The sequence below is a fragment of the Mixophyes fleayi genome, chromosome 7 (genome assembly GCF_038048845.1).
Source record: "Mixophyes fleayi isolate aMixFle1 chromosome 7, aMixFle1.hap1, whole genome shotgun sequence".
NCBI lineage: Eukaryota > Metazoa > Chordata > Amphibia > Anura > Limnodynastidae > Mixophyes > Mixophyes fleayi.
The window spans coordinates 75,551,966-75,673,861 of NC_134408.1; the positions used below are offsets into that span (position 1 = coordinate 75,551,966).

Consider the following 121,896-nt stretch of genomic DNA (forward strand, 5'->3'; position numbering starts at 1 on the left):
GAAATTTTAGGAGCCAGTAAATTTGGGGAAATGCAAACTTCTTGTTATGAAAGTTTAAGTAAAAAATGTAAAGGTCTTCACGTCACTATTTTTATATAGTAAGCTATTAACAGTGCATATATTATACTCTCAGTCTTATTATAATAAATCCACAATCTCACTTATATTTTTTTCTTTAAATAGCAAGTTAAGTACCTTTTAATCATGCATTTTTCTTAGCAATCTTCCTGCAAATCATCATCTTTCCAAAAACTCTTTAGCTGGCAATGAAAAATGGCTGCTAGACGTAGTGTCACACTTCTGGTATTACAAACGGAACCCAATAGCCAGGTAGTACTGTAGTAAACAGGATTTATTTTGATACAGAAATAAATCTTAAATGTCCAACAAGCAAGTCCAAAGTATCAACAGGATAACTATCCTGTAGAGGTACCAAGTCATTGTATTCCAAATCACAAGGGAGCAAGGTTCTGTGGAGCATCTGGTTCAGACACAAACACAATACTCGTGCAAAGGCTGCATAACAGGAAGTGCCTTTTCTAGGCCCAAACAGGAAATGAGATCCAAGATGGAATCTTCCTGAGACAGTTCTGTCCATCTTGGATAAGGGCTATTGTAAGGGCAAGTTCATATCAGAGATCCAAGATGGAAACTCCATGAGGCAATCATGGCCATCTTGAATGAGGGCAAATCTAAGGGCAAGAACATAACAGGATGCCCCCTTCTCAACGACGTCCTCCGGACGACTTAGGACCAGGCTTCCCAGGATGCTGTTGATGAAATGCTTTTACCAAAAGTGGGGCATGAACATCCTTTGCAGATTGCCAAGAGTCATCTTCTGGCCCATATCCCTGCCAACGTAGCAGATACTGTAATTGATTTCGGAACCTACGAGAGTCCAGGATCTTTTCGACTATAAATTCCTCATGCTCATCAACTTGAATTGGCTCAGGAGGAGGCAAAGAGCGACCAGGAAATGGATTCTTAACTGAAGGTTTTAGTAATGATACATGAAAAACAGGATGTACCTTCATGGAATCAGGAAGATCCAATTGAAAAGCCACTCAACTAATCTGTGCAATGATCTTATATGGACCAATAAACTTACTTCCCAACTTAGCAGATGGTACCTTCATTCTTAAATGTCTAGTTGACAACCATACTTCATCACCAATACCAAAAGTTGAAGCAGCCCTTCGTGATCTGTCAGCATCACGTTTATATCTTTCTTGAGCAGTTTTCAATGTCTCTTTTAATAATTCAAGATTACTTTGCATAATAATCAGTCTATCTTCCACAGCAGGAATTGAAGAGTCACAAGGTAGATTGGGACAAATATTTGGATGATATCCTAGATTACCATAGAAAGGGCTAAATCTTGTAGATGAATGTTGAGAATTATTGTATGCAAACTCAGCCATGGGGAGGATATCAGCCCAATCATCCTGTAGGTGACAAATATAACATCTGAGGTATTGCTCAAGTGTTTGGTTTGTTTGCTCCGTTTGTCCATTTGACTGTGGATGAAATGCAGTGGACAAGTTCACCACAATGCCAAGGGATTTGCAAAACTGTTTCCAAAATCGTGATGTGAATTGAACGCCTCGGTCTGACACCACATCATTAGGAACGCCATGCAAACGAAAAACTTCTTTTATAAGTCGGTTGTTTCTTTTGCTGTAGGAGTACCCTGGCAGGGTATAAAGTGAGCCATCTTTGTCAGTCTGTCAATTACCACAAAGATAGTGGTCATATTCTTAGATCTCGGATGTTCTACAATAAAGTCCATGGAAATGGAATCCCATGGACGTGTAGGTATTGGCAAAGGTTGTAGTAGTCCAAAAGGAGAAGCACGAGGAGTCTTAAATCTGGCACATGTTGTACAAGAGGATACATATTTTGCTACATATTCCTTATAGTTGGGCCACCAGAATGAACGGCTTAACAGTTCTTGAGTTTTCTGAAGTCCTTTATGGCCTGCTAATTTAGAGTCATGGAATAGTTGCATGACCTTTAACCGTGCTTTTTCTGGAACGTATAGTTGATGTGCCATATGCCAGACTCTGTTGTCAAAAGATAATTTAAATTTTTTTGGAGGATTCATGAGGGTAGAATCCATATCATATCCATTCTTGATCTCTGTTAATAACTCAGTTGTACAAATAACCCCCAAAAAATTTGAATCAGGAATTATTGTTTGAACAGGCTTTACCTGTTGAGGATTCTCCGCATAGGCTCTTGAGAGGGCATCAGCTTTTCCATTCTTCGATCCAGGTCTATAGGAAATTAGGTAATCAAAACGGCTTAAAAAGAGAGCCCATCGAGCTTGTCGGGGAGATAATCTTTTTACTGATTTAAGGAATTCCAAATTACAGTGATCGGTGAGGACTATCACTTGATGCTTTGCACCTTCTAAAAGATGTCCCCATTCTGAAAAAGCAGCTATAATGGCAAGAAGTTCTTTATTTCCCACATCATAGTTTCTTTCAGGAGCAGTCATTTGCCTTGAATAAAAAGCACAGGGGTGAAGTAACATTTTTTCTCCTACTCTTTGTGAAATTACTGCTCCTATAGCTGAATCCAATGCATCAGTTTCCAAAACAAATGGGAGTGTAGGATCAGGATGAATTAATATAGGAGCTGACGTGAACTTTGTTTTCAAAATGGAAAAAGCTTTATCAGCTGCTGGTGACCACTGAAAGGAGGAAACCTTTTTTGTGAGCTGAGTAATGGGAGCAGCAATTCCAGAAAAGTCCTTTATAAAACGTCGATAGAAATTAGCAAAGCCCATAAATCGTTGCACATCTTTGACATTTTTAGGTATGGGCCAATCTACCACAGCATGCACTTTACAGGGATCCATACACAGTCCTTGAGGGGATATAATGTAACCCAAAAATTTCATTTGAGTACGATGGAATTCGCATTTCTCCAACTTGATGTATAATTGGTTTATCCGTAGCCGTTGTAAAATAATTCGAACATGTTCTTGATGTTCTGGTAAAGAATTAGAAAAGATAAGGATATCATCAAGATATACAACAATGAACAGATGAAGCAAATCTCGAAAGACATCATTTATAAAATGTTGGAAAGTAGCAGGGGCATTACATAACCCGAACGGCATCACGAGGTACTCATAATGTCCATATTTTGTTCGAAAAGCCGTTTTCCATTCATCACCTGGTCGAATGCGTATTAGGTTGTACGCTCCTCTTAAATCGAGCTTTGTGAAAATACTTGCTGTCTGCAGTCTTTCCAATAATTCTGTTCTTTATAGTAACTTTATTTAATTCTCTATAATCAATGCATGGCCGCAAAGATCCATCTTTATTTTTTACAAAAAAATAGGAGCCCCTGCTGGAGATTTTGAAGGACGTATAAAACCTTTAGTTTAATTTTCTTCCAGGTAAGTCTTTAGCATCTTTAACTCAGGATCAGCTAATGAATAAATCCGACCAAAAGGAATAGCAGCCCCAGGTAATAGATCAATGGGACAATCATATGGTCGATGGGGTGGTAATTTGTCAGCATTTTGTTTGTTACAGATATCTGCAAAATCCTGATATTGAACAGGCAATTGTTCCACCCCAGAAGAGGGGGACACTGAGATCTGATTCTCTTCTTGTGCAAGCGGGACCACACTGATAGGATCTTGAAACGTTAGGGTTTGAGACTCCCAGTTAATGGCTGAGTTATTGTTAGTGAACCAAGGGAGACCCAAAATTATGGGAAAATTTGGAGAAGAGATGAGAAAAAAAGTGAGCTCCTCCTTATGATTGGGTTCTATCATCAGGGACATAAGTTCTGTCTCATGTGTGATGGGACCAGAATTCAGAGGGGACCCATCAACTGTCTCCATCAATACAGGAGTCTTTCTTTCTTGAAATACTATATGGTTTTGTTTAGCAAAATCTATATCCATGAAATTACCATTGGCTCCTGAATCCAGCATTGCCATGGTTGAAATAAGTTGAGAGTTTATCTCAAGTTGTATTGGTATTGAAAAATGATTCTTTATTCTTCTGTTCTCTCTCTCAAATGTAGACAGTGAAGAGATTTGAGGAATAATAGCATTGTTGATGTGAGCAGCATGAAATAATAGATTCCTGGTCATAGTCTTTAGGTTCCATCAATGTAGCAACTGTCTTGCGAGGTCGTTGAGAACAATTAGATACATAATGTCCAGATTTACCACAATACAAACAGAGATTTTCTTGTCGTCGTTGATCTCTTCTTTCAATAGAAATCTGTTTGCGAATGGTATCTATTTGCATTGGCTTAGACTCCTCAATTTGTTGTGTTGCACGAGTTCCAGAGTAATTTGATATTGCTGGTTCTGGATAATTAGGACGAGTCCACATGGAACCCCATCTATCTTGTTTCCTCTCCATTTGACGAGCATCAATACGAATACAATGTTTAATAAAGGCTTCAAATTCAGTGGGTGCATCAGCTCTAGATAATTCATCTTTAATAAACTCAGATAACCCTTTTCGATAAACAGACAGCTTAGCTGCCGAATTCCAATCTGTGTCCAAGATCCATCTTCGGAAATCAGAGGTGTATTCAGCCACTGAACGTCTTCCCTGACACATCTTTAATAAAACTGACTCAGCAGTAGCACTTCGATTTGGATCATCAAATATCTGGTTCATTGCATCCATAAAATTAGAAAGATATTCTAATATGAGACTTTTTGCTTCTATCAAAGGAGAAGCCCATGCCAAGGCATCATCTTTCAACAATAAAAGAATACAACGTACTTTCTGTACATCAGTCAAAAAATAAGTAGGATGTAAATCAAAATGCATATTACATTGATTAATAAAACCTCTGTATTTTTTACGATCACCTGAGAATCGAGCCGGAGGTAGTGGGAGTGTGGGCTGATACACTGCAGCTGAAGGTGCTACAGCATTAACTTCTTGAAGCCGCACCTGTAGTTCTGTAATAACTCCCTTTTGTAGCGCTATTTGATCTTTGAGTTCATGAACATTTATTTGCAACTCAGTTACGTGTTGATTTTGCAGTTGAAAATTATTTGTACACTGGGTCTCCAGTTCTTGAAATTTTGCATGAAATTCCTGTAGTTGTCTTGAAGCAGAATGCATGTGGAAACTCAGATCTGAAAGTCGCTGTAAAGCAGATGGTTCTGACCCGGCGGGCTCCGTCATTTTGGCTCGAATATCCTGTCACACTTCTGGTATTACAAACAGAACCCAATAGCCAGGTAGTACTGTAGTAAACAGGATTTATTTTGATACAGAAATAAATCTTAAATGTCCTGCAAGCAAGTCCAAAGTATCAACAGGATAACTATCCTGTAGAGGTACCAAGTAATTGTATTCCAAATCACAAGGGAGCAAGGTTCTGTGGAGCATCTGGTTCAGACACAAACACAATACTCGAGCAAAGGCTGCATAACAGGAAGTGCCTTTTCTAGGCCCAAACAGGAAATGAGATCCAAGATGGAATCTTCCTGAGACAGTTCTGGCCATCTTGGATAAGGGCTATTGTAAGGGCAAGTTCATATCAGAGATCCAAGATGGAAACTTCATGAGGCAATCACGGCCATCTTGAATGAGGGCAAATCTAAGGGCAAGAACATAACACGTAGACACAGTCAGTCTGTGACGCAAAAGATTCAAGATTTGTGGAGACTTTTCAGGAGATCAGGAGCATGGAGATCTCAAACCGGGACCCAGGAGCGTTCTTTAGGGCCGTAGCCCTTCCAATCAACTAAGAATTGAAGGGTTCCTCTGGAGATATGAGAATTGATAATCTCATTAACCTCAAATTCCTTCAAATTTTGCACAGGAACAGCAGGGGAATCTCTGGTGCAGAGAGAAAATGTATTAATGACCACCGGTTTGAGCAGGGAAACATGGAAGACGGTAGGATTCTTCAAAGTGGGAGTCTGAAGGCTATAGGATTTATGATTTCCAAGATTATGAATGGACCAGTAAACCAGGGTGAAAACTTTCTGGAAGAAACCTGGAGCCGGAGATTCTGTGTAGACAGCCAAACCTTATCTCCAGGACTGAGTAAAGCTGGGTACACACTACAGGTTTTTCGTCAAATAATTGGACAAATCAGCCGACATCCGACTGTTTGGTCAGATATTGTGTAGTGTGTATACTTACACAATGATCTAAAGTCACCCCAAAGTGCCGATCATCGTGTTGTTTGGTTGGTCGTGCTGTTTAATATTTTCCGACCAATCACCTTCTAATCCTGCAGTGTGTATGAATTCACCCGACTGTCGGCCAATAATTGATCTCAGAGTGACAGGTCTCATTCACCTTATCTACCTGCTGCTGATCTTGTCATGATCCACGGTTTCTGTCAACTGTCTGCGGCTATCAGCGGAGGCCCCCAGTAGCTGTCAGAGATGGAGAGCAGGTAGGAAAAGGGGCATGCAGCATTGCAGAATATCCTTAAAGGTTTTGCTTTAGAGAAGAGACTGATATCAATGGTACGGGCTGCTCTCCCCTCTCTCCCCCTCCACATGTAGTCTTAACCCTCTGTGTGCTGGCTGGAACAGATAAGATTAGTGCAGCATTGTTCCTGGGTTTAAGCTTCACACCGGAGCTAAAGCTGTCACACTGTATTTACAGCCAGCGACGTCCCACACAATATTGGAGTATCATGACCAGAGTGCATGGGAATCGCAGTATGAGGAGATTAGAGCAGCGTCCTTTCCTGGGGTTATGCTTCAGACGCCGGAGATAAAGCTGTCACACAGAATTTACGGCCATTTTACAGTTCTGCACAGTGCTGTGTCAAGACAGGCTGCCCAATACAATTGCCAGGCTGAATGTCTCTCAATGAATTAAGACCTGAGCTGTCACTTTTGCCTTTTATGGACTACCTTGCAGCCGATAATTTTGACAGATGAAGAGCAGAGATCTGATGATAATCGTGTCTAGTGTGTACACATCAATTGTATGCTGATCTGGATTTTTTAAATTTATTCTGTCGTTGGTATATCGTTAATTGTTTACTTTTTCTGTAGTGTGTACCTAGCGTAGGACGTCTTCTCTTATCAAAGAATCTTTTACTGGAGAGAGAGGCTTGAGTTAATTTTTGTTTGGCGAGAGACCAACAGGAGGAGAAATCTTGAAATAGAGAATCAACTGTTGGGACTCCAGAGGGAGAAAGATCTGTAAACGGAGGAAGTTTCAGGTGAAATCCTTGAAGAGTATAGAAGGGAGAAACAGAAGTGAACTCATGAGATAAATTATTATGAGCGGATTCGGCCCAGGGTAATAAGTCTACCCAGTTGTCATGAGAAAGTGAAACTACTCCAGTTCCTGATTTGTCTGTTCGGTGATGCCGTTGGTCTGAGGATGATAGGCGGAGGAGAATTTTAACTTGATTCCACAAAGATGACAAAAGGCCCTGAACTGGGTACCGCGATCAGAAACAATTTCATCCGGGCATCCATGTAGACAGAAGATCTCTTTTATGAAGAGTTGAGCCAAGAAAGAAGCAGAGGGTAAGCCTTTCAAACGTATAAAGTGGGCTGCTCGAGTGAGGCGGTCAGTAACTACCCAGACCACAGAGTACCCTTTGGATAACGGAAAATCTGTGATAAAATCCATTGATAGATGACTCCAGGGATGATTCGAAACAGGTAAAAGGTGTAGATATCCATATGGGTGCTGTCTAGGAATTTTACTTTGCGCACAGGTAGTGCAGGAGGAGACATACTGTTGAACATCAGAGGATAAGGATGGCTACCTGTGACAGGATGACGCGCTTAAGTCACCCTGTCTTTTGTTGCTGGGAACCAGCTGGGCTTACTTTGCCATTGTTCCCTTTAGTTATCTCAAATGCGCCCTCTCATCGCAGTAGAGGAGAAATCTGTGACAGGATGGACCGCATATGCCACCCTGTCAGTTGTTGTTGGGAACAGGCTGGGCTTACTTTGCCACCGTTCCCTTTCGTTATCCTAAATGCGAACTCTCACCGCAGTAGGAGGGGCTTACAAATGCTGGCATCCGGAACCGGTTTCTTCTGGATCACTGACGCTGCGAGTGTACCCCGTTACTGGTGTACCCGGGTTGGTACTCATGACCTCTTCCTATGGATCAGGGTTGCTGTGTATGGATCTCCCCCTTGCCTATCACACAGGCCAGAGCTGCTGGGTAGCGGGCAGAGCGGTGGTACTGGATTCTGGGTCGACACCTCAGAAACAGCCGGGAATGGATTAGATTTTGGGTCTAATCTGTAGGTCACAGGAATAGATGATTATTTGCAGTCACACTGGTTGAAGGTACCAGTGATCAGGTCAGATGGAACCAGAAGAACAATTTTCAATACAAGTCAGTGCTTTTTATACAGATTTGGACACAGCCTCAAAGGGAAAGCCAGCCCCCTTGAGGTCAGAGCTATTTTTAGAATCAGGATGCAATTTGTTTACCCAAACATGGATTTACATGCAATGCAAAGCTAACAATATTTACACTTACCTGTGATCTCCTAAACTTGCTGTGATTTCCTGCATCTTGAGCTGTGTACAATGTTCAGACAGGTTCTAACACTCTGGACAAAAGGCAACACAGTAACAACCCCCTGCTGGACCTTCGGCCAGAGCAGGCATTTGACACTTCATCTCAAAAGACTTAGGGCCCGATTCATCAAGGTACGCAAAACTCAACCGTAAATGCTGTGTGCACTTTGAGTGACGCAGACACTTACGCTAGTGAAATAAGTACCTTAAACTGCAAAAACACATCCTCCTGTGGTCCTCTAGATTTAAGGGACGGAAATAAGCAGTGCAAACGCTATAAAACACACCCACCTGCGGATCTTTAAACATAGTACAAGCACAAGTGACGGAACTCAAGCGATTGACGGGAAGCTAAGCAATGTATACATTACGCCCAATGTGGGAGGGCCGAATAGTTTGTTTACACACTTCACAAAACATAATGCCTGTGGTTTATTTTCATGGGATAGCTCTGTATTGATTAATCAGTGGCAAATAATGATGTGGTACACTCTGAACGATGTTTCTCGTTTTCTATTAATTAGTGTAATACACACTTTTATCTAAAACACACATGGCCTTTCTGTGTTTTGGATTTTAAATTGCCGTATAGTACGCAAAATGCATGGACATGGCTACATTAAAAACACATACATAATAATGAGTCCATAAAAATGTATGTTTACATCTGGGTTTTCAGGAAAATGCATAGCATACTCTTCCAGAAAGGATACACACACACACACACAAGTGTATTCAACCTCCACACAGATAAAGGGTTTCTGCCTGGATTAGAACTCATGAATGACCTTATGGAAAGTGGGACTGCTACCCACTAGCCCAACCTGAGACTTGAAAAACCACAAAGAACACCAACAACACAGCATGCATGCTACACAGACAACTGACACTTAATAGTACTCTTCATTATTCACAGAAAATAGCAATCTCACAGGTAGCTCACTGGTTAGCACTTTGGACTCACAACACAGCAGCCATGAGTTCAAATACAAAGCATACCCACAACTATTGTGTGGACTAGACTAATTATGCTAACAAGAAACAAAGGACCTTCACACAATGGTTTCAGTTTTTTATTTTGATTTGTTCTACACGCTCAACCACATTGTAAAATATGCCCTCATATTTATCCTGTATTGTAAGGAAATCAATTTTGGGGGGAAACTTTAGAAAAGTCTCAGGGCCCACAGTTCACATGCACATTATTATGTACTTGCTGACATTTATTACTACGAATGGACTAAGAGGGGGGGGGACAGCTTTCTTGGAGTTAAATGCAACATTGCCTGCAAACCGAATTTCATCTGGATCCACGGCGTACAGGTTATGTGATGTACTCAGCTTTATCCAAACACAACGCTCACCACACTCCAGTACCATGGAGCTTTGCAACGCTTGCACTTCTGCCTTACACCACTGACGCCACTTCTGGGTACAGTTTCCATGTTCTCTTCAATGTGTGACTGGCTTAGCTCTGATACTTGAACGTAACCTTGGACTATCCCTACAATGACACATGATTTGGGAAAATTGTGAACTAGCTAGGGCATTTGACCTTTGCAAATTTATCTTGCACACAGGGCCTACAGATGCCATACCTCTTACAGGGGTGGCTTGTTGCTGGAGGGCACATGTTCCTTTTGGATGACATGCAAACAGCAAATCAAAACCTTTTCTGCTAGAGAAATGATGTTAGAAACAAACCATATTACTTAAATGTTACTCTTTTCGGATTATTATATATATTCTTTTTTCCTTACACCCACATGTTGTGTAATGAGATGAATAAAGACACAGACACCAAGGTTTTTTTTTTAACCAACTTATCCAATGTTTCTTCAGGCTTCAAATTTGCAAAAAAATATAAAAGAACTTATTTACAATAAAGCAACAAACCCCAAAAATAATTATTGAAATTAGGAGCACCAGTAGGCCAATGAGGCGTTCCAATTGGCAAGCAATTGTGCTTGCTATTGGTGTAGGGCCTCAAAATGACCGATCATTTGGGCCATTTGGCTCAACAATTGGGCAGCAGTGGGTGGTGGGGGTCTCAAATCACAAGCTTCCTCCTCGGGTGCTAAAAGAAACAAAAACAATACAATAAATATACATCCCAACCTAATTTGGCAAACAGACTGGACTTACTAGAGATGTGTACTGTTACATTACTTTTAAATGTAAGGCCTCTAGCTACAAAACCATTTGGACGCACATTACACGTTCATAAGGCTTTGGAGTAGCATGTACTACATTCTGGTGTGCCCCGGGGAGAGGGGCGTGTAACGGGGTTGTCTTACCAGCATTATAGTCCCCAGGCCAAAGCACTACACTGAAGCCCTACCTACACAATCATTCTCAGGAAATCATTGACAATTGTCATGAAAATTAAGCTCATATATTATTGCTTCATCCCACTAAATCAGTGTTTGCACATTAAAAAGGCTGCTGAAGAGCAGACATTGATCTATTAACGTTTGGCAAATCTAACATGGCTCTTGATGTTGCAAAGCAAAGATGTTCAAATTCAAATGCAAAATCATTTGTTTAATCATACAGACAGAGGTGGTACAGTACTAAAATACTGTGAAAAAATTAGGAATAATCAGGTGTTCAAACCAAACGTTAACTCGCTTTATTGGAAGAGATGTGTCTGATAATTTCATGGTAAATCTATACCACTATATACTGACAAGTCAATTGGGACCGTCTGTACGTGTTGCCCCTGCCCTGCGTAGCCATGTGTTAAGATGGCTCTGCATGTTCTTTTTTTGTTTACACAAACACACATTTGGATGTCCATTATTATTGCAAACTGTGTCATAAATGTCACCTTTTAAACAACATGTGTTCCAGCAGGGATTAGTCACTAATCTTAGGCATTTTAGGCAGTGGTATCAATTTCAAAAATCCCTTTCTTGTAAAGACTTACTATATCCTAATGCCTCACCATCTTGAGCCACCACTAGCTGGCTCTCGGCCTCCTGGTCCTGCTGGACCTCTGCCTCTTCCTCCCACTCAGGCTCGTCCAAAGAGCACGCACCCTCCCCAGAGGCGGAGAGGGAGGATTGGGCCGCAGGCTGGGACTCCTCTGCCTCGGCCTGGCCCTCGCCCTGCTCTTCCGCCTCTGGGGAGGCTTCCGTCTCCGACTCGGCCTGGGCAGCCACCTGCTGAGCAGGACTCTCAGGCTCCTCGTCCTCCACCACCAGTCGGCGGCGTTGCTGCCGTTCCCAACATGCTGGAAAGAAGAAAAAACAAAAAAAAGGTATTGTTAACACAATCGACAGCTTAATAAACCGATAGTATTACGAAAATCAGCTGATCATACATGTAGAATAAACTTTGCATTGCCAGCAGACACAAATATTAGCTAGTACAAAAGCAAGGAGCTAAACATGATAAACACAAAGCATTTCACATGACCTGTCACTAATGTTTGGGTTTGGTATAGGGATGTGGAATATCTCAGTGGCCTAGTGGTTAGCACTTTGCTCTCACAGCACTGGGGTCAGGAGTTTGAGTCCTGATTATAGCTTCTTCTGTGTGGAGTTTGCAGGTTTGCTCCATACTTGCATGTGTTGACTACCACACCCCCCAAACATACTACTGGGCAGGTAATTTGGTTTTTGGACAAATTGCCAGTTGTCTGTTTTGAAATGTTAGGGAATTTAAGTCTACAAACTCCCATGGGGCTGGTAATGATGTGAATTAGTTCTCTCTGTAGAGGGCCACTGAATTACTGGAGGGATATCAAATACTTTGGATGATGAGTATACTTTGGAAATCTGCCTTTGTTTGGACTACCTCACATTATAAATAGCCAGTTATTTAATGATTGATTAGCTATATATAGTACAGTAGGTAATCTGTTTGCACCTTATGGGACCTTCAAATAATTTTTAAATACGCTAAGGTATTTGGGTTTTAAATCCTGCCTTTTAAATGTTTGGCTAATAATAACAACACATCTGCCACTCCAATCTGTTTTTAAGGTTAGGTCAGCAAGTTACAGCACTCGGGTTAAGAGTTGGAAAGCCTGATTCCAAAAACCACCCTTAATGTTCAGAAGTTTCTCACAAAAACATTTAGGACAGTAAATTGTCAGCAGACAAATGTAGGAGACAGGAGCCAAAGCATTTTGGGTGCACTGGAAGGGGAATGACCTTTATAGTGTGCTTGCACATTGTTATGTAGGCCATGTCAGGTGATTAGGGTGAACATATTTTCAAACATATAGCAAATAAATATGTGTACATGTTTTTTTGGCGATTAATAGAGAACTCACTTCTTCTAATCTCATGGCGGAGTTCCTCGAGGAGCTGGGGCTGACGGCGCTGGAGATCGCTCCAGCGCCGCTGGAGCTGGACAATGGTCCTTCTTTTTTTTTTTTTATATTTCTTTATTGAAGAATGTCAAACATGTACACATCAGTAAATAAATTAGAACAAAGATATGTTTATACTTAATAATCTTGAACCATGACACATAGTATGAGGAAAGTCGTCATCTGTGAGTTACTGAAGTGAACTATAAATATGATATCACACATAAGATACAAAAGCCTGGAGAGACCGGGGCAACACAAGCACTCCCCTAGTCCAGAAAGATAGGTGGGTCTTGCATGAATATTCTAGTTTCGTACCAAAGGGTGTGTTGAAAACATTTTTGTATTTGTTCTCTCAGCGGGACTGACAAAGTGCCAACAAAGTTCTCCCAAGTGTCAAAAAATCTCCCTGTGTATTTTGTTTTTTGGAGGGAGGCTTCCAACCAGTCCATTTTCATGGCAAAGAACATTTTTTCTTTAAAGAGGTCCAGTGTGGGGGATGTGCTCTGGATCCACATGTGGAGGATGCATTTTCTTGCCACTGCCGAAATAATCAGCAGCAGACGTCTGCCACCTCTGGATGTGCGGGCATTTGGTGGGAGAATGCCCAATATAGCCCAGTCTGGTGTGAAAGGGAGATTATTTACCAGATCAGCAGTAGCAAACCTCCACACGCGTATCCAGAACCCTCTAATAACCGGACATCCCCAGAAACAATGAAACAAGTCTGCCCCTTCCATCCCACATTTAGGACACCTATCATTATCTGACAGACCCATAGCCAATCTGCGATGTGGAGATATATATCCCCTGTGAAATATGTTGAGGAACATTTCTACATATGTAGAGGCTGGGAGTAGTCTGATCGAGATGTTTAAGTTTTTAAGCAAAATTTCATTAGTTAAGTGCGGGAATGTCAATAACCATTGAGCAAGGCCCGAGCGTATGGTAGAATAGTCTATGTTGTTTCTCAGGAGTCTATAATGAATTGAAATAGCTTTTTGTTTGGGGGATTTAGAGAGTAGTATATTGTCTAATGGGTAATCCCAATCTATGTCTGAGAAAAAAACAATTAGGCTCTTGACATAATGTTGGGCTTGGAGAAATGTCATCCCGCAAGGGCCTAGAAATGGAAATTTTTCACTAGCTTGGGCATAACGCAATGGTTTCTTGGTTGATTTATCCATCAATTGACCCACAGAGTATAGACCCTGTTGTTCCCATGTCTTAAAGGGACGAGCCGCCATGCCATCCTGAAAATCAGGATTACCAACAAAAGGAAGGTGTACAGATTTGTAAGGATTTAAATGAAATTTATGTCGAAGAATGTGCCAAATCTTTCTCACAGACATCACCAGTGGGATAACTAATAATTCTATCGATATTTCCTGGTCATGAATGTGAAGAAAGGACTTTATATGCATAGAAGGTATAAATTGTTTTTCCAATGCCAAATTGGTATATATACTAGTTTGTGATATCCAATCTCTCAAGTACCGTAAATGTGCAGCGTAACTATACAGAACTATATTGGGAAAGTTGATGCCTCCATTGGAAGATGACTGTTGTAGTTTGATAAACAGGATACGGGGACGTTTTTTCCTCCAAATGAACGTGCGGAATAGGCAATTCAAAAAATGTTCATCTGATTTTGTGAGAAATAAGGGTAATGTTTGTAGAGGATATAGCAATTTGGGGAAGGACACCATCTTCAAGAGATTCGCTCTACCCAGATATAATACATTGAGATTCTAACACCCTTTTATCTCTATCTTTATAGATTCGATTATACGTCTTATGTTGAGTGTATAAAGAGTGGCTAGATTACGAGGAAGGAAGACCCCCAAGTAGGATATATAATTCATCTCCCACTTCAAGGGAGTGTTAGATGCCCAATTGGGTTTATGTCTATCCATGCCCAGGGAGAAAACAGTTGATTTATTGAAATTGACCCTGAATCCAGAGACAGATCCAGAGACAGATCCAAACTCCTCAATCTTCGACATCAGGGGAATCAGAGCGGCCTCAGGGTTGGACACGTATAATAAAAGATCAAATGCCGTAATACGGATACTCTCATCACCAATTTGGATCCCTTGCATGACTGACCAATTTTGAAGAACCCTTAACATTGGATCTAATGATAAATTAAACAATAATGGGGATAAAGGGCAACCCTGTCTGGTCCCTCTGTGCATTTCTATGGGAGCCCCTTGAAGTGTGTTAATTAGAAGGGAAGTTATTGGTTTATTATAGAAGTATTTGATCAAATCAATAAAGTCCCTTCCAAACCCACGCCTCTGCAAAATTGTGTACATAAAGGGCCAAGATACAATGTCGAAGGCTTTATGGGCGTCTAGGCTGACCAGCACATTATTGGTAGTACTCATACCTTTGGAACCCGCTATGGCAGCAATAGCTGAGCGAATTCCCTTAAACGAGTGCCTGCCATGAACAAAGCCTAATTGATGTTCCGTCAGTAGCGAGGGTATAATGCTTTGAAGTCTGTTTGCCATGATTTTTGACAAAATTTTGAAATCTAAATTCAACAATGTGATGGGATGATATGAGGCTAATAGTTTGGGGTCAGTGTCCGGCTTAGGAATGAGGGATGTAAATGCCCTATTAAATGTAGAATAGGTGGGATGTGAACGATGAATCGTTTTGTATAAATCAAGGAGGATGGGCGTGATTTCAATTTTTAATAATTTGTAATATTCTCCTGTAAATCCATCTGGCCCAGGAGCCTTGTGAAGTTTAAGCTTTGATGTTACCTCAAACACTTCTTGAGGGCTTATATCCGCATCCAAGAGTTCCCTCTGAAAGTCAGATAGAACAGGTAAGTCTGCCTCATCTAGTAGTCTCTCTATCAGGTTGTTATCTGGTGGAATGTCAGAGTAAAGATCTCTGTAGTAATCAACGAACGCTTCTGCAATTTCAGCAGATGTTTGTAGTAAGGGGGTATTAGTAGATGTTTGTATAGCTACTATATGGTTTCTACGTTTAGTCATTTTAGACATATTAGCTAAAAGTTTTCCAGTTTTATTACCCCAACGGTAGTACTTATTTTTAGTGTAGTCGAGCTTTGATTGAGCTTGAACCGAGAGGAAACCATCCAAGGCTTGCTTTGCTAATTTGTAATTGGCCTGAGAAACTTCTTGAGGGTTAGATGTTAATGCGTCAAAGCATAATCTCACCTGTTTGGCTAGAGAGTGGTAACGAGTAGCGGCCTCTTTTCTTTTATTTGCTGTATAAGACATAATAATGCCTCTTAAAACTACCTTAGACGTCTCCCAGAATAGGACAGGATTATCTAAGTGTTCAATATTGTTGTCAACATATTCCAACCACTGGCTGCAAAGATACTGACTGAAATGTTCAGAAGTATATAAATATGAGGGGAATTTCCACGAGGCAGTTCCAGGGCCCACCACCGGGAGACGCAAAGACAAGTGTACTGGTGCATGATCAGAGACTACAATATTGCCTAAGTCTGTCTTCATGACCTCAGATACAAGATGGTCCGCTATCAGGACATAGTCTAATCGAGAAAAAGAGTTATGAACCCCAGAGTGAAAGGTAAATGATCTATCTGTAGGATTTAAAAGTCACCAGGGGTCTGTTAGGCTATGTGTGATCTTAAACCTAGGTAAGACATGTAGATTCACTCAATTAGTGTCGGAGAGGGACGGTTGTCTATCTAAGGAAGGATCATCAATGACATTAAAATCCCCTCCAACTATCAAGCTATGTGTTTCACGTGAGGCTAATATTTGTGATATATTTTGGAAGAATTCTCTCTGGTGATCATTTGGAGCGTATATATTAAGGAGTGTATATTTATAGTCACAAATTTGGATGTCCAATAGAATGTAACGACCGTCAGGGTCAATAACTGTGTCCAAGATACTATATGGCAACTTCCTTCCCAACAAAACAGCCACCCCTCTAGATTTGTTTTTGTAGGGTGCAGAGATACAATCATGCAACCATGAATCCCGTAGGGTCGAATCATCCCCCATCCTCCAATGAGTCTCTTGTAAGAAGATGATGTCTGGTCTAAAGCGCTTTATATGTAAGAGAACTTTCTTCCTCTTAACAGGAGTATTTAAACCATCAACATTCCAAGAGAGGATTTTAAGGGACGGTGGTGTAGATGGAGCGGGTGTGTTAATATGTTGTGGGTGTGACATGGCTAGCTCGTCCCCCCAACCAGGGGCAGGGTACTCACAATTGGCCGCGGTCTAGTTGAATGGAGTTTCCACATCCAGATTAAGAGTGAGCGCAAAGTAGAAAGTTGACCCCGGCCTCTCCGGTGTCGGTTCGGATTCATTCTTGAGTTTGACCTCGGATGAAACAATAATAAAATAACCAAACATGTCCAAACATTCCTCAAACCACATTTTCTTTTTTCCTTTTCCAACCATAAACAAAGGTAGATCCCAGACCAAGAGTCGGGATGTACCAAGAAAACAATTAACAAGTAAATTTTGAACTTATTGAATGTCGGGAAGACATAATAAACTGTGGATATATATTATAACATGAAATAACTGAGCAAATCAGGAATATATCCTGAACATAGTTAAATAAAATATCAAAATCTCATAGAGCGATAGTGTCAACGAGTTGGTGACCGTCTTTCCCTACCTGGTGAGTTATGCGAAGACGGGGCTGGGAGAAAGTAGCGTGTTGCTTCAACCGGGTCATCAAAAAACATAGTTTGGCCGTTCTCGGTCACCTTAAGTTTGTCCAGGTATAAAAGGGCAAAACGTTTGTTGTTATCAATCAAGTGTTTACATACTGATGCAAATTCTTTGCGCTTTTGGGAAACAAGTACTGAAAAATCTTGAAAGATAAGTATCTTATGGCCATCTACTACCAACCCCCGGCTCTTTTTGTATGCTCCCAAGATGGTGTCTTTGGCACGGTAGTCCAAAAACCGAGCAATAACTGGCCTAGGCCTAGATCGTTCCCCTTCACGTTCTTGCCCTATCCTGTGAGCCCTCTCAATCTGAGGTTTATCCATGGATTGCTCCAGTGCTAGAGCCAGTGGAAAGGCAACACTAAGGAATTGGACCAGGTGTGGTCCTTTGACAAATTCCGGTATGCCTATGAAGCGAAGATTATTACGCCGGTTTCTGTTCTCCAAATCATCTACTTTATCAGTTAAAATTTGTAGGGATTTGGCCTGCTTCTCTATTGTGCTTTGAACAGTAATCATATTATCCTCCACACCACCAACTCTCTGTTCAACCTCAGCAATACGATTAGTATTTGCAGCAATCGCAGTCATAGTATTGTCAATCAAATTATGCAGGTCCTCAAACCTTTTCTCTAATTGAGGCATAAACATAGCAGAGAATTTGACTGCAGAGATAGAGGGTGAGGTGTGAATAGAATCTGCCATTGGCGTGTCAATAGGTGGATCGCTAGATTTTTTAGGTGGAGATAAGGGGGGGGGGGGCAGTGCGAGTAATCTGTACTTTAGGTTTACCCATGTTTGATTGAGAATTGGAGACCACCAGCTTTTGCTTATGTAAAAATCTGTCCATCAGGCATACAAACTGCCAGTGCAAGGGTAAAACGGAAAGGGGAGAGGAGCCTAGTAGATTTTGAATATCAGGCTATCATATTGAAAAGGTACAATATCTTCCCAAAGGAGAAAAATAAGTACAGCAACTACATTCTATTTAGCATAAGACTGAGCATCCACTAGGCACAAGAGTGTATACTACCACAAGGTTAGTTAGTATGAGTGAGCAATAGTGAGTGACGGATACGTGAGCAGGCTCAAGTAATACAAAACACGTGTCTATTAGGGTGAATTAAGGTAAGAGTCTAAGGCGACAATTCCTATAAGGGATATGAAATATTGAATACAAAAACAATGTGTTATAGAGATCAGTTATTAGGTAATAATATAATCAGGCTACTAGATGGCGGCATTACGACAACACACCAAGTGAAATGTGAAATAGTTGCAATCTAGTGAGTAATACTGATCTATTCAGAGAAGGGTGTACAATTTTTTTTTTTGTTTGTTTTTGTTTTTCAATGTGAGTGCTGAGGTTATGTAATAGCCGCTAATACAATCAAATAAATGAAATAATGGGTTCTCAGTCACGACGTGTTATCCCAGTATGACTTGCAAAATATGTTGTCAGGCTGATCAGCAAGACAGGGTATCAAATGTAAATGGTCTGACAACCAGTGTTCAATGGTAGATCTTTCACTTTGGGTTATTTATCTGTATTTAAGTCCATCCAGGTATACAGTTGTCTGTAGAAATGTAAAGGTTCCTCCAAATGGCTGTGTTGCACAGACAACTTTTCCAAAGATATTAAGTTGTTCAGTATATGTCTCCCAAAGTTATACTATCAGGTGTGGACACTGCAGGACTGCAATGAATACAATCAATTCCAGTAGTGCCAGATAGCTGTCAAAAGAGAAAAAACTGATCCTTGTAGGTGTTTTAAGTGTCTTGTATAAATGGTGATCTAGAATGCACTTGAGATTGGTCAGTCAGTGATGCAGTGCAAATAGCAGAGATATTCCTTTGGAGTATGCCTCTTACAGTCTCGCAAGTGGGATCAAAGGTGACATTCCTAAAGATAGGATTAGAAACCCAGCATGCCCTGTAACAGGGCTCTCAGCACAGCAACTATACGAGAGGATCTTTTATTATAGAAAGCTGTCAACACTCTGAAGATAGCAAGACAGTTCACATCTCAAATTCCCTCTGCAGCGTGTCCCTGGGTCATCAATTAGACAAGAGAGATAACACAAAGTAAATACTTGCTAGGCTGCTGTTAGACAGAGACTCCTTTACAGGATCAGTAATAAATTAAGAGGTGACAGGCTGCTGTTGCTCGTGTCTCCTCAGTTCTATCCTAGCTGCCCGCTTGAGAAGCAGTACCTGGAAAGTGTGCACAGTAAAGACTCCACACGAGGGTTTGCTGTCCTACAAGTGTGCTCCCACACACAGGCTCCCGGGCGTATAGATCAATCAGCAGCACCCCTGGCTCCCGCACAGAAACTCCACTGTTGCCAAACCAAAGTTTGCAGAGAGAGAAGCAATTTCAGCTGCAAGAGTGACCGCAGAGACAGCCAGTTAAGTGTAGGCTTCCACGCCAGGTGCAGTATATCTGCAATTTCGGCTGATTGCTTTCAAGTATTGTGGCGGGAAAACCCACTTAGCTCACAGATGGAGCTGTAATCCGGGGAAAATAAGGGTGTCTGTGTAGGATATTAATCCTATAGTTGATCCTCACGTTTTCTAGCCCCAGCAGGTCCAGGGGATAATAATTTTATGCTGTGAAACACCACAGATGGTCGTGGATAAAAAATCATCACACAGAGCAGGGTTAAGATGCGGCCATGCTAGATGCCCCGCCCACCAGAAGTCTCAATGGTCCTTCTTTTATTGTACTGCAGGCGGAGGTGTCTGCGGACCCTTTGATAGGCCCGCTGCTTGACCTCATTAGATATATAACGGCCCAAGGGCATGTTATCCATGCACTCAGTTATAGCCCTCAATTCTCTGCGGCTAAATATTGCGGCCCTCATTTTGCAGCTCTACTCTCTCACAAAATTAAGGACTCTGCGCTCTGATTGGTTCTCTCAGCACGTATGGGCGCGCTCACGTCTCACTCGGATCTTTATGACACTTGTGTGTGTAATGGTTGCCTCTCCCACCAAAAACATGGCGCCCGTCGCGGATGAGACGAGTACTCTGTGCTCTGCAATTACTAAGAGAGTGTACACCTGCTTTATGAATCAACTCATGCTTTAAAACCCACCTGGACTTTGCTTTCATTCCTGTTCATGTGCTTTGCAAGAGCAGGCCAAACAGAACTTTCCAAATCATTTTTTTGGTGGTGCATTTTCCAATTGCAACAACCAGTAAGTATCAAATGTTGGGATATATTCATTTATATATATATATATATATATATATATATATATACATACACCAAATGTGAGGATCACACAATGGAGGCAGCTTGTAACAATAAAATATGTGTGCCTTTGCTACAAATAAAAAGTATAAACCAAAAGCCCTTTACCTCCAAATTTACATGGAAAGTATACAATTTCATGCTACACTCTGCTAATTACCTTCTCCCTAACAAACACACTAATAAGTTCATTATAGCATTGATGGACACATGACTCCAAATGTATCTAGTCACTTATTTTGAATGTTCCAACAAATTGTACATTTGTAGTATGCACTATTAATCGTGGTGGTGGCTGAATTTGACAATAACCTTAAATTTCTAATCACAATCTTGGGTTGCCGCTCTGAAAATTTGAATGTGATATAAGTGACTTTACTGTGCTGATAACGTGATAAACAATGTTATGAATTTGAAAGTGGAGAGTGGTAGTATTAGCAGAATGTTGAAGTAGTTATTGTAGGCCAATGAGGTAAAAAGACAGTGGCCTAAGTAACTGATCGTGATATATTGAACCAACAATGATTATTAGATTAAGGGGCATGTGCTTGATACATAGGTAGAAGTTTGCTAAATGCTACCTTTAAGGGGGTGGATGGGCTTACAATCTTTAATTGCACCTGACTGTTTGCATTGCCAATAAATACACTCCTTTTCTTTTCAATAGCAATATGTCTGATGAAGGCCCCAGTGGCGAACAGGCCCCAGGCCTGCCACTTAGAAGAAAGCAGAATTTAACACCCCAGGAGCTGGAAGTACTAGTGGATCAAGTTATACTGAAATTTCATTCAGAAGATCAGCAGCTAACTGGTCATGAGCGCCAACGCAACTGGCACGAAATAACTGCCTCTATAAATGAGATATCGCCCTACGTGCGTCGAATGCGGGAAGTCCAGAAACGGTACTAAGCAAATGTTTGTCCTAAAGCCCTATTTAAGTTGTATAACTGTGTATAGTAGTTTTTCATTAGATATATATATGTATATATATATGTAGACTGTGACATAGTAGTAGTTAGTCAACTGTGAGCTTCAACCACCTTGTGTCTATAAAGCATTTATCTATCAGGCCCTTAGTTGTTTTAAAATTTCATCATGCCACTTGTTCACATTAACATGTACAGTTTTCAACATTATCCAAACTGGAAACGGACCACACATTTTACAGTGTATTTGTTTTTAAATTTGGTGTGAATAGCAAAAGTACACAGTGAAATTTTTTGGGGGGTTATTAAGCAGCTATTTGAGGTCATAACCTTTGTCTTTTACACAGATGGGCAGACTATAAAGGTCAGCTGAAAGGCAAGCTTGTGCGGGCGCACAAGCATGCCCAAGGGACTGGTGGGGGTCCTCCAATGGATATTGTCTTAACATCCCTTGAGGAGCGTACAAGGGCAGCAATTGCTCTGGTGGAGATCGTTGGGGTGGGCGACATAGACACTGGCTATAGCCCATCCCGAACAGGAAAGGACGCTCCACTAGGTACATGATGAGTTCCCTTATTTAATGTTTGTTAATGTTTGTGTCTGTACGTGCAAATGTGTCAACTCTCTGGATGTGTCTGATGTCAAACTTTAATTGCACAATGACTTTGCCTATCACATTGTAGGAAATGAAATGTACACACTGAAGACAAAATGTCTCTATATGTTGTTCGTTTAGAAAAAAGGTTGCACCATAAGTGCCAATGTCTGCTTTTGTGGACTGTCAAGTATTGGCACAACCTGCAAGTATTGGCACAACTACATAAGGAGGCGCGGAGTCTAACACGCCGCCGGTATTCACCAGGGACCCCCGCAAGGAGGTTTGGACTTCGCGGCGAACGACGTGCAGGTCGCGGCCCTCCAAGGTAGCTACTTTCGAGATGACGGAGATATTCGTGGTCGTACAGGCAGGGTCTGGAACCATTCAGGAGACGAAGAGGAGTCAGCAGGCCGAGGTCAGAACCGGAGAATACAAGGCAGGACAACAGGGAGATCCAAGAGCGAGGTCAGCGAGAGAGCTGGGTCGGTAACAGGAATCAATCAGGTAATGAAGGTATATATGTATATATCACAGGAACGCTGGAGGCTAGATAACTAGTTGCTCTGGCACCCTAATGGTGTCAGAGCCAGGTATTTATAGGAAGTGTCTGCTCCTCATTGGTGTGCAGTGATTCAGCGGTCAGTCGCGCTGACCGCCGACAGGAAGTCCAAGAGCGCGTCCCATTGCTACGGCGACGGACGCGCATGCGCACCACGCCGCCAGAAGAAGCGTCCCCGTTGCTTAGCAACGGGGCACACGGCCAGAAGCAGGCGCTCGTCCCTGCATAATGAGGAGGCGCAGGGACGGCATCTGATAGTACCCCCCTCCTCACAATTGGGGAAAACATCGGGTCCAGGGCGTCGCTTAAGGAAGGCGGATAACAGTTTTGGGGCATGCAGATCTTCCTTAAAAACCCAAGATCTCTCCTCCGGTCCTCAGCCCTTCCAGTGTACCAGGTACTGATAACGTCCTCGGATTTTACGTTCAGCAAGGACTTGACTAACCTCATATTCATCGCCCATAGCAGTTGGAATGACTTGAGGAACAGAAGTGGTATGATGAAATTTGTTGAGTACCAAAGGTTTAAGGAGGGAGATATGGAAGGTGTTGTGAATCTTCAGCGCAGGAGGGAGTTGGAGTCTGACAGTAACTGGATAAATTACTTGAGTCACTGAAAAAGGTCCAATAAAGTGAGGTGCAAGTTTCATGGAGTGAACCCGTAGTTTCAGATTCCGAGTGGACAACCACACTTTGTCCCCAACCTGGAGAACCGGCACCAGTCTTCTATGGTGGTCAGCGGAGGACTTATACTGACGTCCGGATCTTAGAAGATTCTGCTTCGTGGAAATCCATAGTTTAGCCATATCTTGAGTCATGGCATGGGCGGCAGGAACCGTGGAAGGTGGGGAGGAAAACGTGGGAAGAATAGGATGGGTCCCATACACAGTGAAGAAGGGAGAATATCCAGAAGAAGAATGACTAGGTTGTTGTGTGCAAATTCGGCCCAAGGCAGCAGAAGACTCCAATTAAACTGGTTGTGTGAGGAAAAGCAACGTAGAAATAATTCTAAGTCTTGATTTACTCGCTCCATCTGGCCGTTGGTCTGTGGGTGATACCCAGAGGAGAATTTAAGACCAATACCTAGATCCTTGCAGAAGGCTCTCCAGAAGCGAGAAATAAACTGGACGCCACGGTCAGAGATTATTTCCTGAGGACAACCGTGGAGGCGAAAGATCTCTTTAATAAAGATTTGTGCTAGTTTAGATGCAGTTGGAAGACCATTTAGTGGAACGAAATGGGCCATCTTGGAAAATCTGTCTACAGCGACCCAAATAGTGTTGCAGCCATTGCTGGGTGGCAAATCAGTGATGAAGTCCATTGAGATGCTAGACCATGGATGATCAGGAATTAGGAGAGGTTGTAACAGTCCTGCGAGAAGTTGCCTAGGTACTTTATTCTGAGCACAAGTAGTGCATGAGGCTACGAACTCCCGAACATCTGTACAGACAGTGGGCCACCAGTAATGTCGAGAAAGCAGCGAGAGGGTCTTCTCTGTACCGGCATGACCAGCGAATTTTGAGGCATGTGCCCAACGGAGCACCTTCAAGCGTAGGTGTGGCTCCAGGAAGTAACAACCGACAGGAGGTGTACGAGTGATAGCCACAATACATGAAGGTTCTAAGACTGGTGGAGGTTCTACTGAGGGTGGAGTGTCAGAGATGTCAAAGGAACGAGAAAGAGCATCGGCCTTGGAATTCAGAGAACCAGCACGGTAGGTGAGTTTTAGATTAAACCGGGCAAAAAATGAGGACCATCTGGCTTGACGGGGATTTAGACACCGGGCATCCCGAAGGTAGATGAGGTTCTTGTGGTCGGTAAGAACAGTAACCGGGTAGAAAGCACCCTCTAGAAGATGACGCCATTCCTCAAGTGCAGACTTTACTGCAAGTAACTCTTTATCTCCAATGCCGTAGTTAGACTCAGAGGGAGAGAACCTCCTAGAGAAGAACCCACAGGGTAATAGTTTCCCAGAAATAGCCTCTTGCGACAGAACTGCCCCGACACCAACAGAAGAAGCATCAACTTCAACTAGGAATGGTCTGTCTTGATCAGGTTGAGCAAGCACAGAAGCAGAAGAGAAGGCTTTCTTAAGGACTTCAAAGGCGGTGACAGCCTCCGGAGACCAAACCTGGGGGTTAGCTGATTTTCTGGTCAGAGCGGTAATAGGCGCGATGACGGAGGAAAATTGCGGTATGAACTGCCGGTAATAGTTGGCGAAGCCAATAAATCTCTGAATAGCTTTCAGTCCCATAGGTCTAGGCCACTTGAGAATTGCGGATAACTTCACAGGATCCATCTACAGACCAGCCCCCGACACTATGTAGCCCAGGAAGGGAATCTGTGGCATCTCAAAAACACATTGCTCTAGTTTGCAAAAGAGCTTATTTGCTCGTAAACGAGAGAGGACATCCCTTACATGACCACGATGACTGGCCAAGTCTGAGGAGAAGATTAAGATATCGTCTAGGTAAGCTACTACAGAAACAGAGGAGGTCTTGGAAACATTGTGGGCCCCAAGAGGTGACCATCGCACGATTCCAATCAAATTGGGGTGAGTGAAGCTTGAGCCAAGGTAATCCTAGAATGACTGTATTAACAGAGCGAGGGAGAACCAGGAACTCGATGACTTCAGAATGTAGTACCCCTACCATCAACCGGATAGGAGAGCAGATATGGGAAACTGACCCGTTGGAGATCCGATTCCCATCCACCGCGGTGAGAAATAACGACTGAGGCAATTCTTGTGTAGTTAATTGGAGTTGCGATGCCAGAGTGGCAGAGATGAAATTCCCGGCAGAGCCGGAGTCCACAAAGACTAAGGTCTCGAAGGGGCTGACAGGTGTTTCTAAGGAGATGGGCATGAGGCAATCAGTGCCAGAAACGGTGTAGGGAGTAGTAACCCCAACTCCTAAGTCGGCCTCCCTGCCACCGACTAGGAGGAGGCGTTTCCCAGTCTTTTGATGCAAGAAGATAAGGTATGACCAGGATCCCCGCAATATAAGCAAAGGTTTTGCTTGAAGCGTCGCTGACGTTCCTCAGGGGTAAGCCGGGACTGGCCAATTTGCATTGGGTCCTCCTGAGGTACCGGGTTCTGGAACAGGGGAGCAAGGCGAGTGGAGGTCCGTCTGGTGGCTGAACGTTCCTGGGTACGCTCTCGGAAACGTAGATCTATGCGATTGCATAGGGAGATCAGAGAATCCAGATCTGTAGGAAGCTCCCGTGAGGTTAACTCGTCTTTGACTCGGTCTGTCAACCCTTGCCAAAATGTCGCTACCAAAGCTTCATTGTTCCAAGCGAGCTCAGAGGACAAGGTGCGGAACTGAATAGCATACTGACCGACTGTCAGAGATCCCTGGCGAAGGGCTAAGAGACTGGAGGCAGCAGAAGATATACGACCGGGCTCATCAAAGACCTTCCGAAAGGCCTCAATAAAGGTAAAGGCGTTAGATAGCATTGGGTCATTCCGTTCCCACAGGGGAGAGGCCCAGGCTAGAGCTTGTCCGGACAATAAGGATATAATGAAGGCCACATTTATGCGTTCCGAGGGAAAGGATGCTGGATTACACTCAAAGTGGATAAGACACTGATTTAGAAATCCTCTACATCTTTTGGGCTCTCCGTCAAACTTATCCGGCGGGGAAAGTTTCAATGCAGCGGTGGACGCCACAGCAGGAGTGGATGAGGTTGCTGCAGCAGCCGAGGTCGCCACGGGAATGATTTGAGCAGATGTCACAGAGGCCTGAAGGGACTCAAAGCGTGCAGCGACTCCTTGAATACATTGAAGCAACTGCGCCTGCTCAGACTCCTGTTTTTCAACTCTGTGAGCCAAGTGAAGTAGGAGGTCCCGAGCAGAAGGTTCGTTAGATGTCTCGGTTGACATGCCAGAGCAAGCTCTCATGAATGAGGTATTTACACCTGCAAGTATTGGCACAACTACACAAGGAGGCGCGGAGTCTAACACGCCACCGGTATTCACCAGGGACCCCCGCAAGGAGGTTTGGACTTCGCGGCGAACGACGTGCAGGTCGCGGCCCTCCCAGGTAGCTACTTGCAAGATGATGGAGATATTCGTGGTCGTACAGGCAGGGTCTGGAACCAAGCGGGCAATTAAGGTACAGATTCAGGAGAGGAAGAGGAGTCAGCAGGCCGAGGTCAGAACCGGAGAATACAAGGCAGGAAAACAGGGAGATCCAAGAGCGAGGTCAGAGAGAGAGCTGGGTCGGTAACAGGAATCAATCAGGTAATGAAGGTATATATGTATATATCACAGGAATGCTGGAGGCTAGATAACTAGTTGCTCTGGCACCCTAATGGTGTCAGAGCCAGGTATTTATAGGAAGTGTCTGCTCCTCATTGGTGGGCAGTGATTCGGCGGTCAGTCGCGCTGACCGCCGACAGGAAGTCCAAGAGCGCGTCCCATTGCTACGGTGATGGGCGCGCATGCGCACCACGCCGCCAGAAGAAGCGTCCCCGTTGCTTGGCAACGGGGCGCACGGCCGGAAGCAGGCGCTCGTCCCTGCATAATGAGGAGACGCAGGGACGGCGTCTGATAGCCTGTTAGCAAATTCCATGTAAGCTTACACTTTACCAATGCTACATCACACGTTGCTAAATATTAGTACAAATAAAATCTTTAGCGTTACTGCTTGGATATAATATCTTATTGTTTCTTTTTCTCTGTCTACAGATTGTGATCAGCAGGCTGCTCCAGAGGTGCAGGAGCAAGTTGCCCGTGATGTGCAGGAGCCTCAGGTGGACATGGCAGAACATTTAAGGGTGCAGACACTCTCACCCGCATCCCAAAGATTTGAAGATGCCACTGTATTACAGAACACTCACCTTACACAAATAGCGATCACTCTACCCCACATGGAGCACCAACTCACCACTTTCATGAGCACACACACCACTTTCATGAGCACACACTCCACTTTCATGAGCGCACACACCACCCAAATGGATACACTAAATACCACTTTGTCAACTATAGCAACACTCCTGGGTGATCTCTTGCATGCCCACTCCACACGCACCTCCGGTACATTTCCTTCACTCAGTTCAGATTATTCATTCACCAACCCCCAAACCGAGTTGTTTCTTTCTTCCTCCATCCCTGGTGTGTCAGTTAACTCCTCCCTCCCTGTTGTCTGTTCCTTCCTCCCTCCCTGGTCCATCTGTTGTCTCCTCCCTCCCTGTTGTGTCTGTTCCTTCCTCCCTCCCTGGTCCATCTGTTGAATCCTTCCTCCCTGTTGTGTCTGTTCCTTCCTCCCTGGTCCATCTGTTGTCTCCTCCCTCCCTGTTGTGTCTGTTCCTTCCTCCCTCACTGGTCCATCTGTTGAATTCTCCCTCCTTGATCCGAACCTAGCCCATCTTTATTGTGTTTCGTTTGCCCGTGCCTTTGGCACCCCCCTTGCCCTACCCCTTGCCATCCCCTTGGCTTGCCCCCTGCCACCCCCCTTGGCCTGTCCCCTGCCACCGCCCCTGTCCATGACCCTGCACCTTCACAGCCTCGGACACAATCTGATCCCCTTGCAAGTTTGCCTGGTTGCTCTGACTCCTCTACATCACTGGTAACCAGAAGTCGGAGCCGGGGACCAAACAAACTCCTCCCAAAAAGAAGCGCACAAAATTATTTTTTTGGCTTTAATATTTTGTTTAAAGTTTAAGTGGTGAGAAACAACCAAAATTTTTACTTTAATAATAAAATTTAAAATCATACCAAAACTCTTTTTCGGTAATTTTGTGAAGGCATATTTTAGCATGGTTTTTTGCTTTCCATACTTTAAAATAAGTCTAATGACATTGTTAACTCAGAACACTGAGTCTACATTCCTTTATTTTCTTTGGTAAACGTGTCTGACAAGACATTTATGTGTCAAATGGTAAGTTTATATCTAGACTAAGGCCCTGATTCATTCAGGATCTTAACTTGAGAAACTTCTTCTTTAACTCTCCTGTCCGAAACCATGTTACAATGCAAGTGCTGCAAAATAGTGTTTGGTTAGGCACACATTTTAAAATCTGACTGTTTTAGCATGTAGATCACAAATATTACCTTTACATTTCAGTGTACAAAACACTATCAAGTATTTGTGTGTTACATTAAAAAACAGACATTATTTAACTGTTGTGCAAAACCAAACACTATTTTGTAGCACTTGCATTGTAACATGGTTTCGGACAGGAGAGTTAAAGAAGAAGTTTCTCAAGTTAAGATCCTGAATGAATCAGGGCCCTTATGTCTATCTCTAAGTTTCAGTCTTTGACCACTAACTATTGAGTGGTGTTAAAGCAATCATGCATGTATTAAAGTAATTCTATCGTTTTCAAATAAGCATTGCATAGGCGATTGTATTGTGTTTCTAACACACAAAGTGATTTATTTTAGCAGATGTAAATAGTCAACAATTTAATACATTATTATATTATAAAGAACAGTACAGTACAGCCAATACCAAAAGTTACATACATACCGCGCTCTTATCGCATGCGCTCGCTGCGCTAACCACGAGACCCAGTGGACAGTATATCTGTTAGAATACTGTGATCAGTGAAGACTGAGGGCCAGGGGTTGCAGCAATGATTATATACAGTACAGTGTTACACAGTGAACAATAGAGATGGCGTAGCTTGCTTCTATAGGTCCAGACAAGTGTGGTTCCAGGGTAAACAGGTCATAGGCTGATTCAATCTAAGGAATCCAAAGGTGGGGGTCGTCTCCCAGGGGATGAGCTCCTTTCTTCCCGCCAATGCTCCAGTTACAATTAGCATTTCATGGCCAGTATCATACAAAGGTTTATTCCCTAACATCAATAACTAGAGTATGCAATATGCGATCTCTTCGGCGATGGAACCGGACAGCTGCTGATGAATAGGGCTTTAATATGACACTAGGCATGATAGCTTTCCTATAACCTGAACCTTGAATATCACTGAAGTGTACGTATAATCATTATATATATATATATATATATATAGACTACTAATAAACCAAATACTATCTGCTCATAAATTACAGTGTAACGGAACCAATATGAATATGAATTATATAAATAACAAAATATTGTAATGCGAGTGTGTGCGTGCATATTTTACCGTGCGATCGCACCACACCACGTGTCACGTGGCGTATGGATCGCAATCGCACGGCAAAACAATATTAAACCAATATACTTTAGTTCATCCAATTATACGACTTCGACAGTCCACCCTTTGATAGTATAATAAACTATCACCTTAAAGATGTTATATGCAGGATCTCAGTACCACGTTTCATTGTTATGTAATACAAGTCCCCCTTGGTGTATGACCACGCTGTTTGTAGATCTAAACAAGTTATCATAAGAGAGAGTCTTAATCCTCTAAATGACTTCTTCTTTTACTATAAACCGTACACTTCTGGAGCTTGGAGAAAACCTTTTGTATGCCCTTCAAGGGTGCAATAAAACACGTAATACATTATTTGGAAAGGTACAAGGTACAATAGAACATGTATCAGCTATACAGAATACTCTACTACAGTTCTTCAAGTTTAACAGGTTCTTCTGTCCAACGCATGTCTTTAAGCTCAGAATACAGTTAAACACTTCATGTTCATCAATAGGATCATCCTATGTCTATCAATAATGTCATATACAATCTCCTTCAGCTTGCGTTAATATAGACACTTCTAATAATGTAATCAGTTCTTTTTATCAACACTTGTGGTGTTGAGATTTAACAGTGATCGGCTTGTAAACTATTGGGAGACTCCAGACTGAGGGACCTAGGTGTTGTACTTTTTCCCCTAGTGACCTCCCACCCATAGTTCGGGTGCCTCAAGAAAATTTAGTGGGAAGAGAACTAGTCCTACTTGATATAATCATTGAGGTATGTGAGAGCACGCCCAGCACTTTGTTTGGTCTAAAACCTTACCCTCCCAAGAATGATAATCATTCTCAAGGATGCCTGCTCAAGTCCGGATATTACTGGACTGGCATCGCTGGGTGTACCTCTTTTTAAATATGGGGTCACCGTACTTACGGACGTGATGCTACTCAGACAATAGCCCCTTGCACTTTCTCCAAGCTCCAAGGTTTCCCAATTTTTCTTTACCTCTGAATTGAATAGAGTAATTGGCTGGACCGATTATGCTACTAACTTCTCCTTCATCCCCAATACCTCCTTATCATTACCTGAACCAGCCTCTGTCACCTGCTAATAATCAAAAGAATTAACCGTCCTGAGAAGAGAATAAAATGAGAGAACACAAAACAGGAAAAACTACAACTTCATGCTGGACAACAGTCTTAGCCTTTGGCTCAGGTGCTACTAACTGCATTCGAGGCCTTCCAGAACAGACTCATGAGTGCCCTTGGACCCTTCTCTGAGTGTTGGCTTCTCTGCAGTGGGTGGAATGGGCACCAGTGTGTCTCTGCTACCCTTGAAGCCGTGATGCTGGTAGCCTACACCTGGTACCTGTCTGTCAAATAACCTGAGCCTAAGAAATTTCTGTTCCACAACTTACTCTCCCGATCCAACATCCTGACAGTTAGTGTGACTTTTCAGGAAAGTGTTTTGGACGTTCTTGGTTACTGTCTCACTATTTACCTTCTCTCAAGGTCTAACCTAGCCTCCCAGTTACAATCTCACCTCACGAGGGGTCAAGAACATTTCAAAAACTGACAGGTTAAGAGTCTGCCCAGGAGTGATCTTTTGGTAGCGGGGAAGGACTCGTGGCCGAAGCTATCAGTCACTTCAATCAAGTTCCAACTCTTATTCTATTCAATTCGTTCTACCTAGTACCGTTACTTTATGTTCAGACTGGTTTATGGATAATTGAAAGTATGTGATTTGTTACCACTACTCATACATTATACCTCTATTATCAATAACATGAAAACCCCTATCATCTATTATAACTCTAGGACCGTCACATTGAATAACAAAAGCTTTGAGTATGACACAGTAATACATTAGACACATTTCAATACACCTTTTACCCAGACATATTTCATTGGTACACCAGTGTATACTTTAGGATCCTGCATGGTGGTAATTGGATGATGTGGATTTGTTTTACCTGGAGAAAACCCCATCTGCAGGAGGGATATGGGATGGCACTATTGGTATCGTTTTCCTGACATTCTCATAATCAAGATAGGACGTTGTCGTCCTACTAGCTTGAGACAAAATGTCTGGTGCACCCCAATATACTCTTACCAGCTTGCACATACCTTCTGTACCCAGCTGAGCCAGACCATTTGCTGCCTCCTCTGGGTCTGGGAGATACACTCTGGGAGCTACTGGTCTACCTTGTCCATCTCTCCAGGGTCCGCCAGACTCCTCACCACATCTCTTCACCTTCCAGACAGTTTATTCCTCAGGTAACACAAATCTTCAAATATTAACCAATATGTGTATGTGTGCATGTTTGTGTGTGTGTGTTCACATTTTAAAACTAAAACAATACAACGAAAAACAAAACAAAACATAGATTTGTTAGCTGTCACATAAAACCCTGCTGTCTATTTGACAGCTATGTTCGCCCTGGTGTGACAGCCATGTATGGTCGTGTGTGTAAATGTGGACTTTACTAGCAGCTATTTCAGTTGGTAACTGTGTCACTGTATAAAGTCCTCTATGTAGTGTCCTAATCATGTGCTGGTATTGCTATAAAAGATTTCTCAGTCACCTCAACATCGCCTCCTAGACTAGAAAAATGCTGAAGACCACTGTATATCAATCGATTTTCCCTCTACCAACTCACATGCCATTCTTAGTACCTCACACTCAGCTACTTGACTATGTGAGAAAGACAAAGGGGTCTATTTCTATAACACTTTCTTCAAATATAACAGTATCCAGTACATGTCTGTCTAACAGTGAAATAAAGTATAAAACACGAAAATTCTACATTTTCTAGGGTTTCACATTATGTCACATCTTGTGGTAAAAATCCTACTCCAATGTTCTATACAGAGATGCATATCTGTATGCCTAACCTCCAGTAATCTCCTATCCACCCTTTGTGCATCCATATAAAGGCACATTTTTGTACAGGAGGCAGGAACCAAAAAAACAAAAAAATCTGAAAAACAAAACAGATATGCAATCTATAAAACATGAATCGTATTTCCACAACAGAACCTTTCTGCTTAAAATCAGCAGTTTTTATACCCATGAAAACAAAACCCCTGACTGTTTCTGTAACTCATGTCAATCTAGTGTGTGTATCTCTGAATTTGTCTTATGTAAAAAAATAAAAATATGTCTTAGCCCCATCGATGAGACTGTGTCTGTGTTTTATCTCTACCAGAGGAGAGAAAGAGAGAGAGAGAAAAAGAGAAAAAGAAAGATAGAGGGGTACTAGCATTTGTGTAAAGAATGAGAAATAAGAAAGCAATGAATAATGGGAATACAAAGATTTGAATACAAACATACATGTAGAAAGGGAGATTTTACCACACAAATGACAGCTGGATTGGACTCTATGGGAAAATGGCTGAATTCATTCCACTACTCCCCTTATCTATTTGCTAACTATGACCCCTCCCCATACTTGACTAGGGGGTCTTAACAGTGCAATCCAGTGTCGTCCGTCATTTGTTCATTAAGAACTCGGTATCACATTGACTACATACCTTTTCAACGGACTTTCCTAACTTATGATAGAGAAATATAGAAGTTAACTCTTAATGACTCATCTGAGATACATAATGATTCTCAGCCAAACAAATTATCATGAGTCACTGCAGCCTGAAACAAAGAGTGTTCCAATGATCCATTGTTAAGTAGCCTTTCAAGATTGATTTTTCCTATTTCTCTATCCCACCATTGTAAACATTAAGTCTATATTTCTTTTGTGTACCCTTTATCTGTAAGAGGGAAACAAGATAGTTATCTCAAAACAGCAAACAAAACAAACATTTCCATTCTTTACCATCGGCCAGCGATTGGGAAAACAAGCATTCGACAACATAAAACAAACAGACAAAATCAACACAGATTACTTTTTAAATCCGTTCCCTGCACACTAATACTTACCACAGTTTAAACCCCACCTGGTTGTAGGACTACAGGTCTGACCTAACCTCTAGGGTTGGCTATGGTTCTCCCCCAAGGCATTGGCTGCTATGAGGTGCACAGGAAACTGTTGAGAAGTCTCTGAGACTTGTGTGCGCCATCTCTGTGGGTGTCTGTGTGATTCCCCCTTAGATGGGCCAAGTCTCTTTGCTTCCGCTCTTGTCATTGTACAGTCCTTTGCTTGGTGTCCCGTTTTAGTGCATTTAAAAAACTTCCTCAACTCATGTTGTTTCTTTTCCTTTTTACAATCTCTCCTAATATGTCCTTCTTCTCTGCAATTGTAACATCTCAATATTCTAGGTTTGTTTTTGTGAGTCGTATGCTGGTGGTCGTGTGTGCAGTCCCTCTAGTGTTGGGATACTTACCATTATTACCCTATCACTTAGTGTCTCTTTCTGTTTATTTATATTCTAATCATGTCCTATGGCTGTCTCCCTGAGAACACTTACAGTACTTCCTCTCCAGTATGGTAATGAAGTTTGCACCCTTCTTTTCAAGTTTTCCCTGAGGCCATCCATTAGAAATTTAACAGCAACCTCTCTGTAGTGTACATTATCCTTTATGTCTGATACCCCAGTATATTTGGCCATCGCTATCAGAGCCCTTCAAAAATAGTCTGTTGCATTTTCACTATCTTTTTGCCTGATAGTAAAAATTTTACTCCAGTCCACTATCACTGGAAAATATATGGCCAACTGTGTGATTATATGTCTAATATTGTCCTGATTATCATCCTCGGTTAAGGATTCATCCTCCTCCAACATACAATCCTTAATGAACTCTTGTATATCAGTATTGGGAGGAAGACAGGTCTTCAATAATACTCGCCAATCGTTATTAGTTGGCTCATACACATTACCATAATATCTAATAAACTTCTGACATTTGGTCAAATCTTTCCTAGGATCAGGGAAATCAGACAAAATTGAAAACATTTCAGACCTAGTCCATGGATCATGCTTTGCTACATGTTTTAAGGGAACTTCATCATCTCTGTCTGCCTTCCCATTGGGAACTGCTGTTGTAAGGCCCGGATGCAGACTTATCAAATCACTAAATCCTGAACTAGTTGCTGGAATTGCTGCTGCAGTACAATGGATGTCTCCCCCTGTGATAACCTTTACATTATTCTCACCACTTTCAGCCACTGCCCCTGCTGGTGGAACCGTTCCCTTTCCTTGTCCTGAAACATTACTTTTAACATTACTTAAAACAACATACAAGTTACAGTTTTTACATTTTTGGTATTGGCTGTACTTTCCGCCCCGACCTAATTTGTCGGGGGCGTGTTTGCGCTCAGTTCGCCTCGCTTTGCAATGCACACTTCCGGAGCGCTCATTTCCGGTGTGCACGTGTTTTTCGCCACACTTACTTCCGCTGTGCATTCGCTGCTCTGCCACGTGTTACCTTCCATTTTCCACGACTTTAAACAATCATTATGTCTATTTCTCACTTTGGTTGACTTAATCAACCACACTTTATCTTTTACATTATCTAGTGCCTCTGCATTAAAACTCCCTATTGTTGGGAAAGGCCTAACACACTCTTTGGTCATCTCGACCCCTGTGTCGCAATAAGCCGCAGCGTATGCACCATATTTCTTACACATACGAAACCTTGCTGAATCACTAAGGCCTTCCTTAGGCAGTACATTGGCCATCTCTAGCGTATGCTTAGCACCCATGTTGAACAGTACCTTCTACACGGAACACAGATACACCGCAATGCTCTGTTCTTTCCGGCCAACAATACCCTTTTATGTGGAACACAGACACACCGCAATGCTCTGTTCTTTCCACCCAACAATTTCAACCCTGTTGCTACAATCACAGCTAGAGATCTCTAATGCCCGGTGGACGTATTTCCATTAGCCGCGTCCACTCGCTTCTTTCTGGCCCCAGACGAGGACCCCTAATACAGAAATATCACTGTGGGCCCCAAGGGCCATCAGCTCCTCGATACGCTGGCTCACCACAAAATCTGCTGAGTTTATTATCGCTGGGAGTGCAAGTTGATCCAATCAACCTGCCTTTCCAGTATAATTCCTCCTAGCTGCTCATCCAATTCGCACTGACGGTTGTCGTGCGGTTAGCACCGCCCACTGATACTAATTAGCAGTAAACTTTGCGATCTATTGGTGGCGCTTTGCGAAAACCCAGTTTTCGCATTTGGTATACCTGCCCTGTATACCGTTCTTCAGTTGGGCAACCCGCCTCATCAGACAGCAACTGAGCACAATGAATAATAAACAGTGTATCTACGTTACAAAATCACACACTATACACCTTTTCTGCGCAGAAAATCAAAGGTTCCCAACAATAGTAATAATGTCTCAGAGGCTTTCACAAGTAATTATACTATGCATATATAATAACTATCAAAACGATTGTTTAACCACGTGGCAATATTTCCGGGAAGTACACATACGCAAGGCAGGAAGTACATATACCCTATGCAATGTAATACCCTTTAAAACGCAAAACGACAATAAAAAGAAACATTTTTCTTTCTTGTCCCTAGATTCAAATTAGCGTTCCTTCAGTCTATGCAACAACTGACATTCGGTCTCTCAACACAAAGTGAACCACAGGTCTTAAACACATTGCGTTCTTTCCCGTATGCGATGCGTCCGTCAATCCACCCTTTGTTGAGGAACCGAATACCGTAAGCGTTGCATACCTGCCAATAACGTAACTCACCTTCGAGCCCCCAAATTATTAAAGTAATTCTATCGTTTTCAAATAAACATTGCATAGGCGATTGTATTGTGTTTCTAACGCACAAAGTGATTTATTTTAGCAGATGTAAATAGTCAACAATTTAATACATTATTATATTATAAAGAACAGTACAGTACAGCCAATACCAAAAGTTACATACATACCGTGCTCTTATCGCATGCGCTCGCTGCGCTAACCACGGGACCCAGTGGACAGTATATCTGTTAGAATACTGTGATCAGTGAAGACTGAGGGCCGGGGGTTGCAGCTATGATTATATACAGTACAGTGTTACACAGTGAACAATAGAGATGACGTAGCTTGCTTTTATAGGTCCAGACAAGTGTGGTTCCAGGGTAAACAGGTCATAGGCTGATTCAATCTAAGGAATCCAAAGGTGGGGGTCGTCTCCCAGGGGATGAGCTCCTTTCTTCCCGCCAATGCTCCAGTTACAATTAGCATTTCATAGCCAGTATCATACAAAGGTTTATTCCCTAACATCAGTAACTAGAGTATGCAATATGCAATCTCCTCGGCGATGGAACCGGACAGCTGCTGATGAATAGGGCTTTAATATGACACTAGGCATGATACCTTTCCTATAACCTGAACCTTGAATATCACTGAAGTGTACGTATAATCATTATATATATATATATATATATATATATATATATATATATATATATATATACTACTAATAAACCAAATACTATCTGCTCATAAATTACAGTGTAACGGAACCAATATGAATATGAATTATATAAATAACTAAATGTTGTAATGCGAGTGTGTGCGTGCATATTTTACCGTGCGATCGCTCCACGCAACGTGTTAAGTGGCGTATGGATCGCAATCGCATGGCAAAACAATATTAAACCAATATACTTTTGTTCATCCAATTATACGACTTCGACACATGACATTAATTTCTCCATAGTCAACACAATGTTTAATATTTTAATGTAAACATGGCAGGGATCTGCAGAGTAAAGCTATGTCAGCACACATGTTCATCACTAATCCGGATTAGAAATCTATAACATTTCAACTAGCGTCATGTGAATGGCAGCCATAATAGGTACATTTTGAACTAATCTCATACTGGGTGCTGGCTTCCAAAAACACACTTACAGTGTCTCTTGCCTTATGTGAGTAAATGGTGGCTAACCGAGCATATAACTACTAAAGTGTTCCTTTCGAGGTAGCCAAATTCCTCCAGTCAAGGAAATTTGGCAATTTTAATATGTAACCTGACAAAAATGTGCCAAAATTCACAGGTTTAAATGCAACGAATGGACTAGGTTAACTCATTCTAGGTATGCAACAATGTCATGAATGTTAACTACAAATATGATTCGTTAGGAATATGGCCAAATGTACAATCTATAGGAAGGCTTTAGCCTTTTAGAATAGTGCTAATGCACAGTGTCTGGCACACCACCAGGGCTTCAGCAAAACACTTAGATCAATGTTCATTCCTGTCCTTATTGCAATAGGCACATATTTTTGTCATCAAGCTAAAGCTGTAGTGTTGTGTGAGCAGTTTGCTGTGTGTCTGGATAATAATGTTTTGAAATATAATACACAGGGCGGATAGTGAATTATTACCTCAGCAAAAGAAACCCGTTTCTCCGAGTAAGTAGACAACACATTATCTACATCGACTAGTGATGGATGTCCAAGAGCTCATATGTCTCAAAAACTGCACTATCCAGTAGTGCTTTTATAAATCACTATGGTCTGAGCTGACCAAACCACGCCAAATATATACAATATGTCAGCCTGTATGGCTTTTTGTCCGATTCTGACCATTGAGTTTGTTTGCTTCTGAACACTGGCATTCATACTTTTTTTTTTTTTTTTAAATCTTTATTTTTGAAAGGTCAAGTAACAAACAAAACCGGTATGCAATGTCAACAAGAGAACAGAAAAAAAAGGCACATCACATAAAACATTATATAAAATCACCAGAATATCGTAAAGAATCAGTGCCACGAAGTCGGATTGCGTGTATAATAATTGACCAGAGATTTTTTAAAGATGTATAGGAGAGAGCGAAATGCCGCGACAGAGAATGGCATGACGCATGAAGAAAAGAGAAGGGAGACTAGTAGAGAGCAGAACAGGAAAGGAAAGAAAAAGGAAAAAAAAAAAAAAAGGGGGTTCACGAGAAGTGGACGGATATATGTAGGTGTAGAGTCAAGTGAAAGGGGAGTAAGCCTGAAAAAACGAGAGCCATGGGCTCCATACCTTAGTGAACGATCTTGACGTCCTATTGATGATGCTGGTCATGTATTCCAGGCGCTGAACCTGCCAAACTCTGTTAATAACGGCCTGAAGTGATGGTGGAGACTGCTGCCTCCAGTCTGCTGCAATTTGGCAGGTAGCTGCCGATAAGATGTGCCTAGCTAGCTTATTCTCGTGTCGAGTCGCCGCGGGCGCTCCCAAGGGCAAAAGAAAAAATTTAGACTCTAATGGTATTGCTACCTGGAGGATCGATTGGATCAGGTGTTTAATCTCAGCCCAGAAGTTTGATAATTTGGGACAAGTCCACCATATATGGTTAAAGTTACCCTCATGGGAGCACCCGCGCCAACAGCGATCAGAAGAGTCTGGGAGAATTTTATGAATCCGGGAGGGAACGTAGTACCAATGGTACAATACCTTATAGACATTCTCTTTTATTTTAACGCAAATTTAGCTGGAGGCAGCATTCTCATATATCTCCGCCCATTCCTCGCTCAAAAGAACTTCACCAATGTCACGTTCCCAGGCCAGTTCGTGCAAGACTCTAAGGTCTGAGGAAGGTGGGGCGAGTTCATAATATAATGTTGAAATAAGGCCTTTCGTAGAGGACTGACGGAGACAGAGATGTTCAAATGTGGTAAGGGGATGGGAGGAGAGGCGAGTTTTGGCAATGTGGTCAAAATGGCAGAGCTGGAGGAATTGGTAGAATAATTTAGTGGGAGTATTTACTGTATTACAGCTTACGCAAGTAGCGTAGCGCATGCGCAATGAGCTACGTTACTTGCGTAAGCTCTAGGTACAGTATTATGTGATTTCCCAACTAGCGTGGGAAAATCCCATAATACTGTACTTTTAACTTACGCAACCAACGTAAGGGCATTGCGATTCGGACCTCCTACTAGGTAGGAGGTGTTTGCAGCGGTGAAAGTTTTTTATTATTTTTCTGCAATCAAGTACACAGAGTCGGGATCTTACAAATATGGGCCCCTTCTGCAGGGGCGAACGGAGGATTGTTGGGGGGGGTTTCCCCCGGCCCAAAAAAAAAAACACCCCCGCGAGAGCTGCTGCGCATGCACAGCAGCTCTGTTTCTTCAGCGCTGTCCTATACAGCAGCCGCGGCGCTGTCTAAGAAGCGTCAGCGGCGGTGCTGTATACACTACAGTGCGTGCGCCACTGTTCTGGGCGAAGTGTTCCTGCTTTTCTTCAATCGTTTTTGGAAGTACAAAATGGCTGGGACTGGGGCAAGCTGGCAAGATTGGAGGTATAAATATTAAGGGACTGGGGCAAGCCTGGAAGTTTGGATGAAGAAAGAAGACATCATTGGTGAGTATTTGTTTTTTTTTTATTTTTATTAAATAGATGTGGTTAAAAAGAGGGTGGTTAGTGTATTTATTGTGGGGGTTTTATTTTTAATAAATGTTTGTGGTTTTTATGAGGGAGTTGTTGTTTTGTAAACTTTTTTTTTGTGTAACTACAGGTCGTAGCAAGCCAGGGATGTCAGGGCATGTTGGCACTTGTGGTTCTCCAAGTGCCAACATGCCCTGGCTGCCATGGGTATGCTGGTGCATGTAGTTATACAAGCAACAGCATGGCCACAGTTTTTAGGGCAACCTGGCTGGCTGGGACTTGTAGTTCCACAAAAAACATTGGTGTCAGTTTGTTTTTTGAACTCTTTCTCGCCGTATTACCCTACTACCCACAGCCCAGGGGTAGTAGGAAGAGCCCTAGTGCTATCAGCACTGGGCTGGTTCTTTCTAGGGGGGGTGCCCGCTCGTTTTTTTCGGCGGACCCCAGGGAATCCAGCCCAGCGCTGAACAGCCTAGGGTTGGTTAGTCATTATGGCAGGAGGACCCCTGCCATAAGCGTCCCCCTGCTATAGTGCCACCAACCCTGGCTGGTTTGCCTAGTGCTGGTAAAGTGAAAATCGGGGGAACTCCACGCAAAATTTTTCCCCGATTTTCACGGGACCAGCACTAGTCAGGCAGCACTAGGGTTAAGCATAAATAGCAGGGGGACTCCACACTTTTTTAAAAAAAAACCTTTTATCTATTCTTTCACTTTTTAACACTGCCAGGGCCAGTGTAACAGTGATGTGTTTGTACAACACGCTGCTATCAAGAAGCGTGTTGTATCTGGTGTGTTTAGAAGCAAACTCTCAGCTTCATACATTGGAGACTTGTATAGCTGCAGTTGCAAACAGTGGTGAGTTTGATCTCTGGCGATTTTGCAAGTAGCGATTTTGAGAGAAGCAGAACTCTGGCGATTTTGTATGAAAACTCAGCTTCATACATCGGCGAGTTTCAACTCTCCCGAGAAAATCGCTGGAGTTGCAAACTCGCACTTTGATACATTTACCCCCTTGTCTGCAGAGGAAACATAAAAGTCTAAGACTTCTGTCTTATCAGTGTTAACTTTATATCCCGAGAAGTGGCCATAGAGATTTCATTCGTCTACGAGAGGAGGAACGGAAAGATTTGGGTTAGCAATAGTTAACAAGACGTCATCTACATATAAAGCTATCTTATGAGAAGAACTACCCACCGGGATGCCTAATATCTGCTGGTTAGCCCAGATTCGAGCTGCTAATGGCTCTATGATAAGGGCAAAAATGAGCGGAGAGAGGGGGCAGCCCTGCCTTGTGCCATTGGCAATAGTGAAGGGAGCCGAGGTCAGACCATTTGCAGAGGCTGTGGCCGACGGAGAGCGGTACAAGACTGAGATGGCAGTCATAAATTTGCCACAGAAACCCATCGCTCCCAGCACCCCAACCATAAACGACCAGGAGATGCGATCGAACGCCTTCTCAGCATCTAGTGACATAAGGAGGGAGGGGAGCTTACCCCTGTGAATTGTATGGATCAGGTCGATTGTTCTCCTAGTGTTGTCCGGGGCTTGACGCCCCGGGATAAATCCCACCTGGTCGGGATGGATGAGGGAAGGGAGAAGGGGATTCAATCTAGAGGCCAAAATTTTCGATTAAATTTTAAGGTCCACATTGAGGAGGGATTTTGGTCTATAGCTAGAGCAGAGAGTTGGGTCCTTCCCTGACTTTGGGATGACAATGATGTTAGCTCTGGTTGTGGCTGCATCAAACGTGGCACCATCCATCTCATTAAAAAAATATGTCAAATGGGGGCCTAGTACTGGAGCGAATTTCTTATAATATTGTGGGGTGAAACTGTCAGGGCCTGGAGCTGAAGAGGGTTTCAGGGATTTAATAGCCACCAAAACCTCGGTCAGGGTAATGTCTTTATTCAGGGACGCTATGTGAGGTGGAGTGAGCCTAGGGAGGGGGGTGGCGGCTAGATACTTGTCTAGAGACGGCACCGTATGAGTTCTTTGAAGGGGGGGTGGTGGGGCTAAGTTATAAAGGGAGGAATAAAATTCCTGAAACGTCTGGACTATCTCCTTAGGGTCATATGTAACCCTGCTCGCTTGTGAATCATAAATTTTATCGATGTGACCGGGCTAGCACCGAATCTGCTTTGTCAGATTTATCGTAGTACCGTTGCTGTAATTTCTGCATAGTAATAGCAGCCCTACGGGAGAGAAGATTGTTAGGATCACCCTACCAAGAGTAAAACACAAGAGAGTATAGTAGCAACAAAATACTTCAAATTTAAACGCCATGCCAAATAAATGCCAGTATAAGATTACTAACAAATGGGTGACGTAGAAAAACGAATATATCTATAGATAAAGACAAGGAGCTCCGAGCTCCAACCTGTATAGGAAGTCCACCTGTGGGGATGAAACGTTCGCAGCGAAAATGATCAGTAACAATAATAAACATGTCATGGTGGCGCGGCATCTCAGACTTTGCGACGGGAGGAACGGGACCAATCTGGTTGTGGAGGGGCTGAACTTTGGGCCTTCGGAGAGCCGGTCTGTGAAGCAGTCATTACGGGAAGGATGTCCAGTTTCGCCAATAGTTCCTGTCCTTCATCCACCGTTTTAATGTAATAAGATGAGTTGGCTGCAAACACCTGAAGTTGAACCGGGAAGCACCATGCACATATATATTCAATTTATGACTTGGGGGGCCAGTATGTCACAAATATAAGGTCTTTGTGTCCTTATCTAGAGGAGCTCCTGCGATGTGCGTCCAAGCTGATCGGCCGTTAGGCCACGCCCCGGCATTTATACTTTTATAGTGCCCCATGTCATTAGGTTTAAGCTCCCTTACAGAAGTTGCTTTAATTAAAGGGCAAGGTAATTGACATAATGGGCAACATAATCAAATTTGTATTTTGGTATGTTTAGATTGATTGATATTACAGAGACAGTTACCCACTTAGCAAAATCCCCAACTATGAAACTATCAACTATGCAGCCTCACATAACCATTGATACAATATATATCTACAATATCTACAAACCATTGATACAATATATATCTACAATATCAACCAGACATTAAACAGTCAAAGGACTAATGCCTGCTAGTGCAGACACTCTTGGATAAGATGGTGATCTAAAAGAAAATTTTACATGGGCCCTTAATCTTAAAGGCACTAACATAATTATTTTTTTTATAAGAAGTACCCTTGGCCAAACCATGTCCAAATGCAAGAGGTGCAAATGAGTAATTGGATTCAGTGTCCAAATAAAGTATCAAGTATTTGTGTGCCTCATTAAATACGAGTCAGTATGTAAGTTAGATAAGAATAAGGTGATGTATAACACTTTCAAAGTACTGATTATTTCTTGCCATTTGCTATCATGTTTAAACAGGCATAGTTGTTATTATGCCACAAAGTATCCCTAAAGGCTATTTACACACACTCACACACACACACACACACACACACACACAGACATATATGATTTGAAGAGAAACCCATACGGAATGTGGCTTATTTAGGATACTTGGGCCTTTCAGAGGCCAATAGAATGCTAATTGTATTGACAAGCAATGACACATTTATACACCACAATCCAATCGCAAATTTATTCAAAAACTATTTGGAGCATACATTGTGAAGGGCACAAAACATGTCAAGTGTGTGCTGGTTAACAATGTTTATATTCAGACTAATTTAACTACTGCTAATTTGGAGTATCTGTGTGGGCCGGAAATGGGACATTGCCTGGCTGGACCAATGATCAATCTAGGTGATGTATTACATATCACAAATAGTTTACAATGTTAATACACCATGAAAAGGGTGGAGACTGGTTTATCTGCTGTCCCAAAGGTGGGTTACACATAATGTGGATACGGCCTTCCAGAAATACTCCACTAGCTTCTGACACAAACGCGTTTACAATGATTGTTAGTGTGGGTTTTGTGGTTGCCATTTGGGTGTTGGGCCACCTGTAAACAAAGTGTCAATAGCACCAGAAGTCGATTTCGGCCCAAGGGCCAAAGCTTTGTAGTGTTTGAGGTAACTCCTCTAACATTTAAGGGACATTTTTATACATATAATTTTTCACAATGCAGATGTTGGTGTGCACATACCATGTTGCCATAAAAGTTGTACAAATAAGACAATTTGTCTACTAAGCAAGCAAACACACATACAAACCTCCAAACTAACCATATTAGCTCTAACTTAAAATAAACACCAGAGAGTGTGTTTGTAGGCTATGGTGTGTCTGTGGCAAAGGACAAAAGAACCACACATTAAATCAATATATTGTACAAGTAGACATGTTCACAATAGTTACCAAAGCACTACATATGGATTGATGTGAAGTTTTAGTAATCATACAAAAATTCCTGACGACAGATTGGTGACACATTTGCAGGCTAAGATTTATTTCTTACATATATGAATCCAAACATGCAAACAAAAACATTGCAAAGAAGTCATTGGTCTGTGTGTGGCAAAGTTCCTTGGATGAAGAGCTGACAATGTGGACAAACTGAAGAGAGACATAAGCAGGCTTGGAGCAATGGAGAAATACTTCAACATGTAGAGAAACACGAATTGCACAACTCCAAAACGCAAACCAGCTTGGATTGATTCTGCACTTGGCCTGAGACATAGCAAAGAAGTCAATGGTCTGTGTGTGGCAAAGTTCCTTGGATGAAGAGCTGACAATGTGGACAAACTGAAGAGAGACATAAGCAGGCTTGGAGCAATGGAGAAATACTTCAACATGTAGAGAAACACGAACTGCACAACTCCAAAATCCACGCCAACGCGCCCTGTTGAATGTGAAACAAGCATTTACTAAGGCAATATTAGCTCACAACTAACTTGCATTTAAGTACCTAGTTGATGACTTGGTGATCAAGAAGTTCGGCACTGTATTGAAAGTAGGGATGTGCACCCGAGACTTTTGGTGTCTAGTGTTTTGTGTTTTGGATTCGGATTTTCTTGATGTTTTGGGTTCGGATTTGTTTCGCAAAACACCTGCCGAAAGCTTTTGGTTCGGATTAAAGGTTTTGGATTCGGATTTTTTTTGAAAAAAGCATAAAAAGTTCAAAAATCAAGTTTTTGGGCTTATTTTTTCTCCTACGCTATTATTAACCTCAATAACATTTAATAACAATCATTTCCACTAATTTACAGTGTATTCTGAACACCTCACAATATTGTTATTAGTCCAAAACGTTGCAACGAGGTATCTTTCTGGACTGCGTAGTGGAGTGGTCCCCACAATATAATAAGAAAACCATCAACTGGTCTTAATCGCACCAATAAATGTATCTGGACTGCGTAGAGGAGTGGTCACCACAATATAATTTAAAAACCCTGAACTTGTATGATTCGCACCAATAAATGTATCTGGACTGCGTAGAGGAGTGGTCACCACAATATAATAAGAAAACCATCAACTGGTCTTAATCGCACCAAAAAATGTACCTGGACTGCGTAGAGGAGTGGTCACCACAATATAATTTAAAAACCCTGAACTTGTATGATTCGCACCAATAAATGTATCTGGACTGCGTAGAGGAGTGGTCGCCACAATATAATTTAAAAACCCTGAACTTGTATGAATCGCACCAAAAAATGTACCTGGACTGCGTAGAGGAGTGGTCACCACAATATAATTTAAAAACCCTGAACTTGTATGAATCGCACCAAAAAAATGTACCTGGACTGCGTAGAGGAGTGGTCACCACAATATAATTAATAAAAAACCCTCCACGGGTCTGAATTCCCAAAAAATAAATTCTGGACTGCGTAGTGGGGTGGCCCCGGTACCCAATTTGATACCGGGGCTACAATATAATAAATACACCCTGCCTCAACTGGTCAGAATTCCACCAAACAAGTATCTGGACTGCGTAGTGGGGTGGCCCCGGTACCCAATTTGATACAGGGGCCACAATATAATAAATACACCCTGCCTCAACTGGTCAGAATTCCATCAAACAAGTATCTGGACTGCGTAGTGGGGTGGCCCCGGTACCCAATTTGATACTGGGGCCACAATATAATAAATACACCCTGCCTCAACTGGTCAGAATTACACCAAACAAGTATCTAGACTACAGGGGCTTCCAAACTGCCTTTTTTTTTCCTGCCAGTAACAATATGGACTGTCTGACATGTCTATTTGGATGGTGTCAGCAAAATAATCCTCCACCATTTTTTCAATTGTGACAGCATCCAATGCAGCGACAGTAGACATGTCTGCAATGGTTGGCAGGTCCTTCAGTCCGGACCAGATGTTATCAGCATCCCCGCCAGCGGCTCTTTTAGGAAAACTGAGCTTTTTCCTTGCAGCCATAGATGTGGAAGAAAATGAGGGTGGAGCTGTTGGCATGTCACGGTCCTCTTCAGAGTACAATCTCCTGACCAGCAGGTCTTTGCACCGCTGTAGACTTGTGTCCGCCAGAAACAGAGACAAAACATACGCTTTAAACCGAGGATCGAGCACGGTGGCCGGAATGTATTTCTCTGACTTTAAAAGAGTGACCACCCTCGGATCCTGGCAAAGCGTACGAAGGGCTTCATCCACAAGAGCTACATGCTTTGTTGGATCGCAATGCTTTAACAGCTCCTCCCTCACTTTCTCCAGCTGCTTCTGCAACAGCCTGATCAGGGGAATGACCTGACTCAAGCTGGCAGTGTCGGAACTGACTTCTCGTGTGGCAAGTTCAAACGGCTGGAGAACCTTGCACAACACGGAAATCAGTCTCCACTGCGCTTGACTCAGGCGCATCCCCACTCCTTTGCCTATGTCGTAGGTGGCTGTGTAGGCCTGAATGGCCTTTTGCTGCTCCTCCATCCTCTGCAGCATATAGAGGGTGGAGTTCCAGCGCGTCACAACCTCTTGTTTGAGGTGATGGCAGGGCAGGCCCATGGTTTTTTGATGTGCCTCTAGTCTGCGGTAGGCACTGGCTGAATGCCGAAAGTGTCCAGCAATTTTGCGCGCCACCGCAAGCATCTCCTGCACACCCCTGTCACTCTTGAGGTAATGCTGCACCACCAAATTAATGGATTGGGCAAAACATGGGACGTGCTGGAAATTGCCCATATTTAATGCCCGCACAATGTTACTGGCATTGTCTGACACCACAAATCCCCATGAGAGTCTAAGTGGGGTAAGCCACTGGGAGATAATTTCCCTCAGTTTCTCTAATATGTTGTCAGCGTTGTGCCACTTATTAAAGCCTGTAATACACAATGTTGCCTGCCTTTGCACGAGCAGCCATTTTGTAGATGCTGCTACTGATGCAGCTGTTGCTGTTGCTGCGGAAGGGGATGCATCTACCCAGTGGGCTGTCACAGTCATGTAGTCCTTCGTTTGCCCAGAACCACTTGTCCACATGTCCGTGTTTAAGTGGACAGTGGGTACAACCGCATTTTTTAGAGCACTGAGGACACTTGATCGTACTTCTCTGTACATTTTTGGTATCGCCTGCCTAGTGAAGTGGAATCTCGACGGGATTTGGTACCGGGGACACAATACCTCCATCAACCCTCTAAATCCCTCTCCACTGATGACGGACACCAGGCGCACGTCTAACACCAACATTGCAGTTACAGCCGCAGTTATACGCTTTGCAATAGGGTGACTACTATCGTATTTTGTGGTCATGGCAAACGACTGTTGGACGGTCAATTGTTTTGTGAAAGACTTTGCGGTCTTATGACTTCCCCTCTGGGAAGATGACCGACTAACAGCAGCAACAGCAGCAACAGCAGCAGTGGCAGTAGTAGGCGTACCGCTGTAGGATTCCTCGGATGAATCCCGTATTGAAGAGGACTCAGTCTGGCTGCTGACTTGGGCTGCAGGACTGAATCTGATGGAGATCGTGGAGGAAGTTGACGAGGAAGGGTGTTGCTGGTGTGTATCCAACTGGACCACGGGATTTAGGTGTCCCTGTACCGATGACGGTCCTAGCCCCACGTCCTGAACTAACCACTGAACTATGAAGGTTATTCAGGTGACGTATAAGGGAGGATGTCCCTAGGTGGGCAAGATCCTTACCCCTGCTTATTTGAGCTTTACATAAGCTACATATGGCCATACATTGGTTGAACGGATTTGGATAAAAATAACTCCAGACCGAAGAGGTGCATTTTTTGGTCTTCTGACCAGGCATGACGATGGGCTTTTTCATCCCATGGACATCAGCTGTTTCCCCCCCTGGTGCCTCATTTTTAATAACCACATCACCATCCTCATCAAGTTCCTCCACAGCGCCAGCTACATCATCAATAGCCTCCTCCCGAGCCACCTCTTCCCGTACAGTGATGGGAAGGTCAGGCTTGACAACCACCAACACCCTTGGACTCGCCTTGGGGATTTGTGATAATTTCTCTTTAGAAGGCAGAGTTGTTTGCTGTTTTGTTGCTGACAGCATAACTCTCTTCAATTTTTTGTAGGGGGGGGGAGGATGAGGAGGGCTAAGATCCTTGGGTGAAGCTGAACCACTAGTCATGAACACGGGCCAGGGCCTAAGCCGTTCCTTGCCACTCCGTGTCGTAAATGGCATATTGCCAACTTTACGTTTCTCCGCAGATGATCTTAAGTTTCTCTTTTTGCTACTTTTGAGAACTTGGGCTTTTTGGATTTTACATGCCCTGTATTAGGAGATTGGGCATCGGGCTTGCCAGACGACGTTGATGGCATTTCATCGTCTATGTCATGACTAGTGGCAGCAGCTTCAGCATTAGGAGGAAGTGGGTCTTGATCTTTCCCTACTTTATCCTCCAAATTTTGGTCTCCATTATATGTAGCACAAGATACTGAAGAATGGGTGAACTTGGTAATATTGCAGTACCAATGGACTTATACTGCTGGATTGGTTTTGCAAATTTTGTTAAAATTACTTTTTTTTTAATTTTTTTTTTATAATTTTTTTTTAATTTTTTAAACACTTGGGAATAATGGGGAAATAACTATGCCCTTAGAAGCACAGAGCACAGGACACAGCACCACTGGACTGAACAGGACACAGCACAGGACCCAGCAGCACCACTGAACTCAAAATTGACAGAGCACAGCACACAGCACCACTGGACTGATACTGCAGAATGTTTGAACTTTGTAATATTGCAGTACCACTGGACTTTTACTGCTGAATGTGTGAACTTGGTAATATTGCAGTACCAATGGGCTTATACTGCAGGATTGGTTTTGCAAATTTGGTTGTAATTAATTTTTTTTTTTATTATTTTTTTGTATTTCTTTTTATAACTTTTTTTTAATTTTTTAAACACTTGGGAATATTGGGGAAATAACTATGCCCTTAGAAGCACAGAGGACCCAGCAGCACCACTGAACTCAAAATTGACAGAGGACAGCACACAGCACCACTGGACTGATACTGCAGAACACAGCACAGCACAGCACAGAACTAAACAGCACAGCACAGCACGAGATCTACCAGGACAGAGGACCACCTAACACACCCTCCCTCTACCCGAGTGAAGATGGCGGCGACTAGCGGGGAATTTATAGGATCCGAGTATCGTGAGATCCGACAGCGGGATTATGGCTCCGAGCCTCGGTTTCAAGTTTTCATTTGGCGCCAATACCCGGATCTGTCTCGGATCCGATTCGGATCGGCAACGTTCGGGTGGGCTCGGATTCAGGAAATCCGAGTGCGCTCATCTCTAATTGAAAGGTTTAAAAAATCTTGTAAAATTCAACACAATATTGTCTAATACTGCCTTGTGTGTTTGAGCTATATCTTGGTTTCAGATTGCTCGATTTGACAGGAAAGTAAACCCAAAACCCATAAGTAACATACCTAGCACATGGCCATACGTTAACTTAGCACACCCACACAATCAAGGCTAAAGCTGGGTACACACTACAGAAATTTCGACCAACTTTTTATGCCGAGCAATTTTACATGCGATCGATGGTCCAATCGCTCGGTCCATGGACTGCATACACACTAACCTTGTTTAGGACGAGAAAGGGAGGTCCTTTTAGCGACTTTTTACAGCCATGTTGTCGAGAGCAATGACTGTAATTTCGTACTCACTGTTGTGGATCGCTGGGAAGTTTATACACACTACACAGCGGAAACGAGATTGGACCGAAAATATTAAACGGTACGACCAACCAAATGAGGCGAGAATCGTCCATTTGGGCAGACTTTCGACCATCGTGTAACTGTACACACTGACCCGACTTTTGATCGAGCGGTCGTATATCGGCTATTTGAGCCGATTATTGGACGAAAACATGTAGTGTGTACCCAGCTTTACTAACGTCATTATTGTATGGAGCACACACACTTGACAGTCACATTTTAGTGCTGATAACACTATAGATACTTACATTTGTCAAAAGCCTTCACCATGGCAACATCCACCACCTCCAATGGAAAGTGCAATGGCACTAAGACCAGCACTACAGGCCAAATGTTCGAAACAGCCTGTATATATAAAAAACACAAACAAAGTGTCTGAAATGTGCACTTCTCAACACTATAAGTGCTGTACAAGAACATATAAACCTCACATGCCTAACTGACCAGAGTTAGGTTACAATATTTGGCTTGGACATTTTGACACTAGGGGACATTAACATACTAGACCATTCTGGCCTTTAGTTACATAGCTAATACAAGCAGCAAATGTGAGCCACATTAGCCTGTAGATGAAATCTAACACATTAAGGTGCATTTTCCAAAAGACACTAAGGCTAAACTTAGAGGCATTTACCTAGACATCCAACACACATTTGAAAACTAAATTACAGGTTGTCATTGTTTTTACGATTCTGACACATGCTAAACATTTCACACCAGTCCATGTATATTTAGATCCACATTTGGACTGACCATACATTAGTGAATCTTATTTTTACTAAGCTTGGTCAGAGCTTTGCTCTTTAAAATTATAAAAAGTGGAAAAAACTCATTTACCTCAAAAGTAACTCTCCACAACATACTGCCTGAAGTTGGAGCCATGCCCTGCTTCACGAGGGGGGTCTACAAGATCCTCCTCCTCTGCCTCGTCCACCCCAGCAACCTCGTCCATGACCCCTGGAGCCCCACTACGGATGGCAATATTATGAAACACCACACACAGAGTGATGATCTTACACACCTTACTCGGCTCATACATGAGGGCACCACCAGACCGGGCAAGGCATCGAAAGCGAGCCTTCAGGACACCGAAGGCCCCTTCAATGACCGATCTGGTGGCCCTATGAGCCGAGTTATAGGCCTCCTCCCTCTCTTTGTGTGGGTTCAAGATGGGAGTGAGGAGCCAAGGGCAGGAGGGATACGCATTGTCTCCTATGTAGGATGAGAGGAAAGACTAAAGAAACAAAGATCAATACAATTTCAGAGTAAAAATATACCTGCATCAAATGTAAAACATACTAAAATATGAGTCATAGCTTCATTCTATGCTAAATAGTAAGGTTAATGAGTCATAATACTGTATACCATCCTTTGTATATTAACAATGTCTAGGAATGGCCGCAAACCAAAGTTCACTCCAGATTTCAGTATTACACTGTACACCAAACTAATACTTACACACCTGCCGGTGTACACTTTTAACAGAACACATACCCTTAGCTGTTAGGTCTGATCCAGTAACATTACCATTAAATATCTAAAGAGTTGAAACATAGCTAAAATTATTCGATAGTAGGGCCAACTATAAATATAAGACACATGCACTATATAACACATTGTGTAACAGTAACATCTCAAGCACAATATTATATTTACGAAATCTATAATTTTAAAAAATTATAGTAACAAATTCTACTTGACAGATCCAATAAATTCTAATAATTACCAAGAAGCAACGCATCTCCATGTGGTGTGACACCCCCTTGCCTCTGTTGCAATCTAGGCCACAACTCTGAATTACAAAATGCATAGGAGTCATGGGTACTCCCCCCCCCCCCCCCCGCTGTTTCGCAACCAGGTTCCGAATCTGGAGAGACGGGTCACATATGGCCTGGAGATTGATTGAGTGGAAAATGCTTACGGTTCATCAAAGCCGAAGCATTTCCACTCAACGGAACCAGTGCCACATATGTCCCATCTACAGCCCCTATGACGTGCGGAAAGCCAGCTATGGTGGCAAACTGCTGCTTAATCCGCACAAGAGACTCCTCATTGAGTGGCAGATGGATAAACTGCCGGAGCCGCGACAGAAACGCCCTTAGGACAACCTCCAGCACACAGCTGAAGGTCGCCTGGGACATACCTGCCGCGACCCCGACTATTATCTGGAACGAACCAGATGCACAGTGCAGTACCGCCACAAGTTTGGTCAAAGGCAGTATTGCTGTCGGGATGGCGTGCATTGGCTCAAAGTCACGCTGCACAATGCACAGGGTGTCCAAGATCAAATGTGGAGGAAGCCGATAGCGACAGACAACCTCCTCATCTGACATCCCAAAGAGGCTGACACGTGGCCTGAAGATGCGCTCCTTCGGACGGCAATGTTGTCGTAGTTGCTGGTTTTGGACGGGGCAGAGGAGCAGGCCCCCCGTGAAACAGATTGTGGTCCAACTCCAGGAGCCCTGTATGTGTTGCAAAAGCCAGAGTTAACAAACCAAAAATTAGGTGACACATTTCTACTTTGCTTTTTCAAACTTTGGCACAAATGATGCAACCAATACTTACAATGTAGTGGAAATTCATCCTCAAGCTATTTTGTTGCAAAGAACAGTCCATAAGTAGGGATTTTTACATAAGGGAAAGGAAAAACCTTTGGCATTTTTCACAAAACCAATCCTATTGAATGACCAAACAGCACCTCACCATATAGAACCACCACCAAAGTGCATGCAAACGTGATAGGCATATTAGCTTGTGAATTTCACATTTGTTACATTAAAATTGTTCAGATGTAATCAGTTTAAGATTAACAAATTAAGCCATGAAAAGGGATAAGATTTAGCCAATTCACTACATTCTAGAGGTCTGTATGCAGTCCCGCCTCTAAGTATACATAGTGACCTAAAGATTCAAACTCCACAGCTAAACAAACACTTTACCACTAACCTTAAAAAAAAAAAAAACACTACCACAGTACGTTAAGCCCTTTCAGCAGCAATTGAGGTTTCTAGCTCACCAACACCTAGCAATGGTTTGCTAAATAATTAAACATACTGCGGGCTGAGCAAGGTACAGCAGAAAACAGCTGAAAACAACATTTGACCATCTCCAGTCTACTTACCTAGAATTCTGAAACTCCCAACAACACAGATTTGCGAGAAAGGAGTTTTTAACAACCACTATGATTAATGAATTAAATGTCGGCGAGTACGGCGGTGAGTACGCCGTAGGCCGGACAGACGTCATTACGAGCACACAGGTGCGTTAAAAGTAACTGAGTGTGTTTGTTTCTAAAATCTATCAAGTGTATTCAATGTATGGTAAGTCTATTTCCTAACGATTACTCAAATATTTGATAAATGAGCTTAGCTGTTTGTGTTGTTGCAATATCATGGTTTAATTAGTGTACACTTGAAAGGTATGCCAGAGAATATATTTACTATTTGTTGTAGACGATAGTGTAGTAGTTAGGTATTCCACCCACCAATACTAAGGTCAGAAGTTTGAGGCCACAAGTCAACCATGAGTAGAAAGTGGTATAAGAGCCTGCATTCAGTTTACACACAAAAGAAAAAAGTATAAAAGGCACATAACATATGCAAATGCTCATAATTCGGCCTAAGATTCGCATTCGCAATCATTCATTGTTTTTATTTGAGTATTTGCAGCTCCTGCTGGTTTAGAAAAAGTTATTTTTGTGTGTGTGTGTTTGTGTGTGTCTAGTGCAGTGGATCCCAAACTTTTTCAGTTCGAGGCACCCTTAGGGTCTCCATAATTTTTTCAAGGCACCCCTAAGCCAAAATAATTACCAAGCAGTCTCCCGCCTTGTTTACCACTGGCCGTGGCCGAGGCACCCTTGTGAGATTGCCGAGGCACCCCAGGGAGCCTAGGCTAACAGTTTGGGAACCACTGGTCTAGGGTGATCAATTTCATAGCACGTTATCCGTTATGCTGATAATAATAGATGCAACATGAAAGAGTATACAGGAACAAGGCAGCAATTCAGCTGACCCAAATAAGTTGATTGCAAACATTTTTAGGATTCATCCACTAATGACAGTGGTGTATTTTCCAACATGAGCCCTAAACCCCTTTATCTTGAAAGTGTCCTAAATGGATAAAGAAATGTTTGACCCACATTTAAAATACCTTTGTGATTTAATGTTTAGTACGTTACACAGTGCATATCCCATGGAGTGCCATATGTAATACTTTTTAGTTAAATAATTGCCATTATCTCTACCTATACATCACAAAAATTAGGTAAACTAGATAAGGTGTGTATTTAAATCTATGCAATTGTCATCATTTTGTTATCACTAATTGGTGTAGCGGTTAGAAAATGCACCTTTGCACACTCTAAACCTGAGTTCAAGTCCTCCCCAATGCACTTGTGTGCGTGTAATCAGTAATTTTGTACTTGGTTTCTATGAATTAAGATCTACTAAAGTGTGTCTATAGTAAAAGTTAGCTAGCTCTATTTTCTGCCACTTCTGCCGATCAAAGTGACAATGTAGCAGTATAAATCTGAGTAGCGTTTTGTAGCAATTTGGTTTACATACAATATGAAAAATGTGTATATACAAGACCCATTTAACTTTAAGTATAAATGACAGAGTTAGTGGATTAGGCAAAGGTTTCCAATACATATAATATGCTAGAACTCCATGTAAAAGTGAGAAAGGCCTTATTCATGATAAGGCGACTGAAGAATATTAAGATAATTAAAGCTCCAGGTCCAGATGGCATACACCTAAGGGTTCTTATGGTATCGCTATTCTTTAATTTTCAGAGATTCAATCTCATCAGGCTCGGTACCAAGGGATTGGCGAATAGCAGATGTGGTGCCGTTGTTTAAAAAGGGGACGAGATCACAACCAGGGAATTATAGACCTGTAAGCCTGACATCAATAGAGGGGAAACTACTGGAAGGTATTTTAAGGGATAGTATTCAGGATTACTTGGTACGCCATAAAATTATTAGTGGGAATCAACATGGATTTGTGAGGGATAGGTCATGTCAATCTAATCTAATTAGTTTCTACGAGGAAGTTAGTGGAAACTTAGACCAGGGTAGCACAGTAGATGTGGTTTACTTAAATTTCGCAAAGGCCTTTGATACAGTGCCACACAAGAGGTTGGTTTACAAAATTAGGGAACTGGGTCTAGGAATCAACATTTGTACTTGGATCGAAAACTGGTTAGAGAATAGGGAACAGAGAGTTGTGATAAATGGAACATTTTCTAATTGGTCAAAAGTCTTAAGTGGAGTACCTCAAGGTTCCGTGCTGGGGCCACTCCTTTTTAATATATTTATTAATGACCTTGGTGATGGTTTAGAGCAGGCTTGTCCAACCCGCGGCCTGCGGGCCGCATGCGGCCCAGCTCGCCTGTAAATGTGGCCCAGCAGGAGTTTTGGTTGTGGCAAGGGGGCAGCGCTGTTAATAAAAAAAAAAAAAATCCTGCAAAAAAAGAAAAGAAAATACTTACCTTGCGGTCACGCGGTCACGTCAGCTGGTAATCCGGCTCCCTCCCTTGTCATCTCCTCCGACCGGCGCTTGCAGTGAATGTCGGGCGTGATGTCATCACACCCAACATCCATTGCGGAGCGCAGCACAGAGGAGTCACCCGCGCGAGAAGAACAATCAGCAGCAGAGAATTGGAGAAAAGAAGAGAAGAGGATCAGAAAACAGCCGATTAAAAGGTAAGTTAAGGGGGATTTTTTTTTTTATTTCAAGGGACGCTGACCAGTGAATAAAAGTCACCTGGTCCTGGAGCATCATGGACCTTATCTCCCTGCTACATACTTCTACTTGTAATACTAATGGGGCATTATATATTATTTTGTTTGGCCCATTATAAGTTGTTATCCTTTAACTAACATAGTGGTGTAATTAGCAAACCAGGTCACAATTTGGGGTCACAGTGGTGTATATGTCAGGTACCGCAGGCCTGGTCAGGGCACCCTGATATACAATGCCTGGCTTAAATGCACTTTATTGATATTGCATTGAAACAATACAAAAAGCGATTATAGTATAATAACTAGAGAGGATTTTTTGAACAGGGCGATTGAAAGGTAAGTATAGGGGGATTAGAAAAAAGAGGATTTATGTACTTACGTTAAATGCGTTTCTCTGATTCCGTCTGGGGGACACTGCTTACCATGGGTTGTGGAGGGAGCTGGTGGAGTTGGCACCTAACTAGTTAAGTTTTAGTACTGCCGACAGACCCCTCCCCTCTACAATCCCCCTGGACTCTTCAGTTTATTAAAAAGCCCTAGGAGTAAGGCCAGTCAAACAAGAGCACACAGAAGAACAGAAGAAGGGAGGGATCGCAGTGTCCCCCAGACGGAATCAGAGAAACGGATTTAACGTAAGTACATAAATCCTCTTTTCTCTTACATCCAGTCTGGGGGACACTGCTTACCATGGGGACGTTCTAAAGCAGCCCCCTAAGGGTGGGACTACTCTGAAAATCCCGCTCGCAAAGCATTACGAGTGAAATTTGCATCCGCAGATGCAAATATATTAAATTGGTAAAACTTTGTAAACGTGTGGACAGAGGACCAGGTGGCTGCCCTGCAAAGCTGGTCCGCAGAAACCCCATTTCTCGCTGCCCACGACGCCCCTACCGATCTGGTGGAATGGGCCGTAAGTCTCTCCGACACAGGACGGTTAGCCTTTATGTAAGCATGTCTAATGGTTGCCGTAATCCATCCAAGCGATGGACTGTTTTGAGGCTCTCTTATTAGCGTCATAAAGAACAAACAAAGAATCCGTACGTCTAATTTGAGAAGTTCTTTTGACATAGATGCGGAGAGCCCTAACCACATCTAACTTTTCCATAGACTGGTGATCAGACTGGGAGGTAGATGAAAAAACCGGAACTACAATTTCCTGGTTAAGGTGAAAAGCCGAAACTACCTTCGGAACGAAGGAAGGAAGGGTTCTTAACACCGCTCTGTCCTCGTGGAAAACCAAATATGGTTCCCGACAAGACAATGCTCCTAATTCCGAAACTCTTCGAGCAGATGCGATAGCTAAAGAGGACCTTCCAGGTCAACCACTTTAATTCTGCCACACGCAAGGGCTCATAGGGGGGCCCTTTAAGCATTTCCAGTACCAGGTTGAGGTCCCATGGTGCTGTCGGCGGAACATAGGGAGGCTGAATATGCAGTACTCCCTGGAGAGAAGTCCTGATATCTGGTAAATCGGCTAATTTCATATGAAAAAATACTGAAAGTGCCGATACCTGGACTTTTAGGGAACCTAACCTGAGACCTGCCTCCAGGCCATCCTGAAGGAAAGCTAACAAGCGAGTGAGGCGAAAGGAGGATGAGTGGCAAGTCCTACCTTCGCACCATCTAATGTAAGCTCTTCAAATCCGGTGATAGATGCGAGCTGAAACTGGCTTCCTAGCTCGCATCATGGTGTTCACCACGCTGGGGGAAAAACCTCTAGCCCTCCAGAGGCTGGCTTCAACAGCCATGCCGGTAAACTGAGCTGAGGTAAATTCAGGTGACGGAATGGACCCTGAAGGAGAAGGTCGTCTCGAGATGGTAGACGAACCCCGGGTCCTTCCGCCATGGAGATTATGTCCGCGTACCAGACTCGGCGCGGCCATGAGGGAGCTACTAGAATTACTGGCAGACCTCCCTGTCTGACCCGTCTGAGAACACGAGGAAGCATGGAGATAGGAGGAAATAGGTATCCCATCCTGAACTCCCTTGGCATGGTCATGACGTCTACTGCCACCGCTAAGGGGTCTCTTGACCTTGCGCAAAACGTGAAGACCTTCCTGTTGTGTCTGGAGGCCATGAGATCTATGTCCGGAAGACCCCACCTCTGTACTAGGTCTGAAAGACTTCTGTATGGAGAGACCATTCCCCCGGCATCATCTGGTTGCGACTGAGATAGTCGGCTTCCCAATTGTGTATTCCTGTGATGAATACTGCCGATATTGCCGGAACATGAAGTTCTGCCCAAGACAAAATCTGGGCTGCAATTTTCATTGCCGCTGCACTCTTGGTTCCTCCGTCTGTTGACATATGCCACAGCCGTGGCATTGTCGGACTGAATCCTGACAGGGTGGCCCTGGAGGAGGGATTGTCCTCCTTTGAGGGCCAAAAGAATAGCCTTCAGTTCCAACACATTTATGGATAGAGATGATTCCTGAACTGACTAAAGGCCCTGAAGCCGGAGGTGTAGGATTACCGCCCCCCAACCTTTCAGGCTGGCGTCTGTCGTGGCTATGACCCACGCCCCCGGGGAGAAGGATCTGCCCACTGTCATGTGGTCCTGAATCAGCCACCACTGGAGTGATTCTCTGGACCTCGGGATAGAGAAATCTTCTGGAGGTCCAGGCGTAGATGGACCGTGGCAGGTGGGGAGTTTGACTGGGGCGGTACACCTGTCAAACCGTAACGCAGGTGTCCTAACGCGAGCTCTGGGAGGACAGATCCCACTGAAAACAGCGAGAGTGGGCTCGACCAAAGGGAATGGTCTCGAAGGAGGCCACCATCTTTCCCAGCAGCCGCATGCACAAGTGGATTGAGGGGCTGGGAGAGGACAAGACCTGGGATGTTATGCTCTGAATTGAAGCAGCCTTTTCGACAGGCAGGAACACCTTTTGCTGGCTGGTGTCCATGATGAGGCCCAGGAAAACCATGCGTTGACACGGAACCATCTGAGATTTCTTCAAGTTGATGAGCGATCCGTGGCCTTTGAGAACCGCCAAGGCAAGGGACAAGTGATAACGCAAACAACTCTCTGAGGAGGATTTGAAGAGCAGGTCATCCAGATAAGGCACGACCTGAATGCCCAGAAGGTGAAGACGAGCTGCCATAACCGACATGACTTTTGTGAAAACCCTCGGCGCCGTGGAGAGGCCGAAGGGGAGGACCCGAAACTGATAATGGGAGGGTCCTACAGTGAATCTGAGGAGGGACTGATGGCCCTTCCAAATGGGAATGTGGAGGTATGCATCTTTTATGTCTATGGAAGCCATAAATTGATCTTTCTCCAAACCGTTTATGACCGACCTCAGAAATTCCATCCGAAATCTGTCGACTCTTAGGTGCACATTGAGGCTCTTTAGGTTTAAAATGGGTCGGAGGGAGCCGTCCGGCTTCTTCACAAGGAACAGGTTTGAATAAAACCCCTGTCCCTTTTGGAATTCTGGAACTCTGCAGATAACTTTCTGAGAGAGAAGAGAGGTGACACAATCCTGAATTGCCTGTCTTCTGGATGGATCTCGGGGTAGAGGGGTTACGAAGAAACGATGGGGCATGGGGCCCAGCAGGTCTATCCTGTATCCCCTTGATATAATGCCCCGAATCCAAGAGTCTTGGGAGGACGCTGTCCACTGTTGAAGAAAAAAAGCCAGACGATCTTCCACTGGGGTTTCCCCCTGGGGAAACGAGTGTTCGTCAGGACGCAGGCTTCTCCTGTGTCTTGGAGGCCTGGCGCCTGGCCGAAAATGAGGATCTTCCTCTAGAAGAAGAGCATCGGGCATTGGGCTGTTTTCCCCTAAATGACTGTCCTCTGGACAAGGAGGATCCTCGAAAGTGCTGACGAAAGGAGCTGAACCTGGGTTTCCGGCTTCTACCCGGGAAAACCGGCAAGGAAGTACTCTTGCCCCCAGTTGCCTGGGATATCAAGGTATCTAATTCCGGACCAGACAAACCTGCTGCTGAAAAAGGAATGATTTCAACAGACTTTTTTGATTCCGCATCTCCTTCCCAGGATTTCAGCCATAGAGTTTTTCTGGCTGAAATGGATGCAGCCTGTATAGAGGAGGAGACGGCCGCTAAATTTTGGGCCGCCTCATAAATGTACCCCGATGCCTCCTTTAAATGTAAGGCCAGGGGGAGTAATTCAGAACCATGTAAGGCCTCTGCCAGCTGGTCTGCCCATACTTCCATGGCTCTAGCAACCCAAGCTGAAGCAAATGTGGGTCTAAAGGAAGAACCTGCAGCCGCAAAAATAGATTTCAGCTGGGATTCAACTTTCCGGTCATTGGCATCCGGAAGGGACGCGGAACCAGGAGCTGGAAGTAAGGTGTGTTTAGCCAAATGGGCTATGGGAACATCTACTTTTGGAATACTTTCCCAACGAATTACCTCCTCCTCCTGTAAGGGATACAAGGAGGAGAATCTTCTGGGAACCGAGAATCTCTACTCAGGTTGTTTCCATGCTCCTTCTGCAATGTCTTTGAGTTCCTTAGAAGGGGGAAAATGGCTAGCCTTTCTTTTGGCCTTCTTAAAAAGAATTCTGTCTGTAGGAGGTTCTGGGAGGTCCAACGCCTGTCTAACTGCAAAGACCAAATCATTAACAAATTGGCTTTTAGAACTATCCTCCTGTTCCGAAGACTGAACTTTGTCAGAATCTGAATAATCTGCCCCTTCATCCTCAGAAGATTCCTCAGAATCTGAAAGGACCGTGATAGGATTATCCGATCTAGGTCTCTTTCTTTTAGTGGACGGGATGTTTGGGGACTCAAGCAACAAGTTAAGCTTATTTAAACCTTTAAGGAAAGCTGTAGACCATGCCGCTTCTGTGGGGATAGGGGTTTGGTCTGAAAAGGAAGAGGAAGGTCCTGGTAAAGACGTTCCAATGCACCCTGTGGTAACAGGGAGGCCCAGCTGAGTGCTATTATTATTATTACTAGCCACCGAAGTAGCCATATTAGATAGCAATTGGTTAGATTGTAAAACCATCTGAGCTAAGGAGGAAACTGACTGTGTCAGGGAGGCCACCCAGGCCGGCTCCTCCGTCAGTGGGGCTGAGGACTGATGGGTTTGCACAGTGGAAGCCCCTGCTTCACAGGCAGAACAGAGCGCCAAAGGGTCCTTCTGCCCACACAGTAATTTTACTTGACACTTTGAACAAGTGAAATATTTTGCAATAGGGCCCTTTCCCTTATCTGTCATTCTTATAAAGGAAGGCACACCAAGCACACAGACTAAATAGTTAATCTAGCTGTGTAAACAGAGAGAATAGAGAGAGGTATGTATGCAGAAAAAAACAGATTGCATAACAAGTAACAACTAATCTATATAATAAAAGTTGAACTTGTAATAGTTAACACCAATGTTTGTAGGCAAGTAGGAGACTATAATGTAAACCTTACTAGCCTACTATTTTGCACAGAAAAAACAATATGTGTGTTTAATAAGCAGATACTTAGCCCAGGGGCCACAAAGGGGAAAAGTCCACGGCAGTCTGTCTTGTGTCTGCTCCCTCAGCTCTGCTCTCTCTTCCCGGCAGGGCCGTAACTAGGGCTGTGCGACAGGGGCGACCGCCCAGGGCGCAACGCTGAAGGGGGGCGCAATTTAGGAATATTTTAGATTAATTTGGTTAAAATTGAGGGCTAGGGGGGCGGCATTTGTCTTTCTCGCCCAGGGCACTAGAATTCTAAGTTACGGCTCTGCTTCCCGGGCTTCCTTTGGTGCCAGAAGACTGGGATAGACCATCTCTCTGTGGAAGGAGGGGGGAACTCTATGCATTAGCTCCCCCCCTTCAGTCATTGCTGCGGTGCAGCTATAGCTCCAAAAACGAATAAAAATTAAAAATGGAGCGTGGCAGATAGTGGAGACCTCTAAAACAGAGGTCTCCGCAGCGACATACCCGGCGCCCTCCTCCTATGTATGAGGGGAGAATCGTGGTATAGCCCCCTTCCTCCTATCTCCTCAGCGCCGAGTCAGGCAAAAAACAAAATGGCCGTCGGCATTTTCTGTGTCCGATAACCGGCACTCTATGCCTGTAATGGCAGCGCCGGTTATCGGGGAGGCTGGAGGAGTGCAGCGGTCCCTGAGACCGCTTGTCACTCCTCGATTTAGGCATCCTTCTTTTACTCGCCACCCTATCTTTAAATCTCTGTAGATTTCTATTAGTCCTCCTGATGCTACCTTTATCGGTGACCATTTCAAACTGGTCAATAAAAAAAATGATTCATGGGTGCAGAAAGAGAGGGAAAAAAAGTTTTTGGCATTTAATTCCCCGAACCCCACTAAGGGGCAGATGCAGGTAAGTTAAATTGTAGCTGGTAATGGGACTACTGCTTTAATCATGATTCTGCAACAGGTTTCCTAACTCTTACTAACGTCATTTCCAAGTAAGTTTAATATGTTAACTATGTTTTCTTTGGTTTTTCCGATGATCAGCTATCGTTAGTGTTAGTGTATTTTATGGGAAGCCCAAACCAACTCGTCGTCTTCCAATGTGGCCCAGGGAAGCTAAAAGGTTGGACACCCCTGGTTTAGAGAGTAAAGTTTCTATTTTTGCAGATGACACTAAACTCTGTAAGGTAATAAAATCAAAGCAAGATGTAGCTTCTCTACAGAGGGACTTAAATAAACTGGAGGATTGGGCGGCCAAATGGAATATAAGGTTTAACACAGATAAATGTAAGGTTATGCATTCAGGGATCAAAAACAAGAACACAATCTATAAATTAAATGGAATTAATTTAGGAGAATCTATAATGGAAAAGGATTTGGGAGTGCTCGTAGACAGTAGACTTAGCAATAGTGCTCAATGTCAAGCAGCAGCTACAAGGGCAAACAAAGTATTGGCATGCATAAAAAGGGGCATAGATGCAAGGGAAGACAGTGTAATTTTGCCACTGTATAAATCGTTGGTAAGACCTCATCTTGAATATGCAGTACAGTTCTGGGCACCACTCTATAAAAAAGATAATTTGGAACTAGAAAGGGTTCAGAGAAGGGCGACAAAATTGATAAAAGTTGTGGAGTCATTAAGTTATGAGGAAAGGTTAGCCAGTTTAGGCATGTTTACTTTAGAAAAAAGGCGTCTAAGGGGAGATATGATTACTATGTACAAATACATTAGGGGTCAATACAGAGAACTTTCATGGGAATTTTTTACCCCAAGGACTATACACAGGAAACGTGGTCACCCTCTAAGGTTAGAGGAGAGGAAATTTCACAACCAGCAAAGGAAGGGGTTCTTTACAGTAAGGGCAGTCAAGATATGGAATTTATTGCCAGGGAAGGTTGTGATGGCAGATTCAATAGATATGTTTAAGGGTTAGACAAATTTTTAGCGGAAAGGTGTATCCAGGGATACGACCGTTAATTAAAATGTAGGATAGTAATGGATATAGGGTAAAAATAGGACTGCAATATTGAGTCTGGGGGGATTTTCACAATTGAAACAGATTGGCGGTTGCTTACTCTGGATCAATTTCAAATATAAGTGCAGGATCGCAGGAGATCCAAAATAGGTTGAACTTGATGGACTGGTGTCTTTTTTCAACCTCATCAACTATGTTACTATGTTAAGATACGAGAATGTTTTAGCACGTACCTTTTCCGTCTGTCGGAATGAATAGGGAATGCAGTGTGCACTCCATTCCGGGAGTGAAATGCAGTGTGCACTCCATTCCAGCAGCCGGAATGAATGGGGAATGCACTCAGCCAACCATTCCAGCAGCCGGAATGAATGGGGAATGCACTCAGCCAACCATTCCGGCATTGGAATGCACTGTGCACTCCATTCTGGCAACTGGAATGATGAGGAATGCACTGACAAAGCCATTCCTGCATACATGAAGTGTGTTTTAACAGATACCTGTAATGTCTAGGAGTAATGTCCAATATATATATCTATGGAGGTATGTATCAAAGTTGATCCCCATAATGCAGAGAAGATATCTGCGTAGCATACCAAAATGCTGTGTACAGGCCTATAAAAGCCAGGACTCTTTACTGAAGACCCAGTAAGCAGTAGAGTGCGCTATATTAAGCTAACTAATTCCAACGTTCTGGCATTCCGGCCAAGGGCCAAAATAACATCAAACATCTTGCACTTGCCAGTGGCATTTATTAGAAAGGTGTCCGTAAGGAAAAAAGGCTTATTTTACATAAACATACTAATGGAACATTTGTAATATATATAAATCCAAATAAATGTTATTTTTTAAAAAAAAAGAAATATTGTAAAAAATGTCTGTATTGATATGTATGTATGTTGTGCATATTTCGTTTTGCTTTTTAAATGCAAAATATGCTTTTAAAGGCTTTTAATAGTTAATAGCTAGCTGATTTGGACTTAAACATGACCCTGGTCTTCCTTAACTTTTATCAAGGATTTGAGGCATGAGTGACGTCAGTTTCCCTTAACTGCACAGAGAGAACGCCTACTGTTCTTATGTTAAAAAGCATAATGCCTACTTTACTCAAGTGATCTCATCTCCGCCCAGTCCGCGCCCACTCTCCTCCCATTCCCACCCCTTTCTTCTCAAGTGGTCAGCCGCCATCTCAAATGTATTTGCGTTGGAGTTTGCGGTTGAATTGCCTTTGAATGCCGGATCTGCTCTGTTTGAGCAGCGTATGTGGTGTTTTACGCTGCTCAAGTCCCGTTTTCGCGCATGCGCAGAAACGACTAGCAGATTATCCGCATACGGTTGAGTTTGCGTACCTTGATGAATCGGGCCCTTAGTTATCATTTTCTGCCTAATTGGAGATTTCCTCTAGCAATGTTAAAAACAAAAAACTAATTTTCTCCCCTGGTCTCAGAAATAAAGATATTTCCTATCCCAAAATATACATAATATCAAAATAAGTGCATTTGCAATTATATAAATAAGTGCCCTGCGCTATTTCCTTTAAATAGATTTATACCATAAGTTACTTATAAGTGATCCAGTCACACCACCAATAACTTTGGGGGATTCTTTGTTTTTTTTTATTTCGGCATGACCAAAAAAACAGGAAGCGTGAGCCCATTTAAGAAGTTTACCATGACGATGAGATGGTATGAACGTCTTTTCATCTGGGGATCACTAGGTCTGTAGGAGTATTGGCTAAAATACATTCAGGATCCAGAATAGGTTTTACCTTGTCCTGTTCCTCTAGATCAGAAGAGTCGAAAGAACGTGAAGGAGCATCGGCTTTTTTGTTCTTCCTTGTCTGAAGGTTATACAGATGTTAAATAGTGAGAAAAACAAGGACAATCTGGCTTGTCGAGAGTTCAGGCAAGTAGCAGACTGTAAATATAACAAGTTTTTATGGTCGGTATAGATTATTACTGGAAAAGAATCACCCTCCAGAAGATGTCTCCACTTTTCCTACGCTAGTTTTATAGCACGTAATTCATGATCTCCTATGCCATAGTTCCTCCCCGCAGGAGACAACTTCCTTGAGAAGAATCCGCAAGTTAGGATTTTCCCCATGGGGAACCTTTGAGATAAGACCGCCCGACTCCAACAGAGGAAGCAGCAACTTCTACCTGAAAAGGACGAGAGGTATCAGATTGTTGTAACACAAGTGCAGTAGTAAAGGCTTTCTTTAATAATGTGATTGCTCTAACTGCTTCTGGTGACCAAAGTTTAGAATTGGCAGAGCATTTAGTCAGAGCAGTGATAGGTGCCACTAGAGAAGAAAACCTCAGAATGAATTGTCTATAGAAATTGGCAAATCCTAAGAATCACTGAATTGCATTAAGGCTGACAGGCTGAGGCTGATCTAAGATTGCTTGAAGTTTCGCGGGATGCATCTGTAGACTGGAGCCAGAAATTATATAACCCAGAAAGGGCAGACGTTCACATTCAAAGACACATTTTTGAAGTTTGCAGAATAATTGATTCTGCCGAAGGCGAGCCAGACCATCAGATACATGTTCCCAATGGGACTTGAGATCAGAAGAGTAAATAAGGGATGTCATTTATGTAAATTACTACAAAACGATAAAGCATGTTCTGGAAGATCTCATTCATAATATGTTGGAAAACTGCCGGAGCATTACATAACCTGAAGGGCATCACCATATATTCAAGATGCCCATCATGAGTATTAAATGCTCTTTTCCATTCATTCCCCTTTTTGATCCGGGTTAAGTTATAAGCGCCCCGTAAATCCAACTTGGAAAAGACAGAAGCTCCTTTAATTCTGTCGAAGAGTTCTGAGATTAGGGGTAAGGGATATCTATTCTTTATAGTAATACAATTAAGACACCTGCGGTCAATACAGGGGCGTAGGCCTCCATCTTTTTTCTTGACGAAGAAAAAACCAGCCCCAGCTGGGGAAGTAGATTTCCCTATGAACCCTCGTTTTAGGTTGTCCTCAATATATGCAGATTTCGAGCTTAAATGGCTCCTATGAGCATATAGATCTCTGGAGGGGGTCCATCTTGGTTCTCTAATAGTGTCAGTATTGATATACAGTTTTTTTTATGGTATACAGTTATGGATCTGGGATTTTTACTGTGAATCAAATGTGCACTTTTAATTGTATAATGCTACTTTGTATCTATTGTGCATTTAGTTAAGCTAATGCCAATTTTATCTTTTATATCACTTCATCGGGAGCATGTGAGAATCTATGATTGTCTCCTACTTTGTTCGAGATACTCGATGTACGAGCGGCTACACAGAGGAAATATTCATCTACGCATGTGTGAGCCACTTTATATGTATGAGCGGCTGCACAGAGGAAAGATCCATCTGCGCAAGTGTGAACCGCACACCATCCAAGCCTCTTTGTGGGACATATCTTAGCTTCCGGATTGGGACCACGTGATCGCTATCGGAATACCCACTAGGCGTGATTCGTCCAAGTTCATCATGTGACCGGACTCCGCCAGTTTAAAAGGATTACTTGTTTGTTTACTTGTTACCTTGAAAAAGAATCTACCAGGATTCAAAACGCGTTGGACTAACAGAGAGACAATCGATTAGGACGACCTGAGGAATTATTGCAGCCCCTGAGAGCCTACTGCACTTTGGGTAATCTAACCCGTCTCTCATTCATCATGTTATACATGCTGTATATATTTTGCCTTGAGGTACGCTCCTAGAAGCAGACCAAGCTCTGTGGATTTTATGTTTTATATTCATTTGTAATAAATGGTATTATGCTATGATTTTATCTTTGTGCACATGTTTTATCGTTGGAGAATACAGTGGAGGTAGACACCGTGTTTCCTAACAGGGGTTTGTTTGATGTGCTGGACTTCAAGAAATCATCTTGTAAGCATAGACCCTACGGGGACCCCCTCACGTGGTTATCCACTAATTGGCCACCCAGAACACATTTGGAAGAGGGATCACCCGTGAGGACACCTTAGAGACCCCTACTCAATTGTTGGGACTTTACTGTTCTATGTCTATATTTTCCTTGTGTTACAGTTATCCATTTAAGATGCTGGCATTCTTGTTTATGTGAGCCTTCTAGCGCTGTGAGTTACTATTTTCCATTCTACATATTTGTTTGGGGAGCAGGTGGCTCCTTTTATGTTGACTTTGGCTGCTTTTTGGTGACACATCAGCGCTCAATCTTGATTATATTGCTACTATATATGTCCTTAATATAAGTAGACATAGCCAGGGATTCCATCATATAGATAACATATACTCGTCCATGAGGAGGGGTTTTGTCAGGAGGCAATTTTATTGCACAATCCCAAGGCTGGTGTGATGGTAGCTTGGAGGCCTCTTGCTCACAGAAGACATCAGAGAAAGAGGAATATGGAGCAGGAATATCCATAGGAGTAGAGGCTGGGGGTATGGTTTTTCTTACAGGGATAGTCACCCTTTGTAAGCAACGGGAATGACAAGATGATCCCCAGGATAACACTTGAGGCTTCCGTCAATCCAGTACTGGAGAATGTGTATTGAGTGATGGTAGTCCCAAGACTAGAGGGTTAATAGCTTTATGGATAAGAATGAAATGGTCTCAACATGCGGAACACCAATTTGAAGAGACACAGGCACAGTACGAAACTTAACTGATCCACCCACAATTTTACTACCATCTATAGCGGTAATAGCAATAAGCTGAGGAAGGGAAATGGTGGGTTTGGATAACTTAGCAGCAGTTTCTGCAGAAATAAAGTTCCCCGCTGCGCCTGAGTATATAAGTGCTAATAAGTAAAGTTGGTGATTAGAATAACGAAGGGACACATCAATCAAGAAATTAGAGCCGGTTAGGCCTTCCCGTTTCCCGTGCCGTATAGGGCAATTACATAGAAGATGTCCAGGTTTAACGCAATAGAGACATAGGTTATTTTTGACCCACCTCTCTCTCTCTCTTCAGATGTGAGGCGTGCTCGACCGAATTGCATTGGCTCATCAGCAGGTGTTCCTGGAAACTGGGACGATGAGTAGACTCTCTCTCCTGAATCCTTTCCCAAAAACGAATGTCAATCTGATTGTAAAGGGAGGTTAAGGCATCAAGAGCAGAGGGGAGATCCCAGCCAGCCAGCTCATCCTTTATTCTCTTGGACAGTCCATGCCAGAAGTTGGCTGTAAGCGCCTCATCGTTCCATCGCAGCCCCGAAGCTCGGGTACAGAAAAGAATGGCATACTGACCCAAAGGGAGTGTCCCTTGACGTAAACGCAAGAGACCAAAAGCTGCACTGGAGACTCTGCCAAGTTCATCAAATACCCTTTTGAAGGAGTCTAGGAACGTATCGTACACTTACAGAAGGGGATCATTGTGCTCCCGAAGTGGAGAAACCCATGCCAAGGCCTGACCCGACAGAAGGAAGATGATATATGCCACTTTAGTCTTGTCAGTAGGGATGTTTCATGGCTGAAGTTCAAACTGAATAGCACATTGGTTTAGAAAATCCCTGCAAGGCTTGAGATCACCATCAAACTTCGGAGGATTGGGAATCCGAAGCTGGGAAGAAGCAGCCGGAGAAGCAGCAGCACCCTGGGCTGAAGGGTCTGATGGTAGCGGATTGACATGGGCAGCCAGAGTATTCTGCAAGGTATCCATGCTTGTTGAATGTCCCCTCAGGAACTGTAAAAGTTGTGTCTGGTTCTTTTCTTGCTCCTCCACACGTCCTACCAATTGTCCCAAAAGATCTCGTGCAAGGGATTGCCAGTGTAATCCATATCTAATGTTAGGTCACAGCAAACTGTTATGCTCAAGAGTGTTCACTCAGTCTAGATAAAGACAGGACTAGCAAGGCGCGAAGTCTAACAGACCCCCAGTCTTCTTCAAGAAACACCGCAAGATGGGATGGGTTTAGCTGCTAGGAGACTGCAGGTCGCAGCCGTTGGTTCGGTCCCTAGATGTGAGAGGGTCCTAGGAGATGCTGGAGTGGAGAGAGATAATCGGTACAGCTGAGACTCTGCAGAGAGGAGATCCAGAAGGGGTGGTCAGAAAACAAGCCGGGTCCGATACACGATTCAGATGGCCTACTTCACACAGGGATGGAGCAAGAGAATAATCAGAAGGGTAGCCGGGTTTGGTACACAGCTCAGATGACTGAATAGCAGAAGGAAGACCCGAGAAGAGTTATCAGCAGGCAAGTCTGGTCTGGTACACAGGATAGAATCAGCAGACTGTAGAATTACATGGACAAGCAGAACTCACTGGAGTCAGTAGGTAAGTAACCTGTTGCTCTGATACAGGTTTAGCATCAGAGCCTCTGTTATACAGGAAGGGATTTCAAACTCCCCGCCACAGGATCATTTGATCATCCCCGCAGAGGAGTCCTGTGACCGGCCCCGCGGCGAACCCGGAAATGCAGTGCGGCTGTCAGAACGGGACACAGGAGTGCGGAGAAGGTAAGAATCCTCACATGCTGCTTTTGCTCCCCTTCATTTGTCTTCCCTGTATCACACTGTGCCCTCCATCATGCTGCTTTTTCTCCCCTTCACTTACCTTTCTATTGTCTCCTTTCTTCTAATTTTTCTCTTTTGTTTTTTTCTACTCTATCTGTGGTTGTTCTCTGTGCGCTCCTCACTGAAAATGCTGGATGTGATGACGTCACACCCAATATTCAGTGCGAACAGAGCAGGGAGGAGAGGGGTGGACACTCCCACGATCAGACAAGTATTTTGTTTTCTAGGCTCGTGGAAAAGTGGAGGGGGGGCAGGCAGGGGGAGCACCTCTCAGGCTTAGTGTCCCTCTGGCTTGCTTACAGGGTTCCGACGGTCCTGGCTATGGGGCCCCTATTCTCTTGGTGCTCACAGGCAACTGCCCAGCATGCCCATGTGGTAGAACGGCCCCGCCCTTTAGTCTTGTAGTCTTCATCAGTATTATAGTAAGCTCATAGAGTATGCATGCAGCCGCAATGGTACACACCGTTTCCAGGAGCTTCATTAATATGGATGATTTTGAGGGTCCAAAGCAATAAAAAAATTGTGAGGTGCTCAACTTGGAAATTAATGCTGCAATTTACCAGCCAAGTGGCGGATATCTACTGGTAGATTGTAGGCAGACTAAATACAATTGCAATTTCATTGTAATATAATGTTAAATCAGTTATCCAACTACATTTAATCCTTTAAAAATAAAGTTTTAAGAATAAAAAGTTGGTGCTTGAATAAGAAGTGAATAAAAAGCCAACTCCAGTCTCGTAAAACATATATGCTTCACAAAATCTAACATTATTTTTTATTAGAGATGAGCGGGCTCGGATTGCGCTAATCCGAGCCCACCCGAACAGTGCGGATCCGACGGGGATCCGAGCACTGTTCGGGTATTTCCGGCGCCCAAAAAAATGAAAGTGAGGCTCTGACGTCCAAGTCTCGCGTCGGATCTCGCGAAACTCGGATTTCATAAATTCCCCGCTCGCGGCCGCCCTCTTCAGTCGGGCTCAGATCAAGGAAAAGGGAGGGTGTATTGAAGGGGCAGAAGGAACTGTTTATTTTATTTTACCATATTGGTTGTCATCAGTAATTATAAGAATATTCTTATGTGCATAGTTCAGCCTTGTATTGGCAGGCTGAACCCATGAGGACATAACTGTGCCATGTCTTCCCAGAAAGTGTCTGAACCTCTCATCCTAGTGAATGACTTTTCACCTAGCTCAGAGGTGTTCATACTGACAGTGTCGGACTGGGGAATGAAGGGCCCACCAGGGGAATGCAACTGTAGGGGCCCATAAAAAGGTGTGTGTGTGACACAGTGCACTGCTGAGGGGGCGTGGCCAGACACCTGAAAAATCACATATTATACTTTTATGCATTATAATTTGCCCAGGTATCACCATGTTGCATCTTGCCACTTCTGAGTTCTCTATCCTCTGAGAGTGTGTATGTTATCCAATTCTAAGAATCTATTTGTGTGGCCAGTAAATACAGTATTGAGCTCTTGCTAAAGTACATGTAACACCCCCTTCTGTATTATGCATTGTGAGGGTGTATATATATATTGAACAATGCAGATGCTTCTCATCTCGGTACTTGATTTTCAGTGCCTCCACCTGAATCGCTGCTTTCTCTTCTGGGGGGTGTTCAAAAGATACACCAACTGTGACAACTGTGTGCTGTAAAAGCCATCCAGGCACATTTATTGAAATGGAAACCCTAAATGCAGCTTTGTAATTTTATAGAAAATATACTTTGGTATAATTTGAAATAATAGTGCAAACAATACAATACAGTAATAAGACAGTGTGGATGAAAGTGCAGCACCACTTCTTACTATGAACACCAAGTTAACACAATAACTCGCAATAAATCAATAACCTTAACAACATACAATATGAACATTAACTGTCACAGCCTTATACAAAAATATATCAGATACCTTACTTGCTCCTGATACTGGGAATATCTTGCAGGGTGAATGTATATATTTTTCCTTATAGCTCTACAATGTACTGCCAAACACACACACATCAGCAGTATTCAAACATGCCACACAAATGGAGCAGTGCACTGCAAGTTGGGGCCCTTCTGTATGGATGCAGCATGGCATGGAAACATCATGTGTCCAGTTTGCAGCTTTTAAAAAGGTCTTTAAATCACTTGCAGTCAGGTACAGCAGTCACAGTATGCAAACCCTCCTGTAGCAACAACTGTAAAATCATTTCCTATTTGTATTCTGGGACTTGTAGTTCCACAAATGCTGATTAGACAAACACTTGGTGCACATTTACCTGCCCACCCATCTCTCCCTAACTCTTCAGCCCTTGTGGCCAGATATAGTCCAAACCCCACTTGAATAATAACAGATAGGTAAAAATTACCAGTTACTTATCTGCACCAGTGTGTGTCACAGGTCTGAACATGATTATCTCCAAAATGGCTGACTTGTAAAATGTTCTTCTTCAGAGGTGCATGCAAACCTCCTCCTACAGCTTCAAACTGTGACTTCCAGCAGGTTTTGTTCAGGACTGCACTGAGCTCTGATATCTCTGCAGACTGTCTGCTCTCTCTCCTCAGACCACCAATCCAGTGCCCTTCTGCCTAGAGTCACCTATCTGGACTGGTCACACAGCTCAGTCTCTCTCAGGATGCTCCTCTCTCTCCGCCCCCTAGTTTCTCAGTCTTCTTAGGCTCAGCCCCCTCTCCACAATAGCATTGTGGGAAATGTAGTTTTTCTTCCTGGACTGATAAATAGCTATAGCCATCTTTTTTTTTTACTGATGCAATTGTGATTATTAGCCCCTGGGTGCTCAAGTCCAACTGCAGCATCCCCAGGGGTTACACACTCCCCCTGTGGGGCAAGTCCACAATGAACAAATGATGAGGCTTGTCCCACATCCTGCAAATTTAAAGGGGTTAAGACATCCTGTCTATACACACTTTCACAACCATATACAACAGGCCATGGCATAACAGATATGGGAGTCAGATATGGCCACTGATATACCCAGCAAGGATGAATCAGCTTAGGAATCTCAGTCATATGACCTAGACTATCATAAGTCAACATCATTGGGGCTCTAGGGGTCCTTTTGGGCCGACCCTGAACTGGTGGGTTCTCTCCCTCTCCCCCCAACACCCTTTTGGGGCGTTCAGTGTATCCTCCATCTGGATCAACGACGTCCCCATCCATGTCAACTCTCTGGTTAGATCCTCCTTCCACTGAACACTGAGAATCCAACCGTCCAGCTACTCTTGGGTTGACACCTTCATCTGAAATGGCAGCCATCGTTCTCCTTTCTTCTACTTGTGGAGGTCTTACAGCGGCCCCCTCGGTAGACCTTGTGAGCCTTCTGATATCTTGTCTCCAATCTATTTCTCCCAATTTCCCTGGAGCATCATACCCCCAATCATCTCCTTCCTCATCTTCTTCTGTGATCGGTTCTCTGAATCGTCGTGATCTTCTGGGTGTGGACACTTTTGGCTCATCTGTTTCAGGCTCCTCCCAGAACCAAACACCATCTCTGATGGGAAGCAAATGTTGTCGATGGTATGTCTTTATAGGGCCTGTCAGCCCCTCGGGCCTAATTCGATAGGCTGGGATGTCTGGCAATTTCGCAACCACAACATGAGGATCCTTTCGCCAACGATTGGCTAACTTGTGTTTCCCCGGGAGGCCCAAGTGTCTAAGTAAAATCCTATCACCTGGCTCCAGAATATGCTCCTTGACCTGTAGATCGTAACGACCCTTGTTTCGTTGTCCAGCTTTTGATGCAGCTGCTTCCGCTAGTCTGTAGGCCTCCTTTAGTTCTTGTTTCAGCTGCTCCACATATTTCAAATTGGGCTTTTCTTGGGGATCAGCAGTGTCCACTCCAAAACAGATATCGATTGGTAATCTAGCCTCCCTTCCGAACATTAAGAGATATGGGGAGTACCCCGTGGACTCGTTTTTCGTGCAATTGTAGGCGTGGACCAAATGGCTGATGTGCCTACTCCAATGTCCCTTTTTTTTAGTGTCCAAAGTGCCCATCATGCTGAGAAGGACCTGATTAAATCTCTCCGGCTGCGGATCTCCTTGGGGATGGAAAGGAGTAGTCCTGGACTTCTTTATCCCGCAGACCTCGCACAGTTCTTTTATTAGCTTGCTCTCAAAATCCCGACCCTGATCTGAATGAATGCGGGCAGGCAGTCCATAGTGGACAAAGAACTTTTCCCATAGGATTTTTGCCACGGTCACAGCTCTCTGGTCTTTTGTCTGGTAGGCTTGAGCATAACGGGTGTAATGATCTGTCACCACTAGAATGTTACACTTGTTGCTTTCATCCGGTTCCACTGATAGAAAGTCAATACAGACTAACTCTAAAGGCCCATTGCTGGATATATTCTTTAAGGGGGCAGCCTTCTCTGGGAGGGATTTCCAAAGTACGCATGTCCCACAAGATTTACAATAACTTTCAATGTCTTTCTCCATTTTCGGCCAGTAGAATCTATCTGAAATTAAACTCATGGTCTTCTCTATTCCCAGGTGGCCGTGTTTATCATGCATGGGACGGTGCTTCTTTGGCAATACTAGCTGTTTCCTCTCTCTGCCATCTTTGCGGCTGGTTTCTCTATACAGTAGCCCCTGCTTCACCATCAATGACTCTCTTTGTCTGTTTAGCAAAATAGCTTCCTCCGTTTTCAAACTACCCTGGTGGATTGTTTGTCTGTGTTTAACAGACCATCTAACTGCTGCTATAGAGGAGTCATTCTGCTGATCTTCTTTGACTTGGCTCGAACTCAACTTCTGAAGGTCACTAAGCTCTATTTGACTCAGCAATATTGTCTTGGTAGCGCATCTGTCGTTGCCCCTAGAGCTGTTAAGCATTCTTTGACTGGCGGCACGACCACACGTCCCTCGTGACACATCCCCTTCACCTCTGGAGCTGGCAACTCTATCCATTCTTCTTCCTGAGATTCCACAAACCTTCCCGGTAATCTTGACAAAGCATCGGCATCTACATTTCTTTTCCCAGGCCTGTACTTTATTGTGAAATTGTAAATGGCCAGCGCCGCCAACCATCTGTGCCCAGTTGCATCTAGCTTTGTTGTGGTCTGCACATATGTAAGGGGATTGTTGTCTGTATGGACTTCGAACGGTACTCCATACAAGTAGTCGTGAAGTTTGTCAACAACTGCCCACTTAAGGGCCAGGAACTCCAATTTATGCACCGGGTAGTTCCGTTCACTGGGTGAGAGACCTCGACTGATGTAATAGACTGGTCTTAACCTTCCTTCTTGCACTTGGTATAGCACTCCCCCAAGTCCCTCAAAGGAAGCATCTACATGCAGAATGTATGGCAACTCTGGATCGGCATATGTCAGAACAGGCGCTTGAATCAGGCAGGTTTTCAATCCCTCAAAAGCTTGTTCACAAGCCTCATTCCACCTTTCCTCGAACGCATCATTTACCCGGAACAATGGTTTCTCTTTCCGATGGGAACCTCTTGGAGCAGGGTAACCTCGAGTTAGATCTGTAAGAGGCTTGACAAGTTTACTGTAGTTTGGGACAAACCTTCTGTAATAGCCACAGAACCCCAAAAACGACCTTAATTCCTTCAGTATTGTTGGTCGAGGCCATTCTTTCACCGCTTCTTTCTTCGCTGAATCTGTAGAAATTCCTTCCCGATCCACAACATATCCCACATACTTGACCTGGGTTTTTCAGAAACTATACTTGTCAAGGGACAACTTCAACCCTTTCTTTATTAAGCGATCCAATACCTTGAGGAGTCTTTCGTTGTGCTCATTCAGTGTTCGGCCAAATACTATCAAATCGTCCAAGTATACCAGCACTTCCCTAAAATTCATGTCACCCACAACATCGTCCATGCATCTTTGGAAAGTGGCTGGAGTCCCTGATAATCCTTGTGGCAATCTTTTGAACTGAAAGAATCCAACCTGGCAGATGAAGGCGGTTTTCTCAGCATCCTTCTGACTCATCAATATCTGATAGTACCCGCTGCGTAGATCTAGCACAGAAAACCACTTGCTTCCCTGAAGACAATCAAGGGCTTCGTCTATCTTAGGGACAGTGTACTGATCAGGAATAGTGCACTTGTTTAATGTCCGGTAGTCCACGCACATCCGTATTTTTCCCGTCTTCTTTCTAGCCACCACAATAGGAGAAGCATAGGGGCTCTCAGATTTCTCAATCACATCATTCTCTAGCATCTCCCTTAAATGCTCCCGAATATCATCCAGATCAGCAGGGGCTAGGCGTCTTGACCGTTCTCGGAAAGGCCTGTCGTCCGTTAGCCTTATGTGGTGCTCCACCCCTGTCGCTAGGCCTAAATCCCAGTCCCCAAAAAAGAAAAGGCAGCCTCTCTTTGTAGCATTTGCATAACTAGCCAGTGTCGGTCTTCTTGACTAGCATCACTACCATTAAAGCATTGATCAAAACTTCCTAGTTGTAAAGTGGTTTCTTTCGGAGAAATATTTCCCTCTTTCTTCTTATAAGCAGCCAGACACATAGGATGAATCTTAAGTGTTTTACTATAACTTGTTCCTCCCACCTCTTGGCACCAGTTGGCCAGTATCTCGAACAAGTGGGAGTTAGTTCCAATAATCACTGGGACATCTCGAGGTTCTCCTTCGGCCTCAGGACAGACAAGTGCAACCACCTTCACCTCTTCTTCTATTCCAGCTACTTCCCGTGGGAACTTCAAAGGTACAGTGATGTACCCAAAGTAGGGATAATTCTTGTCGCTCAGACCCCAGATGGTCAGTCCACACAATGGCTTGATGGGCAAGTCAGATAGATTCTCTCGGTACCACTTCTCGAACACAATGGACACCTGTAAACCACTATCTAGAAAGGCTATACAAGGTTTTCCATTTAGGCATGCAGGCATGTGAGGAGTGGGTCCCAGCAATCCTTTGGGCAAATGACTATATCCCAGGTGAGAGTTCCCCACAGTGTTAGTGTCAGCTTTCTTTAGAGGGCCAGTGTGAGGGTTAATGGTCCTCCCTTTCAGTTTTCTGAAAGCTTCCCATCCCTGTGGGGTGGTGTGGGTGACCACCTTTCTTCTCTTCCTCTGAGGACATTGTCTAGCGAAATGCCCAACTTCTCCACAAGTGAAACAATCGCTCTGCTTCTGAGTCGTGTTAGCTTTGAGAACTTGTCGGGGGCGGATGTTCGGGTGCAGTTGCTCGGTAGATGGGTTTTTCAGCATCTGTGCTTGAATCTGCTTCTGCATCTCCAACAACTGAGCAATCTGTTCGCCTTGTTTCTCCACAATCTTCCTTAACTCAGTGCTGGGAAGGTCAGCCTCAAGCTTTGACTGTACGACCTTGACTTTCTTGGTCACCCTCTCTTGGGACTTAACTATAGCTTCCTCTTGTTTAACATCCTGTATCAATTGAAGAAAAGTAAGTGTTTGTCCCAGATGAGCATTTCTTTTCTTCATTGCTACTGGGTCAAAGGACAGAGCTCCCCGTAACAACTGCTGCATACGCCTGTCGTCTACTTCTGCTAGGGGTATTCCTTTCTTTGACACAATAAGGTGGATCAGCTTGTCCAGCCGATAGATATAACTGGACAATGTCTCCCCTGACTCCTGATAGGTGTGGTGTAGCTGATAGAGAAGATCTATAGCATCCTCTTCCATTCCATATTCCTGATCTAGAGTCGCTAAGTAGTGTCGCGCAGTGGCTTGGGGGTCATTTCTCCGTACGGCTTGGATTAGTTCTCCAGCGGGACCTCGCAGGCTTTCAACAATCCGCTGTCTCTTATAGGATTCGGAGCAATGCCATTCCTCCAGGTATTGGGAAGCCATCTCTTTCCATGCCTCGTAAGTTTCTTCCCCAGTAGGGACTGGTTTTATTCCTGAATAAAGTCGGAGCCTTCTGTAGTCCCCTTCATGCTGTGACTTTTCTAACTGCTCTACCAGTTTCTGTACAGCAGTGAGGAACAGTTCGCTTTGAGCCTCATCAGTTTTCCTAGTACTGGAGGGTGACTGAGTATTCTCTCCCCTGGCCTGAGGGAATACTTGTCTGTTTTTGTTTTTGCGGCCCAGAAACGACAGAGGGAAGAAAATCTCTATCCAATTCTGCTTGCGTCTCGCATAAGATCAGACTGGTCTTATCCACATCTCTATCTTTCCATCCAAGGATTTTAGGATGCTCTACCCCATAAATCTTATGGAGCATATGCAGGACTTCCTCATCTGTCACTCCCTGAGAGTCACCATAGATCCCTAAACATCGAGTTGGGGCCACAGTCTGCTGTTCACACCACAGAAACACTTCTTCTCTTAGATTATCCATGACGTCTGTGCTGATGGGTTTCACTGAGAGTGTCTTCAGGATCTCAGCAGTGCCTCCACTGTAACACCCCCTTCTGTATTATGCATTGTGAGGGTGTATATATATATTGAACAATGCAGATGCTTCTCACCTCGGTACTTGATTTTCAGTGCCTCCACCCGAATCGCTGCTTTCTCTTCTGGGGGGTGTTCAAAAGATACACCTGGGGGAGATTCGGGAAACCCCCTGCCCAGTATTAATACTCTGTGACAACTGTGTGCTGCAAAAGCCATCCAGGCACATTTATTGAAATGGAAACCCTAAATGCAGCTTTGTAATTTTATAAAAAAATATACTTTGGTATAATTTGAAATAATAGTGCAAACAATACAATACAGTAATAAGACAGTGTGGATGAAAGTGCAGCACCACTTCTTACTATGAACACCAAGTTAACACAATAACTCGCAATAAATCAATAACCTTAACAGCATACAATATGAACATTAACTGTCACAGCCTTATACAAAAATATATCAGATACCTTACTTGCTCCTGATACTGGGAATATCTTGCAGGGTGAATGTATATATTTTTCCTTATAGCTCTACAATGTACTGCCAAACACACACACATCAGCAGTATTCAAACATGCCACACAAATGGAGCAGTGCACTGCAAGTTGGGGCCCTTCTGTATGGATGCAGCATGGCATGGAAACATCATGTGTCAGCGTTGTCTCCTAGTGGCAGCGCTTAGCCTTCTACAGGAGCTAGACCACCCTCTATCCCTATGCTGTGCTCTCCTACCTGTTCTTGCATCTGCTGCTGGTTTCTTCAAGTCAGCTGCTGCTTGGCCAGATCCAGGAGTGTTGGGGTCCTGTTTGGAAAAGAGATAGCTATTATTCACCTCCTAGAAAGTGGAGCAATAATAATCAACATTTATTTATATAGTGCCAGCAAATTCCGTAGCACTTTACAATTGGGAACAAACACAGTAATAAAACAATACAGCGTAATACAGACAGAGGTAAGAAGGCTCTGCCCGCTATGACTATACACTAGACCAGGCCCTCCAGATGTTGTGAAACTACAAGTCCCAGCATTCCCGTCCAGCTATCAACAGGTTTTCTACTGGCAAAGCATGCTGGGGCTTGTAGTTTCACAACACCTGGAGGGCCGCAGGTTGGACAGGCCTGCACTAGACCAACCTAACCCCAATCTGCTCAACATTAAATTAATAGCACTCACGTTAAATAATTAAGCGCCTTTCACCCCAAAATTAAATAGTATTTACATTTATGAATGTAAACACCTCCTTCCTACAAACCAGTCCCAACATTAAAATCATTCACTTTTAATATGTGCATATACTGCCCCCCCAACATTAAATTAATAGGATTCCCATTTAATACGTAGACCTCCCACACACATACCAGCCCTGAAATTATTAGCATAAATAAAAAGACCTATTTCTCCCAAACAGTCCCATATTTTTTACAGACTGGGCACAATAAAAATATCAACCCCCCTATTTTTTTTTATAGCTTGGGTGCCAGAACAGTCTCGTATATATATATATATATATATATATATATATATACAAGTTAACCCGTGCATGATACTCATGCATTCTAGTCAAATCAAGCTACTTAAGGTGTTAAAAAGGTTCTTGTCATGCATTTGGGGCTAGGCCAGGCCTCCTCAGGGAAAGAGCGTTACTTCCCGATGCAAGCGCCCGTTTTTAACGTGGTTTTGTCCACATGTCACCACCTCATCATTTTTCTCCATCACCTCATCCTTCATCTTCAACGCCACATCCTTCATCAAGCTACTTAAGGTGTTAAAAACTCCCCACTGTCACCCCCGGCAACCACCAACCACTCCCAACTGTCACTTCTCCTTCAAGAAATATATAGGTCAGTGTATAACTCTGCCCTGCAGGTGGCACTGCAGCTTGTTGGTTTTTTTTTTCCACACACGCCACTAGGCATTTATATAGTAGATTATAAGTGAGTGGATGGAGCTGGTGGGTGTATTGTGAGTGGATGGAGCTGGTGGGTGTTCGCGTGTGCTGCACATTACAGTGCAACCTCTTGACAACTTATTTGTGGCTTTGGCCCTTTTTGAGCCAGACAATCTCAGTTTTAGCGTATACTGCATTCATGAGGTAAATGGGGTCCTAGGAGACTTGCACTGGGCTGTAATCTAGGATTTGAAGCTTCTATAAACAGATACTCTGTAGCTTGATTTTCAGTATGATGCAGAAAAAAACACCTTTTCAAATCTTTTATATTGATGAACATAAAGTTGGTCAAACTTATATTTACCTGAACTGTGATGAATCTATCCCGAACCTGACTTGTGTGATGACACACTTTATTATGGATCTGACTGCTGAGTACATTTACGTGGTGATAAAAGCTAGGTATTTCAGTGAATAGTTGGGAGTATTTTGTATGGAGAAAACTATTTGGTTAGCTTCTCGGCATGAAGTGTAGTGACATTGTTTATCCATAAAGTATATATTCCATATTTTACTGGCCATGCCCCTGTGTGCATATTTGTACAGATTATTTGCGTTACCTAGGAGACTGCAAGCAAGGCACTGATCCTTTTTATAAATCCAATGGTACTGCTGTTTAAGTCCACTGATCCTGCCACGTGTTTGTGCCTCCTACTTGTGTCGCTTAGCTTAGTCATCCAGCTACCTCGGTGCAACCTTTTGGACTAAAAACAATATTGTGAGGTGTGAGGTGTTCAGAATAGACTGGAAATTAGTGGAAATGAATGTTATTGAGGTTAATAACAGTGTAGGAGTGAAAAAAAACCAAAATAATGGATTTTATCACTTTTTATGCTTTTTTAAAAAAAAATCAGAACCCAAAACCCGAAATCAGAACCAAAACCTTTCGTGGGGAGTTTTGGAAAAACAAATCAGAATCCAAAACCTCAAGCTAATCAGAACCCAAAACTCAAAACCCAAAACACCAAAAGTGGCACACCCTTATTTTTTATACACGAGCAGCAAGACTAAATTATATTATTGTGTCTGTCTGGGGTGATTTAGTGGCTCAACCTACGATAACAAGAAGCCCTGTTTTCAGACTAAGGGGTATATTTAAGAAAGCACGGTAGTGCACTATCGTGCACTTACCGTGTAAATTAGGCCAGGATGTGCTCTCCGCAAATTTATTAAAGGTGCATCGCAGCAGATATCATTGATATCTGCTGCTTTGCACTCCTGATCGTTTTTGCGAGCAGTCACCATTCAACAGAATGATGACTGCTCCTGGCCGCAATCTAACAAGTCCCGAAAAAATATTTTTTTCGGGAACTTGTTGTGTTAATGTACGCCAGCTGAAGCTGGTGTACATTATCATAATTGAAGAAATCCAATGCTGTCAGCTCTGCTCCGAAGAGCAGAGCTGGACAGCGCATGTGTGGAGGAATCACATAATCCCTCCCTGTCACTCACCGATATCGCAGAGACAGAGCGGGGATCTTTGTGCGCATGTGCAGTTCTTGAAACTGCACATGCGCAATTGAAGAATGAAGAGAACGAGGAGAAGATCCGGAGACAGCGCTTCCGAAGAGGGGGGTAAGTATGTGTTTTTTTTATCACAGAAACAGCAGTTTTTCGGAACTGCTGTTTCTGTGATCTGTTGTTCATAAATTTGAGAAATAGTTCAATCCTTATCCATGCGATAAGGATTGATAACTATTTCTCACTTTTGCCGAACATTGATAAATGTGCTCCTAAGCGCGTATTTGATGCACAAGAAAAGATAATACTGTTACCAAGGAAGGAGGGGTGTGGGCTATCTCGTGGTTACACATTCTATTACTGTTACCAAGGAAGGAGGGGCGTGGGCTGGTTCGTGGTTACACATTCATTATAACACAGTCCTCCTTCAGCATTTTCATCTCCTGAGAACTGGTGGTCATTTGTCGGTTGTAAGCGAACAGAGAAGATGAGCGACAGCGGGGAGCAGAATTATGGCGATCGGGTTAGTATTATTTAGTTTGTATTGTATTGACTTACTTTACAGATAGAAGCAAGTGGTTAAGACCGATTAAGATGTAATTTAATGTAACTTTTAGTGGCAGACGTACATTATTACGTACTGTGCCACTGTGTAGACATTTTAATAATTGCGTTTTATATTCTGCCCTTCAAGCAGAAACTTGATGAACTTATGTCAGTATCATGTATATATTCGTTTATTTGCCTTCCTGAAAGGCCTAACGGCGTGTCAAATGTTAGCGAAGCTCGCCGCCATTTTGCGCGCATATTTTCCTTTCTCAAAATGGCTTCGATGGGTGACGAAATTAGGAAAGGTGCCCGGAATTAATGGAGATAACCGCTTATTACGGTATGGAAACTGGGTGGCTGTTTATGCATTTGCTTAGGAAAGTTTATGTTTATGAAGTTATCCACATTGGGTTTGAAGTGTAATTTAAAGCAATCCACCGCTTTGTTAAATGGGAACATTACAGAACGTATTACTGTGGCGCCATATTCTACAATTGCCTATTGTGTCGTTTCTTCTCTAAGGGTCCATTTTTAGTTTTAATTCCCGACCTGTTATTTGGTCTCGCGCTGTTACATGGATTTATAGATTTGTTTACAAAACCCCAAAGCATCCACAATTTCAATTATCAATGTCTATCTAAAATATATATATATATATATATATATATATATATATATATATATATATATATATATATATCTATATCTCTCCGTTAAAAGGTGCAGTAAACATTAACTCCTTGCAGCAATCCCATGAACATTACACGTTAGTAAAGTTTACAGAGTATTGAATGGTTAAATCCTTGCCATTTATTCAAACCATACTTTGTCCCATTTCAGCCAAGTGTCGCAGGGAACTTTGCCTACGTTCAAACGATTTAATTCGCAAAAGGATTTTTTTCTAAATGCGGCTTACTCAGTGTTTTGTTCATTGTAGTAACATTTGTAGAGCTGATCAGGCACATTTGAAACACCGTGTCTGAAATAAACTTAAGTTGATATAAAAATAACCTCTTGCCCTACATTGCTACTCAATGAATTGTTTAGCAGTGATTGTATGAAAAGTCTTGATTTATGTGTGTGTGTGTGTGTGTGTGTGTGTATATATATATATATATATATATATATATATATATATATATATATATATATATATATAACAAGCAACAGTTATATACCCTTTTGTTTAATTCCTATATTTGATAACTTTTTGGATTATGGACCTGAGTATAAAAACGGCAAACATAAACATATTTCTTCAAAAAATAAGGAGCTAGCAATTTAGTATTCATTTGACCAACAACAAAATGTAGGAGTGAGAAAGATTAGGGGGCATATTTAAGAAATAGTGATAGTGCACTATCGTGCACTTACCATGAAATCCAGGTCCTAGAGTGTGTCCCGCATATTTAAGAAGGGTGCGTCGCGATATCTGCTGCTTTGCATTCCTTTTCGTTTTTGGGAGCAGTCACCATTGCTCTCAACCGCAATCTAACAAGTTCAGAAAAAAAGTTTTTTCCGGCAGCTTGTCTTGATAATGTGAAGCTAACGTACATTATCATAATGAAAGTTTTCAGTGCTGTCAGCTCTGCTCCGAAGAGCATTGTGATCCCTCCCTGTCACTCACTGCTCTCTCTCTGCAACAGAGCGGGGATGTTTGTGTGCATGTGCAGTTCGAAGAACTGCCATTCGCAATTCCAGTGTAAAGAATTAAGAGGACCTGGAGGAGATCCGTGGACATCGCGTTCCGAAGAGGCGTGGTAAGTGTGTTTTGTTTTGTTTTTTGTGTTTTTTTTTATCGCGGAAACAGCAGTTTATGGGAACTGCTGTTTCTGTGTTCCGTTTTTAATAAATTTGAGAAATAGTTCAATCCTTATCCATGCGATAAGGATTGATAACTATTTTTCATTTTTGACGAACATTGATAAATGTGCCCCTAGGTGAGTATCCATTAAGAATTAATTATACATAGTAAATGACCAGCAAAGGCCCTAGTTTAGGAGCACACAGTTGTGTGAATCCCAGGAAACCAATGTGTCTAACAGAAATGATTTCTTCAGCCTAAATTTGGGGAATCCTTTCTTTTTATGTGGATGTACATCTTCCTTTGCTTCTGACTTACTACATTTTGTTCATTCCTCCCTGTGCATCATTATTACCGTACCTATATTCTTCACCATTATAACTGGCTTCTGGTGTTCTCAACTGTCAAGGGCAGCATAATGGGATGTACTAAACGGATGATCAAAGAAAGGATGATTGTCTGCATTTACATTTTCTGCCATTAGTTGGCACTAACTTTTCACCCAGTGCTTTCAATAGAGAAAAATCAACTATTACACTTATAAATTGAAAATACTATAAATAATTTTATAAATTTTAATAAAGTATAAATTCCACTTTAATATACATTCCTGTTGATAAAAAAATAAAATACAAATAAATTTACATGCATTGATTTATTTTCGCAAAACAGCTCTATCATTTTTGTTTATGAGGAATGAAGGCCTTTTAAGCATAGATATGTCAACTGTAGATTGTTTTCTATGGGCCTGATTCATTAGGGCACACATTCAGAGCGCAACTAGTGGTCAGGATTTGACGCCTGTATTTAGGCTTTGGGTGCCCCCGAATTCAGCAAGCCACAGATCTCTGCTGAATTTGGGCGCATGTTTTCTGTAGTATACAGGCACTGCAGGTACATATATGCCTGCTGAGTCGGCGGACTGGAAGGCATTACAGATGCCTGATCCACCGGCTCTTTACCATGTAACAAAATAGATAAAAAAAAAAAAGCTTGGGGTCCCCCCTCCTAATGTTAAGAACTAGTGCTGCCAGCCTAGTGTTAGTTTCCTCGAAATCAAGGGGGGGGGAAATGGGTGAGGTTCCCCAATTTTCACTGAAACCATCACTAGACCAATTGACTGGGGTTGTTGGCACTTTAACAGGGGACATGCGGCAGGTGCCATAATGTCAAACCAACCCCAGGCTGTTCAGAACGAGGCTGGATTCCCTAGAGTGGTGGGGCCTGCAAAAAATTGTGCGATTTTCCTCCTTACTGCTACAAGTGCTGGCATGTCCTGACACCCAGGACTCGCTGAGCCATGTAGTGCAACAAAAAAGATTAAATAATTAACACAACCCTCTTTCAAACCACATTACTTTAATAAAATAATTTATTAATCATTTTTCCTAAAATAATAAAACCCCTAAAATGAATCACCCCACCATCCCCATAATATTCGCAGAATTATACAAATTACACCAGTTATGATGCAGACATCAAAACATCAGACGACACTGGTCAATTTCACCACAATTTCCATCTATAGGCGCTGGGGTAAAGGCCACTAGATGCTTAGGCTGGGGCACAACGAGGAGCTATTATCCAGGTCTGATACACCTAGACTGGCATTCATCCTGAAGCATGACCCATCACTGACACTCCTAAACTAAGACCCAGGAGCTAACGCCTATCACTAAGCAGAAGACAACACACAGCAATTGGGCTTCTAGACCAGGATCCAACCAAAACTATTACATAGCACCTGCCTCACAAACAAGGAGCTCCCTTCATATAACAATTATTAATAATAAACTGCTATATATATATAATATTTTGTGAAAAGTGTGTAAACAGATGGCTCCACACACAGGTTTATGCTGAACCACTTTGTGACGAAACGAGGATGGATAAACAATCTTGGCAGTGTCTTCAGCAATCAAATCAAACATATTCACAAATATAAACACAGTCCCATGGTCCTAAACTGGCTATCACAGTTGGGTCTCTTAACTGGTTACTAGCCAATTGTTGGCACCAGTTTCCCACACACAGCTCAAACCCAGCTTTTTAAGCTTCCTTTAAGGCATTGCTCTGGCTTATTCCTTAATTAATTAGACCAGGTGCTCCACCTGGTCTCCTGCTGTGTGTGTACGTGCAGATTTACCCCTCTCTGCACCTTGAGGCTGTGGTTACCCAGGGAAACCACCACTCTTTCCTCTATTAAAAAAAGTGGCAAGGTGTCCCAATTGCCACTATATATATATATATATATATATATATATATATATATATATATATATATATATATATATATATATATATATATATAATATATATGTGTGTGTGTATTACACAGACATATTCAAGACACTAATGTGCATAGCTGTAGATGCAGACATAAAGCATTAAGAGGAGTGCAGGGAGCGAGATGCAGCAGGTGCACCTATAATCAGGGAGCTGGGTAGGGAGCGCTTGTGTCTTCTGCTGAGATCTCGCCCTCTGTTACAGTGGTAACCCCAGCAGTATGTAAATGTCCGCATAAGACATAAGGAGGAATTTGGTTCCCCCCAGAGCATCACTGTGCTAAACCTATTACTGTTGTTATGGTAAATTTAACCTGGCTTTCTGAGTAAAAAGCTGGCGTTAAAACTATGGTAATAACAGTATTTAAGTGCACTATTACCGTAAAAGTGTGTACAGTTGGACATGTTACTTTTTACAGGACCGTGGCCAATTGAATCTTCATCCCCCTTCTCTCCCCATAGAGCATACTATATAGCAGTGTGATGCTCTCTGGAGCCTGGACATAAGCACCTGGATGAAGCATCTGTCAGCTGGCACAATGCACACAGCTCCTGAGTTGGGCTTGGATAATTTACTTGTCGTCGTAGTTTTGTGTCATGTTGACTGCTTTTTGAGCTTGGCTGTGATTGAGAAGGAGATTTATGCGGTGAAACACTTCTGATTGGCTAGAGTTTTCCCTCTCAGCGGGGGCTGGAGCATATGGCTGTGCGCTGTTTGGCTGGTAGAACGGTGCAATGTTCTAAAGCAGGGGTGTCCAACCTTTTAGCTTCCCTGGGCCACATTGGAAGACGATGAGTTGGTTTGGGCCGCACATAAGACACTAACAATAACGATAGCTGATCATCCAAAAAACCATAGAAAACATAGTTAACATATATATATATATATATATATATATATATGAGGAAAAAAAGTGATATATATATATATATATATATATATATATATATATATATATATAATCACTTTTTTTTCAAATCCCCCTATACTTACCTTTCAATCGCCCTGTTCAAAAAATCCTCTCTAGTTATTATACTATAATCACTTTTTGTATTGTTTCGATGCAATATCAATAAAGTGCATTTAAGCCAGGCATTGTATATCGGGGTGCCCTGACCAGGCCTGCGGTACCTGACATATACATCACTGTGACCCCAAATTGTGACCTGTTTTGCTAATTACACCACTATGTTAGTTAAGGGATAACAACTTATAATGGACCAAAGAGAATAATATATAATTAGTATTACAAGTAGAGGTATGTAGCAGGGAGATAAGGTCCATGATGCTCCAGGACCAGGTGACTTTTATTCACTGGTCAGCGTCCCTTGAAATAATAAAAAAAAATCCCCCTTAACTTACCTTTTAATCGGCTTGTTCTCCTGTCCTCTTCTTTTCTCCAATTCTGTACTGCTGATTGTTGTTCTCGAGCGGGTGACTCCTCTGTGATGAGCTCCGCAATGGATGTTGGGCGTGATGACATCACGGAGGAGGAGACAAGGGAGGGAGCCGGAGTACCAGCTGATGTGACTGCAAGGTAAGTATTTTCTTTTCTTTTTTTTTTGCAGGATTTTTTTTCCCATTAACAGTGCTGCCCCCTTGCCACAACCAAAACTCCTTCTGGGTCACATTTATAGGCGTGCTGGGCCGCATGCGGCCTGTGGGCAGCGGGTTGGACGACCCTGTTCTAAAGCGATGGTGTTTCCTGGAGAAGCTGTCGAAGTTATAAGAGGTATTCTGGAGACCTGAGCTCGACACATGTGTTTTGCAAAGCCCAAAAACCTGCAACTAGGGAAAAATCCCTGCAACTTGGGGGAAAAACAGTCCCACTTCCACTTTGTTATAAGCGGAATTTGCAACTATGTCCACGAGCAACATGCCCTGTTTTCTGCTCTATCTTCCCCCACCCAATACTCTTTGTTGTTTTGGACATAAAGAATTGCAAAGGAGAGGACAGGACTGGTTGTAGCTTAGCTCAGGTGTTGGCAACTATACTGGGTGCTGTGTTTACAGGACTCTCTGGGCGTGGTTTTATTTGTCGTTTTTGCTTTGTTTTCCTAGTAGCATCCAGAGGGTAGAATGTATATGTTGCCACAATTCTATATTTTTTTAAATGTCTTGGGAATAAGCTTGCTTTAATTTTCTATAATCAATGGTAATTACCAAATTCCCTATGACACTTATATAATTGACTGATCTGCAGCCTTCTATTGGAGAATAAGGAAATATGAAAATTAAGCTAGAGATTGCAGTATAACATATCAATTCAGTTTGAACATTTGTTAGTCGGAGTTCTTAAATGCCCTCCTTAATACATTAGAACAAGTTAATTGTTGGGGAAACGCTACAGTTGAGAATATTTAGCCATGCCATTGTTTCCAATCTGCTGTGCTTCACCATCCATTTTAATCTTTATTTAGTGCAATTATTCTCATTAATTTGTAATAATTACAATGATGTGACTTAGGGGCCTATTTATCAAGCCTAAAACCATGCAGCAGTATCTGTTTCCAAATGATGCCGACAATTTTAAGTATCGGGGCATTTTAAGAAAATCTTAACCCGGAATACTGCAGTCCACATAATTCTCAATGGGAACTGTGGACTGGAGCAAGCTCTGTAAAGCTTAGCTTGACCCCGAAGGCTGAGCGGCTTCAATTTTGATGGCAATCGTCTTAACATACTGTCATTACTAACATGGTTGTATCTTTGACCAAGTATAAATTGGTGTACTTCTATGCAGTGTGTTCAAAATGGAATTCTTATTGCACAAATTTTTTACAACAGCAGGATGAATATCCACTGATCTGGAAATGGGTTGCCTGAAACTACTTGGACTGTCTTGAAAATGACTTCATGTCTTGAAGATTTTATTTTTTTGTACCTTTGGTTCCACCCTTATCAACTTTTTGCTGGGACTCCTGGCTGTGTTGCATGAGACTAATGCTGCTCTGCTTTGTTTCTGTACTCTTGCTGGCAGTGTTGTTTATGCACTACACACTCCATATGAAAATGTATATAAAGCTTCCTAACACCTCGTACAAAGATATTTAGGGGCCTATATATTAATGTGGTTTGACCGGTTAATTATCTGTCATTGCAATGGTGACAGATGACTTTTCTGATTCATTCTTGTAAATATGATCCTGGAGCACTGCGTTCATCGGAACAGTCTCCTATCGAAGACTTGATTTACATTTAAACTGCGGTAGTCTGTCTATCCCAGTGTTGGCTAACCTGTGACACTCCAGGTGTTGTGAAACTACAAGTCCCAGCATGCTTTGCCAATATATAGCAGCTTATTGGTGGAAGGGTATGCTGGGACTTGTAGTTTCACAACACCTGGAGTGTCACAGGTTAGCCAACACTGGTCTATCCCCTCCAGTTACTATCGCAAATTGCCATGGTGTGACAGGATGGACTGTCTATGCCACCCTGTCTGTTGGGAACCGGCTGGGCTTACTTTTGCCACCGTTCCCTTTTGTTATCCCAAATGCGCCATCTAACCGCAGTAGGAGGGGCTTACAAATGCTGCCACCACTGGACTCCATACCGGCATCCACTATCAGGGTTCCTTCTAGGTAACTCTCACTGCTAAGGTACCCCCTCGCTGGTACCCCTGACCACTTACTATGGATCAGGGTTGCTGTGGCTGGATCCCCCCTGGCCTATCACACGGGCCAGAGCTGCTGAGGAACAGGAAGAGCGGTGGTGCTGGGAAGCTGGGTGCAACCTCAGACAGCCGGAAACGGATTCGATTTTGAGTCTAATCTGTAGGTACAGGATTTTCAGCATGAGACGTTTTCAAGCAGGTCTTTGAAGCAAGTGATGTTTATTTGCAGTCACACTGATTGAAGGTACCCGTGATCAGGTCAGATGGGACAAGAATGGTGATACATTTCAGTGTACAAGGTCTTTCTTTTTATACAGTTTGGACACAGCCTCAAAGGGTAAGCCAGCCCCCTGAGGTCTGAGTTATTTTTAGTATCAGTCTACGATATACGTTTCCCAAACACTGATTTACTTGCAATGCAAAGCTAACAATATTTACACTACTGTACAAAACTTGATGCTTGCATTATCTGAAATGCAGCCACACCAGACAGTGGCCCCCTGCTGGGTATAAAGGCTGAACCGGTGTTTGTTACTTCACATAAAGACTTGGCATATCCTGCTATCAGCAAACAGACTTCCTCTAGCAAATTTACAAACCCAAACAATGACACTCCCATACAAAATGCATCCCAATGTAACACGATAAGTGCATTTCAAATTATACATTGGTGCCTGTACCTCTGATTGAAATACATTTCTACAATAAATTTATTTCTACATGATCCAGCCACAAATAAGTTATTGATAAGTGATCAAGACACACATGGTTTATGTACTACTAAATAGGCCTCTTAATCTCTAGCTGCTAAGTGGTTCTGTATAGATAAAGCAAGGAAATTTTAGAACACATTACCACAAAAACTGGTATTGCTATTCGATGTAAACACAGGGCTAATAATGAACATGGTACGGAAATCTCAGCATTGGCGATAATTGTCATAAGTGCTTTTTTCATTGTGCGATTTGCCAGTTTGTTCATCGCCCCCTTTAGTTCTAACTAGGTTTTTGCATTAATGATAGGTTAAACTTAAGTAACATGTTTTGTTCTCAACTGTAATAACTATATATAACTAGGGAGTATTTATTTAAACTAAATTTGTTGGCTTTCTTAAGTAGAGGGGTGTGACTGGATCACTATTACATTTTTATACCAAAAGTTATTTATTTAAACCGAATAGCGCAGGGCACTTATTTTGGTTTATTGTAAGATAGGAAGTCGTTATCTCTGAGACCAGAAGTTGTTTTTTCTGTTTAACCTTGCTATAGGATATGCCTATTTCTGATGTATATATCAGATACAATGAGCCTGTGTTTACCAAGCCTTTGGTGTATTGTGGTTTGGGGAAGTAGCTTGTTGTGGGTTGTTCTGTGGAAATGTGTATTCGGCGACTGTCTGAAGTATTCATGCCAGTCAGACCTTTTTGAGTGTCCTGTCTCTGAAATAAAAACCTTGCGGTGAATTTCCTGGATCTTAAGAATTTAATAGCCAAGTATAAATATTAGTGGTTTTGAATTGTAGTTACATTTATTTTTGTGTAAATAAAGTATATCCTGATGCTAAAAATGGCATGTGTCTGAAAGGTATAAATGCTCTGACTTGTACACTGAAATGTATCATTCTTCTGACTTCATCTGACCTGATACCCTGGTACCTTCAGCTAGGGTGAGAGAAAATAAACCAAAGACCTGCTTGGAAACATCTTCAATATAGCTGTATTCCTGTTATCTACAGATTAGACCAAAATCTAATCTGTTCTTTGGCTGTGTCTGAGGTTTGGACCCAAGCTTTCCCAGTACCACCTCTCTCCCATGCAACCTGGTTAGTGTGATAGGCCAGGGGGGATCCATTCACAGCAACCCGGGTCCATAGTAAGAGGTCTGGAGTTACCAGCCCGGGTACACCAGCAACGAGGTGCACTAGCAGTGTCAGTGACCCAGAAGGAACGTGGTTCTGAGTGCCATAGAAGGAGCTCAGTGGTGGAAGCACTATAAGCCCTGCGGAAAAAGGGCGATTTTGGGATTACAAAAGGGAACGGTGGCAAAGTAAGCCCAGCCGGTTCCCAGCAACAGACAGGGTGGCATAGGCGTTTCATCCTGTCACAATGGCAATACGTTTTTAGTAAGGTGTTTGCTTAGTTGTTTTTTCTTTATTTTTTCTGTTTTTGTGGAGTTATTTGTAGCATGTTGGTCTTAAGCATATGTGAATGTGACCTAGTATATTCCCTGAACATCAGGGGTGCTATTAGTCAGCCCCCTGTTCAAGAGGGGTCCCTGTTGTAATTTATCTCTGGCTGGGGTTATCCTTGGAATTGAAAAGTTGTCTGCAGTAAAAACACTTTAAAAAAAAAAAAAAGTAAAAGCACTTTTTTGTTTGTGGCTTTTTTTTTCTTTTGGGGTGGGGCTATTCGTTTATAATGTAAATATCTCAAGTTCTCAGATAACAAAAATATAAATAGCCTCACGTTTAAGGGTCCGAATAATCTGGGAAGCTCAAAGTGGTCTTGGCATACAGAATGTTTTGTTTTTTTTTTTTTTGTTGGCTTTGTCGCTGAGTTTTTGATCCTGAAGATTTTAAACTCCATCCTGTTCTTTCTCTGTTAAGGTTAATATTGAAGAAGGAAAATACAGAAGTCTTCATTTGACACGTTTATTAAATGAGAATTATTTGAAGCTAAGAAATAAGTGAAGCTGAAATTTGAAAAAAATAAAGTATGCATGCTAATTATCAGAACTGAAGTCCTACTTGTAGAATAATGAGAAATGTGTATGAAGTGGGGAAGATGAAAAGAAGTCAGAATTTGAAAATGAAGAATGAAGAAAGAAATAAAAATGAAGTTAAGATAAGAAGTAATCTGGAATCATAAAGCTCTACGCTAAGTAATTATTAGTCTGTTTCTGTGTCCCTGTATATTTTTCAAAATAAGTGCATGCATTATCTGTTAAAGAGTGCATACAGGGGAAAACAAATAGGTAAAATGGAAAAATTACATAATTTTAAAAAGATTTTTTTTTATCCAGACACATTTTTAAAGACTATTTAAAATCGATGTCATCTTTCATCTTCAAAGGGGTTTGTGCTTATTGTAATAGTTTTGAAAAGAAGAAAAAATGTGTTTATTGGCTATTCTAGTAAATGTTATGTTTGTGTTCAGGAATCTCGATCTGCTTCAAGAAGTGGAAGTGCCCGGCGCTCTGGCAAGTCTGCAAGCCATTCTCCCAATCGCTCTCCTGCACGATCGCGATCGAAAGAAGGGTCCAGGCGTTCAAGATCAAAGTCAAGGTCACGATCTGAATCAAGGTTTGTGTGTTTTGTTTTGTTTTTTCCATTTGTATGTATTTCTCGGTCTCTTACTCTGCACCCAGATTGATGGTGGGGTTTTGTACTGTTTATCCATAGCTTCTTTTTGTTTTCTTTTAGATCTAGATCAAGGAGAAGTTCTCGTCGGCACTATACAAGATCTCGTACTCGTTCAAGATCTCATAGAAGATCTAGAAGCCGTTCATATAGCAGAGATTATCGAAGACGCCACAGCCATAGTCACTCTCCTATGTCAAATCGTAGACGCCATGTTGGTAACAGGGTCCGTTAAAAACTTTGTTTTTACTCTTTATTTTGTTAAACGCTGTGTGTACACACACACACACACACACACACACACACACACACACACACACACACACACACACACACACTCACACACACTAACCTATATCTGTTATTGTTTCCTTTATAGGCCAATCCTGATCCCAACTGCTGCCTGGGTGTGTTTGGTCTAAGTCTTTATACTACAGAGCGTGATTTAAGAGAAGTATTTTCAAAATATGGTCCGTTAGCAGATGTTTCCATCGTGTATGATCAACAATCTCGACGTTCGAGAGGATTCTCATTTGTATACTTTGAAAATGTTGACGATGCAAAGGAGGTAAGCACTATATTTTCGTACGTAGTGCTTAAGTGAAAAGATCTTAATATTGTCCATACTGAAGGTTGATTATGGTAAATGATGGCTTAATTACTCATATTAAGTATATCTCTGCTTAACATTTCATTTTTAAGTTCTCTTGAAATCTTACGAAATTTGAAACCCAGTGCACCCAAAATTATACTTAAGGGCAGTGTTTGAGAGAGATGATATTGAGAGAGAAAGATATCTGCTTGCTCTCCTGTAGATCTCATTTAAATGTTTTATTGCTGCTTAATTACAACAAACTACTCAAGCATTTTAGTATTGCTATACCCAAAATCTGATAATAATTTTAGGTAATTAATATGCTTGTGCTAAAGGTTACAATGAAAAATGTCCCCCATGTATATATCAGAATTAAATATTGTATTCCATGCTCTCTCTTGGGGGGGGGAGAGAGTATAACATAGCTTAAACTTTTACTGTTCATAAAAAATGAATGCATTGCTATATCTCACATGGTCTGTTGCTGGCATTTTCATTTTTGCACTAAAAATGCAAATGCCAGGGATAACCCTTGTGATTGGACAGGACAACAGCACAAGTGGGTTAAAACAATTGATTCCATTTTCAGACTCGTCTACATGTGTTGTACTAATGGTTTTAACACCATTAAAACACATGAAATTGATGCTAGTGGGGATGAGCTCTAATTAGATTGTTTATAAATGGCGGGATCCTTTAAGTCAGGAAGTAGTAAATGAAAACATTTTTATATTAAACTAGTGTGATAGCTTTTTTTTCTTTTTTCCTTCTGTTACTACTTTTCTTCCCTGGGCTTTTCACTTTTTGGTTTCAAGAATAATCACTAAACTATATCTTTGCAGGCAAAGGAGCGTGCCAATGGAATGGAACTGGATGGAAGACGGATACGGGTCGATTTCTCAATAACTAAGAGGCCCCATACACCTACACCAGGAATATACATGGGGCGACCAACCTAGTGAGTTGTTTAGATTTTTCCTTTATTTAAGGATAGTAGCTTTTCATATCATTGTGTGTGAGGTAGATGATGAGCGAGATAGTCATGGTGTTTCTTTCTTTTGCTAACATGGCTGCAGACATTTAATTGAAATTGAGGGAGGTGCTCTTTAAAGAAAATGGGCTCTTCAAATGTGAACAAGCTTGAACTTCCTGTGTTTGTTCATAAAATTTAATAACTGTTGGGCTCTAGTTTGGAGGGGCCCTACAGTACCAAGGGGCTGCTCTTTGCATTTTTCCTTAGGCTCCTAAATGCTTGTCCAAAACCAGATGAAGGTTATCGCAAGCCTCAAGTTTGCAGATACTGCAAGATACAGCTGGTTGTAGCTGTCCTGGCCACTAGGTAAGGATTGCCCATGCACTACTACCATATATTAGGTGCTGGTGCAGCAGTGTCGCCAAGCAACTTCATTTGGGAAATTGTGACTCAAACCTACTGGAAAAGAGGTATAGAACTATAAGCTGGGAGAAATGGTTTCAGATAGCAGCTGCAGCAGAGGAAATCTGAAACAAAACAGGTTACAAAGGATTCTTTTATTAAATGTTAGTGGGTTCTGTTTTACACCGGCCATTCTGTGCTCTTTCTGAAGTGTTCCAATTTTTGCTGGAATGGCCAAAGTGTTTATTAAATAGACCAATATATGGATCTTCAACCTATTTTGGGGATATATTGTGAAAGCCTAATGCTTACACAGGTACAGAATTTTCTTATTCAGAAACAAAAAATTATGAATAATTGCTGCTGTTGACAATCGCAGATATGGTCATTGAGCAAATTCAGTTTTGAGTGGAATATGCTTAACTAAGGACAGGTATTGCTAAGCGCTCTAAATTCTGCCCATAAGCATGTAATCAGAATTTATGTAAATGTAACTAATTTCTTGTTGCTCAATAACAGTCAAAGAAGAAATTGTTCTAAATATATATCCTTTTCAAACATAAAGAGTTTAAGGAATTAATGTATAAATATTGTTATTATAGGAATTTCTTTATATGATTATGTAGTAGGTATGCTTGCAATAATTACCATTTCTCTTTCATCCGGTCTGGGGGACACTGCTTACCATGGGAGCTTGGGAGTTGGCACCTAACTAGTTAAACTTTAGTACTGCTAACAGACCCCTCCCCTCTACAATCCCCCTGCCTCTTCCTGTCCAGTTTTTTTTAGGTGTGCCCAGGAGTTGGGCACCATTTTTTAGTACTTAGAGTAAATTTTAAAACTTTTATTTCTTTTATTTGAATTTCATTTCTATTTCAGGTGGCAGTGCTGAAGTGTGTTCTACTATAGAGAACACACTCACAGCTGTGCAGCGCAGGCATTCCCCTGTCAGATGAGAGCCAGCGGCTCTCACTGACAGGGACAGGAGAAGTAAGAATGGGTGCCTGATTTAGGAGTGACAAGCTGTCTCACGGACCGCTGTCACTCCTCCAGCCTCCCCGATAACCGGCGCTGCCATTACAGGCATAGAGCGCCGGTTATCGGATACTTAAGATGTCCGGTGGCCATCTTGGATTTCTTCAGTCGGCGCTACGGAGAGAGGAGGAAGGGGGCTATACCAAAATCCCCCCTCATACATAGGGTATCTTCGCTGCAGAGACCTCAGTTTTAGAGGTCTCCACTACTCCCACTACTCTGCCACCATCACAAGTAAGAATTTTTTTTTGCAAAGTCATCTTCCGCTGCAGAGACGGCATTACTGAAGGGGGGGTAGCTAAAGCATAGAGTTCCCCCCTCCTTCCAGAGAGAGATGGTCTATCCCAGCGTTCTGGCTCCAAGAGAAGCCCGGGAAGAGTGAACAGAGCTGAGGGAGCAGGCACAGGATACTGCTGTTGGACTTCTCCCCTTTGTGGCCTATGGGCTAAGTATCTGATTTATTAAACACATCTGTTTTGCTGTGCACAAACTGGGCTAGTAAGGGTTTACATTATAGTCTCCCTACGTGTGTGTGTGTGTGTGTGTGTGTGTGTGTGTGTGTGTGTGTGTATATATGTGTATATATATATATATATATATAGATAGATAGATAGATAGATAGATAGATAGATATATATAGATATAAGATGTGTTTAAAAATTTTATGTCAATAATGGCGGCATGTCTTCACCTGCAGGGACCTACTCATCAGGGCTTCATCAGAGAATTGCCTACTTCATCACTTATCCCTCACCCGAGCGGTTCTCGAGGGCCACGGTTGGCTGATAAATTCAAAGAAATCCCAGATGGTTCCGTGTCAGCGCATGGTTTTCCTGGGACTCATCATGGACACCAGCAAACAAAGTGTTTCTCCCAGTAGAGAAGATCAGCTCTATTCAGACTGTAACTACTCAGGTTTTGTCTTCCCCCAAGCCCCTCAATGCATTTATGCATGAGGCTTCTCGGAAAGATGGTGGCCTCCTTCGAGACCATTCCTTTCGGTTGAGCCCATTCTCAATGTTTCCAGTGGGATCTATTGTCAAAGTGGTCAGGATCACACCTACACCTGGAACTTCAGAAGATCCCCCTATCTCCGAGGGCGAGAGAATCTCTTCAGTGGTGGCTGTTTCAGGATCACCTGAAAGTGGGCAGATCCTTCGCTCCATGGTCATGGATCATAGCCATGACGGACGCCAGCCTGACAGGTTGGGTGGCGGTAATCCTGCACCTCCGGCTCCAAGGACGTTGGTCGGTTCAGGAATCGGCCCTATCAATGTATTAGAATTGGCCATTCTCTTGGCCCTCAGGGGCGCACAGTCCCTTCTTCAGAGCCACCCGGTCAGAATTCAGTCCGACAATGCTACGGCCGTGGCATATGTCAACAGGCAAGGAGGAACCAGGAGTGCAGCTGCCATGGATATAGCTGCCCAAATATTAGTTTGGGCAGAGCTATATGTTCCGGCAATATCAGCCGTTTTCATTCCAGGAATAGAAAACTGGGAGGCGGACTATCTAAGTCGAATCCTGATGACGCCGAGGGAGTGGTCACTCCACCCGGAGGTCTTCCAGCCTCTGGTTCAGAAGTGGGGTCTTCCGGACATAGATCTCATGGCCTCCAGGCACAACAGGAAAGTTCCAAGGTATTGCGCAAGAGATCCCCTAGCGGCGGCAGTGGATGTCATGACTATGTCATGGGAGTTCAGGTTGGGATACCTGTTTCCTCCGATTCCCGGTTTTCTCATCTTCAATAAACAATCTATGGATAAGTTAGATGTTGTTAGGGCTCTCCGCATATATGTCAAAAGAACTTCCCAAATTAGACGTACTGACTCTCTGTTTGTCCTTTATGACGCTAATAAGAGAGGCTGGCCAGCCTCAAAACAATCCATCGCAAGATGGATTACGTCTACCATCAGACAAGCATATATAAAGGCTAACCGTCCTGTGCCGTAGAGATTCACAGCCCATTCCACCAGATCGGTAGGGGCTTCGTGGGCAGCAAGGAATGGAGCTTCTGCAGACCAGCTTTGCAGGGCAGCCAATTGGTCCTCTGTCTACACCTTTACAAAATTTTATCAGTTTAATGTTTTCGCATCAGCTGATGCAGATTTCGCTTGTAGTGCTCTACGAGCGGGATTTTCAGAGTAGTCCCACCCTTAGGGGGCTGCTTTAGAACGTCCCCATGGTAAGCAGTGTCCCCCAGACCGGATGAAAGAGAAAAGAGGATTTATGTACTTACGTTAAATCCGTTTCTCTGATTCCGTCTGGGGGACACTGCGACCCCTCCCTTCTGTTTTTTTTTTTGTGTGCTCTTGTTTGACTGGCCTTTTTATCCTTGGGCTTTTTAAAACTAACTGAACAGGAAGAGGCAGGGGGATTGTAGGCGGGAGGGGTCTGTTGGCACCTAACTAGTTAAACTTTAGTACTGCTAACTCCCAAGCTCCCATGGTAAGCAGTGTCCCCCAGACGGAATCAGAGAAACAGATTTAACGTAAGTACATAAATCCTCTTTTAATAGAGTTGCCATTGTATAATCGTCAATCAGAGGTATCAATCTTATTTTACTGCAAGAGGATTATTACTTATTGCTATCTTAGTGGCTTGGCCTAGAAGATTGGGTACGATATAACGACTGAATATGCCAAACTCAAAATGGTGACCGTGTAAATTTTGACATATTCATTCTTAAAGCGCACTGAAAGGTCTAGATGTAGAATAACTATGGTAGATTTAAAGGACTGCAAATAGTACAGAATAACAAAAATAATTGGTTGAGAAACGGAAACAATTAAATACACGTCTGTAAAGGATTTTATTTAAACATATTAAGTAAACTTCAGACTAATACAAAAACACTAAGTGTGTGTATATATACACACCCACACTGTGTGTGTGTGTGTATATATTTATATATATATATATTAGTGTGTGTGGATTTATTTCTGGCCCAAATCTGCCCACTTCACACTGGCAGGCCACACACTGGTGCCAGGGAAGCCTACCCTGTACCTGGTCCATAGATCTGCAGATGTAGTCCACTGGTAGGGAACGGCAATTCAAACCAGGCACTCTGCAGCGTCCAGCCATCAATCATCTGAATGAACAACCCCTTTCCCCTTGGAGTGGCTCCTTATTTATATCCAGGGTCAAATTTGCACAGTGCTCTCCCCTCCCTGGGGTAAACTGCTCTCTCCCTCTTAAACATTGGTGGGTGCTGGATCAGGGGGTTGGAGGGGGAGTGGAGATGAGCTGTGCTTAAACTGAAGCTCCCTTGCTGGGTTCCAGACAAAATGTCTGGACTAGTCATGGATATTAATTTGCCACCTCCAAAGATAGGAGGTGGGGGAAACCCCTACTGAAATTAACCTTTTGCACTACTTTGTAATGTCAGAGAGTCCCCAGCTGTTTCATGTTTCCTCTAATGGAAGGAGGGTGAGACTGAATGCAGCTCTAGCCCCCTCACCTGAATCCTGGAAACCACCTGATCTTTACCCATAACCCACCTGGCTTCAAATTGAGAACAATGCATAACCGCATCAGTGAATTAACAACAAACACGTTTTTACAATGGGTAGCATGAATGTCTCTTATAGAGGCATGGCTACAATGTTCACTTAGCCACATGTGATTCAACTCTGCAGTTGTATACTGTTGAGCTGGGGAGCAAAAAACAGGACTATAAAAAGTGCATGTTGTAAAGCTAAACATTTACTGAGAAACGAGGGACAGACTGGTAAAGGTGTTATCAAACTTGTTTTGTCACAGGCACCATTAAGTAATTAAACTTGAAGTTACTGTGTCTTAAGTTTTCTACATATAATGGTTTTGTTAGCCTTCGATTTCTTAGATGTTTATAACTGGCTGTGTACTGAAATTATGGATTTAAGCTTACCCAATAAGATAGAGATATTTTATATATAATTCTTTTTTTTTCCCTTCACTTATTTTACTCAGTGGCAGTTCTCGTCGTAGAGACTACTATGATCGAGGGTATGAAAGAGGGGGCTATGATGATCGGGAGTACTACAGCAGGTCCTCTTACAGGTACATACTATACTAATGGGAATTTTATATTTTTAATTTCATTTTCAGTTTGTGAAACCTGTTTTATATCGTAAATTTTGCTGCAAATGTTTTATTCTCTAATTATGCATGCTTTAATATTAAAGTACAGCTCAATTCCTGACTTCCCCTTGCATTTTTTTTAAAAAGTAAAGCTTAATGAAAGGTGCTCTACATTCATGATTAATATTTTTTAACCATTCCTCACTTTGATTTTTCCTGAATTCAACAAAAGTTAGAGATAATTGTGCTGCCTGAAGGGTTAGAACAGATCACAGAAGCATTTACGACTCTGCAAACCCATCTTATTGCTGCACTTACACCCTTTGCAGTCTAAGGCACCTTACTGAAAGTAAATATATGTAGCAATAGAGCGTACAAGGCCTGCCCTGAAACAGGGTTAAATGCAGTGGTGTAGGTATTTTTATTTTTATTTTGTTTAAACTACTAGGGGGTAAATGTATCATACCCCGGTTTTCTCAACTCGCGGGAGATCGGCGTCTACGCAGCTTAAATTTAAAGCGGCGCTGCCTTGTAAAGGGAAGTTTCTGAGGGGTCCCCTCAGAAAAACTCTCTGGAGCTGGCACACAGGAACCTCCTTGCCTCCGCTTCCACCAGAATACAAGACCTCCTTCCGAACCTCCTTAACGCGTTTCGTCTCAGCCGAGACTTTATCAAAAGGATCTGAGGGGACCCCTGCATGCGCTTTTCTATACAGATAAGCTTGTTTTACTGTACCCGATGTACGGGCATTTTACTGCTTTTTATGGATTTTAGACTGTAATTAAAACGGATTTTATCCTTTTTAATAAGCCTATCTCTATTCATATTGAGTCTAGCTAAGCAGTTTTTGTTTTAAACAGCTATCTTAATCCTGGAGAAATCTACCCTTGAGAGGCTAACTATTGTCTTATAAATTGGTTGTCCCTATCACGCATGTAATATATTTATATATTCAAATGCCACTTATTGACTGAAAAGGCAGAACATATTGAAATTAGGTGTTGAAATATCTGAGGGAAAATAACCTATGACAAACGAATCATTATGTTTCCTCCACTCCAGAGTGTCTGGATGTGACTCATGCCTTGATGTTATCACACTAGGTTTGGCGCTTCTCTTTTTTGTGTTAAAATATATATATATATTATATTAGTTAATCCGTGCATGATACTTATGCATTCTAGTCAAATCAAGCTACTTAAGGTGTTAAAAAGGTTCTTGTCATGCATTTGTAGCCCAGGCCTCCTCAGGGGAAGAGCGTTGCTGTCAAATGTCAGTATACTAAATTTCAGGTCGTTCGGATGAGCCCTTTCTGAGAAAATAGTTTTTTCCACAGGCACTAACACACGCTGCTACACATGCAGGGGCGGGTCTAGAAAATGTTTGTTCCCCGGGGCGATTTAGGCCCCGCCCCCTTTCCGACTTCTGGGGCTGCACAGTATGTGCAGGTCCGCTCGGCAGTGACGGGCAGGGACAGTGTGCTGCCCGGCTGCTCTGATTGTGTTTAGCCGGGCAGCACACTGTCGATGCCAAACGGACCTGCACATACTGTGCAGCCGTCAGCCCCGATCGCACCCCCCTGGATCCGCCACTGTACACGTGTGTTCATGAGGTAAAATTACCTCACGAAAATTAGTTTGACCCCTCAACTCGTCAATAATGTCAGTATACCAAATTTCAGCCCTTTGAGGGTTTTTTTCCACACACACTAAGAATTTAGTAGGTCAGTTAACCCGTGCATGATACTCATGCATTCTAGTCAAATCAAGCTACTTAAGGTGTTAAAAACTCCCCACTGTCACCCTCGGCAACCACCAACCACTCCCAATTGTCACTTCTCCTTCAAGAAATATATAGGTCAGTGTATAACTCTGCCCAGCAGGTGGCGCTGCAGCTTGTTTGTTTTTTTTTTCACACACACGCCACTAGGCTTTTATATAGTGTGTGTGTATATGTGTATGTATGTATGTATGTGTGTATATGTGTATATATATATATATATATATATATATATATATATATATATATATATATATATATATATATATATATATTAACAGAAGACAGGCGGGGCACCTTATGTAACGTGAATAGATGTAATAACATGCGTACCATAAGGTATTGATAGGTCGTCTAATCAGAGAGTAATGATCATCTTCATAGATTATTCCTCCCAGTTGTTCAAGTAATGGACAATGCAAAAAACAGAGCACAACATAGAGTAGTATTGTCAGGATGTGCAATCACACCACCTGTGAGGTAAACACCACCTATCGGGCTTCCTTATCGTGCAAAAAACACACTAGTGCCCAAGAGTCAGCAGTTGTAACATATAGGACACCCATGTGTATCAGCCATATAAAATATATGCAAATAAAAAACTGCGTACCATATAATCTCTCCAAACTGACATGAGATAAGTTCTTTAGGTCATGAGTTGTGTGATCCCTCTTTTCCAGTCTCAGTCATTGGCAGCAATAATGACAGGAGATAGGTGTAAATATTACAATAGCGCTTTAATAAAAAATAAATATATGCACTTACATCAGGGAGTGCAAATGGATGCAGGGTGATAGGCTCAACGTGTTTCGTCCCCGTAAAACGGGACTTCCTCAGGAGCAAGAAACAGCAGATGTATGTACCGATAAACTGCGGGCTTTAAATAGAGCCCAGACGCCATCTTGGCGCATGCGCGGCTGCCGCCACTCACCGCACATGCGTCAAAACAACTTTATAGATTTCAACAGAAACACTGAACGGATCAGTGCGGATAAAAAAATCTGATGGAGCTATATATATACGCCCCAAATGGGAGAGTAATACTATATCAGAATATTTCCTCTCCTTATCCTAACAAAGCCTGTGTATTTAAGAAATGTAATCGCTCTCATTGTATAATTCCCATAGCGTCAGACACACTCGAATATAACATCTATAGAGGCATTAAAAACAATTATCACACACAAAAAACAGAAACTCTGGATTTCTATCTCACAGAAAATATGAAATCTTCTCTCACTCAACAATTCCCCTTCAAATGGCACCAAAAAAAGATAAAATATTTAGGCGTCTACATAACTGAACAATATAGTCAGCTTTTCCAAGCTAACTTTCCAAGCTAACTATCCTAAACTACTATCCCAAATTAAATCTGATTTAGAAACCTGGAGTAAAAACCTCATTTCCTGGATAGGGCGAATCAACTCAGTCAAAATGAACATTTTGCCCAGGTTATTATATCTTTTTCAAGCCCTTCCCATACGCATCCCCCCTTATGTATTCAAATTTTTGCAACATTATACTTCACAATTCATATGGGGTAGAAAACATCCAAGAGTTCGGCTCCTTGTCCTACAAAGGTCGACGCAGGAGGGCGGTTTGGGAGTCCCCAATTTTAAAAACTATTTCTTGGCAGCGCAACTTGCCCAATGTATTTTATGGAACTCCCCGGGCTCCTCCAGAGTTTGGGTCTCGATCGAAACCGAAAGCTTAGGTATTTCCTCCGCCTCCTCTCTCCTGTGGCTCCCTCGCACTAAACGTCCTCGGTCCGCTCTTAATCACCCAATTGTATCGCATTCGCTCTCTCTGGGACCGAGCAAACTCAAAGTTTAATCTCGCCCCGGCTACTAGTCCAATTGTTCCTCTTTTTGATAACCCAGATTTTCCACCGGGCCGTATAGTTTCGTCCTTTGAATTTTGGAAAAGGAACGATGTTTACTATCTTAATAATATCACTACAGACGCTTCATTTCCCTCATTCGAAGACATAAAAACCAAATTCAATATTCCCAACACTTTTTTTTTTCAATACCTGCAACTAAGAAATTTTCATTCCACCACTAAATCATCTTTAAGAATCAGGCCGTTGACCTCATTCGAGTCACTTTTTCTCCGGCGATCTTCTACCAATGGCCTTATATCTCGTATATATGGAGAGCTGAGAGTCCCTGACTCAGACACCCAAGATTCCCATGAGCGAGCCTGGGAGGAGGATCTGGGGGGTCCCTTGGATGGGGAAGATTGGGATGAAATAAAAGCCAACACGGCCTCTAGTTCAATCTGTGTGAAGCTGAAAGAAAATGCCTATAAGCTTCTTTATCGATGGTACTTGGTCCCGACCAGATTACAAAAAATCTTTCCGGACTCATCTAGCTCATGTTGGAGAGGATGTTCGTCGGAAGGGTCCTTCCTCCATATTTGGTGGCAATGCCCCAAGCTTGCCCCATTCTGGTTGGAACTACGGAACTTTGCATCTCGGATTCTACAGATTGACATCCCAATTTCTCCCAAGTTTTTCCTTCTCCCACTTGGGATTCCATCCGCAACTAAACATCAAACAAAAATGTTCCGCCACATAGTTTCTGCAGCACTGTGTCAAATTGCCACTAATTGGAAACAACCCTCCGCGCCTACTATGCAGACAATTATTAATAGAGTTTGGCACTCATACAAAATGGAGTTTATGACATGCATACTGCGCAATACCTCTAAATCATTCAACAAAGTCTGGGAGCCGTGGATGTCATTTTTTCAAATCCAAATTCCTTTTGCTCTATGACTCCTCTAAAACATTCCACTTGATATCCCCCCTCAACCTGCTACCATCCCCTGCCCCCCCCCTCCCCCACACTTCTCTTCTACCTCTTGCTTACTTTTTCTTTTCTTCTTTTGGAGGCCTGCCACACTGCCTCCTAATCTATCTTGCCCACTTTTCTCTGACTATCCTTTCTTTTCTGTCTCTTCTTGCTTCTATTCTTATAGTTAAAACTTGGTCAATATCAAAACTCTTTTTATTATGATATACAATGATTGTATTAGTCCCTGAACATGCATAACCTGATTGTAACAGATTTTGTCTTGGACTGATGCTCATTATTGACCTTCTCAAAAATAAAACTTTAAAAAAAAAAAAAAAACAATTATCACAATATACAAATACAATATATAAAAATACTTAACATAAATAAAAACATACACATAAATGCATGCTGATCAAATTAATATCCATGGCTAATAAACTAAAATCTGGTGATAACATACCAGATATGGAGAACATGATCACTACATAATATGCGTGATCAACCTGACTTCACAATGACTGTAATTACATCCTATTATTAAAGATTGATATCTAATAAGAGCAATAAAGAGGGATCACACAACTCATGACCTAAAGAACTTATCTCATGTCAGTTTGGAGAGATTATCTGGTACGCAGTTTTTTATTTGCATATATTTTATATGGCTGATACGCATGGGTGTCCTATATGTTACAACTGCTGACTCTTGGGCACTAGTGTTTTTTGCACGATAAGGAAGCCCCATAGGTGGTGTTTACCTCACAGGTGGTGTGATTGCACATCCTGACAATGCTACTCTATGTTGTGCTCTGTTTTTTGCATTGTCCATTACTTGAACAACTGGGAGGAATAATCTATGAAGATGATCATCACTCTCTGATTAGACGACCTATCAATACCTTATGGTACGCATGTTATTACATCTATTCACGTTACATAAGTGATAATACACATTGAGGCGCCCCGCCTGTCTTCTGTTACAGTGTCTTCATTTTCCGGATTAACCATCTGGCTACAGGTCCCGTGGCTGCCGCTCACACTTGAGCTATCTTCATATCTGGAACTTTTCTATTTATTATACTGCACTATTGTGATTACGTTGTGGTTGTAAGCGCCAGTGTATATCTGTTTGTTAGTGTATATATATATATATATATATCACACATATATATATATAGATCACACATATAATAATTATTTTTGCATTTTTCTCTCGTGTTTCAGAGGAGGAGGAGGAGGCGGCGGTGGTGGAGGATGGCGTGGTGGACAGGACAGGGATCAGTTTTCTAGGTAACTCTTTTAAATATTGACGCTTCTCTTGTGGTGGGTGGGGGCTTGTAGTGGAAAAATGTAATAACCATTTACTAGCTATGTGGAAATGGTTACTATTTAGCTAGCCTACTTTCAAACAATTTATGGAATAGGTTTTTTTTGTTTAATGTAGGAGACGGTCTCCCTCGCCATACTATAGTAGAGGTGGATATAGATCTCGATCCAGATCTCGTTCATATTCTCCACGTAAGTTGCTTTTGTTTGTGTGGTTTTTGTCTCCGTTCCAAAGTACAGTTATTCCTCTAGAGTACGTTATAAGAATATTTTATTTAGATTCTACCTGAAACTTTTGTGTCAAGAGCATCCAGTAGGATTGCTGGTGCAGCCATTTAATCAGCTATTCTGTAAAACAAGTGTCAATTTGTTTTTTTGTTTTTTCAATAGTATCCTATCATTAGTTGCAGAGGCCTCAGTGTTTCGAGCACCAGGGATGCTGGATATTGGACCTCTGCTTTCTACTATGAGATTTGTTTACTGGCCAAATTGTACTAAGAATTTTAATTCAGAATTAACTAGTTTGCTGATGTTCATTGTTCTTACCAATTGGTTTGAATATGTATGTGAACTCAATTTAGAATTAAATTAGATCCATGATTTTACCAATACTAACTGATGTAAGCTGAGAGCAAGAGTGCATGTCATAAATTAACAATTCAAAGCAATCCATTTGCATGCAGTCTTCTAATTAAATATAAACCATTTTTCAGGACCACTTGTATCATTTTACTCTGCTCGTAAGGCCATTTGTAATTTATCAGGGATGACGTTGTTCCAGTTTGTGTTGTCAGACTGTGTACTTTGCACAAACAAGAATGTGTTCTGAATCGCAGGCATAAAAGATTTCGATTTTTACTACCGATCACTACACAAATTTCTTTAAAACATTTTGATAAAATGTTAGTTATGAGATCTAATTGAATGGTGAAGTTGGCTTTTTTTCTTCTTTTTTTTTTTTTTTTTTTTTTTTAATAAATAGAATGTAGCAAATAGGAAGGGCCCTAATTTCCTATTGAGCTTGTTAGGAAGAGGGATGGATGATAACCTTGCAGTGGCTTACAAGAAAGGCCAGATGTTAAGATATATGTACCAGTATAATTCTCCCCATTTTAACAGATAACTGGCTACTTTAAAAATCAAATATTGCCTTAAACAAGAGTTGAACTCTGCCTCTTGTGGGGTAACTGGATGGTTTATAGGTTTTTGCTCTCAAACCTAGTCTCCAACATTTTTTTTTTTTTTTCTTTTTTCCTGAATGCATCTTCTATTATGGAATAAGCCACATTTATAAACCCCTTTGTGAACTAAGTAGGTTCAAGAAGGCCAAGTTTCTGTTGACATAATGTTGAACTGTTCTCTTTTAATGCACAGGTGTGTAGCATAATTTATACAAAAAGAGTAGTTAGTTAACTCCTAGCCTCTAGAATTCGGTGCTAGCTGGCTTTTTTTTTTTGTATGTAAAATGAATCTGACCTAATTCTGTTGCTAACATTTAAATGTTTTTTTATTTGTTTTTCTCTTGTAGGTCGTTATTGAAACTTGCATTGCTTTAAGTCCATTAAAGATAACAATTTGTTCGTATATACAGTACAGCTTGGAAGTGATGAACATGATTAACACCTTTTGTGACCATGTTTTGGTAGATTTGTAACAAATAAAAATCCAAAAAAAAATGGTTTCTGTTTGTGTAGGGCAAATCATGAGTCACTCTGCAAATATTTGCATGGTATTTTTGTTTGTTTGTTTTTTACTTACGGCTAGCATTTTGCTGTTCTTAGATTTTTTTTTTATTTTTTATTTGTTTTCTATCTGAACACATCTTTTCATTTTCTGAAAATTTCATTTTAAAAATAAATGTCCTCCTTTTTCCCCCACAATAGCAAAGTTATTTTTTTTTCTTTTAAAAACCTATCTTTGTGTGCTAGTGATTTAATCAAATTGTCAGGTTACCTATTCTGGAAATCATTAGAATGGTAAATTTTAACTTGAGTGCAGAATAAGCACTACTGTAAAATATTGCAATGCAGAGACAGAAGTAGTCAATGAATGCACCTTGCCATGTAACTTGACATTACTATCTGAAGTTGTTTATATCACTACTCATTTTTATGTGGCCAGTATTGACATCCCAGTCCAACTGTGCTACAGCTAATATTGATTGATTCTCCCTACAGGTGAATATAAAGAAGCTAAACACTATGCACCTTAAACTTTTTATACATATATATTCCTCATCTACCCAGACACTAAATATCCCTTTTCTGAAAGCATGTGTTTGAGATTCTTTGTTTGAATTAGGTGTTGGTAGTGCACATATGTTTAAAGCTTCTGCAGTCTCCTAGGTAACCATACTGTGTATAGTTAGGTGAATTCAAACACTGGAACATTGCAGCAAAGGAGATATTGTTTTTCCCCATATTACCAGATGTTTAGATTTAATTAAGATGTGGTATTGGACCTTTTACAGACCATTAAATACCTTGGGAAACTTTCAAAGGACATTCAAATGTTTACCATGTTGATTAATGTGGATGTTAAATAAAAAAAAGTAATGCAATCACTCTAGTATGTTATGTTTTGCATACACCAAACTGTGACCTAGCACTCCTTTTTCTTATTTATAAAATGTGACTTATCTTTAATATAACTAGAAACTTTTATTCATGTATGGCTGTATTATATTTTTTAAGATCTTTGATCTGTTTGGAGATTGATCCTGAGCATGTGCTTTTGTTGAACAATCATAAACTGGTGTTACATACAGATGCAGAATCTGCAATGTGATCACATAGAGCCCTATCTTACGTGACTATTTACATGGACTTGCACAAACAATGTATTTTAATGAAATTTGGTTGCAACTATCTGTTGAACACCAACATTTTTATCAGTAAATATGTATTTAATGTGGCTATGAAACTTACACCAAATGTCAGCAACAACCTCAGAAATCTACAAATGCAAAAAAATCATGCCATAGATGTCCATAATTTAAGCAGCAACGTCTGGACCCAGCATTTAGCCTGCGGGGTCCGGACATTGCCGCTTTAAATTACCATTGAAGTAAGTCACGGCCACGTCGCACTGCAGTACCGGACAGGTCTCCAGTCGGAATCGCCACATCAGCCTGAGCTGCCATTGGACATCTTCCTCCTCATCATCGTCTGTCAGGCATGTCTGCTTCTATTTCATTTGTCTTCTGCAATCGTGTTTTTTTTTTATATAGGAATCCCAGTTGTCGGAATAGTGGTAATCGGATTACCACCGGAATTGGAAGGTTTGAATCCTTCGAGTGTAACGAATGATGTAGCTGTAGCTACCTTTTCAACTAACATTTGATGGTGTAGTGCATTCCAATGACTTGCAGTCATGCAATAGAACATTAATTTTCTTCCGACGGCCTCTATATCCAAAATGTTGCAAAAAATCAAAACTAAATATATTTGCAGCTTAATGGAGCTCAGTTACAGTCATCAATTTGTTAATTGCTGAGGACTTCTCAATCAAAAAAGATGTGCTATCGCAGCCTGTGAAAGCATGCAAAGCAGCAGCAACTTGCGGGTGTCACGACTCGACAGTGAATGCAAATGATATCATATACAGGATTAGGAGATGGTCCCCATCTTATGTCGATGCTTTAGTACAACTTGATGCCATTATTCTTGGCATGGTGCAGAAGCGGTAAGTTTGATTCTGATATATGTTGGTCGAAGTGGAAATTTAGAGGTGCTGGTATGGAATTTCCACTTTACAATGAATACTGGCAGACCCCGGAAGTTTTAGGGTTTTTGATAGCGAAATAAATTTTAGATGCCTTTTAACACTATATAGTATATTAAACATTAAATGATGTAAGTGTAGCCACCCTGTGTTCTCTAACTAAACCTGTTTCAAACTACCTTTTCTCTTTCTCCACCTCTCCCTCATGTCTTTTTGTGTACTTACATTTTCCCTCATATCTCCATATTCTAATAAACCTATCCAAAATATCTCCCTCATATCTTCCATGTTACCCTTTATCTTCCCTTATCTGTTTTGATGTGCTCCTGTCTTCAGTGTAAGTATTCCCCTGTCTCCATATCCTGTGCCTTCCTGTTTCTCTCGCTTATACCTTACTCCTTGATCCACTATTTGTCACAAGATGATTAGAGCTGAATGCCACTTGCTGTTATTTGCGGAGTCTAATTACCCCCTTGGTCTTTGCCAGGGACCCACTACAAGGGAGTTTGCTGCAAGGGACGTGCAGATCGCGGTCCTCCAAATTAGCCATCAGCGAAGTGGATGGTGAACTGGCGTGGTCGACTGTTTAGGCAAATAAGGTACCAAAGGAGTAAGCAAATTGTAGTCAGCAAGCCAAGGGTCAATTTTAATAGGGGCGATCAGGCCAAAAGGAGATCCAGAGGAAGCTGGGTCAGTACACAGGAGGTCCGTCAGAGACCAGGAAGACCGGCAGGAACACTGGAGCATAGGGAAACCTAGATGCTCTGGCACCCTAATAGTGCTAGAGCCTCCCTTAAATAGAGACCTGCTCTGATTGGTGGACAGCTGATCGCCGACAGCAACGAGGACATGATATGCTGAGCATGCGCTAAGACGCATGGCCCGACAGGAAGGAGCTGTCTTGTTAAACTGCCTCTCAAAGCAGGCAACTGATCCTGGCTGCCAGGGAGAGCGGGAATAACGCCTGACAGTACTCCACTTCTCCCACAGGATGTGATGGCTTATGTCTGTATTGCGCAAGGAACATGGTTTTTGCCTTAATGGTCATTTTCATTGTTTTTGAGTTTGAGTGTAAATGTTTTTTGTTTATGTAATTTTCTAGCTTTTTGAAAAGTTAAAAGTATATCAAATTCAGAAACATGAATAAATAAATTTGATGGCAAACAAGAACCACTCGGCCCGTGTAGTTTCCACACTTTAATTTAATACCTACTAAAGTACTGTGTTGAAATTGCTTGTGCAGTTCATCATGAAGCATAAACACAAATATGTGTATCATACTTTGTCTTATACCCACCCTGATCATTTCCCTTGTTCAAGTTACCATCAATATGCATAAAACCATACCATTTAAAGAAAAAAAAAAGTGTTTAGCCCAGCGGTATTAAAAATGATAAATTTTAAATAATGAACAACCTCAATTTATATTGCATTTTATTTTTATGTTCCTAACCCCTCCAGCACCTTTTTGATTACATGCCTTTCTGCATTTCTGCACATGCCTGGCTGATTATAATGGGGTATATATTTACATCAGTAGCAATAGATTATAAAATATTGTTCTATTACTGTACTGAACACAAGGGCTGATTTATAAAATTGCAAAAAAACCTTTTGCTTAAAAAAAAAAAACCCCTGATGTTTTTGCCAGCAAAAAGGCTTGAGCAGAGCACTGGGTATCAATCTGACACCATGACCGAGAACTGGATTAAGCATCTGGGTGGCCGGGGGACTTTAGACAGTGGGGCCTCATTTTAGACCAATGTTGGCTAACCTGTGACACTCCAGGTGTTGTGAAACTACATGTCCCATGAGACTTGTAGTTTCACAACACCTGGAGTGTCACAGGTTAGCCAACACTGTTTTAGACAAATACACAGGCAATACTGTGTGTACTACTGTTAGGTGTACACAGCTTCACGAGCAGTACACTGTGAAGTGGGACATAACCCCGAACTGACATTGCAGTTGGACCAAATCCTGACTAAGCGAAAGTCACCCAAATTCGGGACTACCCCATCAGATTCAGGACAGTTGGCAGACTGTCCTGCTCTCTCCTACCTGTTCTTGTCACTGTCACCACTTGAACAATGAGGCTCTGGTTGCCACCTTTTGGCAGGGTCTTACTGACAGTATTAAAGATTAGGGCCCCGGGACCTTCCTCTGACTTTGGACGATCTAATCTCCCTATGCATCAAGGTGGATATCCACCACAGAGAGTGGTCTCAGGAGAAGGAACGCAACCGTCAAGTTCTTTCTCGCCCCAATCATCCGTTCCAGTATCCTCCTGTTTTCACTCTGCCGCCTTCCGAGGAACCTATGCAATTTTGCCATTCACGTTTATCTCTGGAGAATAGGGAACAATGAATTAAGAGCTGTCTATGTTTTTACTCTGGAGAAGCTGGCCATCTCATCTAGGCTTGTTCCAAGAGGCCGGGAAATGCCTCCTCAGCAATATCAGGGAGGTGTTCCTAAGATCCGAGTCCTTTACTCCCTGCTCTCTGAAGAATTCGGTAACTTTGCCTACTCCTGATGGCCCCCAAGACTTGCACGCCTTCGTGGACTCCAGATTCACCAGGATCTTCATTTATTCTGCCTTAGAAACAGCTCTGGCTACCCAACTTGCCTTTGCCGCAACCTCTGGTCCTAACCGGAGTAGATGGGAATCGCGTATTTAATGGCTTCATCTCTTGGGTAACTGGTTCAGGTTTCTTGCAGGTAGGAGTCTGCCATTCCAAGAAGATGAAGTTCCTGGTTCTTCCGCAATTTGTCAACCCAAACATTCTGGGGCTGTTTCGACAGATCGCATTCGCCTCAATTCGACTGGCACCGAGCACAATTCATTTCCTGGGGGGCCACCTGTAAAGAGCATTTTGTCATGCACCCGGTCTTCGGTCCGGCTAGCAGAATCTCGACACACTTACCTGACCGCCAGCGTTTCTCTGACAGTTCTGGCCAGCCACTTTTCACTGCGGATCTGCGCATGCAATCTGCTTTAATGCCTCTAGAATTCATTCATTGACTTCCTATACAGTCTCCCACTATTTAAGGCACCTCCTTTATTTAGTCTGTGCCTGTTCTTTAGGTTACTACTCTGTTAGGATTTGAGTGTGTGTTGTGCTGCTCTCCTGCAGTTCACAGACTATTACTCCTTCCACCATCTCAGTGGTAACTACCCTGCAGTCCACAGACTATCACACCTTCCACCATTCCAGTGGTAACTACTCAGCAGTCTGCAGGCTACTACTCCCTCCACCATTCCAGTGGTATTAACCTGGCAGCCCGCTGGCTATAGTATCCCTTGTGATGTTCTCCGTTGAGAGTCTCGCCAAGTACTCTCAAAGAGCACCTTGACCTGTGTAGTGGAGGCAGCTAAATCCAAACCTTTTTACGAGGGTCCCTGGTGAAGACCATCTACTACGTTAGACTCTGCGCCTCTGCGCCTCTGCAAGAAGTAGCGTCTAACTTGACAGATCAGGATCCAATTATCCTAGACACCGTGACACATTGTCTCTCCCGGGTCCATCGGCTCAATCGCCACCTGCCTTGTTTCAGTATTTCTACTGCTCCGGGTCTACCCGTACCTTATCTCGCCTTCAGCGATGTCTTCAGTAATGCTGCTTCAGAGGATTTACCACCTCATCAACCTTGGGATTGTCCCATCGATCTAGTTCCAGGGAAGAACATTCCCACTGGTATAGTATATACTTTATCTTTACCCAAAACGCAGGCCAGGTCCCAATATATAACGGAAAATCTCCACCGGGGGTTTATTCAGAAGTCCTCTCCTGCTGGAGCAGAATTATTTTTCTTTAAAAAGAAAGATGGCTCTCTGAGGCTTTGTATTGATTATTGCAGAATAAATGCAATCACAATTAAAAATCCATAATTTCTTCCCCTCATCTCAGAGTTAATCGATCGCATCTGTGGTGCCCAGATTTTTTAAAAGTTGGATCTTAGAGGGGCATATGATCTAATTCGTATTCGCCATGGAGACGAATGGAACCCAGCTTTCAACACTTGTGTTGGGCACTACTAATACCTGATTATGCCCTTCGGGTTGAGCAATGCTCCAGCGGTCTCCCAGGAGTTTGTCAACAAAATTTTCCGCTTTATTGTTCCTTTCCGATATACCTTGACAACATCCTTATCTTCTCCCAGGACATTTCGTCTCATTGGAATCATGTTAAAGAGGTTCTCTCTTGTTTACGACCAAATCGCCTCTTCTGTAAATCTTGTGTCTGGTCAAAATCTCCAAATTGACACTAAGAAGGTGGAGACCATTCTCAACTGGCCTCAACCCTCTGGACTAAAGGCTACGCAACGTTTCATTGGCTTTACCAATTATTATCGCGAATTTATCAAAAATTCCTCCACCCTTATAGCCTCTATTACCTGTCTTACCCGCAAGGGAGATCAAGCCAAAACCTGGCCTTTGTCTGCCGTATCTGCTTTCAATACCCTGAAAAGGGCTTTTTCCAGTGCTCATTCAACCGGATCAATGCAAACCCTTCTTTCTGGAGGTTGACACCTCGGCTCTTGGTATTGGCGCTGTTCTATCATATCTATATTCAAATCTCTTCTGGATCTCTTCAGCCTTGTAGTTTCCTTTCCAAGAAGTTTTCTCCTCGCGAGAAGAACTATGGCATCAGGGACAAGTAACTCCTGACAATTAAAGTAGCCCTTGAGGAATGGTCGTCATCTGTTGGAGGGAGTTGTTTACCCGGTCACAGTCCTTACCGACCACAAGAATTTACAAATAGCACGGTGTCTGACCCTTGCCAGGCCCGTTGGTCATTTTTTTTCCACCATTCCAGCGAAACCTTACTGCCCAAGTTCCAAGAATACATGAGCCACTGCGCTCTCAAGGGCTTTTGAAAATTCTGAATCTGACACTATTCCAGAGGTCCAACGTATTCTTAACCCTCTCAGTGTGGTAGCTCTTAGTCAGCCCTCTGCCAAGGCTTCTCTGGTTGGTCGTTCCTTTGTGGGTTCCCATCTTCGCCCCAAGGTTTTAAGATGGGCTCATGATTCCAAGTTTTCGGGACACGCTGGTTCTAAAAAGACCTTAGCCTTGTTATCTTGCCACTATTGGTATTCTTCCATGGGCTCCAATGTTCAGAAGTATATACAGGTCTGCCTTGTCTGCGCCCGGCACAAGATTCCCAGGTGGGCGCTTGCTGAGTTACTTCATCCTCTTCCCTTCCCTGAGGCTCCCTGGAATATCGTCACTGTGGACTTTATTACGGACCTACCCATCAGCCACGGTTACAACCAGTGGTTGAAGTGGGAATGTAGAAGTGCAGGTATGAAAATTCAAAATGAAAGTCGGGGGGCCGTCTAGAGCTTTTGGGGATTTTGATGGTGTAAAATTAATTTTAGATGCATTTTTACAGTATATAGTATATTGTAAAACATTAATGCAAGGCTACCCACCCTGTGCCCCCCACCAATCCTGTGTTTTTTCACCTCTCCCATATGTTTTCTTAGTGACTCTTCAACTTTCCCTTATCTATTATCTGTCCATTCTGCCCATGTGCTCCTGTCATCAACCAAGGTAACTCCCTCTCTCTCCCCTACCTGGTCTTGCAGTGTTCACTACCTGCGGAAGCTGGTAGCATATGCTCAGGTGCTGCCTATCTGGATCCTGGAATGTTGGTGCCCTACTTGGAAAAACACGTGCACATGCAGGGGAGGGCTGGCAGACTTTAGCCCGTGGGGCAAGCACACAGCACTGGCCCATAAGTAGTGGCCCATCCTTAAAGAGTGGTTTTTGGTACATATATATTTATCTATATAAAAATAGGCTCTTTTAGTGTTGCTTAATCCATATATATTTTTATGCCCAGGCCTAGAGCTGGATTAAGGCTCTTGGGGGCCTGGGCACTTTAGACAGGGTAACCCTCTATGATGTAGCATGGTTATCATTTTAGACAAATACACAGGCAATACTATGTGCACTACTGTTAGGTGCACATAGTTCTGCCTTTACGAATAGTACACGGTGAAGCAGGACATGCCTCCCAACTGTCCTAAGCGAAACAGTCACCGAAATTGGGGACTGTCCCACCAGATTCAGGACAGTTGGCAGACTTTCCTGCTCTCTCCTACCTGTTCTTGTCACTTTCACCACTTGTGGCTGCTGGTTACTTTAGCTCATTTGTTGGTTGTCTGGGTCCTGGAATATTGGAGGCCCTATTTGTAAAAAAAATGGGTACATAACATTTAGAAAACTTCAAACAGTCCTGGTGTTAAATCAATAGCACCCACATTTTATAATTAGGCCTCCCTCCAGCCACAACATTAAAATAATAATATTCACATTTCCTAAATAGATCTCTTTCCCTCCAACCAACCCTAATATTAGATAGCAAACACATTTAATATATAAACCTATTTCCCTCCCTCCAAACAGCCCCAGTAATAATTTAAATAGCATTTACATTTAACAAATATTACCATTTCCCACAACAATCACAGGTATTAAGCCCACAATCAATAAATAGCTCCCAAACCACCCCAGCATTAAATTAAAGGTCCAATTACCCCATTATAAATTCATAGGCCCCACTTTTAAATTATATTGCCCCACCATCACCCCACAAATAAAATAGCACGCATTAAATAATTAGCCCGCACCTGCACTCCACCATTAAATAGTCGACCACCAACACTATATCAAGACCCACCTTCCCTCACATGTATTAACATACAGCCCCCACACACACTATATTTATATACTGGCCCCCCACACACACAGACTACATTTATATATGCACACTGCCCACACAAATAAATATAAATATATATATATATATATGTATATATATATATAAACAAAAAAACAAAAACAGACATAGATCCTCTGCACTCACCATGTACAGACTGGGGTGCAAGAGGGGTTTGCCCACATTGTATAAACAAGAAAACAGGGATACTCCGCACTCTCCAAACAAGTAATTATTGCTATACCAAGTACTGTTCTATATTAAAAACAGGGAATGTTAGTTCCACATATTGCAATATATGTTAAGCTGACCAACTGACGCCAAAGTCTTCCCATTCTGGTCAGTCCTAACATGATCAAATGCTATGCTATTTTATCTGGGCTGAAGGCTTACCCAGGGCTGGTGCTAGGGTCCATTGCGCCCTAGGCACTTTGTCAAAATTGGCGCCCAAACCCCCGCCGCAGAAACACTTTGAAAATCGGCTCCCTCCTCCCCCCTCCCCACGTCTTTCCTTACCTTGCCTCAACACCGCCGCCTCTCTGCTCCCCTGCACTCACTGACACTGTCGGGCCGTGATGATGATGTCACGGCCCGACAGTCAGTGAGTGGAGGGGAGGAGACAGAGCAGAGAGGCGGCGGTGGTGAGCAATAACCTCTTCCCCCCTCCCCGTGGATTTATCTGAACGCTGTGCGGCGGCCGTGAAAGGTATGGTCAGGCAGCAGCAGTGAGAGCGCTTCAAAAAACGGAGCACAGGGGAGCCACTCTCGGGGACCCGAGCCTGGCTCTGTCTCCCTCAACCCCTCCAGGGCTGCCTAGTCTGCCAACAGAACCGTCTGTGGACTCCGAACCGGAAGTCCCCCTTCCACCATTGTGGCTTCTCTTCCTGCAGGAGGAGCTGCTCCTGTACTCTGCACAGCTCACTTGTGAGTATACACTGCCACCTAGTGGTGAAACAAAGAAAGTGCGAGCTCAGTCGTGTCTCTGAATTACCCAGCTGGAAGAAGGCACACAAGATTCACATTCTGCAACAGGAGCCCTGATTTGATTTGGCGGCGGTGCGGATAGCTCCTTCTACAGCAACAATAGCAGCTAACATATCTAGATTATATATCACGAACGGAGCTCCTCTGTCACTCTCAACTGTAAAATGTAAAGAAATGTTTCCTTGACTCTAACTTTAGTGGGTGCGGGGTGCACTGCATACTCATGATGTCCTGAAGCAAAGTGTAATAATTCTATGCAGATTGGGAAGCTGCGCACTGTTCTATACATCTGATTGTTGCAGACCTTGATCTCTAAGTTAATTCTGGGTCAATAGTAGGTGCTCCTTATTCGCTAATATGTCTCACAAAAATAAAAAAATAAGTAGCACTCCTAAACATACCATTATAAAAGCTCTTGAAAAGGCCGGTGGCCGATCTAAAGCGCTGCCCGAAGCAGCTGATACAGGATCGGATTCAGAAGACAATTCATCACCTGAAAATCCACTTATCCCCAAGGATGTGATTGCCATAGTCACAAAACAATTCAGTCAGAAATGAGAGCAATTGTCACAGAGCTTCGGTCGGAAATATCAGAACTCGGATCTCACACTAATGTTGTTGAAAGTCAGCTGGATGTAGTCTCCAAGCACCAACAAACAACAGACACGGAGGTAGCGGACCTGCGAGCGGAATTCACCACTTTCAAGGACCAACTGGAAGATCTAGAGAACCGCAACAGGCGTAACAACATCCGGATAAAAAATGTCCCAGAGTCCATTTCTGCAGAAGCATTGCCTGACTACTTAGAGGGCCTATTCCTCCAGATGATACCTGATCTATCAAAAGAGTTACTTAATTTAGATAGGGCCCACAGAGCCCTTCACCTGAAACCAAATTCAGATCAACCTCCTAGAGACATAATTATACGTTTCCACTACTTCAAAACCAAAGAGCGAATAATGGCATCAGCTAGAAACGTCCAATCGATCTCCTACTCTGGATCGCACCTACAGTTGTATCAGGACTTGGCTCCATCTACTTTGAAAAAGTGTAGAGACCTTATTAATGTCACAAAAGTTCTATGCAACCACTCGATAAAGTACAAGTGGGGCTTCCCATTCCAGCTAATTGTCTCAAAAGATGGTCGGAACCACTCGGGTCTTGACTTGCTTAGGCGTCTTCACCTTACCCAGGACTGATCCTTCCACTTCAGCATCTCCTTCACAACAGAAGACTTCAGCTCCGGCTCCATCTTGGCAGAAAGCGTGATTCTTGGTTATAAACTGACTCCAGTCTATTCACTATTTTTGACTCTCCTTTTTATGAGGTTTGAGTAATCATACGGTCTTAACAATGGCTACGGCTGTTAATACGTAATTAGCTTACTATTTCATATAGGTTTATTGTGTCCATTATATTACTTAAAGTTTATAAATAAATGGATTATAGACCTTCGCTAATTTCTCAGACCATGAAACTCTTTAATATAGGTATTGATAGCCAGGTAAAATCCCTCTTCCCCCCCCCCTCTTCCCCTTCCTTCCCTCCCCCCATTCCCCCCTCTGTCCTCCCTACCCCTTCTCCTTAAAGGGCTTTAACCAATTCTAATCCAGTTGATCTAAAAATAGACATGGAGTCTTAATTTATATATTAGTACCTACTCCTGTTATTCGCCGGAGTCAATATATAGTATATATAGAATATGTTTACAGTTCTTGTTTATAATGTTGATATGGTTATATGTTTGAACTGCTCTGATATCTTTTTATTTGATGTTTATGTTGTGCTACTTATATCACTTTGTTTAGGTAATTACCTGTGAAATCCTCCTCACACATGTTTATCTCACCCGCACCCATGCTCCTTAAAAGTGCGCTAAGCGCAGACTTTGTTAGTTGTCTACTACATTTTTTACGAAGTACCACTACCCCCACCAATCCTTCCACTACCAAAGAGATGGTGTCATGCAACCCGCCACATCTCTTTCATCTAGGTCCTGGAACTCGTCTCGAGATCAGGACCATCATACATTCCCATTTTTCCTTATGTGTCTTCCCTTCCCTGCATCCAGCTACTAGGCTTAAATAAAGGTCTTATTCTCATTGTTAAAATAGAGCTTCTCCTGCATCAGTATCCCCCATGAGTCTTAAAATAATCTCTCTAAACGTCAACGGCCTTAATTCATCGAATAAGCGTACAATGGCTTTACAGTATTTTAAGAGGAAAAACCCAGACCTGATTTTCTTACAAGAAACGCATCTCAGAGATCCTCATCCCTCATTGGCCTCTAAATCTTATCCACATGCCTTTTATTCCTCTGCAAACGCAAAACACAGAGGTACTGCTATACTGATACACAGTAGAGTTCCACTGACTGTTGAGTCACAGATATCTGACCCTCTTGGTAGATATGTTATTCTGAAGGGTACTTTGAATCAGAATCATATAACTGTAGCCTCAGTATATGCCCCAAACGTGCAGCAGGGAGCTTTTTACGCAAATTTCTTTCAGCAACTAACCTCTCATGCAGGTGGTATGACTATAGTAGGAGGGGACTTTAATACTATCCTGGACCCAATACTAGATAGATCCACTCAAACTCATATCTCCTCAGGACACTCTAAGGAGTCTAGCAGGCTGAAAGACCAATTGAAGCAATCCAATTTGTATGATGCCTTGCGAGTTCTATACCCTTCTTCCAGAGAATACACTCATTATTCGGCCCCTCATGACCTGTATTCAAGGATAGATTGTTTCTTTGTTGATCATCGGACAACCCAGAAATTGGGAGATGTCCGGGTCTTCCCGGTGTCCTGGTCAGACCATAAGGCAGTTGAGCTATCTTTGCTTTTACCACGGCTCTCGCAATCACGTCCTAAATGGCGCCTTGATGAGTCATTACTTCTTAGGGAAGAGAACATCAGTCAGATATCTCAGGCTATTACTGATTATGTCTCAGAAAACGCGACGCCGGAAATATCACAACCTATACTCTGGGAAGCCCATAAGGCTACTATAAGGGGCATCTTTATCAGAATAGCAGCACAGCAGAGGCAGAAAGAAAAAGAGTGCGTACGCGAACTTGAGCAACAGATACAGCAAGTTACATCTCACCATCAAATAAACCCTAAAAAGAAACTATATTTAAAACTTCTTTCTCTTAGGGGGCAGTTGAATCAAATACTATCAAAACAGGCAGCTAAAACTCTTCTGTGGGTACAACAAAAGTACTATGAAAAATGCGACAAAGCGGATACTATCTTGGCGCGCAAACTCCGGGCTCGCCGTACACGCAACAGAATAATATCAGTAAAAGATTCTACGGGTTGCCCTCTGTTTGACCCTCAAAAGATTGCGCAACGGTTTAGGGATTATTACGCTTTTCTATACAATTTGAGTCCAACAATAGAAGATCCAGTCCAGCTTAAGGCAAATATTAAGAGCTACCTCCGCTCCTGCCAGTTACCTAAACTCAGTAGAAGTCAATTGGCAACTCTTAATGCAGAGCTTACCCCTGAAGAAATTACTGAGGCTATTAAAGCACTGAAACGTCAGTCAGCCCCAGGTCCGGATGGATTTTCTTCTATATATTACAAAAAATTTGTTCGCCAGCTGGTCCCCATGCTTTCAGGGTTATTTAGCTCAGTACTCGAAGGGGGCAAATTTGATGGAGCCACCACCGATGCGGGGATCATCGTAATACCTAAACCAGACAGAGACCCGACGGAAGTGAGTAACTATAGACCCATCTCCCTGCTTAACGTGGATCTAAAACTTTTTGCTAAGATCCTAGCAAATAGATTAGGGGCCGTCCTCCCTTCATTGGTCCACCCGGACCAAGTCGGATTTGTTCCAGGAAGGCAAGCCTCAGATAACACAAGAAGAATAATAGACTTAATCCACATAGCTAATAGTACGTCTCTCCCTGCCTTGGTGGTCGCTCTGGATGCTGAGAAAGCTTTTGATAGAGTGGCTTGGCCATTTATTCAGCAGACTTTAGGAAGCATGGGGATCCAAGGTTCCTTTTGTAAGGGGATCTCAGCGCTGTATCATAACCTCACAGCTTCAGTTTTAGCGAACGGTCTCACATCCACACCCTTTAGAATAAGTAATGGCACCCGCCAGGGCTGCCCCCTTTCACCCTTACTCTTTGCCCTCC

At 42.5% G+C, this 121,896-nt stretch overlaps 1 protein-coding gene, 1 long non-coding RNA gene and 1 other non-coding gene across 7 annotated transcripts; 2 read left to right on the plus strand and 1 right to left on the minus strand.

The window, feature by feature from the left end:
- Positions 1 to 9,618: 9,618 nt before the first annotated feature.
- Positions 9,619 to 83,736, minus strand: LOC142097815 (uncharacterized). Its single transcript, XR_012678250.1, has 5 exons — positions 83,641 to 83,736; positions 79,041 to 79,110; positions 17,071 to 17,185; positions 11,466 to 11,753; positions 9,619 to 10,595 (listed from the first exon to the last, which is right to left on the minus strand). It is a non-coding gene; the product is annotated as an uncharacterized LOC142097815 (long non-coding RNA).
- LOC142098737 (small nucleolar RNA SNORD50) lies at positions 80,563 to 80,634 on the plus strand. The gene has a single exon (XR_012678411.1). It is a non-coding gene; the product is annotated as a small nucleolar RNA SNORD50 (small nucleolar RNA).
- On the plus strand, positions 82,127 to 108,862 carry TRA2B (transformer 2 beta homolog). Of its 5 annotated transcripts, none has more exons than XM_075179986.1 (11): positions 82,159 to 82,240; positions 82,474 to 82,606; positions 92,574 to 92,805; positions 93,124 to 93,269; positions 93,390 to 93,552; positions 93,706 to 93,894; positions 94,764 to 94,879; positions 100,286 to 100,375; positions 106,201 to 106,266; positions 106,421 to 106,494; positions 107,831 to 108,862. In XM_075179986.1, the coding sequence occupies exons 3-11, from the start codon at positions 92,725 to 92,727 to the stop codon at positions 107,839 to 107,841; spliced, it is 936 nt and encodes a 311-aa protein (XP_075036087.1). In that variant the 5' UTR covers positions 82,159 to 82,240; positions 82,474 to 82,606; positions 92,574 to 92,724; the 3' UTR covers positions 107,842 to 108,862. The 5 variants fall into 5 exon arrangements, with proteins under 5 accessions (XP_075036090.1, XP_075036086.1, XP_075036087.1 ...); XM_075179987.1 differs by lacking the exon at positions 82,474 to 82,606 and adding an exon at positions 83,913 to 84,026 and having other exon boundaries at positions 82,162 to 82,240; XM_075179985.1 differs by lacking the exon at positions 82,474 to 82,606 and having other exon boundaries at positions 82,141 to 82,240.
- The last annotated feature ends 13,034 nt before the right edge of the window (positions 108,863 to 121,896 follow it).

Bases quoted from the DNA above. Each gene is read 5' to 3' on its own strand.
- TRA2B (XM_075179985.1), top strand. From the start codon at position 92,725: ATGAGAAATGTGTATGAAGTGGGGAAGATGAAAAGAAGTCAGAATTTG. The intron at 93,895-94,763 runs GTAAGCACTATA...ATATCTTTGCAG, and splicing joins ATGTTGACGATGCAAAGGAG to GCAAAGGAGCGTGCCAATGG. The intron at 94,880-100,285 runs GTGAGTTGTTTA...TATTTTACTCAG, and splicing joins TACATGGGGCGACCAACCTA to TGGCAGTTCTCGTCGTAGAG.